This window comes from Parasteatoda tepidariorum, chromosome 8, assembly GCF_982258835.1.
Source record: "Parasteatoda tepidariorum strain Cologne lab strain chromosome 8, Ptep-v5.0, whole genome shotgun sequence".
Lineage (NCBI taxonomy): Eukaryota > Metazoa > Arthropoda > Arachnida > Araneae > Theridiidae > Parasteatoda > Parasteatoda tepidariorum.
Window position 1 is genome coordinate 101,339,054 of NC_141762.1, and position 144,179 is coordinate 101,483,232.

The window sequence follows — 144,179 nt, forward strand, 5'->3', positions numbered from 1 at the left end:
TTGCTTATATATTTTTTTTTCTTTCAAATTTGTGTTTGAGTATATGAAGGTAAAGAGTAGAAGCATTTATATTTTGTTTTGATTTACACGTCTATCTTTAGACATTTCTTTTAGCTTAATTAAGGATTTAAATGACGATTTATATTTTAATATAATATTTTTATGAGATACATTATTCATTAAAATTGGATTTAGTCATGAAAATTTTTGTTTCTCGGATGAATAATATTTTTCTTATTGTTTTGGGTTTGGTTCTCATCATTGCTGTTCCTTGTTATTAAATAACCTATTTAAAAAAATATAGAATTACAGTGTCATAAAATTTATAGTTTTGTTTCAATTTAAATTTTATGATTGTTTTATTGTTTAGCTAAGTACTTAATTGAGGTAAATATATTTATTTACTTTGAGTTATCAAGGGTATAATTTTTTTTCTTTGGTTAAATATCTACACATTTAAGTTAAAATTCATTGGCTTAAATTTTTGATTTATCATTTAATCTTAACCATGGCATTCTTGGGCAAGGGATTAAAGGAAGATTTATTAGCGTTAGCATCAGAGTTAGAGATAGATGTTAATCCAACTATGACAATAATTTCACTGAAAAAAGCCATAACAGAAGATGATATGTATGAAGAGGAGTTCGCTAAAGAATTATTTTTTACCATTATCGAGGAAAGAAAACAAGGAAAGGAAGAGGAGAAGAAAGTTCAATTGAAGGAGGAAGCTGAAGCAGAGGCGTTGAAATTAAAAGAAGCAGCTGAAGCCGAGGCAATGCGGCGAAAAGAAGAGAGAGAATTTGAGTTGGAGCGAATGAAGCTTGAAGTTAAATTAAAGATGGCTGGTACTCCTCAAGTAGAAGGTGCGCGAAATTCAAAAGATATACACTCGTTAATTCAAAAATATGACATTAAAGAAGATATTAGTTTGTATTTGGTGTTATTTGAGCGCCAAGCACGGAGGGCGGAAATAGGAAAAGAGCTGTGGATAACACATTTGTTGGGTTTACTTCCTTATGAAATAACACAAATTATTGCCCGTGAACCTGATGATAAAGCCCAAGATTATGAACACGTTAAAGGACTTTTACTGAAGAGGTTCAAGCTTACACCTGAAAAATTTCGTCAACTTTTTATGAAGCATCTAAAATCAACTGAAGGAACTTGGCCAGACTTCTATCACGAACTTTCTAATTATTTTGATGGGTGGATAACGGGATTAAAAGTAGATACTTTTGAAAAGTTAAAAGATTTGATAATAACTGACCAGATGAAGAAACGAGTTCCTCAAGAATTTAAAGAGTACTATTTGGATGAATGGAGTAACATTACATCTCCAGTAGAACTTGCTGGAAAGTTAGAAGAATTTGATGACGTACGAAAAACGATAAAATCAAAAGACTCTAGAAGTATTCCTACAAAGCCAAAAGTGTTACCAAGTCCGCCAGCATATGGCAGAAATTTTACGAAATATGATAATTATAGAACTGATAGAGTTTTGTCTGAAAGATATAAGAACTTTAAGAAAGATAATGTGTATGATAGAAGAGAAGAATATATAGATAGTAGAAACAAGGATGTCCACCGCATAAATGATCGTAGGGAAACAGGGATAGATAAAACATTTGATCAACGAAGGACTCCGAAGTGCTATGAATGTGGATCCAACAACCATCTTCGTCCTCAGTGTCCAACACTAAGGAATCCAAAAGGTATTGTAAATATCAACAGAATCGTGGAAGGAATAGAAGATGAATATTTAGCTCCATATACCGTTGTGGGTAAAGTGAATGGTCACTTAATGCCTATATTAAGAGATACTGGTGCTAGTATCGATGTCATATGTAGAAAATATACATCTCCAAATAAGTTTACAGGTGAGACAATTTGGGTGCAACAACCTCTTGATGAAGGCCCTGTGTGTTTGCCTCTTGCACAAGTTACAATTTCATTTCCAAGTGGAGACCTAAGTACAAAGGCCGCTGTTGTTCGTCATGAACTAGACAAAGGACGCTATATAATGGGAAATCGTACAGCGTCTCTACTTACTGATTCCCAATTAAGAGAAATGTCTGCACCCCTAGCAATAAATACTGTTGAAACAAGAGCACAAACATTACGAAAACAGAGGAGAGAGAACAATTGTCAAGAAGAAATAATCGTCACAGAAAAAGGAACTTTTAAGGATACTACGTCTGCAATGGAGCCAGAAAAAGTTGAACATGCTGAAAACTTCGAATCTACTTCTGAATCAATGATCGAGAATGATTTCCAATTTCCTCCTCCTGATGAAAGTGGAGATTCACTGCTAGAAATAAATACAGATCAGCTTGCTAATTTACAGGTAGAAGACCCGGATTTGCAACCTCTCTTCCAAATTGCCAATCAAAATAAAGAAGTTGAAGATCGAAGTAAAAGGTTTTCCATCAAAAATAAACTATTAATGAAAGTTCAAAAAGATCATAATGGGAAAATAAAGGAATTAATAGTGATACCAAAAAAGTTCAGAGCCAAGATTATGACTTTATGCCACGAAGATACTTCTGGTCATCTGGGAGTCACAAAAACGAAGGATAGGCTAAACCGTCACTTCTTTTGGCCTAAATGTTATAAAGATATTGAAGATTATATAAGATCTTGTGACAGTTGTCATAGGGCTGGCAAACCGAATGAGAAAAAGAAAGCTCCCTTAAAGCTTGTGCCTATAATTCAGGAAGTATTTTCCAAATTGAATATTGACGCTTGTGGTCCTCTTCCCATCACACCAACTGGGAAGCGTTACATCATCACTTCCATTTGTTTATCTTCTAAGTATCCTGATGCGATACCGGTTACTGATTTAACTTCCATATCAGTAACAGATGCATTACTTAATATTTTCAGTAGATCAGGCTTTCCTGTTGAAATCCAGTGTGATCAAGGGACATCATTTGTTAGCAATTTAACCAGCGAATTTTTTGATCGTTTCGGTATAAAGGTATGCCATAGTTCTGTACATCATCCGCAATCCAATCCTGTCGAGAGATTTCACAGAACAATAAAACGTATTTTGAGAGTTTTATGTTTGGAAGCAGGAAATGATTGGGAAAAACATCTACCCTCAGCACTCTTCGCCCTTCGAACAGTGACTCACGAAAGCACCGGATTCTCACCCGCAGAATTAGTGCATGGAAAACAACTCCGAACACCGGAAACTTTACTTTATGAAAAATGGACAGGATTAGATATAGAATCCAACCCAGTTACAGATTATGTTTTTCAGTTAATTAATCGCTTGAAAAGATGTCAAGAACTAGCTATAGAGAAAATGGAAGAAGTACAGATAAAAAGAAAATTATGGTATGACAAAAATGCTGTCAAGCGTGAGTTTCTCGAAGGAGATTTGGTTTTAGTTTTAGCAACGTCAAGACCAAATAAATTATCTGTTCAGTGGCTAGGACCTGGAACTGTAAAAAAGAAGATATCTGAAACAAATTACGTCATAAACTTACCAGGGAGAAAAGACGGATCCCAAGTTTACCATATTAATATGCTGAAGCCTTATTATAAACGAAGTGAATATGTCAACTTAGTATCGATGAAAATTGAGGAAAGTGAAGTGGATAGTGATATAGACTTTCCGCATATTGAACCAAGTCCCAACGTTTATAATTTTAATGACATTGTATGCAACAGTAGTCTTCAAGAAAGACTGACTTCACAACAAATTGATCAGCTGCAACAATTGTTAAACAAGTTTGCAAAGAACTTTTCAAACATACCAGGAAAAACCACTTCGATTGAACATGATATTATACTGACTTCTGATACCCCTATCCTCTCTAAGCCTTATAAAATGTCTCTTAGGCAAACTGATATATTGAAGTCTGAAATCGATAAAATGCTAAAGTGAAGTGTGGTATTATTGAAATCGGTGAATCAGACTACACTTCACCTATGATAGTCGTTGAAATCCCAGGCCGTGATCCAAGACCGTGTGTGGACTATCGCAAATTAAATGCAGTAACCAGAACACAATTTTATCCTTTACCTAATACTGAGGAATTAATTGAAAGGGTGTCCTCAGCAAAATACATTACTCTAGTAGATTTAACTAGAGGTTATTGGCAAATCCCATTGACGCAGAATGCTCAGAGATTAGCAGCCTTCAGTACTAGTTTTGGGACTTATAGACCTCTTAGAATGCCATTTGGACTCAAGAATGCTCCATTCTCTTTCAGCAAAATGATGGCACAATTGTTGAGAGGCTGTGAAAAATATGCTGTTCCATATCTTGATGATGTAGCAGTTTTTTCAGATAGTTGGAAGGAACATTTAGAGCACCTCAAGGAAGTTTTTCTCCGAATTCAAAGAGCTGATTTAACAATTAAACCAATAAAGTGCCAGTTTGCTCAAAGTGAAGTTAAATATCTTGGACATATTGTAGGAAACGGAAAACGTTCGCCTGGAGAAGTGAAAATAAAGGCTATTAAGGAGTTTCCTAAACCAACAACTAAAACAGAAGTCCGAGCCTTTTTAGGATTAGCCGGGTATTACAGACAATATATACCCATGTTTTCATCAATCGTTGCCCCTCTGACAGAAACTTTAAAGGGTAAAGTTCGAAAAGGACTCATTCAATGGAATAATGACTGCGAAAATGCTTTTCAGGAACTTAAGAGAAAACTCTCAAGTGAGCCTATTCTGTATGCTCCTAACTTTAAAAACGAATTCATCATTCAAACTGATGCTAGCGACTTAGGTATGGGGGTTGTTTTGACACAGTATGATAAAAAGGGGAAGGAACATCCTATATTATACTTAAGTAAAAAGTTTTCTCCCACTGAAAAAAAGTATAGCACAACAGAAAAAGAGTGTGCTTGCATTATTTTTGCTGTAAAAAAATTGCATTATTATATTGATGGACGATCTTTCACTATTCAAACTGATCATAATGCGTTGGTCTTTATTCCTTCAAACTTATGATTTTAAAATTATTCATAAAGCTGGGAAATTGAATAATAACGCGGATAGTTTAAGTAGAGCTCCTTTAGATTAGAGAAAAAAAAATGATAACGATTTGTTAATAATTTGCATAAAAGTGAAGGTTAAAATCACAATAATCATAACATTTAAAAATTTTTCATTTGTGTTTATTTTATGTGCTATATTTTCATATATCTCTTTATTTTATAAAGATAATGATTAATATTTTCTTTATAATGTGTTTATCGGAAATTCTGTAAAAATGATGTTTGAATATTTGTATTTGTATGCTGTGTTTTTTATATATGTTATTGATATGTGCTGCGTTTTCATATATGATATTGATATTATTTTATATATTTGATACGTTAAAGTAATGTAACATTTTTGAAAGTTTAACTTTTTCATTTATTTACCTGAAAAAGTTCTTGGGAAGGGAGGAGTCTGTAATATCTCCCTAACCACAGCTGGGCAGAGGCGGACTGCGCATGCGTGGTTGTCAGTCAGTCAGTAAATTTTGAGCGAATAAGTCGTGGGAGATCCTCTCCTCTCTTCTGTTGAATCATGATTGGAAATTTGTGTGTTTTTTTTGTTTTTGTTGTGTTTTAATAAATTGTTTTTGTTTATAATCATATTTGTCTGTGTGTTTGTTGAGAGATACGTTACAATTTCAACTAGCTCGTTATTTTTTAAGAATTTGAATCTCTTCTATAATTTAGATAGAATGCATGAATAAATTTATTAAAAAACTTTTGCTTATTTGGTTGCTTAAGTTTTAAAATTTTTACATAATTCTAGATAATGATTTATAATTATTCAAAAAAAAAAACTAATTAATAAATGAAACAAAAATACTTGTTATAAGAAATAAAGATTACAAGAATAAATTATTACTATTTCATCATTTGTTAAAAATACTTTAATTTTTTTTTTAGTTTCTATTTACGTTATTTGACTAAATAATATTATTTAACAGAGCCTATAGGGCCGGGATAGCCTGGTCGGTATGACACTGGGCCCATGTCCGAGAGTTCATGGATTCAAACCCAGCCAGCAGAAGTGAATGGTGACTGATGCACGTTAAATCTGTCGAGTCGCAAAGTCCTCCATGTTCCTATAACAAATCAAATACATCTGGGGGTACTGAATTGGAGATTGATCGTTCTCTGATTCAGGTGAAAATTACGATCTGTGAATGGATGTATGAATGGGTTCGTCCTATAAACGGGCGTGACGTATGGGTGTGGCAGAAGTCGAATTCTTGGCCATATATGGTGCCACTGGAAAACAAGAACAATAGTACCCTTAGTAGGCGTACGTCGACAACAACTGATCTTATGAACCTCTTTTTAAGTGTCAGAATTTTGTCAAGTCATATAATCAGTTTCTATATCTTGTATCAATAATTTATATGCAAACCTTCTCAAATGCAAAACGTTCAATCAGTATCAATTTAATATGTAACTTATTAATCGTTAAATCATTGATCGCACTGTTTTTTTTTTAAGATAATACGCATTCTAAAAATATAATCAAGACTATCAAAATTTTTGAATTACTTCGAAAAAATCTCTTCTGTTTATGGCATTGGCCGTATTTCCGAAAATACTCCGACAGATAAATAAAATAATTCCCGCTTTTTTTTTTTTTGTCAATTCTAAAAGAGTTATGTTATTACTGTTCTTATTCACTTTATTACTCGTGGCCGAGACCTTTTAAAGAAATTAAAAAACAAAAGAATCACCTCAAAAAATTGAGATATATTTTCTATCTCATTTATTCTTGTAATACTGAACAGTTAGTTTAAAAGTGGTTAGAAGGCATTTATAAAAAGTGTCTATTAACAAAACATTAAGCCATCAAAAATGCATCAATGAAATAAGCATTTTGATTAAAAAAATATGCATATTTTATTCGACAAAACCATGAACTATTGCATAAAATACAAGGATTAGTCATTTACGTCGTACTATAGCTGCCCAATGGGCTATTGGCGACGGTCTGGGAAACATCCATGAGGATGATCCGAAGACATGCCATCACAATTTCGATCCTCTGCAGAGGGGATGGCTCCCCCGCTTCGGTAGCCCGACGACCTGCACGCGGAGCACTAATAACTATTGGGAATTATATATCAGTTGTAATTATTTAGCTTTAATGTTTTTAATTAAAATGATAATTAAAACGGGAAACTTAATTTTTAATATTTATAAATACAACAGAAACAAAGTGAATTTTACAATGTCTTTTAATTAAAATATGCATATTTTATTTGATACAACCCTGATCTCTTGAATAAAATCTAAGGAAAATCTATTTATCAATTTCAATACGTTATTAAACTAAAATGGGATGTATATTTTTCGTTCAAGTGAAAGAAAAACTCTCAAATAAAGTGCTTTAAACACTCCATTCACTATGACAAATTTAAACGGAGACAGAGATATATTAGTATCCAGAAGTTCTTAAACGCACACAGTGAATGTAGTGCTTTTTTAATTTTATTTGTTATCTCAGAGTAAACATTTTAAAGGCGGATTAAAAAGTGAAGACGGGTAGCATAACTTTGGGAAGAATAGAAATTTATTTCAAGCAGGTGACAAGAAAATCCTTTCCGCGGTATTTGAAAAGAAACAAATCTTTGAGAATTCTAGATAAAAAGTATTAAATTTATGTTTTATTCAAAAGCAAAATAATGTGTTTTTGTGTTAATAACCATACATCAAAATTTTAAAGCAGTTTTCTTTTTTTGTTGTAATTTTATAACTAAGCAGAAAAATAGAATCAATACGGAGTCATAATACCGTTATCTTTAACATAATGTGGTATAACCTGAACCAGATATCATATTATTAGAGTCGAATACGGGATATACGGGAGTAAGCAACATCAGGGCTAAAGAGAATAGAAGGGCTAGTTCACTCCGCTCTTAGAGCTGAAGCTACGATTTCCCTCCTCATGACGTCACTGTGTCCACAGATCTCGGAAGATCGCACGCAAAGATATTATGATAATTTTGCATCTTTCTCTTTGTAAAAATAAGTTAGACTTTTTCTGGTTATTAGCTTTCAAACTTTACGTAATTAACACATTATTTCCGTTCATAAACATAGTTCAAAAAAACTTTCTTGGCCATTATATTAAAAAAAATACCATTTTAAACTTATAAAAATTTTTTGCTAGTTGGCGAAAATGACCCTATAAATACTTTATTTTAAAAAGTTCAGTTTTAACTTTAATTATTAAGAAAAATGAAAGCATATATCGACTTTTTTATCCACATATTCTTTTATAACAATAAGTTGAGTTAAATTTAGAATACCTGATTTTAAAATACGCCATTATTAGCAATTTGTTCATACTTAATCATTAGGAAACATCAACCTTAAACGCTAATTACTGAAACAAAATAATAATTTAGGTTCTTAATGACATTAGAAATTTTACAATTGTTTATAGATATTTAAATTTACGATGATATAATCTATAGATATTTAAATTTAAGAGAATATAATTTTTAAAAAAAATCATAAATATTTAGAATAACTACATTAAAAAATATGTTATGAAATTGGGAGAATTCCAACTATATAAACTGCTGTTTGTAGAAAATGCAACACCATGAAAGAATCATCAGAATCAAATGAAATTTAATGCAGAAACGACTTGTACTGATACAAATAAATGATGAAATTTTCAAAACAAAAGAAACAAATTAAGCGTCCGAAATCAGTATTTGGTGCAGCCACCACGCGCTGCAATAAGTGCTGCTATACGACGTGGCATGGAGTCAAACAGATGTTGAATATCTGCTTGAGGAAGAGAATTCCATATCGCTTGTATGCGCAACCAAAGTTCGTCTTTGGAAACTGCAGGACGCGGATCACGAGTGAGACGCCGACCAACCATATCCCACACGTGCTCAATAGGCGACATATCCGGCGAATAAGCAGGCCAAGGAAGAAGTTGCATGCGTTGTGCTGAACAGAAGTCTCTAACAGTCCGCGCAACATGTGGGCGTGCATTATCCTGCTGAAAGATAGCTCCAGGGATGCCTTGAAGGAAAGGAACGACTTCGGGCTGTAGCACTTCACGGACGTATCTGTTGCTATTGAGATTACCCTCAATTCGTATCAAATTGGATCGTCCATGATACGAAATCGCACCCCAGACCATAACTCCGGGTGTTCGACCACTATGTCGTTCAATAATACACTCAGGAAGGCAGCGTTGACCGGCATAACGTCTAACACGAACACGGCCATCATGGGTCCACAAATTGAAGCGTGATTCATCTGAAAAGACAACTTGGTGCCAATCAGCTCGCCAGTCTCTGTGCTCAAGAGCCCACTGCCGACGCAGCCGTCGATGATCCGCCGTGAGGGGAATCCTGTATAATGGCACCCTTGCACGCAATCCACGGCGCAGCAGACGACGACGAATTGACGAAGCCGACAATTGTACACCTGTAGCAGTAGACCAATGTGCTGCCAGCTGCCTGGAGGAAGCTGTGCGATCATTCACCGCCATGCGGAGCAGGTGTCGATCATCGCGCTCTGACGTCACCTTCTGTCGTCCAGTGCCTGTTTTTCGAGTTGTTCGGTGCTCGTCGGTCCACTGCTTCCAAACTCGCATCACTGTGGAACTGTTCCGCTGCATACGAGCTGCTATTGCGCGATAGGAAAATCCTCCTTCTCGAAGGCCGATTATCCTCCCTCGTTCAAACTCCGTAAGTTGCTTGAATTTCTTATTCTTCCGTCGTGGAGGCATACTCAGGTCTCACTAAACGTTTGCCACTAACAAATAATCATAGACTATTTTCAACGTCCCGCTACAGCACTTTATTTATACGCTTTCAGCATCAATTCAGAGGGCGCTGCGCGCGCCACGCACGCGCGATGGCTCTGAAACTCTATTAATTTGCATAATATCCTATAATTGACATTTGCTGCGAATTTCATTTGATTCTGATGATTCCTTCATGGTGTTGCATTTTCTACAAACAGCAGTTTATTTTATTTATACTTTTTTTTACATTTTAATTTTCTTTGACTTTTCACCTGCCTTTCTTTTTGAAGTAACGAGGCGGTTTCTGTTTAGATAATGAATTTTTATAAAAGTTCTTAACGACAGAATAAACGTATTGCTGTTTTATATTAACTGTGTCATTTCGGAATCCATTCTTTACATAGTTGTTCATTTACTTTAGGGAACACGCGGAAAATTATATCTTTTCCTTTCGTTTTTCTATCAGAATTTTTTCAAGTTGCAACTGGCATTTCGATAATAGTTTTAAATTCTCGTAAATTCGCTGCAAAAACTGAGGAAAGTAATTATAAAAAATAACAAATGTCTTAGAATATGTCGCAAAAAGAAATGCTCCAATATTAGTTAGAGCTAGTAAGGCCGAATGCTCCGTTCTTGAAGTAAAAGTGCGAGCTTTGAGCCAAAGTGACATCACTAGAGAAAATCGGAGGATTGGCGCGGCGAGAGCTACTTCAAAGGAGTGAACCAGCCCTTCTATTCTCTTTAGCCCTGAAGCAACATAGTAAGTTTGTAAAAGTTTTAGTGATATTATGTTTTGTATATTTTTACAACAGTCGTTGAACAGCCGACCCAATTTTTGATTTTACAACTACTAATGTTCAACTCCGTAGCCTTGTCATTTTGAACCCAATCCAGAAGACAAGGGAACTCCTGGATCAAGTATAGGGAGAAATTTGCCTTCGTGGAGGACTTTTAATGGAACTAACCCGTATTTCAGGGTTGCCACAGTAAAAATATGAACAAAAATAGTTGCTTTTAGTAGCCTCAAGCATGAAAATAGTTGCCTAAAACTAAGAAAATAGTTGCTTGAACAAGAACAAAAATTTATCAAAAATGGTAGCCAAATAACTGAAATAAAAGCTTAATTGTGAAATACTATGATTAGGACAGGGTTGATTACTTTATTTCCAGAGGTTAAAAAAAATTATTGCCAAAATTAATTTTGTTTGGTGAGTTTTAACCGTCAAAGCATTTAGCATTGTGTGTAAATATGTATAGAATTTTTTCTCAAAAATTTAGAAGAAACGGGTTTTTCTTTTTGGTCACAAAAAATTTGTTAGCCTAAAGATCAGAAAAAGCATGGTGGGTAGAGAAATATTTAGAATGTTAAAACCATCCGTTTGATTGATTTCCATCTTACAAACGGCATATTTTATAATGTCACTCAAATTTTAAACTACTATGCAACAGCATGGTTGTCACTCAAATTTGGAAAAAATAAATTCCCTGAACATATTACACACAATATATTGAGAGGAAACAACAATTAATGAGCTCTTGTGTCAGCTATATTGGGCTAAGTATACTAATTTTAATTTAGGGAAAAAAGGAACAGTTGAACATACTTAATGCTATAGTAAATGAAAAAGTTTAGGATAACTGAAATCATCAGCATTGGCACGACAGTCCATTGTGAGCCTGGGCCTTAATCAGAAGTTTTTCCCATTCTACCCTGCTCCCAGGAATTGATTTCCAGTTCTTTACTTTTAGGATGGAAAAATCCTCATCCACACAGTCTTTCGATCTCTTTTTGGGCATTTGCCTTGGCCCAAAAAGGCCTTGCCTACATGCCTGGCTAATCTCATTCTACTTAGTTTAATAGATTATATGATATCATCACTATTAAAGATCTCATATATATCAAAATTATATCTTTTTCTCCAGTTGTTGTTATCTTAAATATTATACTTAAATATCTCATAGATTAGGGTTTGAGTGGTCACCATTTTTTAAAAGACGATAATAAGAAATAAAATTCCCTGTATTTTTCTAGTTTGTAAAGAAATTTCCGGCATTTATCCTGCTATTTTAGGTGATTTTTAAATTCCCTGTATTTTACAGGTTTTCCCTTTGGAGTGGAAACCTTGAACAGGCTTATTTTTGTTTATAAGTCTTATTTTAATATCTTATTCAATTTTTATATTTTATATCAGTTCATATCTACAGGGATGATTGTGAGCACAACTCAAAAATCCTGAAAATTTCTTGAGTAAAGCATTAATGATGCATTTCAAAAAATTAATTTCATTATAATATAAATTCCAGTTCTAATGATTTTAAATGACGCCTGGTGGCTGAGCGGTAGCGGTTCGTGCCACAGGTCCCTGGTTCGATCCTCGGGCCGGGCAAGGTTGACTCAGCCTTTCATCCCTTCAGTGGGTCGATAAATGAGTACCAAGCCTGCTTGGGAACTAAACACAGGTGGTTCCGCGTTCGGCTGACCACCTGACCAGTACATCTGCTCCTGCACCCCAGAGCCCAAGGTCAAGAAAACTGATATTTTTAAATAAAATGTACAAGAATTTTAATACACAAATGTGACCGATGATTTCCTGAAACTTTTGGACCTTGGATTTCCGGATCACGGTTAGCAAAAAATCCGGATTTTTTCCGAAGCACAATCACCTCTGTATATTTAAAGAGTGATAGATATTTAATAAACAGGAGTTGATTTACAACAATCAGTATCAAAACTAACAATTTAATTAGATTTAATACATAGTCACAAGTAATAATTTCATGCACAGGTGATTTTATATACAGATATAAAAAATAGTTTACCTGCTGTACATTGTTTTGCAGTTCCATTAAAACTGTTGCTCATACAATAAATATATGTTTTACTCCTTAGACTTTTTATACATAAAATAGGTTAAAAAGAATCTTACAGGAATGCCAACAATTTAAGGTATTATTATATTTTTAAAATAACCCTTAACTGTCAATAATACTAATTTTATAGCATTACATATTGAAACATTTTAAAGCAATAAAAAAAAATGTGAAGAAAGAAATTTTTTTCCTAAGAGATTTAAACAATAACTTAACAGATAGTAATAAATATAAGATGTAACTATTTTTTAAAATATTAATAAAATACATATTTTGTAAAATACTTTGAGTAAGTTAACTGAAAATTTCTAACATATAATGCAAATAATTATAACAACATTTTAAATTAAAGATAACAAGAATAACTTAATATTTTATGAGTAAAATTGCCACACGAGTTCTGCAACCCAGAGCCTTTGGAGAGTGCTCATAATTCTTTCAACAATTTAAACAAAAACACCCATTTCAACAATCTAGTTCATAGCATCTATGACTTGTCATAATTCTTTACTTAATAATCCCTAATATTTTAAATGATTCTGTCAGGAAAAAAAAAGCTATGTAGAAAAGGCTAAAATCTTAATAAAAAATAATATTCAACTCATAACCTTCAGAAATTTAGGGGCCTGTGTTACTAATTTCACCGTTCTTCAATCAAAATTTAAATTCCCTAATGCATATCTAATAAATGAATTTTCATTTTGTTGAATAAGTTACAATTAAGAAAAAAGTTGGTGCAGCATTGTAAGATATGTTGCATTCTAATTAAAGGTTTCTTTTTAAAACACTTTAAAGCAAAACAAAACTGTTTTTATAAAAGAAAAACAAATGAATATTTTTTAAAATAAACAATATTTGAATGGCAGGGTCAAAATATTTCGGAGTAGACTCCAAGCTATGAAACTTACACAATAACTTTATCTATTTCAAGGTGAGTAGCCAGTTTTTTAAACAAAAAATAAGCACATTTTAAACATTTTCCAAAAGAAAAAAAATTATAATTAGGATCTGTGCAGTAATAAAAATTTTTTCTTCTTCTATCATTTAAAGTTTTTAATTCATAAACATAAAATCAATAAAATTAAAAAAAACTTTACGTAATCATAAAATAACTAGTTTCTGATAAATATTGCAGAGAAAATTGTGAAAATAATGCATTTTTTGTAATTTAGAACGACGATCAAAACAGCAATGAAAGAAATCTTTTTCCAAGAAAGAAAATTAAGCACTTTTTACAAACCTCAAATAAAAAAAAGCACCAACCATTATGGGATTTTAAAAAAACGTAAATCAAAAATAAGCACCTTTAAGCATTTTTTAAAAATGCTACGCACCCTGTACTTTAAGCTATTGAAGTTTAAGGTGTAATCTATCAAAATTTAAAAACATTCTACTCATTTACGATATTTTTACTCAACAAATCCAAGTGCATATATACAGGGTATCTGCTACATTTTAGATTTTCAAATTCATGACTTAACGAAGTTACTATTTTCTGCAACAAAAACACAACAATAAATTTAAAAAAGCACTAAAAAACATTCATTGAAATGATAGGTATAACCAAAACTGTTATACTCTGCATCTTCATATTTACAGATTTTAAAATTAAAAAACAGAGTTAAGAAAGAGTTGAAGCAATAAAATAGCTGAAAAAAATACAAAAGTGAATAATTTCTTCTTTTTTTCTGTAGAATTAAATTTTTCTAAAGATACTTTTCTTGTTCATCGGAAAGGAAAAAAATATACCCGATTTTTCCGTTCTCATTTCGGAATAAAAATTGCCTTAAAATTTTGAATAGATAAAGCAATAAATAATAACAAAAATTCAGAAATCACAGAAGTTTTAAAAGATAATTCGCTCTAGAAATGATGTTTTTTCTTTCATTTTTTGAAAGAACACCATAATTTTTAAAGAACACGATAAAAACATTTTTTATTTTAATCAAATATGACTGCGAGTGAGATTATGTTACAAATTCAGATAATCGGAACGCTGTGAAATTGGGTAGAGGGGGTAAATTCTATTTTATAAATTAGATTTTTCAGCGACCTAAATCCATGACTTTTCATGATTTTTTTTTTTAAAAAAAAAATAGTTAAATTCATGACAAATTTTGTTCAATACCAAAATTCATGACTTTCCAGGTGGGCGGATACCCTGTATATATATATATATAAAAAAAAATTAAAAATCTAAACTCGAAAATACCATAATTAACAAACTTAAAAACAATGATATTTCTCAGAGCTTAAAGAAATTAGAAATCCATTAGTTGCTTTAACACTGAACCATGTCAACTACTTGAAGAAAGCAGTAAAGTAAAGATTTTAAAATCATTTATGTCATTAATTCACAACAAAATATGTGTAACATTTGAAATTAAAGTAACTGAATCCAATTTTATATATATATATATTAAAAAAACAAAAAACAAATCTAAACTCGAAAATACCATGACCAACAAACTTAAAAACAATGGTATTTCTCAAAGCTTAAAGAAATCCATTAGTTGCTTCAACACTAAACCATGTCAACTACTTGAAGAAAGCATTAAAGTAAGATTTTTAAAATCATTTATGTCATTAATTCATAATAAAATATGTGTGACATTTGAAATTAAAGTAACTGAAATTCATAAGAAGCTAAGTCACAGTGAGTATACAACAAGGAGCCTTAAAAATTATAACACTAAGTTAAAATTAGAAGAATAACAACTAAGATAACAACTATCAATAATAGTTAGCATCCCTGATTTAAAAAATAAAAACAAGTATTAATAATGAGTATTTACAAAAATGAATGAAGGTGGATATGTCTCAACAAAAACAACAAATGATTTTTAAAACCATAAATCTATCAGATAAGATAAGAACAACAACAAGAAATAATGTTTTTTTGATTGCTGCGAATAATCCTATTGTATAACAAGGTGCCTGGCAAAGTTTCAGATTAAGTTTCTCTCACTTTATTAAACGCACACACAATATTTTTAAAAAGCCCAACCAGCTAGAATTTGACAAACCTAAAGGCAGAATTTGCAGGGATTATTACAGATTTAAAAAATTACAATCTACAGATCTACTACTGATAAAAAAAAATTACAAAATACAGTCTATAGGTTAAAAAAAAATTTTTTTTTTTTTTTATGGCAAGCAGAATTTTTGAAAGTAGTCAAAATAAAGTGGTATTTTTTTCCAGTAAATACTTAAATAAAGAACACCAAGAGTTTTGGTTTTATAAGCAAATCATATGTAATTACATGAAAGATATCATTTAAACAAACTTTAAAAAAATTAGTAATTTTTTTAAATCTATTTTTTTTCATTTTGCAACTTCAGTTTTTTTTCTTATTATTATAATTATTGCATTAACAATAAAGTGAGGTAATTACTTAGAAAATAAGGTAATTTAGAAAACCAAAATTTTTGTGCTCAATTATCAAACTTTCATCTTGCTAGAATTGCCTATCTGGGATAGTCAAGCTTTCACTGTAGTTGGTAAATTATTAAACAGTATTAAATAAACCACACAAATTTAAACTTAGCCTTAAGCGCACCTACTCAAACAATGTCAGATTTTTAGCTACACTTCCACTAAAAAACAAAATTAAAATATCAACTTAATATTTAAAAAAAAAAAAAAAAAAAAAAAGGAAATTAGCTTTTACATATTTATAAGAAAACAAATTAAGTAAATTATTTAATGAACAATTCTGTAGTAGAGTGCTTCACTTAATTTTATTTAAATAATGTTTTCTAATATTTATTTGCTAGCATATAATACTCATTTATACTAAATATGTATCAATTAAGGGGGAAAAAATTGACTAAATATGGTTCTTATTGCACAACAAATTAACCAAGTTGGATTACACAAGGATTAGAGAGAGAAAATAAATAAATGCACAAGAAAGTGTAAAAGCATTTCATCTTGAAAATTTAAAAAATGATAATTGCAATGAGGGAAAATTCTTTTTCCTCAGGAATTTAAATTTTCTTTGACTTATAAATGTATCATTTTCCGGGCTATTTATAGAAATTAGCAATCTAACTACCTTTTCCAAATTGCCAGACACCCTGTTTTAACTCAAATAACGTGATAAGACATGTTAAAATTGTCATTTCATACATCAGATAAATAAGCACTTAAAAAGTGACATGACTAGTTTAGTTTATCAGCAGCTAAAATCAGGTTTGCAAAGTGCTTTATCAGCTCTGCTCGTTCAAGCACACTGATGATGATGATTCTGTTAGTTTTTCATGAAGCAAGCTAGAACTGTTCTTTGTCTCCTCGCTCAAAGGAGAGGGTATCAGGGGTGGACGATTCTTGCTGTTCACGACGACGGGACCAGGGGCTAAAAATTTCTGAGAACTCGTAGTAGGGCGGGACACGGCGTCCACAATGTCAGGTCGCGTGTGGGGAGATGGAGATGACACGCACCCGTTGGTGCCACCAGTGGGCGTTGTAGGGGGTTGAGGTGTTCCAGAATTTTGGGCCATTAATTTCTGTCGTACTTCACGAATTTTTAACTGCAGAGTATTTTTGGTGGGGAATGCTTCCTGGTGGACATGCTGGAACTGAGCAGTCTCTTGTGCTAAAAATAGAACACATGATTTAAATAGATTGTGTAAATATATCAAGAAATGCAAGCTTACAAATAAAAGAAAAAATTACAATACAGCATAGTTGCCACAGAAGAAAATGAATATAGTTGCTTTTAGTAGCCTAAAGCATGAAAATAGTTGCCAAAAACTATGAAAATAGTTGCCTAAATAAGAACAAAAATATGACTAAAATTTTATTAAATGACTTAGGTAATTGTTATATACCATGATCCATTCAGTCAAGTTGGTGGCAAATATGATAATTTTTATGTAAACATTAATGTTCCAGCATTAAATTTTTATATCAAAAACATTTGTATATTTGCAGAAAATTAAATACTTTTAATTACTAGCAATCACTCAAAAAAATATTTTTCTATTAAAAAAACACTTTTTCTATAGAAATTTCAGTTCAACCAATAATTGATTTAGCAAATTTATATATATTGTGAAAAGTGATAATTCAAATTCAAAAATTCACACACCTTAATATCGTATTAAAAATTGTGTCTTTTAAAATCATGCAGAATTTTGTAGCTGTAACCGTTGAAAAGGTGATCGAGAAACAAAATAAGACTCATAATAGAATCTGTGCAAATTAAGCGTAATGAAAAGTGATGACTCAAATTTGCATTTTTTGCAAATTTTCGCAAAAATGTGCAAATGTCTTTTTGAAGAAAAAAAAATTCATTATGTTCAGAAGCTATTGCGGGCCGCAGGTTGTTATCCCAATTTATGCTTTTAAAAAAAAACATCGCTAAGAGCACAATAAAGTCTCCCAATAGTCTAATAACACAATAATTTTTTGGAAAATGGTTACTTTTTTTAGTCTTTTCAGACAAAAAAAGTTGCCTCAGGTCAGATTGCATTTTAGTCGCCTGTGGCAACCCTAATACAGGGATGAGTTTCGTAAAAAACCAAAAAAGATGAAAATGAAAATTTTATGTGGATAACACTTTTTTGAATAATTGTAAAAATACCTGAAATTTGTGCAAGATTATGTAGGACGAATATTATTAAGAATATATCTGCAGAATATTATCAGTTATAATAAAATATTTTGGTGCATGATTTTTTTTATTTTAATTGTGAGAGTAAAAATTTCAGTGGGTGATTTTTTAATTTCGTTAATATGAATCCAGATGTGAGGTTTTTAAATTACATGAATATGAATGGGTGATGTGCAATTTTAAATATCATGAGAACAGAACATGATGCATAATTTTTAAACTGCGTGAATAAGTATTGCGATATGTACTTTTAAATAGCATGAATTCAAATTGTGAAGTGTGAATGATGCACAATTTTTTTTTAAAAAAATTGTGTGCATACGAATCTTGATGTTAGATTTTTAAATCACGTGAATATTTATAGCGATAAATAATTTTAAAACTAGCGATTAAAAATCACGATGTGTACTTTGAAATCGCATGAATAATTTTAATCACATTTATATAGGAGAAAAATGAGTTTTTTTTTGGGGGGGGGGAGGGGAATGGAGCTTGAAAAAGTAGAACTTCCTTTGAAAAAGCAGAAATTTTCATTTAAATAAATTGGAAAAAAAAAAGTAAAATTTTGCTTAAAAGCGGAAAAAACTCACCCATGATAATAGCAATGGCTTCACTAATTAAAACCTATAAAAATTCTCATCAATTCAGCTACTATGCTAGCTACTTAATCCTAAATGTTTCTAAATTATTGGAAATGCAAAGCTAGCAACATGGATAGGGAAAAATCCAGTAGATTTTACGAAATTTAATTTTCCTGATAATTGTCGCATAATGTACTAAAAATTTTACACATAGGGAATATTAGGGATTTTCATGGGCATCAAAATAGAAAAACTTATATTTTTCAGTTATGATAAACATTAAACATACTTGTAATATTATGTATATTCATAATTTTGAATATTAAAAGGCATTAAATTTATTAAAGATACTTAGAAGATTTTTTTAATTAATATAAAAAGGTTCTGAATAAAAATAAGCTGAACATTTTAGAACAAGAAAAGTTTTGATCGAATTTATATAAATGAGGTTCGCTTCATTATGTATTAGTAACACATATTTAAATATTTAAGCAAGCAAAATATAATATGTACAAAAATTTTATTTCAATGGGGATTTTTTTAGGAAACTTACTCAGTTTTAGGGAATTTTCGAAAATCTACAAAAAACCAGAAGAATTTTCAGTAGAGTTGGCAACAATGGAAAAAAATTAACTCACCTGTAGGAAATAAGCCAACATCTTTCAGCAGCTGCATTACCAAGCTCCTTCTTGTGTCCAGAATTCTCCTCTGTGAAGACAGACCTTTCTCTCCATCATTCGGTGTTTTAGGAGTTCTCGGAGAATGAGCGCCAGATATATCTGCCTCCGTGAATTCTGAAAGTGTAAACATTATAAGTAAGGATTGTATTTTTGCATAATGTGATGCAATTTTAATACAGTCAGGGGTCTGTCCAGACATTTTGCGAAAGGTCCATTTTTGAAAAATTGTGAAAAATTTACTCATAATTTGTGAATATAAAATAAACGTTAAGTGACATTCCTTCAACCAGGGTCCTGCTTTTGTGAATTTGTGCAAATGGGGTCCTGTTATTGTAAAAAACTTCTTCAAGGAGTTTTTAAATTGTAAAGAGATACAAGATTATGCTCAACACTGTAAAAGCATAATTAAGAAAAATTAATTTCTCAAAAATAAACAGCAATAAACAGCAATTAAATTAGAGATGCAACATACAGATATTTGGTATTTAGCCTACACTGCTGAACGCAGAATATTCATTTCGGATGAATAAAGGAAGAAGCATCTGACGAAGACATAACTTAATTCGTTTACATCTGTCTTTCTTGTTTTCATCCTTGGGAAGGGTTTATTCGATTAACAAAACAATAATGAAGATAAACAAATTTGTGAAAGGTCCGATTAAAAGAAAAATCATTTTGTGAAGGGTCCGTTTTTAAGTTAAAATATTTTGTGAAGGGTCCGTTTTTATGAAAACCTATTTTGTGAAGGGTCCGTTAACGGACCCCTGCCTCACTAACGCGAAACGGGTTAAAGTGAAATATCACTTTCCATGAAACACACGTTTGGTCACAGGAATCAATTAATGTTGTATCAAGGGTCTGTCTAGGGTAAATTTAGTACCGATTATTGGTACCTTCTCAAATTCACATTAGGGAAAAACTGTAGTTTCACAAAACACTTTTTTAAAAAAAAAAAAAACAAGTTCTCATTGCAATCTACAGAAGAGAGGAGCTTTTCTGCCAGCTGTCTTTTACAAAAAGGTAGCAAGTGGTTAGTCAGCTGGTGCAATGTGGTAAGCCTAACTGGTCGCTTAGCCACATTAAAGCGAGTTTTTTTTTTCTTTTGCAGAGTTTTTTAAAATGAAACAACGAGGCTCTCCCTCTATAAACTATACAGAAAGTCAAAATTCGAAGATTATTCTAAACATTTGAACTTTATCTTAAACACTATTGTAAATTTATTTTAACAAACCCTTATTTTTTATGAAACATTTTTCTCCTTGTGAATCTTTTTTCTGTCTGACCTAGCTGAAGATGTTCTTATAATAAAAAAAACTTTTAGTGCTAGTAAATACATGTTTTTACTACAGGGTTCCCACTCTTTGAACAAAGAAAAAATTAAGGACTTTTTGAAAAATTAAGTACCCTAAAAAATGGTATGATTGTTTAGCATCGAATATACCCTCAGTGACAGTGCCAATTATTTACCTTTCTTATAAAAGAAAATCAATAAATAAAGAAATAATAAAAAACCATTTTATTACAATCTAAGTACAGATGTAATTGTATTAAATAACAGGGCTCGCCAAAGTAGTACCAGGCAATTTTAGCAAACCTGGATCAGTTTTTTTAAAAATATTTTCTGATTGTTGAGGGTTAACATCTATGAAACTAATCTGTATTTCATTTTTAATGATTTCATTCAAATTGAATTACGTGCAGAAATTAAGATTTGCAATTTCTTTTTACAAATTTTTACTTTTTAAAAAAAGAATAATTGAAGAAATGTGAGAACATTAAAAAAATTATTGTAAAAAGTTTTTTTTTTCTGCTACGAGACATGCATCACATATTCAGTTGTAGGCCTATCTTGCTAAATACTCAGTTACACCAAAAAAAATCTTTATTTTCTATTAATAAAATGTTTCATTCATAAGAGTATATATTAAAAGAATTAATACTAAAAAGTTGAATTAGAGTTAGGCATGAGAGTAGTTTTCTTAACTATGGTCCTATTTCAAGTAAAAACAGGCCATACTAATATCTAAGCACCTTAAATCATTCCACTTTTCTTCACTAGGCTTAACTTAATTCATTCTTAATATTATTCTCTATGATTATTATGATTTGATATTCTATTTATTGCAAATTAACAGATTAAAACTGAAAGTGGTATTCTTTTATTATAAAGTAATCCTGTAATATCACCTTATCAGGAAACCATTTTTATGAAAAACTTATTGAAAACAGTATGTAACTTAACCATTTTTTATATTTACTTTTATGGTGAGCTTTACATAAAATAATTTCAGACAAAACTGTTATTGGGAATTAACTTTACATAGTATTACTAAACAATCTGGCAAAAAGTATGAATTAATTTTAAAGCAATAATAATTTGAATAAAGAAAACAGTATATTAAGTTGCAATGTTAACTGAATAAAATTATAGTTAAAATCTAAGTTTGAAATTGATTTTAATAGACATTAATAACAAAAAGTTTGGAATCTTTTAATTGAGTAGATTTAGATTTTTATGTAAGATAGATTTTGCTTATCCTTAACTAATAAAAATAATAGTGTAACAATCCAAAACTTTAAAAAAAAAAAATTTTCTTTGCAACAAAACAAACTATAAATAGTAACCAAATATTTAACTTTCTTGTTAGAAGAAAATCATACATTCTAATTTAGTAAACAGGAATAAAAATTTTAAATATTTTTGAAATTAAGGACTTTTAAAAACTTTGTATCAAAATTAAGTAGTTTTAAGGACCCTTAGTTTCCAAAATAAAAATTAAGCAGTTCTTAAGGACTTTTAAGAACCGTGGGAACCCTGAATTAAATTCAAGTTGAAATCTAACTATGGACATTGATTTTCAAATTTGGATACAATTTTAAGCCCAAAATTTTACAATAGCAAAATTTTTTAATATATGGGGAAAAATATATAAAAATTTACCAGTCATAAATGATTTTTATTCGTAGTGACAATTTATGATAATATTTTCTTACTTTACCATATTTTTGTGTTGGTTTTTTAATATAATTTTCAATTTTCATAAAATAGGTGCCTCTCAAAAAACCCTAGACAGACCCCTGTGTATTTCAGGGGTGATTGTGAGTCCAAGTCAAAATTCCGGAAAATTTCTTGAGTTACACATACCTATACCATTTACACATACCTATGATGACCTGGAGAAGTAATTAAAATTTACAAATATGTTTTTCTTCCTTGAGTTTATGATTATAATAACTATTTACTGATAAAAAAAATAGATATTAATCATGAATATAAGCTTATAAAGTATCTCTCTGGCTCACCTTTACAAACAAATAAAATAAACTGCGTTTTTAAGTTCCACCTTTGAAAATTTGATTTCCAGAAATTCCGTGATCAATAATTTTTTGAAAAGTCTGGACCTTCGATCTCCGGAAACTTCCGGATCACTGTTAGCGAAAAATCCGGAAATCCGGATTTTTTCCGGAGCACAATCAGCCCTGGTATTTTACATGTTTAACATTAAATTTTCAAGCCGATTACCTCTTACGATACAGCACAGATAATAAATAATTAGGTATGATAGTATAGTAATTATATATTGATGATGATGAATGAAATCATTCATTTTGAGGAATGCTATTTCTATTTTCTTAAATTGTTAAAAGCAGCAGATGGGCAAGTAAGTAAAATAGTTTAATAAAGTAGTTCGAACTTTGCAACTTATTCTAATTTGTTAGGTTCATAATAGAATTATTTGCACACATTAATGTAGTACATAATATGTATTAATAATACAAAATAAATTGTTTTCATAATGTATCGGATAAAACGAAATTTGGTTAACATGAAATTATTATGATACTCTTGCCAATTTCACATTTACGAGGTTCGATAGTAGTTACAAATAAGTTATGAGCACTTTAATACAAAGAATTTAAGAATGAGCACCAAATATAAACTCCTTTTGTGATTTCTGAAAGTTTAATTATTAATATATTTAATTACATATTGCGGTACAAAAAAAGTATAACTTTTAATGTAATGTTCACAATATTTATTATTTTGAAGATATGGACAACAATGTTTAAAAGTAATCGAATTAATATAATTTCATAATCATGAATACAATCAATTTAGATTTATTTCGTAACAAGTAAATTTTATGTTTGTCAACAGACTTAAACTTTATGGTACATTACAGGTTCAAAAACTCATTCTGAATTTCATTACTTGAAAACTTACAATTTTATATAAGCAATTTTGTATTTAATTATTTTTTAAACAATTTTACATACAATACGTATATTTTATATAAACCTTCTTGGAGAGTTGATATATAACATTTTTCTTTCATTTTAGAAATGAACCGTGTAGTGTTTAACTGTATTCCGAGAATACTTCACTAGGACTTCTTTACATGAATAACATCAAGTTTGTTTTTTTAATAGTTTAGAATTGTCATTTTTTGAAAAAGTGGTTACTATTAAAAATAGACACTTGTTGGAAACAAAATATTCTCATTTTTCTCTGTAAGCCCTCTGTGTGTAATTTTGTAATTCTACAGGTCATCTACAATCAATATTTAGCAAATCTACTTCTCAAATCATTAAGATAGCATCTTAGATTTATCTGACCATTAAATTAATAGTAATTCTTTATATATATATATATATATATATATATATATATATATATATATATATATATATATATATATATATATATATATATATATATATATATATAAGTATCTCATAACCACAGTGAGTTTTATACTTGATGTAAAATTTAAACATTGTCTGACTAACATAAAAATAATTTTTTACACATATGAATATGCCTATTTTACAGATGCAATTCGCTAATATTTTATACCATACATTTATTTTATGTAGGGGAACACAACCTATAGTATTATGCCCTTGACATTTTGCCTAAAGTAATATAAAAATTAAAGAAGATTTATTGTTGAATTATTTTTAAACTAACATTTAAATTAATTCCATGAAAATAAATCTAAATACAATGTTAAAATTCAGAAGTTCGCTTTCTGAAAGTAAAAAAAAATTTACTTTCAGGATATTTAAAAAAATATAGAACAAGAGAAATAAGAAATATAGAATTTATGAATGTATAATTTCAATATGAAATATAGAAATTATGAACCTAAGTGCAAAAGAACACACAATTCAAAGAGATCAAGAACAAGAAATATAGAGTTTAAAAACAGGAAATTCAAGTAACATACACAGAAAAATAATGATAGTAATGAAATGTGAAGCGAAGAACAAACAATACAAACCTTCAATACTGAAATTTGGCCCAAAGAATTTTATTCCTTCAAACTTAGCAGCACTTTTTGGAGTTTTGGGAGTACCTGTCTCTGAGCTGCTTGATTGAGATTTGGGTTTGCAAGGACTTTTCATAGCTTCAACCTCTTCTTGGTCTTGGGCAGCTTTAAAAATAACAACATCTTTAGTACAATGCAGAATATAAAAATTAAGAACTAAATTTTTGCCAAATTTAAGGATGCTGATTCTGTATTGGGAGCAATTTTCAGGATACCAATGTGAATTTGCAGATATACAATTGGTAATAATTTTAGTAGTTCCTGCACTTAAGCAACAAAAAAACAAAAAAAAGAAGCATTTTTAAGAAAACTCAGATTTTTCTTTCAAAAATTTCTTGTTTATATATATATATATATATATATATACACAGTCGGACTTGTTCATCTCGAACCTCATAGGAAAGGCAAAAAATTGGAGATAAAGAGGTTTCTAGTTATAGAGTACTTTAAAAAAAATTAAAATTTAGTTAAGAAATTTGATTAAAAGTGCTTTAATTGTTTTTAGTAGAAAAATACAGGCATTTCTGTATCTTTAACACTGTAAAAAAAAAAAAAAATTTAAAAGATTTTTGAGGTCTAACCATCTTTGTTATGTTGTTTGGACATTTGTGCTCGATTATTAAAAATTGGAGAAACAGGTGTTTTGAGAGAAAAATTTCGAGATAAGAGAGCCATGGAAAATACATTGATTTTAAACATTAAATGTGAGGAATTTTAGAAATTTAAGATATACAGGTTTTAGAAATATACAGGTTTGATATATATATACAGATTTAACTGTGTATGTAAATATATATATATATATTATGTAATGTTAAAAGAATTATATTTTAAATCTAATCCATAAATAGTGCTTGTATCTAACGCGCAAAAGTTTAAAACCTTTCCCACAAGAAAGTAATAATACTGATCTAATGATCTCAAAAAATGTGATGATGTGGCTTTAGTAGCTTGGGAAATTGATCAGTCCCACGCTACTGAGACCTATTAATATTTAAATACATTGTCCAGAAAGATATAAAAACCCTCTTTCCACGGTCAAATGTGCTATTCTCTACCTATCCACCCAGCATGTAAGGTTGTCACTATGGGGCTCTGGCCCTTACTTTAATAAAATTATATTATAATTCCTGCATTTTCCTGTATCTTTTTCAAGAAGCACCGGCCACACTACAAACTTACAATGTTTATGCATATATATATATATATATAAGTGGGATAAAATAGTATAAATACGGAAAATCAATAAGTATTGATAAAACATGAGGATTCTCTTGTAAAAATCAGTAGAGTATGATAATGATATAGTGATGGGAGAAAAGAGATATAAGAGCTTTTTATATATTTCTCCCACATGGAATGTTCTATACCATCAAATCAAGGGTAATTGTCTCTAACACAAAGGAAATAAAGTAATACCATACTTGACACACTATGAAGACTTAGGTGTTTCTTTTGTTACATACTTGTGTTTCATGGCATAAAACAAAATTTCTGAATTTGAAATTTCTTCAGTTCTTTCTTAGATACATAATATTTCTTGCTGCTAACTTTAACAAAAATTTGGAATGTATAAAAAATTTCAGGACATTTATAGAAATGTTTACTAATTAAGAACAATTTTGAGCCCTATTAGTATTTTTTTTAATTGGTAAGTTGATCTCAAACAAAAGAAAAAGAGCTGTATAAAAGGTCATTCAAAGATAATAAAGCATCTAATGAGTGGGGTTAAGGGTTTGTGATTTGCATAATTTTGCTCACAAGGGGAAGGAGGGATATTTTTAAAATTATGTTTCCCCTCATAGGTTCATTCTTTTTTTGATTTTGAAATAATTTTGTACTCAAAATGTTATGAAATGAAGTAAAACATAAATTTAGCTTTATGCAAAGTTACACCCTCTATTTGAATTAATCCTAAATTTATATAACTGCATTAAAAGTCAAAAACCAGGAGAGCCTCTCTAAGGTTATGCCATGTTAGCAAGAAAGGTGGTTTGTGATATGCATGTTTTTGCTGACTAAAAATGATTGGAATCCTGTAGTTGCCAAACAGCCTTAATCGAGAATATATTAAGGAAATGAATGTGATGTACAGTAGTATTGAATAGTTCTCGCTATCAGAAATAGTTAAATTTGAATAGTAATGGATCAATAAAATGTTTTAAAAAATATAACTTTAATTTTAAAAAATATACATGTTACATAGAGATTATATATTTTATTTTATAATTGTCATTGAACAGCCGACTCAATTTTGGGCTTACCACTACTACTGTTCAACTCCATAGTCTTGAAAATTTGAACCCAATCCAGAAGACAAGGGAACTCTTGGATCAAATATAGGGAGAAATTTGCCTTCATTGAGGACTTTTTGATGAAACTAACCCGCATTACATGGAGAGGAAAAACTCTACTACTAACTGAAACTAAAACTGTGAGGCTAACCTCCCAGGGTTAGCCTTACAGCAAGGAGACTAACGCATGATCTGTTTACCACTAAGGATATTTAACGTTAGCACTGTGGTCGGTGCGAGCCAGATGCATAATTTGTACAGACCAGCTGTCACTAGGATTTGAACCCTTATCACCTCGTTTGAAAACAAACGCTCTATCCCCTTATCCATCATGGCTCATCAAGATTAACTGCTTCCCTTTCCAATTATTTTGAAGAATAAAATGCAACAAATAAACATAATTTTTTTATTTCATTAATAAAGACAAGGAACTAAAACAAAACCTAATGCACATGTTTTAGGTTTAAATTATTATTTTTTTTATGTGTAAGAAACATTTAATTTGCCATCCAGTTTACTATCCAGAGTTATCTCGGGCAAATGAAAAAAGTTAAATATTAGTCTTTGTATGATAGTTCTTAAAACAAGGGACAACACAAAGTGATACTTTTCAAACGTCAGTGAAGGAATACGCCATTTTTTTTTCTCTTTTACTCTTATTGCTATGTTAATTCAGCAACCATCATATAAGCCAGGGCTGTCCAAGGCCCGCATGCAGCCCTCTAACACATATTGTGCGGCCCGCCAGGCTGATCGGCCTCGGTTTTCCCATTAAAATGTAAGCAAATTGTTTTATAATCCTTCTGTTCCATTGTTTTATAATTAATAATTCAACTATTCATTGTTATTGTACAAGAGGTAAGAGGTTATTGTTCAACTTTTTCAAACTGCGGCCTACCAGGTGATCAGTGACCGGAATTCTGGCCTGTGGGCTCTTTGCAGTTGGACAGCCCTGATATATGCAATAGCACAAAACACATGTGCAGTCCCACAATCCAACAGCAACACTCCCAAATGAAATTTGGCAATCTTCCAATTACAGCAAGTTATGTTTTTTGCTTCCGACCGTGTAAAAACGGGATTAAACGAAATGCATTGACAAGTTCTGCTACTCCCGAGTTTTCTCGGGATGATTAATATTTGCAATGTATACGCACCCATGTTAACTCGGGATAATCAGATGAGCGGTTAAATAAAAAATATTAAACTCTATGAGTAACTTTTTTGATCATTAAATAAAATAATAAAAATAGCACACAATATTTATAAATTATTTTCTGCCCAAAATCAGCTTAGGAAAAACAAGTTTTGTAATAGAATAACTTTTTTTCTTTTTTTGGTCTCAGGTGTGTAGTTTCAGATTTAAGGCAAAATATGCAAAGAGTAAAATTATTATTAAAGGTTCCAAACTTCCAACCACAAGTTGAGTACAAATAACATTAATTATTTACAATTAATTACAGATATAAATTGCATAATAATAAATTATGAAGCTATTATAATTTATTGATTACAAGTATTTGCATGTTTTCTACTGATAAGAAGAGAATGACTCACTGGAAAGTCTCCTTTTTTTTCTGTAACTATTTACAAAAGCTCTGGGTGAATTGGGCAATGAAGCAGCAGAGGAAGGAGATTCTTCAGGATTGAACTGAGGCAATTCAGCAAAACGAGCTTCAAAGTCAACTTGCTCTAGAACCCTGACAGGAAAGAAAAAATGAATAAATCAATAACATTTCATAGTACAGGGTAGCCACTCAAATCTGTAAAAAAAAAATTTCCTGTGTTTTCCCTGTACATGTTATACACAATATATTAAGAGGAAAAAACACAATAACTGTTGTATGAGCTGTATCGAGCTAACTATACTAGTTATAATTGCTGAAAAAACTTAAGGAAAACATGTACAGCTGAACATACTTAAATAATGCCACTGTAAATGAAATACAGTCGGACCTCTATTTAACAAAGTCCTTAAATCCTGAGTTCGTTATATGGAAAATTCGTTACATAGAAAATCACCTTTTGAAATATTTAAACACAAAAACAGGTTTTAAATTCGCAAGCCCCAGACATAATTAAAATAGGAGTTGATACATATTTATCTCGTAAACTAGTATCTACTATTTATTTTATAAATCTTAACCATAAAAGAAATCTGCATGGAAAGCAAGAATAGAGCAAAACATTATCCAGTGTCATACTATCACACTACATACATTTTCTACTAAAAAAAAAAAAAGCTACATTTATGCATAAAATTAAAGCTGCATTTATTATAAAAGTAATTTTAACATACATTACAACACATGTTCTTAAGTTTAATTGCTACTGAAAAATCCATTAATTTTGTCTGAGTTTTTTTGTTTGAAATGCAAACAAAAAGGGAAAGGGATTTTACTGCTTTCTCTAAAAGTAAGTAGCTTGGAAAAACAATTTCTCCCATAAAATGCATTAACAAGTTTGAAATGTTCTGAAATATTTTGAGAAAAAGAGAAAATGGATCCCAAAGAAAAGTTTGTTAAATAGAAGTCCGTAGTTTAGTATAGCTGAACTATCCTTAAATATCCCATTATCCTATAGACTATTATCACTTTGAGTAATCACCATTTTTTAAAAGACAAATATAAGAAACAAAATTCCAAATTTGTACTCCAATCCCACTTATTTACTCCGATGTATAATTGCCAGCAAGTTTTGATTGATTCTCGATCTATATCTCCAAACACCTGTTTACAGCAATAAATTAACAGGAGGTAAGTGAAGTATTGAAGCGGCTACCTATTGTTAAACAGTAAAATGGTCAATGATGGAAGTTGGTGGTTCTTAGAGCTTACCGCCGCTGATGCTGTAATCAAAGGAACATTGATCCCAACTTATATAATTATGCGTAAAAACAATATTACCAATTATGAATGATAAAACTATTTTAAATAAACAATTATGTTTTTTGTTTAATTTCGAATTTTATTTTATATCATAAAAATTAGTTGGCTTTGAAAGATGAAAAAAGGATGGCTTGTTTGAGATGCTTGTTTTTTCTAAAATAACTTTTTTTCGAGTTTAACTTTCAACTGTAGAAGTAAATCATTGATAGCATAGACTTCAATGCACCCTGACCCAGAGGTAGACCCCTACATCGAAATGACCTGAATACCCTAAGGATTAGAAATTGGAAGGGAGTTGCCATGGATAGGAGGCGCTGGAGTTTATCAGCTGCTGAGGCAGCTGCAAGGGGCTGTTGCACTGACAAAGAGGAAGGTGTGGTGAATTTTTTTTAAAGTAATAAGCAAAAGATTTTTTGCTGCATTTTAAATATTAAAAGCCTTTTACATTTTTTAATCTTGCCAATAAATATTATTGAATTATCTCATATAAACAACTTCAGAGTATTGAAAATTTTCAAAGTAATACAATACTTAATAAAAAGTAATAAGCAAAAAAAAAGTAACGAAGTACAATAAAAGTTTGCAAATTTTTTATGCAACTGGTGGTCGGTTCCTAAATTCTCAAAATTAATTCTAAAAATTTTCAATTAATTCTTAAATTTAAGGAAAAAAAGGGAGATGGAAATTTTAAGGGGGTCAAGCTTAGGGATTCTTGACTTCTCTGGCGCACCACATGAAAATAAGTAATTAGAGAATGATCCGAAAGTGAAGTTCAAAGATTATGGTACTGATTTATAAATAAAATATTGCGAGGTCATTTTCTTGCCAGTGATGGAGAAGATGGGGAATCACCAAGAGAAATAAAATTACCAAGAGAAATAAAAAATTTCTATCGGTATTGGGGAAAAAATTTGACAATATTTAGTTGTTAGTAAGCAAAAATTAGAGGGATTTTTTGGTTCAATTTCAGAAGGAGGAAAATTAAGCATGAATTTGAGAATCTTTTGCAAAATACAGCAGATTGTACATGATAAGGCAAAAATCTTTCTCACTGAATACAGCTCAGTACACACACATGCAGATCCACAAGTATTTCATCAAACATTTAAAATGGAAGGCATTTTCATATGCTACGGACCAACGAAATAGATTAGGGCTGGATTAATTATAAAAACGTTATATAGAATAATGTCTTTTTGCATAATTAGTGGCGAAAATCAAAATGGTAAAGGAAAAATATTAAATTTTTGAAAAAGGGAAAGTTAAGAACTTTTTAAAAACACCCAATGAAAAAATCACCTAAAACAAAAATTTAAAATAAGCACCTTTAAGCACTTTTTATAAACGCTATGCAGTCTGGGATCATCTTATTTGAAGGCAAACGCTCTATCCTTATAGCCATCATATAGTTTGTCTATGGTAAGAACTCCCCCTGCCACTAAGTCTGAGGCTGTCGGCTGCTATGGAAACAAGAATAGCGCATTTCAGGGAGGGTAGCTTTTCTTCCTTCTAGGACTAACACAATAGATAAAAGAAAAAGATTCCCTTTATCTCTTCGACCAGATCGAGTCAAAACCTGTCCTAAACAATGACCCTACACCCCTACTTGAAATATTGTTACCATAGTCACTGCCATAGGTCCAGACGAATGGCTTGGGGAGTTTTTACTAAAGACAAACTATGCATTTTAAATGCAATTTATGCATGCAATAAATATTATACCACAGACAATTTAATTACTATGGCCAAGGTACAGTAAGACGATCTCAAAAAGGTGCCGAAACTAGAAAAGCTGGAGAACCTAAATATAAACAATCTTAAACTGAATAATGCTAGATTACTTGTCCATTCCATCATCAGCTATCCTTTTAAGAATGGGTTTCTTTGCTTCTTGAGGGTCATCACCACCAGAAGGAGATTCTTGAGATTCTGAAGAAAGTCTCCGATGATTGAGTTGTCCGGGTGCTCTTCCCAGCTGGGCAGGAGTCGGGGCTAGCACAAAACAAACTTGTGACTCATCACTAGATGATACACTCAGTTGTGGCATTGAGACATTTGGAGAGGGATTTACCTCATTACTAAACCCCAGCTTTGGAGGCTGCAATAAAAGGAAAATACTTGTTAAATACTGAACATTTCAAATAAGACATCTAAAAAAAGGAGATATGAAGATTTGTTCGCTGAAAGGGCAATAAGAAACAAAATAAAAGTTATCAATGAAACAGAATAAGAGTTATTAATGCAATAGAAAAAAAAAAGGGGGTAGAATCGCAGTGAAAGCAGAAAGATTTTTCTTTTGGGAAGTAAAAAATTTTAGTACTTTCAGATATCCCGATCAAAAGCAATATCTGCCAGTTATCGCTTTAGATTGCCATATAGTTTTGAAAAACCGATATTTTTTATGCCATCAAATCTTGAAACGAAACATGCATTTGAGTAACCCCTTTCTGAAGAGTAAAAATCGCATGATTTTGTTGTCGATCTGTTTTTCGGTAATTACTGCAACAGATTTCAAGATATTTAATTTTTTTTTTTTTATTGTGATGATGATTTGCAAAATGCGATAAAGGAAATAATTTGTGGGTCCCGTCCCTCTTCCCGCAACAAAATGTGCGAATAGCGTCCATAATTTAAGAACCCAAAAATATTATATATTCAATTAAAAAAATTATATTGCTTTTGTAAACATAGTGCTTTTGTTACTTTATATTAGTTAAAATGCATATTTGTTATTACTGAAAGTATCTTGCAGAAATATATTAGGGCTAGAGAGTTTCGTCACAGAAAGTCCAAAACCAAAATTGAAAATGTATCACGAACATTAAGGGGAAAATGGCCGTCCGCGTGGACATGCGGTTTTTCGAGCCCTGAATACATGATAATTTTGCAATCGCAATGGATTTACACTACTCATTTCAGCACATTTTAAAACTTTCTGCACACTAAAAACAAATTTTTACAAAAAATTTTCTAACATTACTAACCTATTTCATAATGTTAGCTCTGAAAACGGTTTTTCTTAGATTTTTTTTTATTTTTAATAAAAATATGGGGTGATAAAAGAAGTTTTTGAAGAAAAACCATGTGACACCATGGACAAATTCCTATTTGTAACTTAATACTTAAGCTAGTACGCTATATACTTTTACTTTCATCCCATCTATATTTTGAATCCCTTGAGCTTCCTTGATTTAAAATTGAATCAGAATGGCAAAAAAAAAATTCTAAACTTTAGACAATTAAATCCCAATGTAACAAACATTTTCCAAATCTCCATAGAAACAATGAATTGAAAATACCGATATTACAAAATTCGTAATTCGATTTAACGAAGATGAAAATAAGCAACAGTTCTCATTTTCTCTCATGTTCTGGTTTACTGAAATTCTTCAAACGTACACAATGATCTCTGAATTCAAATTTCTTTGCATCTTCAAAATAATAAGTTTCAGATATGAAAGGGACATGACAAAAAAGAAGAATCACTCAGAAGGAACCACACTGAAAAGACTAACCCCCAACCCATTCATGTTTAAAGAAGTAAAAATGTTTACCAAAAGAGTGATTTCCAGTTCTGCAGTTTGAAAATGTACATAATTTTGAGAAGTTTGTAATTTCTACTAGTTCTAAATCATTTGTACAGGGAAAAAATTTATGGAGTACGTAATTTCTGATAGGTAAGTGATAATAAATTAATTGTTCCTATATTGATCAAAAATTAATTGTTTTCGCGAGCTTTTAAAATATTGATTTGATATTTTCCACATGTAGAGTACAAATAGATCAAATCAGTAATTAAATCCAATATGCATTATTTTTTAATGCAAAAAATTACAATATAACAAAATAATTTTGGTTAATGTTGAAATTCGTAATATCGGTATAACGAGTTTTTGTTATTGCGTAGGGATTGCTTCGGTCCCTAGGAATTCTTGGATTCAACTGCATTTCATATGAAACACACTACAAAAAGTTAAAAACTTATGCAATCCCCTCTGCTCTATATTCTTAACCAACCAAATTAATAACCTTCTTGAATAAATTTGCAATGAAGAGATTAAATGGAAAATAATACTTTTTTCTTAGCTTTTATTCCTCCTTCTGCAACCATCTCTCTATAACGTTTTCCTTTGCAGGATCTTTGAGGCTTCAGATTATCTGCATCTGTAAAATATATACGTATTACAGTTTAAGTGATTTTTTTCGGGCTGCATAGTCAAATCTTTCAACAAAAAATAAGCACTCTTAAGTACTTTTTAAGCACTCAAAAAATATTCTTAAGCACTATATAGATTAAAAAAAAGGCAAAATAATTTTCAAAAACTTTACATGATCATGATAACATAACAAGTTTCGGACAAAGAACTGTTTTCTTGATAATATTAGCCATTATAAAACAATAGATTTTTCGGTTCCATATCAGACGGTGGAAAATGAAGCAAAGTTGCACATGAGAGTGCAATAATCTCACTGAACCCAACTCAGTAGACGCACATGCAGACTACGAAGTATTTCAACAAACATGTAAAATGATTGGCACTTTCATACGCTATGGATCGACAGTACGCCGAAATGAATTGTGAAAACAGTCATTAGAACAATGAGAAAAGCACGCTTTTGCATAACATGTGGTGAAAATCGACACCGTGAAGAAAAATATCACATTTAAAAAATAGGAAAATTAAGCACATTTTAAAAACACCCCATGAAAAAAGCACCTTTAAGGGCTTTTAAAAAACGAAAATAAGCACCTTCAAGAAAATTTTAAAAAAGCTATGCACCATGATTATATATTACTCATATATGATAGAGAGATCAGAAAACTCTCTGTATAATCTCTTAATGGAGTGAAGAAAGAAATTACATTTCTTCTTTGTGTCCAAGCAAGCAATAGCTAGCAGGGGACAGTGATCCCTAGTTTCGTAATAAATAATTTGTTAGTTTAGGAAATTACACTCAATGCAGGGCAGGGTGCATAGCCAAATCTTCCAACAAAAAATAAGCACCTTTTAAGAAATTTTTAAGCACAAAAAATAATATTTCTAAGCACTATATACAATAACAAAAATGCAAAATAATTTTCAAAGACTTTACATGACCATTATAAAATAACTAGAATTTGACAAAGAACTCTTATCTTGATTATATTAGCCATTAAAAAATGATAGAGAGATTTTTCGGTTCGATTTCAGAGGGTGGAAAATGAAGCTTTAAATTGGGAATATCTTGCAAAATACAGAGTTGCACATGAGAGTGCAAGAATCTCACCATACCCAGCTCATTAGACGCATATGCGAACTCGCAAGTATTTCACCAAACTCTTAAAATGAATGACGCTTTCATACGCTATGGACTGACAGTAAGCTGAAATTGATTGTGGTTGAATGAATTCTGAAAACGTTGAATAGAAGAGTGTGAAAGGTACGTTTTTACATAATACGTGGCGAAAACCGACATTCCCTTTCAGAAATCTCATTTTCCAAAAGGGAAAATTAAGCACTTTTTAAAAACATCCAATAAAAAAAGCACCTTCAAGGGTTTTTAAAAAAGGAAAATTGAAAATAAGCACCTTTAAGCACTTTTTAAAAATGCTACGCTCCATTTAGGGGTGTAAACTGTACTTGTATGAATTTTTATAAAATATAATTTTTAGGGACCACATTTCCTAAAGAAGAAAAAAAATTTATTACAATAGTAATATCTGTTAATTGGGCCACCTCAGCATTTTGATCATCTGCCAAAGTGGATTTTTAAGTTCAAATACCAAAGTGGACTTGTACCTGAATTCCCTTTAAAGAATTAAAGCTAAGTTGCTTCAGAAATTGTAAATAATTAATTTTTGTGTCATATGAGCCAAATTCATTGAATACAATTTTAATACTTGTAAAAACCATGAAGGGATGAAACATAAATACCTGTTTTAATTTCAACTTTAGATGAAGATTCCACATCGGTTGGAGCAACAGGAACATTTGCGACAGTCGCTTTTATTTTCTGCGGTTTTGGAAGAAAAGTGTGAGTTGAAAAAGTAAGATCACCTTTACTGTTGGGTGTTAAGCTCAGAGGTGTCGTAGAAAGTGATTTTATATCCATTACACCTAAAAAAATTTAATAAAATCAGCAATCTGAATTAAAAAAAAATTCAAGGCAATATACATATATAAATAATACTAAATAATAACATCAGGTTTATTTCTTTCTTACAACTTAGGACTATAATTTACAATAATTTAGCATGAGTACATAGTTTTAACTAATGATGTTACTGCCAATATTGAATTTTGGAAATAAAAGTTTTAAGTTGAGGTTCTGTGATAAAGTTAAGTTAAATGACTTTAGAAATAAAAAAATTTGTTTAAATTAACTTGGAAGTTTTTTATCTATGTTAGGTGAATTTTAGATTTTTCAAGATACATAAATTACATTTTGAGAATTGAATTTTTACTTGATTATACTTTTTTTTTCCCCAGGAGATAGTACGAATGTGAAAACTGAATTTTTCTTGGAATTGTTTTAAACTTTCAATTAATCATGCTTATTAAATAAAGTAACCTTATAGTTTCAATGGTATTGATATGCATATTTTTTAAAAATTCTTAAATTTAGTTTGAATTATTACTATTATCATTCTTATAATTATATTATTATTTAGTTTAAAAACATTTAAGATCCCTGACAATGAAGTGTTTTGGTAATTTTCTATTTATTAAAACATTAAACAAAAACAGAAATTCATTGAAATTTGATTGTGAATTTTCTTCAGAATTACATTTAATCTCATTTTAAAAGAAAACTACGAAGGACAAAACCTAAGAGTCATAAATAACTGCTACAAGCACACAATAGTTCTAGAAATTGCTAAAAAGTAACAGTTAACACCTAAATAGTAATAGTTGGCAACTATGTTCTGAATTTTGTTACGGATGTTATGCCTAAATCTTTTTAGTAGACATTAACCTGGTCAGGATTGTTGGAAGAGGGGGCTTCCAAAATAATTTATATTAGATCACTACTGCAGTTAAATAAGCTGAAAAGCATAGTTCATTTTTATTGATAATAACTGAATATACTGTAATTAAGTGTTTGCGATATTTTAAAAAAAATTGCAAAATTAACCCAAAACATACTGAGTGCAAACAACAAATCCATACCCAAAAAGCTTTCCATCCTTTTCCCACTCAATCAAAATATTTAAAAAAACCCGAAGTGCAGTAACTCTCATGCTTGGATCAAATAATTAAAAAACGTGAACTGAAAGATACATATTGAAGGTCGAACAATGTGAGACATTATTTGAAATGATAACAGTTCCACATCATGCCTGTGTGATCATGGGTTACAAGGAAGGCGTGTCTTGTGTGTGATACCGTAAAGCGCGTCACCATGTACTTGTGACCACAGTCATGAATGGCTTAAGTTGAACTCCAAGCGAAGCACAGAGGGGAAATCGTACAAGTATTTTATTCCAAAAAATATATTAAATATTTCTGAGAACAAAAAATTCCACAAGAATATACAATTTTAAGGTGCAATGTTTAATTGGCATAAAATAATAAAAGAGTCTCATAATTAAATTACAGTTAATTAAAAATACTTGTAGCAGAGGGGACACATTTTTGACATGCGCTGTTATTTAAGCTAAATTCTGTGATTTGGACCATCCTAAACTTAACCTGTAATTTTTTTAAAATTATCACATTTCAAGGTAAAATAAATTATTCTAAGAGTTTTAAAATTGCAAATACATTTTTATTAAATCCAAATAATGAGTCATAACAGAAAGGACATGAAATGTAACAGAGGGGACGTCTTACAAATTCGAAAAATAGTAAAAGGAAAATATCACTGTCAAAAGTGACTCTTCGGTTATGGAGTTGGTAGCACTACTAAAATATCCTGACATGTAAACCCATGCTACATCTTTGTAGTTATATTTGAAAATTGCATTGTTTCTTTCTCAATTTCAGTTAATTGGGCAACAAAATTAACTACCCTATTTTTTTCTTGAACTTTTAACGCTTGCAAAACTATCTATTGCAACATCAAAAGTACCCCAGTGTTTTAAGTCGTGACTGGTGCACCTTAAATCTGTTGGGTCACAAAATCTTCCAAGTTCCCGTGACAAATCAATACCTCTGGGGTTACTGATTCAGGAATTTCCGTGTTCATTGGATTGGGTTCGAAATTACAAGGCTACAGAGTTGAACATTTGGTAGTTGGTAAACTCAAATTTATGTCACTTTTCAGCGACAGTTATAAAATAAAAAATCTATTGAGCATTTGTCACAAGTGACTATATTTAGTAACTTTATGTCGTTATTAGGCAAAAAACTGCATGATTTTAATAGTAAATTCACGTGTTCATGAATACCACATGCACACACAATTGGTGTTCTACCTATGCATAAAATATGGATAGGTCATAGTAGAACAAACTTAGATTTGCTAATTTTTATGTTTGGATGCATCTGCTTTAAAACTTGATATCTTCCATCAAGGGGCACAGCAAATATTTTTTTCTGCTTTGTGACTTTCTGTCCATTTTCTCTGACAATCATGCACTCAGCTCTACCAGAAAGTCCGGTAAGTAAGTTTATCAGATGTGTAGAAATTTTTTTTTTGTTTCTTCAGAAACTTTTTTACTAGGCTGTTTCTTTTGTTTTGGTAGTAAGATTGCAAAGTATGTGTAGAACAATAAACCGTTTTCTTGGAGATACAGGTAATGCACATTTTTAATAGCTTTCCTCAATGTCTAAGGAGTATTATAAAGAGAATATCCTTCCTGAATTTCTACTGTTTGTATCAGTGCATTTTTATTTTCCTTTGTCGTTTTCTTTTTCAATTTATCTATTTCTCTGTTAAGGTCCTTCTTCTAAATACTTCTGCTATCATAAATTTTCATTCTATGTTCTTTATCTCCCTTCTTTTTTTTTTGGGGGGGGGACATTCTAGTTCCATATTATCTCATTCTTTTTGCTGCTGTCTTTCCCATATTGATTACTCACTCAAAAAACTTTTAATTATAAACTAAACACACTATCAAACAAAAATGGCACAGCTTTGTATAACAAGGATGCTCTAATAGTGGAGGAACTAGTTGAATCAGGGTGCATTAGTATTTGTTTACATTAACAGAGTTGTTTTTTTAATGGTCAATCAATCAGCTTCGTTTACATTTTGTGTAACTGAGGGGACATTTAATTTTGTCCTCTCTGTTATATTCCTCTGTTAGATGAGAAACTTCAAAATTTTCAAAAAAAAATTTTCTTCAAAAATATAACATGATTGTATTAATAGATTTTATTGTAAAAACCAGTTATAAAGTAAAAAGGTTTTTTGTGTGATGAATAAAATAAACTTAAATGAATAATTGTAACAGAGGGGACAAAAATATATTTATGATAATTTTTGACTTAAAAATTAAGAATTTTTTTTTGACAGAAATCATTGCATAATTAGACTTGGGAACAATTTATTTTACAACATAAATCAAGCAAAATGTAAAATCATAATATTTTACTTATTCTTATTTAAAATAGACAATTTTTTTGGCAAAATAAATCAAAATCATGAATGCTGTCTTAAGATTAATATCTTTATAAATATAAATCATTGATATTTTCAAAGCATTAAATTCTAAATAAATTACATACAGCATAACCTAAATGAATAATTATGTATAAGTTTACTTTTATCTCTAATCACATTTTTTATTCTACCAGAAAAAAATATTTACAAATGAAAGATGTATGATCAAAGTATAAATTCTATGTCTAATATTTTTAAATAAAATATACAAGAATTTTTATATATAAATGTGATTGATGATTTCTTGGAACTCCTGGACCAAGGATTTCCGGAAACTTCCGGAGCACAGTTAGGGAAAAATCCAGATTTTTTCTGGAGCACAATCACCTCTGCATAGAATTCAACTTAAGAATACTTTAGAAGAAAAAAAAAGTAATGCATAAAAACATGAAATTTACCAGCATAAAATTGAGGTGATTGACTTCTAGCCTGTGGACTTCGGGCTATTGTTACAGATGGTGTTCTAGGGCTGATAGAGGAAGATGCAGATGTAGAGACTATATTCACAGTCGGTGATTTCACTTGATTGATTGCAACAAAAGAAGGATCTATCAATCAAATAAACAAATTAATTTGTACAGTGCAACAATGCTAAAATCAAAACATTCAATAACCTTTTTCCTTGAAGATCAGATTTTCACTTACCAACATTAAATCTTAATGATTAAAAATGCTAATCCTTAAGATTAGATATTATAGATATACCTATAAATTAAAATTAAATTTTCTAGATACTAAAAATGCTAATTAGTTAATGCTAACTATGAATTAAGAAATTAATACTTTCATTTATTTAACATACTTCCTTTGAAGAATTCATATTTTTGATCCGCAAAATACAGTAAATAAAGATACAATAAATAAAAAATAAAATTAAGTAAAAAGTTGAAAACAAAATGACGAAAAGATATAATCTCGTTATCAGCTCACTCGATTACTTCCGCAAAAAAAAGTGCTTTTTAATATTGTATTCACATAGCTAAAGCAAAGCATATCAATAGTGTGAGGTGAACTAAAAATTTGAAAGGAAAAAGAATTAGCAGGGGTCTGTCCAGACATTTTGTAAAAGGTCCTATTTTTGTAAATTGTAAAAAATTACTCGTAATTTGTGAAGAAAAATAAGCGTTAAGTCACATTCCTTCAACCAGGGTCCGGTTTTGAGAATTTGTGAAAATAGGGTTCTGTTATTGCAAAAAAAAACCTTTTCAAGGAGTTTTTAAATTATAAATCGATGCAAGATTATGCTCAACACTGTAAAATTACAATAAAGAAAATTTAAATTTTCTAAAATAAACAGCTATTGCTGCTACTAAATTAGAGATGCAACATACAAATATTTGGTATTTAGTCAATACTGCTTAACACAGTATAATCATTTCGGATGAATAATGGGAAAAAAATCACTCACATACATAATAACTTCAATTGACATATCTTAAATAACACAATTTAGTTATGTATCACTTCTAATGTGTTCTTAAATTTATAATAGTAATAAATTTTTTTTAAAATTTATGTTAACTTTAGTATTTAAGTTACATTTTATTTACATAATATTTTATCAATTAATTTTATGAATAAATATATATTGCTCATTTCTTTATTTACAAAAAAAAATATTTAATATCAATAAGAATGTACACACGATGTTTGTAGAAGTAGAAATATTTTCTTAGAATATTACATTTGGAATTTATAAATTTTTTTTGACTTCGAAGAGGTTAAGGTACATAATTTAAATGAAATGAGATCAAACTTAGCCTTAGAATTAAAGCAGAAAAACATGATTAACAAAATATTAGAGTAATATACGTCAATTGCCAGTAGATTTGAAAATATCTATTAATAGCTGAACACTCAGTATCAGTCAATTTCCCCCTCTCATTTACAATTATACGCAAATGTCTTTCGAATGTCTCTTGTGAAGGGTCCGATTAAAAGATAAATTATTTTGTGAAGGGTCAGTTTTTAAGTCAAAATATTTTGTGAAGGGTCCGCAAATTACTTCTAAACAGACCCCTGACTAGCTAAGCAAAAATGCAAAATAAATTAAATAAGAAAAAAAAAAAGAAAATACAGAATAAGACATAAAAAGTAATGTATAAATAGAGTAGCGAATTCGAATATACTTAAGACAAAACGGCATCTTTAAAAATGATTTAAAGTGCTTTCCATAACAAGCTTACAGATTACAAAATATGAAAATAGAAGCGTAAATCGAGTTTGAGGAGATCCTTTTAAGGTACGTTCTTACTAAAGTACAGAAGTGCATTAGATTTGTTAGTTACCTTGGATTGGCCTGAACTGGATGAGCCCAAGATATTATACTGGATAATACAAAGTTTATATATACATAATAATAAAAGCAGCTGTGTGTGTGTGTGTCTGTAATCACAATATATCGCCCCAGAAGCCTCGCCCAGGCACGAAACTCGGCACATAATTGTGTTTTGACATAATGAAGAAGTATTTTTTTTCTTTTTCAAAAATTTTGATTAGTTATTTAGTTATCAGTCATTTTGTAAGTCTATGCTTTTCGTCTGCTTTTTCGTCTTCAAAGAGCCATATTCAAAAAACTATTAAAAAATGCATATACTTTTCCCCACTCTTATAAATGCATGCTAATGCGAACCTTACAATTGAAATATTAATTTTCGACAACTTAAACCAATAATATACGAAGGAATTAATAATTTAATTGTAAAGTTCACATTAGTTTACATTTATTAAAGTGGAGAAAAGTTTAACTTTTGTATTAAAAATGTGGCAACATATTCGATACGTAAATAGAACGCTTCGCTTTGATATATTTGTCGCTGTTCATAATTGTTATAATAAGTTTTTCTTCTTCTTTTCTTATTCTTTTCTATTTTTTTTATTCTTTTTTTATTCTTTTCTTCTTCTTTTTTTACTCTTTCTTTCTTCTTTTTTTATTCTTCTTTTTTTATTCTTAAGCTCTATTTTTTTTCTTAAGCGAAGACGATAATTTTTGTAGCGATATTGTAGTACTTTGTACAACTAAAAATTCTTTTCACAACACTTTAAAAATATTTACTTTATTTTCTTTATATATACAGAGAACAGTCGGCAAAGAATTCGGTTAGGTTGAAAAACATTTTGCTAAAAAGGAACGAATTCCAAAAGAAAAAATAAACAACTTAAAGAATAAAAATGCTGATGCCAGCCAATTTTTTGAAAGTTAACTTAGAAATAACAAACCAAACGATGTTAAATAACAAACCAAACGATGTTAACAAAATGACGTAGAAAGCGCAACTAGATCAAAATTATACAAGCACAACTAGATCAAATTATAATACCTGAGTGCTTGACGTAACAGATATAGAAATAGAATTTGATACCATAAAAAATTATATAGAAATAGAAATTGATACCATAAAAAATTTATTCGTTTTCGTGTTCTTTTCATGTATTTAGCATTTTAGTTTTTTTTCTTCTTAAGCGTTGTAGCTATATAATTTCAAACATCCTCAAGAGCTATAACACATCTGCAGCAGAACTGGATATGAAGACAAAATTGCAGGACAGGAACACTTTAATTGTCCACTAATCTTCAGATTTCCTGCTATGTTTTAAAAAACCTTATTTGTGAAAACCTTCAGCGTGGCGGACAGCTGGCCGCCTTAGGCGGCTATAATAAATAAAGTTGTATTTTAACTAGAATTTTTTTTAATATTGATGATCTTAGGGAGATTATTGGAAAAAAAAACTTTTTTATTTTTTAAAAAAATTCCTTATTAGACGATTTTTAGCCAAGGATTTGCTCGAATTGGATCTGCACATGGCAAAAATATAAATTTAGTTAACAGAGAATTTTTAATTGAAACTTATAATTAACTCAACAATTTAATATAGAACTTAATTACTTTAGTTGGAAATCCATTATTTCTTAGCTAATTTTGAAAGCTTTCGTTTATTTTTTTTATTATTATTTCATTTTATTTATAAATTAATATAACTACAAATTCTTTTAATTCTTTTCACTTGATTAAAAATGGTATTTAAAAAATGTTTTTAGAATTCCATGTTACTAGTTCATTTATTAGTTGTTAAAACTATAAAAGAAATGATTTTAAATTTAATATAAATAAACTAAAAAAGAGAGGAAAGAATTCCTTGTTAACAAGATTTTACGAAAGTTATGAAATTTATTTTTTAGATTAGCGGATATCCGATATTCTACAATCATGAGATTCCTGGAATTCCGTTAACTAACAGAGAAATCACATGCCTGATACAATGTTATTACAACACGCGAATTTTGGATTTGAATAATAACTATTGGTCAAAGATTTATTCAAAAATAACTTTTTGACGTGCTTGATCTCATCATAATTAAATATTGTTGTATCATTCTTTTTCTGTCCACTTCTATTTGTTTTTTCTAATTCTGATATTTTTAACATGCGATTATGAGAAGTGAATTTTTTATTTTGCATATTTTGATGCACTCAATTCAATAAGTTGGAAAGCTTTCCTAACTTGTTATCAAATAAGTGCATTAAACAACATCTAGGGCAGGGGTGGCGAAACTTTATACACCAACGTGCCATTTTTCTAAAAAATTGTTTAATAAAGTCAGACGTTCCTTAAAATAATTTTGACTTCATGATTATTAGGAAAATAATAATACTAAATATTATCAACTCAAAACTTTTTATTTACAATGAAAAAAAAACATATTGCAATGTCTCAATTATAAGTAATTCAACAAATAACTTATATTAGGTTGACAATAACTGACAAATAACTTATATTAGGTTGTAAGATGTTAGTTTAAGCAGGACTGATAATTTTTTTTTGCTAGTTATTTATTGTTAGCTTGTTTTTTATGGTTATTGTTTTTTAGCATTAGTTGTTAAATTTTTAATTAATAATTGTTTATTATTTCATTTGTTTCTTGTGAATTTTAATTTAATTTTTACATATTCTTTATAGTGTAATAACATTTGTGTAATAACAATTCATAGTACATTAACAATTGTGATCTGTGGCGTGCCCAAAATATTGTTTGGCGTGCCTTAAGTGGCACGCGTGCCATTGGTTCACCATTCCTGATCTAGGGAATCAAAACAAAATTCGTTAGCTGATTTGTAGCAACAAAACCGATTTTCTGCACAAATTTGGTGTTGAATTTCACTAAGATAATTTTGCTCAATGCATTTTATTAGAGTTTCAGAGCAGCTTGCATCAATTTTGGAAGAAAATGGCATTTTGGAGCAAGAAAGAGCAGAAATTTTGTTTAGAAGCAATTTGCACAATTTGTATAGCTGTTTCAACTCTGTACTTGATAAGAGAAAACAGAAAGAGTATTTATTTAACAACAGAGTGAGTAGCCAAATTTTTCAACAAAAAATAAGCACCTTTGCGGCATTAAAAGAAATTATTTTTAAGCACTTTAAAAAAATATATAATTAGAGCGGGTTGGCAAGTTTTTAAAAATTGAAGATTTTATTTGCTTGCCAGTGACGATGATGATGGCGCGTCACCAACGATGAAATTAACAAGAGAAATAAAATTTTCTACCGCTATAAGAGAAAAACATTTGACAATATTTATTTGGTCCCCATAATCAGCAAAAATTCTAGAGATTTTTCGGTTATTTAGAGAGCAGAAAATGAAGTCTGAAATTGAGAATCTCTTGCAAAATGCAGCCAGAGTTGCAAATGAGAGGACAAAAATCCTTCCTACTGAATCCAGTTCAGTATGTGCAAATGCAGACCTGCAAGTATTTCCTCAAGCATGTAAAATGAATGGTATGTTGAAATAGATTGAGGCTGAATTAATTGTGAAAACGTTGAATAGGACAATGTCTTTTTGTATAATTCGTGGCAAAAATCAACACGGTATTTAAAAAATATCTCATTTTGGAAAAGGGAAAATGAAGCACTTTTAAAACCACCCTTTGAGAAAAAAGCACCTTTAAAGGCTTTTGAAAAACAAAAATCGAACCTTTAAGCACTTTTTTTAAAAATGCTACACACCTAAGCAATTCTTATCACTTTCACTAAAGTACAAAGCTGGTAATTTATAAAAAATGGAAAACTGCATAAACATTGGTTACATTTTTATACAAGATTTTTTAAAATGGTATATAAAAATGTAAAGAATGTTTATGCATTTTTTTTTTTTTTTTTTTTAAATTTCAGCCAAATGAATATATAAACTCAGTTTAATCGAAATTACAAAAATAAATTACTGAACAATCTCCTAAAAGCCACTTCAAAAATCCAAATTACCAGCACCTAACTTCAATCTTTATCAATCGATTCCTTTTAAGTTTTACTTAATTATTTTTTATACATTTCAAACAGAGTAAGAGAAAAATTTCAACCATGGGGTTGTTTTTTAGCATTCTTAGAAAAAAAAAGACCAACATAAACATGGAAATAATAAAAACAAGACGCATATAGCAACGTTTACCTTTTTGTGGTGTAACTGCTACACAGGGTTGTAACTGAATCAATGCTCCTTGGACACTGGGAGAAGACATGAGGGGGTGTGCTGTCAAGGTTGCAGGAGATCCAGGGGATGAAGTTTGTCTTCTGCTTTAAATTTTCATATTGATATAATTATGAAACAGAAAATTTTAACATAATTCATCATAGATAACTGTTTTAACTTTTTGCATACAGCATGATGAAGCCATTTGTACCAGGCGTAAGCAAAGGGTAAAGCAACAATAACACTTTAAAGCTTTTTTAAGTTTTAAATTTTATGCAATACTGAAGATGAAATTTCTTCTTTAATATGTTGATACATATAGAGAAAAACAAAATTCAAGGACTTTTAAGTAGAAAATAAATTTTCAAGTACAACAACTGGCATTAGAGCTGGGGGATAAATCGATACATCGGAAAATATCGATTCTATGCAATCATCCTCGATCCGATGTTTTGATTGGCAAAGCATCGGAAATTGTGGTGTATCATATTTCCTGATGTATCGTTGACACTGATGTCTACACGCGGGATGTTGAGCATTGTCCCCAATATTACATTTGATGTCTGCAAGTTCCTGCGAAGAGCATTTTCTACGCTTACAGCAAATCTGCGTACGAAAACAAGTATAGAGTTTGAACAATACAGTCAATCTTTGAAAAGAGCTCAAAGAAGTTCCAAGAGAGGAATTTTCAAAAGCAAACTTAGAGCTTACTTTGATTAAGTTTAATAAAAAAACTGTTTTATTCAACGAAGTAATGAAACTAAGTTTTTCCTTTTATGTGATTGGGCTTCCAGCTGTTTCTGCCTGAACACTTCCTGATCATAGCTTGAAATGTTCAACCTCTAAGTTTGAAAAGCTTTTTATTCCACTCAACTATTTTATTTTATTTATTTATTTTAGTTTCTGATGCTGTTTTCATTTATTTTATTGAATCTTATCACACAGTATATAATTAAAGTCATAGCCTAGCAAATTCAGAAGCCCTTGGTTTACATTGTAAGATCGTTGTTTTGGAAGCACTGAATACAAAAAAAAATGTTTTCAAAAACAGTATACAAGAACAAAATTAATGGGCAAATATTCAAAAAGAAAAAAAAACTGAAATCAATATCTTCACAATTAGTAGAACACTTTTTACAGTAAATTTAGAACATAGAACAAAAGTAAATACAAATGCAAAAAAAAAAAGGAAAAAATACTTTACCCAGTAGACGGCAGAATAAGCCTCTGTGTGGGTGCAGTTGGAGTACTACTAATTGCCATATTGTTCAAATGCAAACAGGAATTTTCCACAATGGGATTGACAGCAGATGTGAGAGTCAACACCTGCGAAGTTCCAGCTGGTTGAATTGAATTCTGCTTATTAACAATCACGCCTTGAATACAAGTGGTGGTGCTGTTTGATTTTTTTGGAGAAAGAAGAGAACTGCTGAATATAAAAAAAATTATTGTTTATACTCAGGGTAGCCATTGAAATCTTTAAGGGCTTTTTAAAAACATAAATAAAAAAAATAAGCACCTTAAAGCACTTTTATAAAATGCTACGCACCCTGACTGTGATTGCAAAATTATCAAGCATGGCTTAGGAGAAATGAATTCTCTGCACATGCCACATCAGCACATTATTGCAAAAGAAATTGTAAAAAGATGATTATGACTCACCTTCCATGGCCATTTGTCATGTATTTAGTTGTACTCCCAGTGATGCTAGTAGGCACGCCACTTGCATGAGTTGTTGGAGTACCAAGTTGAATACTTCCTTGGGTAGGAACGGCCATCTGAACCATACCTGATATAGAAATACAACTTAGTACTTACTAGAACACATTTAATTAATCACAGAAACACTGAGATTTTAATCACATTAAAAAAAACTTGGCCCTATGGATTTCACAAAATATTTTGCTAACCAAGGTTGGCAAGTTTTTGATGGTTCTAACCATGAACAAAGGTGTTATGTCTAAAACCTAAAAAAATTGCATATATGTTGTGGTTCAAACTTTACTTAAATTTTGAACAGCACATAGCAGGTAGTGCGTAAAACAGTGTTCTCCATAAGTCTTTTAGATGGGCAGCCTGACCTGCCTGCCCTCTAATGCACCCTTCTTGTAAAAATAAGCAATCATCCCTTAAAGCCATTGTGTTGGTGGAAATGGAATATAAATAAAAAATATTATTGAATAAAATGGAATACGAATAAAAACCATATTCATATTCCATTTTTTTGAAAAACAATTTATTCACTGTTTAATAATACAGTCGAAACGCTATAGTGAACCGTCTGCGGACTATAGCGTCCACTATAAACGTCCAGTTTATAGTGAGTCCACTATAAATGGTCCGTAATGAGTCCACTATAAACGATAGTTCACTATATCCAAATTTTTTGAAGAATATTTTTTGCATTAAGACAGTTGAATGATTGAAAATTGGGTTTGCACTTTTACATAAGTTATTAAAAAATTATTAACTTACTAACAGATAATAAAGCAAAAATTAATGAAAAAAGTACTTACATAGCTAATAATTAGTTTCAATTTCACTTTTTTATGAAAAAAATTTGTGACTTTTGATTGAACACAATTTGATTTTAAATAGAGTTCACAAATTTTCTTATCTACAATGTGCAAAGAATGCAAGATTTTTTTATCTACATTTTCAGTAGAAAAAACATATTAAGGACATATATGGCTGATTTTATTTCAGCAATAGATAAGAATGCATTCATTTTCAGTACCAACAACTGCAAGTTTAAAGATGGAAGACTAAAAAAGATATTTAGAGAAATGATATTTGAGTCCACTATAACCGAATTTCCAAATTCTCAGCTGTTCACTTTAAGCTTTAAAAATAACATTATTTGAACAGGAGTACGGGCAGGACCACTAAAAAAGTTCACTACATCAGAGTGTTCACTATATCCCAGGTTTACTGTAATTGCACACTGATAAAATTATCTGTCTTAATAGGTTTAATTCTGATTACTAGTACAAATATTTATTTTGTAAGGATTATTCTCAACTGGTTAAATTTTCATGAATTTCTCTTTTTTCGAAAATGACTTAATGAGTTTTTTTTAAGTGATTTTAAAATAAATACCTTTTTTATAAAATGTGAATTTAAATGTTCATTTTCCCACAATTTTCAGTTTAAATTGTAGAAAAAAGCTTTCAAGTTGTTTATCAACTAATAATTTTTTTTAGTTTACTTTTTTTGATAATAATGTGTGCACAGTGATTGTCTTTTAACACACCTTTCTTATAAACTACAAATTTTTCTCTTTCTTTTAATTTTCTCCTTGAAATACACGCATAAAATAGTATACAAGGTAATTTAAAAATTGTTGAGGATCAAATTCAGTAATAACAGTTAAATAAAAAATGTTAAGAAAAAACTTTTATAACATAAATACAAAACATACCTAATACAAAAAGTACAGCTTTAAAGAGATTTTTAAAAATCGAAAATAAGAACTTTTTAAAAACACTATGCACCATGTTTATTAAAAAATAAACAGAAGCTATTGAAAATAAAGGTTTTTATGAGCATTATGCGGATTCATTTCCTAGAACTAAGAAGTGGTTAGGGTGGGTGCCAAATGACTAAAATAAACAGTGCCGTGCGATTGCCGAATGATGGTAATTTTTTTAGTGGCCACTTTATTATATTTAGCTACTCTTGCCCTTAACTTCCTTCATTATAATTTTCTACTTATTTATATTTCATATACATTACTTATTTAAATTCTTAAATAAACAATAAGTTGAGCAAAAACTATTTTAATGAGATTTTAGTTAAACATTCTTAAACTAAAGAAATTTTAAAAATATGCACACACAAAAAAAAAAAAATGATTTTATTAAAATAATTATGTGCCAAAATCCAATAAGTAGAAACTAAATATGCTTACAAAGAAAAAATTTTTTTTTAATAAACTACAATGTGGAACTGAAAAAAACCCAACTGTCTTTTATTCTGCTACTACCATACTTGTTTATAGATATACCAAACTTGGATTTTTCTAAAATCATTTCACAGCAGCCAACCTACTTAAGTTGCCTGCCGTAAAATTTAGTTCTAATGGTATAGAAAGCTATTTGAATAATTAAGTATAAACAATTTATTAGACAAATGGTGGTATAGTACCTTTTAAAGTAGGTGATTGTAAAGTAAGTGATGGCAACAGATACTGCACTTGAGTTGTCCCAGACCTTGATATCAATTGAGGAGACAGATGAAACTGACCTGGAGATGTCGGGCTGGACAACACACTTTGAGCAGGTACTTGGGAATTTGCTTTCAGGACGAGATTTGCTAAAACCGTAGGCGTTATTTGAGAAACAGTCGTCTGGGGAGAAGACGGTATGCCATTGTGTTTGGAAACTGGAATGACCAAGTTTTTCAGGGTGGCGGTTAAAATCTCGGGAGAAGTTTGAGCCGGGGAGACGCACGGTGAACTTTTAGACGTGGATGGATTGAGGATTGTCATGCTGTAATGAGTGGCCCCGAGGGCACTGTTGGACACCAAGAAGCCTTGCGATGTCTGGATAAGGGAAGCGGACAGTTGCAATTTGGACTTGTCGTTCTGAACAGGGACTTGAAGAGCCTGCAAATGCTGCCTGGTCAAGGCTGCCGGTACTTGAGGAGAAATATTTTTGGCATGCGTTTGAGTGAGATTGATGGAGGGGATTGAAAGAGGCGGAGGCAAATTACTGCCACGACAGAGCTTCTGAACAGTTTTTTGTGTCTTACTTTTAGCGCCATCCCCACCATTATTATGAGATTCTTCAAAAGTAACTAGTTTTTGATTAGGCAGGGAGCACTGCTCACTGTTTACAGCTTCAAGCATAGGCGGTATCTTCGAGACGAGAACGGGCATGTCCGGAGAGTCTGATACTCTATCGAACAAGCCTTTTTCGGAAGTGACAATTATGGAGGGTTTGGAGATTTCGACAGGGAACGAAGTGAAGGCGTCGCTTGCATTCACTTTAGGAGAGTGAACATCTTTGAAGACTGCACCCGTAGGCTGAAAGCAGGATACGGTTGGCAAAGGCCTGAGGAAAGTTCCGCCGACAGCACTACTAGGAGAACTACTGTTTTCATTGCTGGTGGAAAATGAAGTTTGGGAGTTGGAACAAGGGTGTGCTTTTATAGGCTTCGGGCGGTGGGTGACTTCTACAGACGGATGATGCTTCATGACCGGTGAGAATCTCTGTTGAGGGAATGCCTTGTTTTCTAACAAGGATTCTTCATCAGACTGGCTTTCCGTATCGCTTTCTGTGACCTTCTCTTTGCACTTTAAGTCGATGGGTGGTTCCTCAGTGCATAAAAGTGATTTATCTGAAACTAGTAAATATACATGTCAGGAATATTTAAACGGAATATCATAAAAGCCACATTTCACAATTTAAAACAGGATTTTTAAACCAATTAGGTAGTTTTACAGTTTAGTTAAAACTTATTAGAATAAAATTATGAAAAAATTTCAATATTTAAGTTTTTTTAAAGTTATACAAAACAAGAGCAGATAAAGAAGTTAAAAAATAAACCTGGTGTATAGTGAATTTTGGTGTGATTGGATTATCAAAATAATCTCGAGATTTTAAAAGTAATAAGATTTAAAAACTTAGGATCTGAATTCCTTTTAAGTAAATGGTAAGTTTTTTAAAGTTTAATGGTCCCCAATTAAAATAAGCTGTACTTAAGAGACAGTTTTTATTAAACAAAAACAAAAAAAAAAAAAGAAAACATTCATCTGAAACATTAACCACACAGCAACCAAGCAGAAAGAAATAGCCATACCCTTAACAGGTTAGTATACACTTAAAATACAAGGGAAAAAAACTAATCTCAACAAAAACAAACTGACTCTCCTATGTTTCGAAAATAGTCTCCTATTAATTTTTTTCTTAAACAAGTTGTATTGTTTTTCTATTAATGCTTGTGTTAGCTGGATATATTTAGAACTCTACATTATTTTAATAAATTTTTCTACATAATTTATACTATTAATATATAATTTATATTAACACTATTTGCAATATTATTTGCCATTCAGTTTATATTACAGTTAATAACCATGAGTAGGCTAATTATTAACAATCTAAATATTTATTTTAATTCTTTTATGCCACAATTTAAGCAGATATTTTAGATTAAATAAAACTAAAGTGGTTGTCAATAGTGTGATCTCAACTTCTAATAATTTTTTTTAAACTCTCAATATTTGTTGTTATTACTTATGATCACAGGGAAGCAGAGTATGTTCAATCGTACAAAAGAGATTTTGAGGGATAATTTTAGGTCTAGAAAAAAACATTCATATGAAACATTAACCTACAATAATTTGTTAACAAATGTGTCAATTAACAAACTTTTTCCTAGTTAAAAAATATTATATATCAATTTGTGAATTTATTAGTTTGAATTCCTCAAGCTTATGACCTTAAATTTAATTTTATAAATTATTACTTTTTCGATATATTTTGATTCATATTATTAACACATATATTCATTTATTCAAGAATTTTGCAAATTTAAATTAATTTTTTTCTTTGTCTTTATTATCAATAATATTTAACAGTGCATAAACTTCACTTTCCAAAAAAATTTCGAAAAAATTATTGTACTAAAAATGTACATAAATAAAATAAAAAAAAGAAATTCGGAATAAAACAAAGAAATTCGGGCGGCCCTGGGAACAATTTTAGTCTAAAAAAAATTTTTACAATAATTTGTTAACAAATGTGTCACTGAATAAAAAATTTTCCTAATTAAAAAATATTATATATCAATTTGTGAATTTATTAGTTTGAATTTCTTAAGTTTATGACCTTAAATTTAATTTAATATAAATTATTACTACAGTGAACCCTCGTTTTTCACGGTTAATGGGGACCAGAACCTTCCGCGAAAGCTGAAAAACCGCGAAGTAGGATTTGCCAATAGGAATTTTCATGTATGCGGGTACATAAATGTTTGAAATATGTAAACAGTATTTATACTTCACACATTTAAGACAAAAATTACAACAGTATACGTATTTACTTAAACGTGTAAATGCTAATTATAAAAGTTAATTACAAAACCGAGGGTAGAGTGCTTTAAAGGCACGAATGACACCTTAATCCATCGGCTGAATTAGAGGTGTAGTGTTCGGGGCACACCGTCATATTGCAGGTCCGTTGCATGGCCTCGAGTCCATCAGGAGAAGGACTTTAAAGGGGAGGTCCTTTTCAGCCAGATACAGCGTCACCTGGGGAATGAAGCAATGGAGGAACCATTCAAGGGTGAGAGCTTTCGTAATCCAGGCCTATGAGTTATGCGTCTAGAACACGAGCAACAGAGCCATATTTTTGTTTTTTAATGCCCGTGGATTTTTTGGCTTTATAAATAAGGCCCGACTCAATCATAAAACCTGCAGCATTGCCAGCTGTGATGACAGTCACACGGTCTTTGTGAGCCTTGAAGCCTGGCCTTAATGAGAGCCCGCAGTATATGTACTCTGAATCAACTCATCTCTTTGTTTGATATGCAGGGATCCTTCTCTCTTGCACCTCAACATGAAACAACGCTCCTTTCCGCATGGTGGCTGCCGACATGGTCACACTTTTTATTTTTCGATTAATATTTTGGAAAAACCCGCGAAGCACTGAAGCCGCAAAACATGAAGCGCGAAGTGGAGAGGGAACATTGTATTTCGATACATTTTTATTTCTCTAATTTTTAACAGATATATTCATTTATTTAAGAATTTTGTAAAATTAAATGATTTTTTTTTCTTTGTTCTTATTATCAAAAATGTTTAACAATGTATAAACTATACTTTTCAAAAATATTTTGAAAAAATTATTGTACTAAAAACGTATTTAAATAAATAAAATAGAATAAATAACTTAATATTTTGGAAAAACCCGCGAAGCACTGAAGCCGCAAAACATGAAGCGCGAAGTGGAGAGGGAACATTGTATTTCGATACATTTTTATTTCTCTAATTTTTAACAGATATATTCATTTATTTAAGAATTTTGTAAAATTAAATGATTTTTTTTTCTTTGTTCTTATTATCAAAAATGTTTAACAATGTATAAACTATACTTTTCAAAAATATTTTGAAAAAATTATTGTACTAAAAACGTATTTAAATAAATAAAATAGAATAAATAACTAAACTTTTGGGGGAAATTTAGATCTAAAATAACTATATTCTGAGAAAATATTAGGCACTGAGAATTTTATGCACTCCTTACATGTATCCAATAAATGTACGTGAATGTATCCAATAAATCATAGCTATAATATATTCCCCAATAAGTAAACTAATTATAACTGACGTAAAACACAAAAGTTTGTTTAATGTTTGTAATTTTTTTCAGTCAATCAATTCAAGGGTTTAATTAAGTTTCTATCAATATTTAGTTTAATTATTAAAAAAAAACTTTATGCGTTACATTAGTATGTTGTAATTGTTGTAGTGTGACTACATTCTAGTCTATGCAGAACAATTTTTAATTTGATATCATTCATACAAAGCTGAAAAATGAATTCTGAGTACAGAGGGCTTCAAAACTTCTTTTTGTAATCACATGCTTTGGGGAAAAGAGGAGTTAAGATGAAAATAAATGAAAATTGATACGATAATTGCAAAGTGTTTTTTTCTTTCTTCCAAGATGATTGTTTTTGAATTTTTATTTTCAATAACAAAATTAATGGATTGGATAAATTGCAATTTTACACATTTTTAGTCATAATTATTTAATATTTTCTATACCAAAATTTGAGATTTTGACAATGATTGTCATAATGAAAAGTGTTTAATGTCAAAATAATTCAAGAACATAATTGAGTAATCACTTGCAATTTTATATGCATGTTTATTTATAAATACTTTATATTTATAATAGCTAATAATTATCCATAGACTAAAATTGCCAACGGCCAACAACAACGTCAAAAAGAGGTTTTTGACATGACAGTTAAAATATGCTGAATATTCGATAAAACCGTCAATTGACAAAAACTTGCCAACTCTGGTTTATGTACAACATATGGAAGAAAAAAGAGAGTTAACAGTGCATGAAATTTAGATACAGTAAAAATGTATGTAACGAAAAATAATGAATATTAAAAAATAAAATATATTTCTGAAATGTATTAAGATAGACATTTGGTGCACACATACCATTATCTACCTCTTCCTCACATATCACCATTCTTTCATCATCACTGGTGGTATCAGAATCCCCGCGCAAATTATCCATCTCTCTTCTTTTTTTAGACTTCTCAGCAAAACCAGAATTATCACTGTCCTGCCTTAAATCATCTGAAACCTTTTTTTCAGAGCTGCTTCCATCAAAAGAATTCGTCAACAGACTGGCATGCCAGGGATCAGGCAGCTGTGATAGAGACCGAGATCTGGGCCGCTTCTAAAAGAAATGGAAAACTTGATATTGCTTAAACAAAAATTATTTAATAAAATTGCAACTAGAAAACAAATAGGTCATTTGACACTGTTTACGAGACAGAGTCAATAAATTTCTAGAATGGTCACTTACAGGGCACATAGCCAAATCTTTCCACAAAAAATAAGCACCTTTCCAGTATTTTTCAAGCACTCAAAAAATATTTGTAAGCACTATATACAGTAAAAAATGTAAAATAATTTTCAAAGTCTTTACATGATCATGAGAAAAAATTTAGATTCTGAGAAAGAATTCTTTTCTTGGTTATATTAGCCATCATAGAAAGATTAAGAGATTTTTCGGTTCGATATCAGAGGGTGGAAAATGAAGACTGACAATAATCTCACCGAACCCAGCTCATGTAGATGCACGTGCGAACTCTCAAGTATTTCATCAAACATGTAAAATGATTGGCACTTATATACATTATGAACCAGTGGTTCTCCAAAATAGATTGCGGTTGAATGAATTGTGAAAACTTTGAATAGAACAATGTGAAAAGGACGTTTCTGCACAATATGTGGCAAAAACGACATCGTAAAGAAAAATATATCATTCTCGAAAAGGGAAAATTAAGCATTTTTTAAAAAATCTCAATGGAAAAAAGCACCTTTAAGGGCTTTTAAAATACGAAAATAAACACCTTTAAACAATTTTTAAAAAATGTGACGCAGCATGACTATCACGCAGGTGTTTGTTGGAAGAAAAATATTATTTTTTTAGAGGTTAACAGCACTAATAACGAAAACACACAGCAATCTCGAATTCATTTTTGGTACTGTCGGTGTGAAGTGCATATCATTTTTAACAAAGGCAATTTTTCATTTGTCGGACTTTGAAATGTAGTCTTTAGACTGTCGTGCAAACATGAAATTCTGCATTTCACCTGAATAATCTTCAAAGACTCTCAAGATAAAAAAAAAAATGTAACAGATTAAACATAGTGCTTTCTTTATGCAGGGGCGATTGTGAGCCCAACTCAAAAATCCTGAAAATTTCGTGAGAAAATCATTAATGACGCATTTCAAAATATTAATGTCTTAATAAATTTAAATCATTGATATTTTCAAAACAGGAAATTCTAAATAAATTATATGCAGCATAATTTAAATGAATAATTATACTTAAGTTTACTTTAATCTCTAACCACATTTATTATTCTATCAGAAAAAATATTTACAAATGAAAGAGATGCTAAGTATAAATTATAGTTCGAATATTTTTAAATAAAATAAACAAGAATTTTTATACATAAATGTGATCGATGATTTTTTGAAATTTCCGGATCACGGCTAGCAAAAAATACAGAAAACTTTCAGTTTAAACTTGTTGCGGTTTTAAATCACAACAAGCTATTCTGATGTAAATTGTAATTCAACAACAATTGTGTTCAACAACAGATGAAAAATCGCAACAAAATTTTTATTTACATGTAAGTCAGTTGGTTTTCTTTTACACAGCATTTTAAGTTAAATTTTTAAATCATTATATCAGGCTGCTTTTTTAATTTCTGCATAAGATATGCAGATTAAAAAAAAATTTTAAGTTTCTGCTTCTGCCATGTAACCTTGTACAAGTCAATGGAGCTCATTAGAAACACGAAAGAAAAATATTAAGTTGTCTATACAATTTTTTTCGCTGCATCCTCCAATTAAAAAGAGCTAAAGTATGCTTTTATCAAAAATACTTAAATGTGCACTCTCTTTTATTGAGTGGAAATCAAACGGAACATAAGTGAACTGCCAGTACCTCAAAATTAAAGTATTTGTTTGACTTGATAGTTGGATCTCCAGCTTTCTTGGCTAGTGCAGGAACACTAAAAGGTAGCAAAAAATCATCTGACGCAGATACTTTTTCAGCTAAAAAAAAAAAGAAAAGGAAGCATCACACTGTGTTCAATCATAGACTGCAATTACATAGCACTACAATTAGGTAGAGAGATATCTTTAATTCTTCAACAAGTATATTTTTACGCTTAGTATTTTAAATAAAGACGCCCGGTGGCTGAGCGGTAGCGCTTCGCGCTGTCGTGCCACAGGTCCTTGGTTCGATCCTTGGGCCGGGCAAGGTCGACTCAGCCTTTCATCCCTTCAGTGGGTCGATAAAATGAGTACCAAGCATGCTTGGGAACTAACACTGGGGGTTCCGCGTTCGGCTGACCACCTGACCGGAACATATGCTCCTGCACCCCAGAGCCCAAGGTCAAGAAAACTGAGATGGGCACAGTCGGCCTTGGCCCTCTTAATGGGCTGTCGCGCCACTGAGTTAGTTATTTTAAATAAAAACTTAAAAAGCAACTTACAATGAATTACAGAAATTAACAGGTTTTATTTTCTATAATTGAAACACCAATAGATCAAATGCACTTTTCCCCATTACCGTAATTTTGGGGAGATACGTCGCAGCGTTTATGTTTTAAAACATTACATTTTGGTATTTGTGGTTACTACTTCTTTGGCTACTACTTGAACTTGAAAACTTTACAGGGTACCTGCTACATTTTAGAATTTCAAATTCATGACTAATTCCAAGAATTTTTCATTATTTAACAAAGTTACTATTTTCTCCGACAAAAACACAGCAATAAATTTAAAAAAGCATTATAATAGCATTGATTGAAATGATAGGTATAACCACTACTGTTTTACTCAGCCTCTTCATATTTATAGATTTTAAATTTAAGAAAACAGAGTAATAAAAGAGTTGAAGCAATAAACTAGCCGAAAAAAATACAAAAGCAAATAATTTTTTCTTTTTATCTGCAGAATTATATTCTACAGATACTTTTCTTGTTTATCGGAAAGGAAAGAAATACTCCTGATTTTTCTGTTCTCATTTCGGAATTAAAAAAAATTCGCCAATTACTGACTTGCTTCAGCGAGAATTTTAAATTGATAAAATAAAAAAAAATAAAAATAACAAAAATTCTGAAATCACAGAAGTTTAAAAGATAACTCACTTTAGAAATTATGCTTTTTCTTTCATTGTTTGAAAGAACACCGTAATTTTTAAACATGATAAAAATATTTTATATTTTAATCAAATATGACTGTGAGTGGGGAATTTATTAGAAATTCAGATATTCAAAACACCATGAAATTAGAGGGGAGGGAGTAAAATCCATTTCAAAAATTAGACTTTTCGGCTGCTTAAATTCATTACTTTCCATGATTTAAAAAAAAAAAATAGTTACAATCATGACATTTCATGACAATTTTTTTTCAATACCGAAATTCATGACTTTCCAGGTGCATGGATACCCTGACTTTATTTTGCTGAGTTAATTATCTAAAATTTAATTACTACCCTTCATCTTCTTATCTTTTTCAGAGATCTATTTTTAAAATTTACCATCAATAATAACTTAAAGAACTAACAATGCAGGTGAAAAACAGTTTGCAAGAATGCAACAATAGCACAAAAGCCCTTTTGGCCAAAAAAGTAGTTGACGGATTTCCCTCACGAAATCACCACGCAAATAGTCAAGGATCGACAGAATTATAATTTCTTTTCCCCCTTTCTTCTGCTAAGAAGGTACGAGAGAAAAATAATTCTCTAAACGAATAAACATTCTCTAAAACGAATGAGCAGGGTGATATGCTTAAATGATTGATTTTGAAGGCAAAATTTATTATCACTATTTAATTTATTCTCAATATTCTATTTAAGGTCAACTTCATTATTTTTACATACATTTCCAACACTCTGAAATAAAGTATTCCGAAATTTAGAGATGTTCGCGGAAAATTATGCAACTTGATGAGTAAGGATAAAAGAGGAATGTGTGAAATGTTTTATTTATTCCATATGTGAAATTTAATTAAGAATTTTTTAGCTATATAATCATTTGATTTATTTACGACTGATATAATAAATTATAAAAGAAATAGTGCGTTAATGGCTATTTAATGCTTTAATTTTGTGCAAAACGAGATTAATTTCTATAAAGCTATATATTGATTCATACCACAGGATGAGTTTTGTAAAAAATTGAAAAAACTTTTTGGGGAAAAAAATCTTTTTAAATAGTTGAAAAAAATTCCTGAAATTTGAACATAATTATTTAACAAATAAAGATATGGAATTTTATGTTCTTGTGAAACATGAGCTTGGCTGCCACTGAATGAAAACAAGAAAAATAGTTGCTTTAGTTGCAACATATATGAAAAAAAGTCTCCTAAATAGTCTCAAAGATATATAAAATAGTTGCTAACATCATATCCTCCTCTAATATAATTTTAATTATTTGTGCTGTAATAGCATAAAATTCAAATAACATGCATTTAGATACTCATATTTTATAAAAAATGTAAATTTATTTGTGGATTTTCCAACAATATATTCTTTCACACTACGCATAAAAACAGGGAGTTTTATTTTTATCTGTTACAGAACAGTTGAATTTGAAACTTGAATTTCCTTTCTCGGTTCTAATTTGCAGTTGCTTAGTTTAGACATTTAAAAAAAAAAATATTGCAATTTAATTCCGTTTTATTTTTTTTATTTTTATGCTTATAAAAAAAATTTTAATGCTTATAAAATAAATTATTATCACAACTCGACAAAACGAATATCACCATGTACCTTTTTTTCTATTCTAAATAGCTCTAAAAAAATTAACAACACATTCTGTGTAATTAAAGACAATTTTTCTAATTTTGCTACTTCGTTCAAATTAAAAGAGGGAGAAAAACTTAATCCTCAGAGATATTACATTAGCTTTCTAAAGCAGGAGGAGCATTCACGTTGTGTGAATTCCAATTCCATCAGCCTGATTGGTTAAATATGTCTGTCATGCTTTTGACATCAAACAGTGAGAAATAATAAAGTTAGGATAAAACGAAAGCACGGCAAAAAAAAGTGGGGGAAAGGGGAAACTCATGAAGCTATTCTTCATTTTAGTCACTTTGGCTTAAAAAAGTTGTCGATTTTACGCAAATTAGTTGTTTTTACTCATATTTCTACTAAAATAGTCGCCATAGTTGCTATTGCTTTGAAAAAGTCGTTTTAGTCGCCTTTTTAGTCTCCAATGGCAGCCCTGGCTTGACACAGCCATGTGTAGGCAATAAGGGTTGGGGTTATTTGTTAGCATTATATTAGAGTGAAATATTAAGTGCTATATTAGAATTTTTATATTATAGTGAAAAGGGGAGAACATATATCAGGGATTGGTCAGCATTTTACAATAGATTTTCAAATGCACCAATCGATCATTTTATAAAAAAAATAAGCAAAGAAATTTTTATTAACATACAAAAAAATTAATTTTTAAAATATTAAGCGAATTACTTTTTTGAATAGCAACTTTAAACCTTCTTTAATAAAAATTAAGCACCTAGCAATGGAAATAATGACGTTTCTAGAGAAACAAAAATAAAATAGTTAAATTTTTTATTTAATTTCGAAACAAGTTTTTTAATTATTTTTCTTAATTCTCACCTTTTTAAAATATATGGAATATTGCACTGTCATAAATATACATAATTATATTCTTAAAGAAAAAATAACAAACTTTTGATCCTAAATTATTTTAAAAGTAGAAACCTTATTTTATAAAAAATTATTTCAGTAGTATGGATACTTTGCATATTTCATTAGAAATAATTGGGCAGATTTGAAAATGAAAAATATGCTCAAACCAGAAAGAATACTTGAAGTTAACGATGGTGTAAGAGGTTCATCATTGCCAAGAGGTTTTTGGCTATCTTTGGGGGTGGAGCTGGTGCTAGACTTTTTACGGTCACGACTACACCATTTCCAATTAGGATATGCCTTGAAATGAGCCTCCTTAACCTGAAATAAATCATATATTTCTCATTAGAACTATCTTCTTAATTTTTTACACTAAACTTTTTATTCCATTTATTAACTTGAGTTTATTATGAATTTGCTTACAAAACTAAAGGTAATAGAAATATATAAAAGATAGAAAAATGTTTTTGCTATAAAAAAGTTCAAATTCTTAATGTTTCTTTAAAAGTCTAGATATAATAAAAATATATTAACTAAAGCGTCAATTAAATAAATTGTAAATTAACTGAATACTTTGCAAAATAAATATAATAAAATAAATGCCCAACTGAAATAAGTAGTATGGAATTAAACAACCTTATTATCACAGAAAACTTAATGATACTATGTCGACACACTGCATTTATATGTCCATCATCAAGTAACTATAGATGAAAGTTTATCAGTTTTGCTAAACTGCCAAAATTTACGGATAAATTTTGGCAGAGAAAATCAGAAATATTTCAGCTGCCATATTATCCCCATGTACATGCTAAACCAGGGTTTATACAGAGATCAGAAGAAAAAATCCAAGGAGTCCAAAATTTTAAGGACTTATCAAAAATTAAAAAACTTTGTGTAAAAGATAACTAGAAAGTTTTGTTATTTTATTAAAAATCTGTTATTATAAGAAACTCGCAAAAATTTATAATTTGCATATTTTTTTCTAGCCCTTTTGAAATAAATTTTGACTTTGTCAAACTTCACCAAGAAAAATAAAGTTATCACTTTTACACATAAAAACATTTTCCAGTTTCAAATATTTTAATAAATCATGTTAAAGTACAGATGTTAAAAGATTAACATTAAAACTTACCAATCTTATTTTTTTTAAATATGAATACATAAGAAAATCTAAGGCATTTCATATAAAAAAAAAATCACAATAAATTATTAATTAAGTTTGCTTGTAACATTAAAATTATCTGCTGTTATTTTTTTCTTCTAACTCTTGCAATTCATTTTTTTTTCTTAAAAGTTTTCTTAAACTATTAGATTTTGACATCTAAGTCATATCATTTAATTTTCCTGCTGGGACAGGAAATTCACCAACATACTTAGTAAGTTCATCTATGCAACGCAATAATCTAAGCAGTTTCTAAGGACTAATTTAGAAATCTAAGTAGTTCCAAATACTCCTTGGAGACTTTTTCATTTCCAAGGAGTATAAGGAGTCTGTACGCATCCTGGCTAAACCCACGTACCCTCTTTCTCCTAGAATTAAGAAACTAGTATGCTCTAAATTCTTATTTAATGAAATTTTAGGAGTAACAATGAATTATTTTAAAAGGTTTGTTCAATGTATAAAAGAACTATATAAGACTATTTTTTTACAGGAATAATTAGGATTAAACAAGAAATTTTCAATAAAATAAGACCCCTAAAAATGTTCAATAAAATTAAACCCCTTGAAATTTTCAATAAAATTAAACACCTTGAAATTTTCAATAAAATCTTAGAGTGTTGAATTTTTCTGTTCTCGGCCACGGCACTTGAGTTTTAAAAACCCCATTATAATCATTAACGATGAAATTAAGACATTATATACATTAATGACATTTCGAAGTTTTAAATATACATTATTACTCAGGGCTCGAAAAAAAACCCGTCCTTGGCGGTCAAAAATTCCCGGCGGACAACGAATTTTTCGAGTCCGACGTCCACGCGGACGGCCATTTTCCCGTTAATGTTCGTGATACATTTTCAATTTTTATTATCTTACAAGACTTACTTTTGACAAGACTTACTAATAACTTTACTTTTGATCTAATGATCGCATTTTCCCGTTTTAGGACTCGTGGTTTTTTACCTCCCTAAGAAAAAAAATTAATGGGGAAATTTTATCAACTAAAAAGAGTAAAAAAGCAATTAAACAAATAACCTCATATGCCAGATCATGATATTTCTGCTTCCGTTCCGGCTCTAATGCGTACCACCATTCCCCTAAGATTTTGCTCACTGTTCGATTATCTTGATTTGGATGACGTTGGTGAACAAGAGCTCGATGGCGTTTGCTGAATATCATAAAAGCATTCATGGGTCTTCTAATGTGATCTTTCTCCCGACTAAGAGGCTAGAAATAAATGATAATATTATTGAGCAATTTTCACAACAATACTAGTGAACCATGCAGAACACAAATCAATAACTTTTTAATTTAGTAAAAATTTTAAAAAAATTACAAAATCTGTGAAAATCTCTGGCTAATAAATATAGTTTAAAATAGATAATAACTAAAAGAAGCAATTTTAGTTTGATAAAATTACATATTCAGGGATATTGTGAGCATAATATTGCACATATACAGCAGTTTAAACTTAAAAAAAATTCTGAGTTTTCAAATTGTCAATGAACGCATTTACCAGTATGGTCTTCAAATATTGTTTATAAATTAGTTAAAATGCTTGCGATAATTAATATTTACAATTGATATCCCACTGAGCAATTTTAATTGAGTAGAAGAATCATTTGCTTAGAAAAAGCATACTTATTTTTTTTAATGAAACTAGATAATTTAGGTATGTTTTTTTAAGAAAAAAAAATTCTTAAGCAAAAGGACAAAAAAGCATTTCCTAGCTGCAATGACCAAGGATAAAGGCAAAACATTTATTCATATTATAACATGGAATACCACAAATTAAACATTGTTCTTAACAAAAGTAAAGGACAAAAATCATAAGTATGCCCTCATTAGCTGAAGCTAAACTTAAACATGGTGGTCCCATAAATGAGAGATTTCTAAATAAAAAATATCTTCACTGTGGATGAAGGCTTCCATTTCAGGCAATAGAAATTCATGATAATTTTATATAAAACTATTTAAGTTATATGACAACTTAATCATTGCTAAAATAAATAATGTAATAATCACGAGGTATGGTAGTATAAGTGAGGAATATGGTAATATATATGAGGATACAGTAATAACAAAGTAAGGAGACAATTTAAACGTGGTTTCACATAAATGAGAGATTTCTGAATAATAATGAAAAAAAGAACTATATAAAGACTATAGTTTCCATTTCCAGCATCAAATTTTAATCAGGGTTGGCAAGTTTTTGACAATTGATGGTTTTATTCGGTTCTGACCATATTTATCCGTCATGTCAAAAAAAACAGTTTTGACAAGTGTAAAACCCAAAATTTTAGTGTAAGGATAATTATTAACTATTATAAATAAGAAGTATTTATAAATAAACATACATATAAAACTACAAGTGATCGATTAATTATATTCTTGAATTATTTTGATATTAAACTCCCTTTTTGTTTTGACAATTACAGTCAAAAATCCAAATTTTGATGAAGAAAATATTACATAATTATAAATAAAAAAGGTGTTAAATCGACATTTATCTTCTCTGTTAATTTCTTAAAAAATTGAAAATAAAAATACAAAAACAATGAGCTTAAAAAGAAAACACTTAACAATCATCCTATTCATTATATATAAAATCAATTTTTATTTACTCCCATTTTAACTGCTCCTTTCCCTAAAGCATGCAATTACAACAAAAAAAAGTTTTGAAGGCAGTTTTTGAAAGAAAAAAAAATTGGAAAAAATAAACTGTTCCTTTTTCAGTTTTTATAAATAAGACCAAAATTCAAAACTATTCTTTTGATTGATGCTGAGCTGCATAGTATCGAAAGTAAACAAACTAAAGCTATTTAACATAATAAAATAATATGTAACTAGAAAATTTATTCTAATGACCGCACTAAATATGATAGCAATTTAAATAAATAATTGATTAATTGAAAAAATTATTAACTCATTTAAACAAACATTTATAGTTTTATAAATTATAATTGGTTGATTAATCAGTGAACTATACTTATACATTAAAATATAACTAACATTAGTTTACTAATACTGGAAATATTCATGTACAGTGCAAAAAAAAAGACCACCCTGAATAACTTTACTTTTGATCTAATGATCAAATTTTGACGTCTTAGGAAGCTGTCTTAATGGCTTGAGGGGGTGACCTCAAATATGGTAATTTTAAGTAATGAAGTCAGGCACAAAAACGTATTTTCTCTGAATAAGCATACCTTTTAATGGCAGATTCGAATTTTTGACCCCATATTATAGGCGGTAGCAGCAATTTAGGAAATATGGTGCCATTAGTTCGGTCAAGAGAGCACTCCAAAGTTTGAACCCTTTAATTTAAATTTCACTTTTTGCATATTATGACATATCTCCAGAACTCATAAAGCGAATTGAAATTTTTTTACACACAATTATAAAATTCATTTATCCAAAGATAATTAAATGCAAAAAATAACTTTTAAGTGAATATTTATTATTTTATTTAAGAATACTCTAAAAAATTTTGATTTGTTAGGTCGACAATTTTTTGAATAATTTTAAATAATGTAATTTTAAGTAGCAAAATACAAAATTTGTGAAAAATAGGTCAAACAGTTTCTGAGAAATTGAATTTCAAAAAAGTAAGATATTTAAAATACGATTTCTCAGGAACTATTGACCGAAAAAAAGAGGTATATTTATTCAGAGAAAGTACATTTTTCTGTCCAATTTTGTAGCTTAACATATAGTCTGCACTTATTTTTTAACATATTTCAGGTTACCCTCTGAAACCAGTAAGAAGGAGTCCTAGATCATTGAGTCCTGTACAAATAAGCAAGATCAAAGAATGAGTCCTGATCATTAGATCAAATTCTGGATGGACCTGTTTTTGGCATATAAGCAAGACATATAAGCAAGAGTGAAGAAAATTCTCAGAGCCTAATATTCCCTATGAACTAAGTTTCTTATCTTATTCCCTAAAAATGTTCGATTTTTTTTCTTTCAGTACAATAAATGTTTAAAAATATTTCAGAAAAATAAAGTTTATGTAAAAAAAATTCCATTTGATTTTACACAATTCTTGAATAAACAAGCATATGCGTTATAAAGTAATAGAAATTAAAATATAATGAACTAGTGATAATTTATCAGATTAAATTTAAGGTCCCACTTATTAACTTAAGGAATTCAAACTAATAAATACACAAATTGACATAGGTTTTTTTTAACAAGAAAAAGTTTTGCAAGCAACATTTTTGTAACAAAAAATTTTGCAGAATTATTTTAGACAAAACAATTTTTCCATTGAGGGCTGAATTTCCTCCAAATCCTTGTTGGTGCGGTCAGACATATTCTGCTCTTTTTTTAATATAATTAATTACAACAAATATTGAAAATGAATAAAAAAATTTATATGTTGAGAACTGACAATTATTGGAGAACCTTATAATTTTAATTAATCTAAAAAATCCGATAAAATTGTAACATAAAAGAATTAAAATCAATATTTAGATTGATAATGATTAACAACTCATAGTTATTACCTATAATATAAACTAAGTAGTTATAACATAGGTCTTAAAGTACCATTAGAAAAATAAATGGTTTCTATAATTTTGGAGACATTTTTTATATGTGATAGATAATATAAATCATAATTATAGAAATATGTAATGCAAGTATTGTGCATGATTTAGTATTTAATAAAATGTCTAATATTAAAAAGGTGCCCCAGGGTTTTGAAGGATTTTGATAGTTTGACAGGTTTTTGACATGTCATGTCAAAAAGCAGATGTCCTGACATCAAAAACCCAACCCTTATTTTCATGACTGTTATTTAAGTAACATTTGATAATAAAACAGAAAAAAAAAAAAAAAATTCCATCTTACAAGAATGTGTTTTCTGTATTAAAGAGTTAAAAAATGATTAATTAAATATTTTCTAAATTCCCATTATTGAATAAAACCAGAAAGGTTATTTAAGAAGTGAATACCTTTTTCGGACTTTTCATTTCTTCTTTGGACAAAGCACTGAGTGATTGCGAGCGACGTTTGTCTGATAATTCTCCAATATCTAAGGGAAGATTCTCTGCTGTTGCAAAAACATCGTCATCTCCTTCTTCTGGTTCTGCTGGAACTGATTTTAAATATAATATTTTAAAAAACATGAATTTTATTTAAGAAATAGAAAAAGTTACATACTTCTAAATTAAATATGGCAGTTATGAGAATAAACGGATAGTCAAAATAACATCAAATTGCAAGTATAAAATGGCGAATTGATTTTTTCAGCAGATTGGTAAAAAAAAAATTTTCATAATTAATTGTAAAATAGTCGTTTTTGCTTATATTTTGGCAAAATAAGTTGCATACTTAAAAGAAATAATGCTATAGTAAATTAAATAGTTTAATAAAGTTAAAATATCATCAATAAATATCCCATAGATTGTGCTTTGAGTGGTCACCATCTTTTAAAAGACGAAAATAAGAAACAAAATTTCTTTTATTTTTCAGTTTCTAAAGAAAAACTCTGAATTTTCCAATGAATACATTACATTTCACATACATTACATTTCACATACTTTAAAATTATATAAAATATGTTAAGTTTCTTAAAATCAGAAATTTTAAAAGTTTGGGTTACTTTTTTGTAGATTTGCCCTTTTGTGACTGAATGTTAAAGTAAATTAAATGATAAATGGTGACAGTTATTGAAATATATTTTTAAAAAAAAAGCCTTTTTTACTTTAGAATCATCAACAAAATTCAGTTAAAACTAGGCGGTTAAATGTAAGGAATGTAGATTTTTTGTGAGCATGCATAATTTGTTAGTTCATTTTTTAGTTTAAAATTACAAAATACAGAACTTTTCAATTCAAAACAAAGGCAGGTAATGCAAAATAAAGACCTTATACACACTTCAAATTTTGCAATTATTCTGTGCCAATCAAAACCACGCATGCCATAAATTAAACTTTAATCTCTTTTTGAATCTACTTTTAATTTTTGTATAAAAAAATTTGAACTTAGTTAATTTTGGAAATTTTTTATTTCAATTTCATATACCTCAATAATTGTCACCAATAATTGTAATTCTAGAATTAAAATACATTTTAAAATTAAAGCAAAATTAGAAATACAAAAATACAAACCCAGTTCTTTACTGAGGGGTTCAACAGATGATTTTAACTCTGAATTGCCATTTGTAGGAGCAGAATTATTCTTCAAAAATGGCACTAAAGAATGCCAAGGAAAAACTGGAATCGGCCTAGCATCATTCCAAGCTACAAAAGATGTGTGAATGGATAAATAAAGCTATAAGATAATACTTATTAAAAAATAGAGGGAAAAAAACATGTTTTTTCATTGTGTTTCAAATTAAATAATACACTTCATTCTTGTCATGGTGATTCTAGTCGACGGTATTTGAATAAATTGAATTAGAAGGGGAAAACATAAGTTAAACTCCAATTGTTTTTACTCATTTTTAATTTTAATTCATTTGCAACTACCAGATATTTTTTTAAAGGAAACTTATCACTGCTATAGTTGTTACATCACTAAATATTAGGAATATCTTTAAAAAAAAGAAATTTCTACAAAATACTAGCATTAACGTTTGTCGACAATGTAAGCAAAAACAATGAGAAAAATTTCTGACTTTTACATAATGCTTTATTATTATTACTTTTTCCTAATTTTCTCTATTTTTATTTTTTTTATTATATTAAATTAAAAATAACAATCAACTGCGTATTAAATTTGTATTTTTTCAGTGAGAGCTGACCATTGTAAATTTTAAAAAACAATTTTTTACAATACAACTTTTAAATTAAAATCTGAAACTCAAAAGTATGCATAAATATATTTAGCAGGTGCCTTTGTGTGCCCAGAACTCATCTTGTAATCTAGAAGAGGAGCTGGAGCATCAAAAATATTTTGGTTCTTGGTCCTTAGTTATTTAACTTTTTCTCACACAGGATTTCTAGGACTACCTACATTTATTTGATTAAACTATTTAATTTAAATATTGTTACTTTTAAAACATCTTAAAGTCTATTTGTTACAAAGCTTGTAAAAGTTCAATAACTCAGGGTTATCAGTACTCTTTCACTATGCTTGCTACTGAGTTATCTTTTAAAAAGATTTATCGAAATCAATAGTTTAATAAAAAAAAATATTTAAACTTCAGTTTAAATAAATGTGATGACATAAATCACTCGAACCAGATGCCAAATTAAACAGTAACTCGGCTGCTGTGTATTAATAAAAAAGTAGCAATTTGTTTTTTGTCTGAAAACCCAGATTCTTCCTGAAAAACTCCAGTTTTAATTTGAATTTTTAAGAAAAAAAAAACACATAAAAACCCATGAGAATTGCGCTTTAAAAAAAAACGAGCAAGTAGGTACTGAATTTACATTTTTTAATGTATAACCATTAAAAAAAATTTGAGAACAAAAATACCTTAATTTGTTTCAATAAAATTAGTCAATATTAATGAGATAATTTTTTTTATATAAAACTTACCTGAATTCTTATCACTTTCAGTCAAATCTTTTTTCTCAGGAAGGTCCTCATTATTTATAACAGGTAACAGTTGTACAGGTGCATATGATTGAGAATACTGATTAGGATTGTCATTTTCTACACTATAACAGCCTCTCTGATCATCCATATACTTGGAAAACTCATTATCTAATAATTTACTACTTTCCCGAACTAACGCGTTCTGGGCAGAATAATTAGGAATATTTATGGGTGCTACATCTTCAGTTTCTTCCATGAGAAATTGGGCATCACTTTTAACTGAGTTCTTAACCAGAAATATGGTTTGTGTATCTGGCAAATTACGGGAAAAATCTGAATCCTCCATCGAGGATATGACTTCGATGGCATTTTTCTCGGATAATTTCACGGTGCCGTCTTTGGATGCTTTCATTATAACATGCTCCTGTTTGTGATTTCCTTGTGTATCTCTTATTAGGAGAGGACGGGCATTCTGGATGACAGAAAACGCATCAGATTGGTTCGTACTCAAATGCAGAACGGACGCTCGCACTTCAGGTTGGGAATTTAGCTCTTGAATTGCAGCTGGATGTTGAATGACCTCCGTCCGAATGGCGCCTGGGTGGTAGGATGAATTTGCAACTGTAGATTGATAATTGTTTGACATAATGGCACTCAATATCTGAGGCTCTTGTGAATTCCATTGTCCAGGTTGTGCACTAACGGTAGGTGAGTGCTGCGGATGTGCTATGGGGGTAAAATGAGTATTGGGAGTCTGGAAAGCCCGTGGCGATATCGAATGCGTATTCTGAGTAGGAGAAAATGCAGGTGTTGCTGACCTGGAGTTGCCCAACGAAACCAACATGTTGGCAGCTTCTGTTTCATCTCTATCAAAACATCGCTGAACTCTCTCCCTCTCCGAAAAAACAGGATTCGATTCACTGTCGTGAGACGACTCTTCCCATTCTAACTCACGACCCGACGCAGAGTCCTTGAAAGTTCCTTTACGCCGTCCTGGGAATGAAAGAGAGGGAGGTCGGATATTTTTACCTCGAAGAGACAAGTGCCTTGAGCAATACCCCCTACGCTGTGATTCTTTTGTGCATCCTTCTTTGGAACAAAGTCTCCGCCACTGCTTGCCGTTGAATTTTTTCCGAATGCCGTTGGGTGTAGAAACGATATCGCCTTTCTTATACTTGGCATTCAGCATTGCCGGAGAGCGAGAAGTACCCAAACACTCTGACGAATCGGTACTGGTTCGACTCAAAACAGTCTCGCTCTTGCGAGACTGAGATCTAGGTGTCAAACTACCCTGGGAGAGAGTAGAAGGTCGCTGGTATGGATAAGTAAAATAATCTTGATCAAATTTGATATTCTCTCTCTTCAAGTCGTCGTCGGAAGAATCTTCATCGTAGTGAGGACTTTTACTCAAAACAGCTTCGTGGACCATTTGATCTGATGTGTTAGAATTCAAAGTGTTAGGAAGAGGCATCGCTTGTAATCGATTAGGAGACGGCGTGACGGTGCTGTACAGTTCAGAAACAGACGGAGTCATCCTCAAAGGCTGTCCTTCAGAAAGTTCAGATTCTCCCAGCATGTCGGGAAAGTTCTGTCGATTCGTAATAACTTGGGTAAAAGCACTTGATGGAGTTAAAGAGTGCTCTATAGGAGTAGCACAATTTCCCCAGGTCAAGTTATCACTGGTTTCCGCAGGCTTGATTTGCAGACTGTTTTGAATAAGCTGTGATGGCATTGTTAAAAAAGGCAATGAAGGTGGGGGGTTAATATCAAGCTCTTCCCACCAAGGCGGTAAGAGTAGTCTAAGATTTGCCCGCGAAACCCAGACATTTGCCTCTTTCCAGCCATAATCAGCAGAGTGCTCTATTTTAACATTATACTGAACTGGGGGTTTCGGGCTGATTGAAATTATTTCTCCAACAACAAAAACATTATCATCCTGATTCACTCTTACGCACACACAAATGCCAATTTTCATATGACTCGGTGAAGGACTATGATCACTAATGACATCATACTTTCCATTTCCCAAAACGTCCAATATGCAAATTGTTGTCTGGTCCTTGTCAAACATCACAACAATATCACAGTCGTTCTTAATTTCTTTTATAACACCAGGCAAATAAATGTTATTAGACTTAGCAAGAACTCTTTGTCCTTTCCAGTCTTTCAAGTCAATATTTACATTATTTGGTGACAAAAAAGGGTATTGAATAGGGGATGTTTGTTGATTAGTCACCTGGTTAGTAGTTCTAGTGATGACACTAGAAGGCTCGCAAGATTTACTGATCTCTTTGCTGCAATTGACGATGTCCTCAACGTCCACAGGATTGAATTTTCGCTTTTTTGGCACCTTTTTAGCCAGCAGTTTAAGATTTTCTTCTTCCTTGAAACTGTTATTCTCCGACACATTCGAGAATCGCGGTTGTTCCACGGGATGAGATACGACCACTGCCGTTTGAATGCATTCCAGTTTAGGTGGCGATGGTGACATCCTTTTGTACAAAGATTCCAACTTGTTGCTACACTGTACCAACGAAGACCGACTCTCTACCATATTGTAGGAAGTTTCAGTTACACTAGGAGAAGGAGGTGAAAAAGCTGCCGTTTCATCGATACATAAATCAGGATTGTTGCATTGGGAAGAAATTGTGGGAATAGCGTCCCCTTCACTCTTATCTTCGCTCATAGATTCAGTGTGGGTGTTTTTCTTCCTGCTTCGTGTGGTCCTGGCAGAAGGTGCAACAGTTTTACCAGCTACACCTCCTGCCTTTTTGTGTTTGTTTTCACCCCGCCGATTCATAGTTGCATTTTTGAAAATCGATCCAATCTAGAGAAGAAAAGAAAAAGCATTGCAATCAAAATTGTTAATAATAAAATCAATCTTGGAACAATTGTTTAAATTGGGAATAGCAAGTTTCTTCTACAGTGGGAAAAATCTATGAATCCCACAAATGTGTGCGGAAAACTAAGTTGAATTTCATTCAGTTTGTAGGTAAAATTCGCAGTATTGCAATTTTCTTGCAAAAGATTTCTTGGTCAGTTTTATTCTTGTTTCGATTAATTTATGCAATAGGTAGGAAATCTTTTGCTTTTCGTAACTCAGACAGTTGTTTATTTTTTTTTTAAACGGCTTTTTGTAGCGATTCAGAAAACCGGAAAAATCAGTTATCTAGAATAGCGATGGTCCCGATCGTTCCGGATAATCGGTTCCATACTGTATAAAATTTTCCACAACTTGGACATTTTAAGGAACTTTGTATAATCAATAAAAGAAAAGGAAATGCAAAAACTAGATATCAAACAGATAACTACTAATTTGTCTGCAATATGCAATTTCTGACTGGCATTAAATAGACTCGAATATAAAATTAATTTTATTATTATTTTTTACAGCCCTCAATTCATATTTTTGACTAGCTACTGACATATTGTCTCTTAAGAGGACGTCATACCGTGGAAAAAAATTTTAGTTGCAAATTCTCTTTCTCCTTCATTACTAATTTAAAAGAAAGAGAAAGTAAGTTCAGGAAAACCTAGAGTAGGTCATGAAGTTTTAATAGTTAAAAACAAAATACTTCAAAATATTAAAATACAAATAAATTATGCAAAGAGAACTTCTCCATTGCATAATCCTAAGTTACCATCTCATTATTTATTTTCCTTTTTAGTTTTTTAAAATTTTCTTTTCAGTATTTGAAACTTTGTGGCTTACTCTAGGTTTGTCTGAACTCATTTTTCTACACTTTAAATTAGTAACGAAGGAGAAAGAGAATTTGTGAGGAAAATTTTACAACAAGGAAACAAGTTACTGCAACCATTATTTACTGCAAACACAGATTCTAAAAGCAGCTTAAAATTAAATTAGTTGTTTTGTTTATTGAATTAATTCGGTCGTATGTACATTCATAACACCATAGACACAAAATTATTAAACGACATAATAAATAAGAACTGCTGGTAGGAATTTAATTTCATCGAATAATTTTATGGTAAGTAATATATAATACATAAATGTTTGACTTGACCAGATATCAGTAAAAAAACATTCAGGTAAATTATTTTAAAGTCATTATACATAGCTTTTACTATCTAGCTTTTACTGAGTAGTTTAATTTTAATTTCTAGTCACTCTTTTGATTACTTAAGTTACTTTACTAAGTACTTAAGTTAAATATTTAAACAAAATTATTTTGAATATATATTTATATTATTTCATGGTTTGTTGATTTAAATCAACAGATTTATATATACATATATTGATTTAAAAAGTTAAAAAACAGTGTTTTAAATTATTGATACTTTTATTATTTTCTTTTCTTAGTTTTAAAATTTATTTCAATTAATTTTAGTTAACGAAATTACTTTCTTTCTTGGTGTGTGTTAAATTTCAAAACATTTGAAATTACATTTTTAAAAATATTTTGATTGAGATTAAAGAAGTACAGATTAAAGTAAACATTTAATGTTGTCTTAATATAGACTATAGACTTGCATAGCTGTAAAAAGTAATTATTAAGCATGAATTTTTTTCACAAAAAAAATACAAATAATGTTAATTAAAATTCTACCTTTTGATTTTTTGAAAAGCATGGAATTAAAATCTACATATTTTATTGGTTTAAAATGTATATTTCTAAAGTTTGAGGTTATCTTAAAAAGAAATTACCCTAATATGCCAAAAATGGGTTTTAAAATCTCTATTTCATCTAGTCTTTAAATTTCAATCATGCATTTGGTTGCTATGCATTCAAAGCTATGTATTATAATGAAAAATTGTTTTAGGTAGTTAGAGCATCTAAAATACTGTTATAATATAGTTTTAATATTAATTTAATTTTGATTAAACATTTATAAAGTTTTTTTAATCATAAATCAAGGTTCTTACCCTGTATTTGAATTTAAAAAAATCAGATTTAAATCCAAAAAATCTCAAACCCTGTATTATTTTCTAACAAGTAAATTTTTAGTACATAAAGATACTTGAATGAGGCACTAAACACTATGTTGAAGAAAAAAAGGTATTTTAATACGTGTGAACAGGTACCGATTAGAAAAAATTGCCTTTTAAAAAAACAGTAAAATTAAATGAAATTTCCAGTGTGTTACATCAGTACTTAAGCTTATGCCTGTACTTCACAGAGTCATGCGACAAAACTTAAAATATTTCTCACATATTTATTACAGATTTAGGTAACTGCTTAGAATAATCGCCTTACTCTTATCCGAGAAATATCACTTCAGTACTTTAGACTTGGACTATTTTTAATCTAATACCTTTTATAAAATAAAAATTAAAGGCTAGAAGTTAAAAATATAAACACTGAGAACTAGATTGCCTCAAATTTAAGAAAGATTAATGACCAATGGTCAAGCAATTAGTATAACACAGACATAGATTCGCAGATATACAATTGGTGATAGTTTAAGTAGCTTTTTGTTTTTGCAACTTGAGAGAGTAAAAACAACTTTAAGAAAACTAAGATTTTTGTTAAAAAAAGAAATAAAGCAAAAAACTTTTTCTTTTGTTTTTTATAAAAAAAGGAATGAAAAAATACTTTAAAAAAGGAAAATTATTAGACAATAGCAAAATATGGGGATTCTCCCATTAAAAACAGTAAGATACAGTGATAAAGGAAGGAATAGGAGCTTTAAATATATTTCTTTAACATGGAAAACTTTCATGCAATCAAATTAAGGGTAATTGTCGTCAACAATAGAAGTAGATTAATATCATACTTTACACACTATGAGGGTTTCAATGTTCATTTCGTTATAATATACCAATTTTTATTAATTAAGGATATCTTAAGACACTTCATTAACGACAACTTTGAAGAATTAAGAAAGGAAATGTTGGAGATCTTAAAATTAATTAAACAATTAATAAATTGCAATCTTCTTCAAATGAACTTGCAACTTCTTCAAACTTAAAAAAAAATAAGACATAAATCAGAAATTCTTAAAAATAAAGAGTACAATCAGGATGTAAAGATAAGTTTCCCTTAATTAATAATGTCGAAAAATATATTACTTAAAATCGCAATATGTTTCAGTTGCAATAACTGATGTTGTGATACTTAATTTTCCTTCTCATAATGTTTTTGCTAGCTCCAACTACTATTTTAAATCAAATAATTTTATTGCATACAAAATAAATCACAAATAAAATATGCCCCAGATAATTTTTACTTGTTTAGTTCGTATACATTGGCCATCAATTATTGCTTGTATTATTTGTATGCCAAGTCGTATACCAATGCTTTTTTGTTATCGTATTTTCATACGTTAATGCTAGGTCATGCCTATATATAAACACAGGAACACGATTTATAATTTAAGTTATTAAATAAATGTTTACTCCTTAAAACTATTGCACACCATAAATTACTTCAAATAAAAAAATATTTGTATTGTATGGGCACGATAACAAGAAAAGACGTGTTTACTTTCAACACAACATTTGACAGTAGTTCACGTACACTTTTGCCGTTGTCCCTCAATGCGGATCGACAATACAAAACATTGCTATTTTATTTTCTGCAAGATATGGAGTGGACAATTGCAACTCCAAAACATCGCAGTCAGGACTTATAGCAATCACATTAGCGTATGCAATGTAAGACAACAAATAGCAGAGTTGCATTTAACTTACAAAACGTCAGAAATTCTGGAGAACCACATAATCAACACGAGCTCCCAACTCGTAGCTGTTTCTTGACCTAAAAATGGTGAATGAGTAACAGAGCTAGTAAAATTAAGAGCTGCGATTGGTTAGGTTTTTAATCACGTGCCTAGAATGTCTGGAGTTGTACAGTCTTATTGGTTGTAGTAGATCTTGTAATTTTCTGCTAGGTCTATACAACAATAACTTTATTTATAAATTTTAAAAAATATTGAATATGCTTGCATTGTTGTTAGGGGCTGATCTGCATTACATTTTTCAAGCCGGTCGAATGGCACTACTGCATATATAAAAAGCAATGAAAAAGTTTATTTTATTTTACCAAAACCTGTTTCAGTTCTGCATTTCACTTTCAAGCGCTGACGTAATCTGCTGATGAACTAGGCAACCTTGTCGCGGCCACGCTCTGACTTCATTGAAAGAGCAACCAATCAGGGTAGGGAAAGTTTGACGTAGCTGAGAATGATACATCTATGCGGATCTTTCATAAGAATGAAATAGATCTACCAGCTTAAAACGAAACAAACATTGCCCTTTATTATTATTCATTTACGTTTTTAAATTGTAAAAAAGAATGTTTAAAGTTTTCTTTTATTTATAATCTATCACTCATTTATTTTAAATATTCTTCTAGTCAATAAACTAAATATATATAAAAATTCTATTTTTTTCCATGCATAAATCATTGTGGTATGTATATTTTTTGGAAAAGCGCTTCGACCATAATTTTTTTTCCCCGTTGATGGAGGGGGAAGGATAAAAAAGGGGGAGACAGCTAAAAAAATATGCAGCACGGTGTGAGCACTGCAGATTATTTTTTAAATGGATAAAAAAAAAAAGTTGATAGAGAAAGTACGGGAAAAGTAAAGATATGTATTTATGTATATGTACTGCGAAATAATGTATTTATTTCGCAGAAATTTTAAATAGGCACAAATCAATACTCAATAAAATGTAACTTGTAAGAACTAAAACTCAAATAAAGCCGTTATTGTAAATATTATTTTTTCTTTAATTAATCTGAATCTTAAAAGAAATTAAGAACGAAAAAAAAATCAATTCACTCCAGATTTTGTTCTTAATATTCCAGCTTTTTCAATTAAAAATAAAATCTATGGATTCATTTTTTGATAGTTTTTTTTTTTCTTCCAATTTCAGAAAATTTCAGTTACTTTATTAAAGCCTATAACACTTTTAATTTTTTAAACTATAATTGTGTAAAATTCAAATTAAAATTTAACAACAATTTTCTTTTTATTTAACATTTTTGAACCACAAAAACTGTTATTAATTATTTTTTATCATTTTAAAATAAGCAAAAATTTTTTAAAATTTTATAAAATATAAAGAATTTATATCACATTTAGAAATTTATTTACGGGAGAGCATTCTGGGCACGTGTCCAACGGTCAGTTTCTGATTTGTCACAGGCCTCCTAATTATAATTATTAACTATTTGCTTTTCTAAAAATAATATTGCATTATTATTGCAAAATTACTGTATAATGAAGATTTAAATTGAATTTTCCTTCAAAAATATTTTCTTTGAGTAGTTTGAATTTTGTTAATAAAAATAATCCTCAATTTTCCAAATTCAAAATTTTTTTTTGAAAACAAAATTTTTGCGTTAAATAGCTCATCATACAAATATATAAACATCTCAGTTATGAATTTCAAATGTTTTCGTTGATTTAACTATTGCACGGCAGAGCAGGCTATGAAAATGTTTTTCCATATTAATATTCTTATATAATGTTTCATTTTATATATAATGTTTATACAAGTGAAAAGTTCAGGAACACTGTTTCTGAACTTGTACTCCAAACAAATATACAATGCGCAAAATAAATAAATTAATTAATTTAAAAAAAGGAAGAAAAAACCAGAAAACTTTAAAATAACAATTTTTGATTTAATCCTCAAATTTTCAGGTACTAAAACTCACTCTTAATTTTTCTAAACCCTAACTTTAAATATGCTAATTAATAAGTGCACACGGTATTTTAAGTTGCGAAATCAGGTCCAAAAAAAGTACGTTCTCTGAATAAACATACCCTTTAATGTTAATTTTACTTTGTGCGTACCATACCTAGAGCATTTTAAAAATTCTGCAAGCATAAAATTTGTTTTTCCAAAATAGATTGCATGCACGAAATTATTTTTTATAGTTGCTTATAATTTTAATATTATTTAATAACAGCTGAAAAATTTTAAATTGTATGGTATTCAAATTATTACGTCATTTTAAAGAATGTGTTTTTGCTTTTTTTATGTCATACTACAAATTTTCAACAAAATCGATCGAACAGTCTTAAGAAATAGAATCTTTAAAACAAGGATTTATTTTAAAAATAAATATTAAAAAAAATCTTCAACTTAGATAAGAGATAGTCAAAACCTAACGTTCTCTCATTTATCTTGTATTGCTATCTATTGCCAACTCTGGGAACTGCTAGCTAATTTTTTTTTTTTTTTTTTTTTTTTTTTTTTTTACTTTTAAGATCGCTTCACTAGCTCATTTCCTCTCTCCTAAAATAGCATACCGGACTGGGCACACCGGACGCCCCAAGCATTCAGGCGGCCCTTGAGAACCTTGCTTTTTATAAATGATATTAAAAATCCATAAATAAACAACATCGTGTTATATATTTTTTAAAATAAATATATTCTCGTGTAAAAAGTGATCATCATGCAGACACCAAAAATTTGAATAGTTTATCACCAGGAGGATGGAAACAGGGGCGGATCCAGAAATTTTTCCTGTGGGGTGGATCATAGACTCAGATCCTATAATTAATCCCTCATAATTAATTTTTTTAAATATTTTTTTTAAAAAAAAAAAACTGGGGTTTTTAATGCTAGTCTTCTCATTTATTTTTTTCATAATGAACAATAGAACAATACATAAATATTTCGAGTATTAATAATTCAAACATGGTGCCAGATTTTAGTTACGAGTTTCACAAGTTTATACAATCTTTGGTCACCTTTATACAATCCTGTTGAAGCGAGCTTGGATCGAGCAACATTATTAATGTTTACAATGAAACTATGACGAATTTCGTTTTAATCTTTTGGATTGTGATTCTTGAAACAGTGAAGAACGTAATTAGATGGGGGGAAAAACGATTTTTCCGACCTACCTAGGTGTATTTGCCCACTTAAATATTTCTTAAAATATTTTATTTCTTTTGTAAACTAGTAAAAAAATTATTATTTTTATTTTTTTTCTCAATTTGCCAATTCCAGCGGGGGGGGATCATGACCCCCCCCCTCCCACCCGCTGGATGGAAATAGGTAAAAAATCAAAAAGAAATTTGACATGGTCATTTTGGAAAAGATTTTTAAAATTGCTAATTGTTCAAATTTTATTTAAGATAAAACGTTAGACTTATTCCTGTAATATTAAACTTATTATAACGCAATTATACATAATAATCGCATTTATCTTTGGAAAACACTAACATCTAAGACAACAAAGCTAATAAATTCTTTACAAAAAAAAATTTTTTTTTTAAAAAGTCTTTTGTCCGAGATAAAAAAATCGTCAGATTTTAATCCACCCAATTCCAATTACATGCACATATTTAAAAACCGAGAATAGAAATTTACGTCAAAAAAGCATGATTTCGATTTCTTTTTCATTGATCAATTTTTTATTTTCCGCAGGCATTAATTAATTTTAAAATACTAAATGCAATCTGAAAGAAAATTAAATTAAAAAGTAATATGGTCAGAATAAAAAATAAAAAACAGTATCGAAAAACCCAAATTGAAATTCGAATCGAAACGATTTTATAAGTTGAATATACTCTTTTGATTTTCACCCAGGAGTAAATACGTTTAAATTATAAATTCGAATTCGATTTTAATATTATTATCTGAAATAAAATGAAATTAAAATCTATGTGTTCAGAATAAAAAAAATTAAACCGAGAAACCCAAATTGAAATTCGAATCGAAACGATTTTATAAGCTAAATGTACTCTTTTGATTTTCACCTAGTAGTAAATACGTTTGCATTATTAAATTTGACATTACGGAAAATTTTAAACGGCATATATAAGTTTAAAAAAATTCAAATTAAAAAATAAATCCTTGACAATGAGCAAAAGAAAGAAGGAAAGGATAGCTGACGTCACACACAGGCGACGTCACTGAAGCGAGGAGGGAGAAGGAAAAAGAGAGAAATGAATGGAAAGAATCGTTCGAATGTTAGTTAAGATAAATATATTACATCAAGACTCCTAATTAAAATAATCGTAAAGAAATTTTTTTTCTCCTTTTAATGAAAGGGAGATATTTAGCTTTTGTTCCTCAAAATACGTATTTGTGTAAAATACGTAAGTTAAAAATATATAGAAAAAATGGAAAATATTAAAGATTAACAAAAAAAGAAGAAAAAAAAGTATTAAATAAGTTATAAAACAAAAATTCTAAAAATATGCATATTAAAAAGCCAAAAAAAGAGATATAATTTCTTCATCAGCTTGCACGATTATGTCCGCAAAAAGGAGTGCTTTCTAATATTGTATCAATCTAGCGAAATATATCAAGGAGCACTCAAATCTTGAGGAGCTTTTAATATTTTTGTTTTCGGGCTTTTTAATCCATATATTTTTTTTAAAAAATTTAAGAATTATATTTTAATAATTTTTTTCTTCTCTTTTCATTAATCTTTAATATTTTCCATGCTCTCTTTATATTTTTAACTTATGAGTTCTATAAACTTGCAGCTTATGTACAGTAAATAAGCTCTTAGTTCCATATACGTCTTATTATTGCATTGCTACCAGTGCCCAAGGAGTAACAGAAACTATATTAAATTAATTCTTAAATGATTAAATAGTATTTATTAAATATTTCTTAAATATGGCAGAAGTGGGGGGGGGGATGCAGAGTTAAAAAGTTGCAAATTCTCTGGTTTAATTATATATATTTAATGGTAATTTTAATAGTAAAAAACGAGAAGAAAATAATTTGATAAAATCTTTTATTAAATATTATTTTCACTCTTTATAAGTAGACTTATGCCAACTTATTGTAAAACTATCCATCAATGAAGGGGATTTAACCCTTTGCTCACGGTGTACTATACTGTACCATCACCTGTGGTCCACATGTTGTATCAGCAGGGCCTGATTATCACCTAGGCCCAATAGGTACGGGCTTATGGCCCACACTTTCTGGGGGGCTTCAAAAATTAGTCAAAAGTCCACAATATTACTTTAAAAAAAAAAAAAGTACTGAAAGAAACAGTTTTTCTCAAAAAAGGCATTTTTTGTTTCAAATTTTCTTTTTATTGTGATAAAACAAACTCGTGTAAACATTGCACTAATCAAATTCGTAAGTGCAGTTGAATTTTAATGGGTGCAATTTTTACTCCAACGGCTTAAGCAAATGCAACGATATTGCATATATGAAAGTCTCTTATAAATGATTATTGTCAACTAAAAGCTTATTCTTAACAAATATGTAAAGCTGTAGATGGAAGGCTACAATCTTCAAAATAATTCAGCTGATCAGTGACTTATAGCAAAAATCACTGATTTCAATTGTTTGTGGTCACCGAATTACTTTTATTTTCGTACAACATTATTTTGTCGTTTTGTATTTTGCTTTAATATTTAGATGCTTAAACTTTAGCTTAGAAAAATAATCTTCAATTGTCTGCTTTCAAAATTTCTTAGAATATTTCTCTTGAATCATGCAGTTCAATAGATTCTTTTTATTGTTAGGACTACTCTTCAGAAATTTAATTTCAAAATATTTTGTTAGGGGCCCCGGAAAATTTTGTGGGCCTTGGGCCTGAAATTGTCTTGATCGGTCCCTGTGTATCAGCCATAAGCAAAAGGTTAAGGCAGGGGTCGCCAAACTTTTTTGATTATCGACCCCTACATAATTTTTCGAAATCTCCATCGACCCCCGCAAAAGTAATTTTCTGTTAATTTAAATGAAACTCTATTAGATACTGTGTTTGTACATTTATTTTATGATTTTAAACATTTATTAAAGTAATAGTACATTGTGTAACAATAGTTTTATGAAAAATATATTAATATTGAAATTTAAATACCTTATTATTAAATAATAAGTAATTATGCATAAGTAGATATAATGAGTAAAGTAACTAAAGATTTACTGCTTCTTGATCAATAAGATGGGTGGGCCTGGTGTTTTTTTTTTGCAAGGTTCGCTATATTGGGTTCAAAATTGGTCAATTTAAATTTTCGTCAAAATTGGTCAATTTTGTAATTTTCGTAAAAAAATACGAAGTGTGCTATAGTTTTGTCGCGGGCTGTACTAATCCATATCATTAATGCTTACCTTCTTTTTCGTGCGTTGATAATTAAAATTGATATCTAAACCAAACGAATGGTTTTATCGAAACAATAACTAATTATCCAAAACTATAGAAGTTTTAATAATGACACTGCAAATATTCAACACAGTTTGCAAAGATAGTTGAAACTGCGTATGATATTTGCATTTGTAACGTCAATGCTCGTCACACGTGACATTTGGACAAGCGCACATATGCATATGACTTATAAACTGCGCTGAGTTCGTGCCACTGCACGGTGGTACGTACATACTTGTTTCACCCCAATAAATATACGTTTATTAATTTATGTTTTATAAAGAAACTGATATTGAGTCAATTATAAAAAAAATTCACAAATTTTACATATTTAATTAGGTATGTGTGATTTGCGTATTGAGAACTGTTTCTTTTTTCGACCCACAATTGACCCTTCCGATTCGGATCGACCCCCATTCGCCCTCCTGTCTCAGATCGACCCCTGCTTTTGTTAAATAGACCCTTGGGGGTCTATATAGACCACTTTGGCGACCTCTGGGTTAAGGAGATAAAAACCTAAGCTTTCACGGTTATTTTTTATCTGCTGAATTTTAACCAGTGTAATAAAAAAAAATTCGTAATCCTTAGTTTTTGTTTTGTTCTTAAAAAAACAACAACATTGAAAATAAGATAATTAAAGATGTTTCATGTTTATTTATATATTTCTTAACTTATCTTTAATAGATAAATATGTATTTCTTACAAAATAAGCACAAACCATCACTAAAGTAAAAAAAAAAAAAAAAAATCGTACCTGTTTTTACGTTGCACTTCGTTTTGCGAAAAAATAAAATACAGTAATATTCGTTATAACGACGATTCACTATAGTAAATGGAATTGTCGTTATAAGGAGCTGGTAGTTATAAGCAAATACACATAATTATTGTTTAAAAGAAATTCTTAAAAAAAATTATTAATGAATTGCTTTTAGCGTTTTTGATAAGAACTAACTACTGGCTAGCGGTCAGAAGCGAAACAAGTAAAACAAATTAAAATCAGTTCCTACTTAGATCAACAATGAAAAATTTTGTTTCAGTCACTTTTTATTAAATAATTAAAAAAAATTTCTCCCATATAAAACTAAAATTAATGAATTAAATTTAATGAATGAATTAATATTTGAAAAAAAAACTGTATTAACATCAATTGTCATCCACTGCAAGTTCAAAAACAATGTATTTGAAGTTGAGTGAATGAATAAAAAGTATTTTATGAACGATTGAACATTTGAACAAGATACAGTAGGGAACCGATTATCCGGAACAATCGGGACCATCGCTATTCCAGAAAACTAATTTTTCCGGTTTTCTGAATCGCTACAAAAAGCCGTTTTTTTATTGTTAAACCCAACTAAAAAAAATTTTTTTTTGGAAATAATCTTAAAAAGAAAAACGATGAAGTAATACACTAATGATTATTTCCAAAATAATGGTAAGGTGAACATCTTTAAAAAAAAAAAAAGAAAAATCCTAAAATCTTATGAGGAAAAATTTATTTTTTTTTAAATGGCGGGAAAATTTATCGAATTTCATTCCGGTTTTTCGGTTTTCTGATTTCCGGATAACGGGTTCTGTACTGTATATAGGGAGAGTGTGAACTAATAGTAGGAATTGAACAAAAGGTAGATATGTTTTGTCAACAAAAAGGTGTATATTTTTGAAGTAGGTTTCCAATAAATTGCGGGCCGATAATCGCTCTCTTTGGCCGATAATTTCTCACACCTTTGCGTTAAAAGCATAAAGGGTAAATAATGTAGGCAGAAAAAAAAATGTTTCATTTTTCTGTCAGAAGTAAATAAAAGGTAAAATCGATGGCTTACCCGCCCCAAAGGACAACCAGCCACACCCGGGTAGTGCCCGGGGGCCCCAGGAAAATCTTACTTATTATAAATTCTATAAAAAAAAAAGCTAAGAATAAATAACATTGCCTTATATATTTTTTAAAACAAATATATTCTATTGTATAAAGTGTGTATTCTGTTGTTTTTTTCTTTTGCAAATAATGATTGATTATTAAAGCCCGGATTTTGATGACTTTTGCATTTTTGGACATTCTTTGTCCTTTAGAGCATTTTTTTAGATTTATAGGGCATTTTTCTTGAAATTTTTCGTCGTATTTTGCATTTTAAAGCATTTTTTTTAATTTTTTGTTAATTTTTATTATTTTGTTATAATTTTTTATTATTACACTGGCTTCCAAACAATGAAGAAAATCTCTAGGATATTAACAGGTGAAGCAACATCTTTTCAAATTGAAGAATAATTGTCAGTAAGTGAGACCGTCTTTTTCACGTACGCACCAATAACATCAGTAGACGTTGAAAGAAGCTTATCCAGGTATAAAAATTTACTTTCAGACAAGAAACGCTCGTTTACATTTCAAAATATCAAAGAAAATTTAATAATCCAACGTAATTCTGATATTTAGTAATATTATGAGATGGAAGTTGTTACATTCATTAAAGTTTTTATACAAAATGAAAATGTTTTGGAGTCAATATATTTTCCTTTTTTTGTTATTTTAGGATATAAAACATATTTTTCAAACTTTAATGAACAAGTATTGCATTGCTTTATATTTTTTGCAATGACACATAATAATTTTAAAGAGTAAAACATTGTTTTAGTTCAATATTTTTACTTTACTTAAGTCATGTCATAAGGCATTTTCAGCGCAATTTTCGCATTTTTAAGGGCATTTTTCGCACTTTTTAGGGCATTTTTTGCACTTTTAAGGGCATTTTTCGCACTTTTTAGGGCATTTTTTGCACTTTTTAAGGGCATTTTTTGCACTTTTTAAGGGCATTTTTTGCACTTTTTAAGGGCATTAATTGAGATTTTTTAGGTCATCAAAATCCGGGCTCTATTGATTATCATGCAAACACCAATAATTTGAATAGTTCATCACCTAGAAAATTTAAAATATATTTTAATACGTTCCAATGAAAATTTTAGGTATTTGGGCATTGAAAGATGCTTTAATAACAGTTTAATTTTAATTTAACAGAATTATTTATACCTTTTTATTTGTTATACCTTTTATGGTTATTTAATTTATTTATTTTAATTAACTTCCATGGTTTTGAAAATTATTTTATTATTTGAGGCTTCTAACTGGTTCTTATCAATTTTTTTTAAATTGTGCATTGTTTAAGAATGCCTTATTTGAGTTTTTGAGGTAATCAAAATGTGTTTACATTTGTAAAAATTATTGCATATCTTAAAAATGCTTTATTTTCTGTATATGGAGTTTTTTAATTCGTTCTTAAACATTATGGTATGTTTTAGGGGTATTAAACATTTTTGCACCCGGGGGGAGAGCTGCATACTACATACTAAGATGACCCTGAGCCACACGCTGCAGCAATATACAGTCGGAGTTCTATTTAACGAACTTCCATTTTGCGATTTTTTTTTCTCGAGGGACCAAGAACATTTTGGAAATTTCTTCCTAAAATAACTTCCAAATAGCGAAGTGAATTTTCTGTTTAACGAACTTTTATTTGAGATCCACTTTCCCTATTTCTCAAAATATTTTAGAACATTTCAAACTTGTTAACGCATTTTAATGGGGGAAATGACCTTGAGTTGATTTCGAAGCCAATTAACTTTTAGAGATAGCAGTAAAATCCTTTTTAGTTTGCATTTCAAACGAAAAACTTCGAATATTATTATGTCCAGTATTTATGAATTTAATTATGTCTACTATTTATGAATTTAATTATGCCTAGTATTTACAAATTTAAAAACTGTTTTGTGTTGTTTAAGTATATTTCAAAAGGTGATATTCTATTTAACGAATTTTCCATATAACGAACTTATTATCGGGATTTAGCGACTTCGTTAAATAGAGGTACGGCTGTATTTTAACGCGTTATACATATGCAATTTTGTATTTTAATATTAGCAATCTGTCGGTGAGGCGGAATATGCCGTAAACGTTATATCGAGATTTTACTGCAAATTTAATATTGCATAACTATAAATAACTTAGCTTCGAACATAATAATGTTTTCGTTTTCCCTCCTCAGCACGTGCTTTGGACGAAGGTTTTTATCGACCGGTCGAGAGCCCGGCAACAGCGCCCTTCTGTTTCCCTGGGCATTCTCATCTTCCCAGGAAAGGGCAGCGGGGGTTTCAAGGACAAGTCATTCTCCTCACCAGAGGAGGGGAGGAGTAGGACTTCCTCTCATTACTCTTATTTTGTTTGTGGTCAAGTCTAAATGCTCCGAATCCCTTGAATGTATCATTTCTTGTCAACAATGAAGTTAAAAAAAAAAGAAGAATGCACAGTCAGTAGCGATCGAATATTAATACAGTCGGAATTCTATTTAAGGAGGCCGTTAAATCCTGATAACAAGTTCGTTACATGGAAAATTCGTACCGCACAATAAAAAAAATCACCTTTAGAAATTCTTAAACAACACAAAACAGGTTTTAAATTTAGAAGCACTAGACACAGTGTTTTAATAGGATATATATATATATATATATATATATATATATATATATATATATATATATATATATATATATATATATATATATTATTTATAGTACAACACCGAAGTCAAGCATCTCTAGTTATACGGTCAGCAAGCGGGTGCGTAACCGCTTTGATCAGCCTGCGTAGGGACCGAGAGTGCGCGGTATCAGTCCTCGTTAAACTGTCGTTGTTAAGTCCTCGTCAGGTCGCCGGGCTACCGAAGCAGGGGAGCCACCCCCTCTGCAGAGGATCAAAATTGTGATGGCATGTCTTCGAAATCATCCTCTCAGGGATGTATCCCAGACAGTCTCCAATAGCCTATTGTGCAGCTCTAGTGTATATGTATATATAACTGTTCGACCGTAAAGTGCGCGTATATATATATATATATATATATATATATATATATATATATATATATATATATATATATATATATATATATATATATATATATATATACACACATTCTAAACGTTTAAATTACAAAAAATGAATAATGAATTTTTTTTTTTTATATCTATATCCTACTTACTGTACAATAGTTTATTATTCAAGTAGTATTTAATATCAGACTCCAACTACGCCACTGACTTAGACATAATTAAAGTAGCAATTGATACACCTTTATCTTGCAAACTAGTATCTACTATTTAGTTTACAAATCTTAACCATATAATAAATCTGCATGGAAAGCAAGAATAGAGCAAAACATTATCCAGTTTTACACTCTCATGCTACATACATTTTCAACTGAAAAAAAAGCTAAATTTAAGTTTAAAATTATGGCTGCATTTATTATAAAAACGTAATTTTAAACATACATTACCACACGCCCTCTTAAATTTAATTGCTACTGATAAAATCCGTTAATTTTGTTAGAGTTTTTCGTTTGAAATGCAAACACAAAAAGGGAAAGGAATTTTACTGCTTTTTCTAAAAGTTCAGAGGCTTCGAAAATCAATTCAAGGTCATTTCCCCCAATGAAATGCGTAAACAAGTTTGAAATGTTTTGGGGAAATAGGGAAAGTGGATCTCAAAGAAAAGTTCGTTAAATAGAAAATTCACTTCGCTATTTGGAAGCTAATTTACGAAGATATTTCCAAAATGTTCTTGGTTCCTCGAGAAAAAAAAATCGCAAAATGGAAGTTCGTTAAATAAAACTACGACTGTATTTGAGAAAAGAAAAACTACTGAAATGTGTTGAATCACTAGCGAGAAAGGGGGTATGAAAAACAACAGAACAAGTTTGATGACCTGATAAAACTAGGGGTGTTTCTAACAATAGCCTTTCAACATCTCATTCTTTTCACCAGCAATCAGTTTTTTTTTAATGTTTTCCATCCCGCTTTCCTCGTTGGTGATTCTGTAAGATTTCGATAGCTTATTCATTCTATCCTCGCTTCAATATTAATCTGCGACTCCTAATATGAATGCCTTTTTTCTTTCATTGCTGACAAGGATTATAAAGATATATATCAAAGGTGGTCACTACGAAACACTTTATTTACATAATAATACATCTATCCTATTTTATTTAAATTACATCTTTCAATAAAGTTTTTAAAAAAACTTCGGTAAAATAAACTAAAAATTAAGTAATGAGCGATTGTTTAAAAAAATAAATTTGTTTCGTAGTTTTTCAATAGGGAACCTAAGTCAGTATAGTGATTTTATGAACGGTTTGTGAGTTTTATTGCGCTACTTATAAGTATACACCATCCATCCCCGTTTTTCATCGCTCTCTCTCTCTTAACGGCCATGTACAGTGCACAAAAATAAATAAATTAAAAAATAAATTAAAAAATACGATGAGCAAAGCACAAAATTTGAGCGAAATCGGTCCAATAGTTCAAGAGAAATCAAATTTTAAATAAACGACTTTTTTAAAAATTCGATTTCTTGGGAACCATTCCACCGACTTCACTCAAATTTTGTGTCTTGCTATGTAAAATACATGACATTCCTTAAAATTATGTCAAAAATTGTACACCTGACAATTCAAAATTTTTTTAGACTATTACTAAACATAAAAAAATAATAAATATTTACTAAAAGTAATTTTTAGCACGAAATTACTTTTGGCTAATCAAATTTTATAATTGTGTGCAGCAATTTTTAAATTTGCTTAAAAATTTCTCGAGATATGACGAAATATGTGAGAAGTAAAATTTGCATCAATGGGACCAAACTTCGGATCATTCTCCTGATCAAACTATGGGAACCATCTATCCCAGATTGCGGCTACCCCCTATAATATGGGATAAGAAATACGAAAGAAAAAAAAAAAGAAAAGGTATGTTTATTCAGAGAAAGTACGCTTTATTTTTGTGTTTGATTTCGTAACTTAAAACATCGTCTGCACTTATTTATTAGCATATTTGAGGTCACACCCTCGAGCCATGAGCCCTAAAATGTGAAAATGCGATCATTAGATCAAAAGTAAAGTTAATAAGGATGGTCTTTTTTTGTGTGCACTGTACATGAATATTTCCAATATTAGTAAACTAATGTTAATTATATTTTAATGTATAATTAGTTCTTGATTAATCAACTATAATTTATAAAAAATATAAATGTTTCTTTAAATGAGTTAATAACTTTTTCAATCAATCAATTTATTTAAATTGCTAATAATATTTAGTGCTACTCCCTCTAATTTGGGGGTCAGAAATCTGAAATCATCATAAAAAGGTATGTTTATTCAAGGGAAGTACGTTAATCATCCCCTACGTAGTTAATTATGATAGTTCACTAAGAAAGAAAATAAAAATAGAAAAGCAAAATTTTTAGAAATTTAAACTCGTGATTTATGTTAAAATAAGCAGGATTTAATGCTTGATAAAAATGAATTATTCCAATCAAATATTCTTAATTTTTTTTTCCAACATATATATTTAACATTTTATTCGTTATATTTCTCTTTATTTAATGCTTTAAAACATCAGAATTAAATTTGTTATAGAAATCATGTTACATTTATGGAAAATAAATCAAATATTAATACCTTTCCTTCACTTAATTAAGCTACATATTATTACCGCCCCTAAATATATTTAATTTTTTTAATACAACTAATCGTATAAGATTCATAGTTTTAATTCGATTAGATGCCCCTCCCTGTACGCGCAACTCATTATTAATCAGAATGAATAATTGTGAATTTTTTATTTTTAAGCCAATGATATTTACTATTTTGTTCCTATATGATAAGATAAAATAAGTAACTGTGCAAGAAAAATAAACAATAGCCGAAGAAACGAAGTGAAGTTACGAAGTTGCGGTTTTTGTGGTTTCGGTTTATCCCCCTCCCCCCCCTGCGTTCTTTGCCTCTTTTTTTTTTTCTCCTGAAGTGATGATAAAGCGCACGCGCCGAGAAAGCCTAGAAAAGAAACTTATTATTCAATTGCTGAAAAAATTCCCGAAGGTCACAAAAGACTGCAATTTTTTTTTTTTTTTTCTAGGTTGATAGACTGTTAAGTGTTGTAACTGAGGAAGACGGAATACCTTTTGATTTAATTAGCGAACTTTCACGTTCTGAGTTGCCTTTAGTACACCCAAACTGTGAAGTAATTTGTCGCAGTTGATAAAGTTAATGTTAACAACATTTTTACGCGCAATTGTAAAAATCGTTATTTCAAAATAATTATTACAAATTTAATATTGATTTATTCTATATTCAATAATTTATATATATATATAAAAATATTCGTCGGTACTAGAGATGTAACGGATCCTAAAATTCTGCCCCGAATTAGCACAAGCTGAATCGGTTACGGGTACACGATCCGGCATTATAGAATTTTTTTATGATATAGTATAATTTTTAATCGAACTAATACTTTACAAGATATACTTCTAAGTAAATGTCAGGGAGCCGGGTCAGTAAGCGGGGGGGGGAGCACTTTGATCAGTGCGTAGGGACAGAGGCTGTGCGGTATAGATCCTTGCTAAAATGCTCTACTTCGCGCGCAGATTTCTCTGCAAAGGATCAAAATTGCGATGGTACGTCTTTGGATCATCCTCAGGGTTGTTGCTCAGACCGTCGCCAATAGCCCAATGTGCAGCTCTAGTAAGACGCAAATGAACCTACCTACGTTTTAACTATTTAAAACAGAAATTTAAGAAAACTGTTGACTTAGTGGAGACAGCTGTTAATAGCGCACTCATAACTTTTTCAATTAATTTACTTTAAATTTTAATAGCACTTATTAATAAAGCTTCTGTTGAGCATTGGATAGTTTTAATGCACTTAGCTTCGCTTACCAATCCCTGTGCTGGTATCTCTCTTTTTTTACCCATAGAAAAGTTACTTTCTCTAAATAAATACTAAAGATCATTTTGTGTCAAAAAGTATAAAGTTATATTAAAACTGTATGCAAAAACATTTTAACATGTAATCGTAACAAAATAAACGATATATATATACATATATATAAGTTCAAAATGAAGAATAAAACAAAGAAAAATTATAGACATATGAAGAAAAAAAAAAAAAAGAAAGAAAGAAAGAAAGAAAGGGGGAAATAATAAGTAAAAAAATAACAAACAGTTTATATATATATATAAAAAAAAAAAAAATAAATAAAATAAAAAAAAAAGAATGAAATTTTATTTAAAAAACCGAAAAAAAAAAGATATAATCTTTTCTTCAGCCCACACGATTATATCCGCAAATCAGAGTTCTTGGATACCCAACTGAAGAAATAAAATTTTATATAAAATCATTGAATTAATCGTATATTATTGTGGATATATTTACTAAACATTTTTTTTGTTAATTTTTATAATTTTCCCATGTGCAAATCCATTTCAGGTAAATCCATTGCCAAAATTATTTACTAAATAATTTCTTTGTTAATTTGTATAATTTTTCCATGTGCAAATCTATTTCGGGCAAATCCGTGGTTAGAATTATTTACTAAAAATTCCTTTACTAATTAATTTCCTTTGTTAATCTATACAGTTTTTCCACGTGCAAATCCATTTCGGGCAAATCCGTGGGTAACATTGTTTGCTAAAAATTTCTTTATTAATTTATACAATTTTTCCATGTGCAAATCCATTTCGGGCAAATCCGTGTTAAAATTATCTATTAAAATTTTTTTCTTTGATAATTTAAATAATTTTACTATGTGCTAATCCATATCGTGCAAATCCGCGGCTAAAATTATTTGCAAAACAGGCAATTTATGTTTCTCTTTTCTAATTTTTCTTAAATAAACATCTATCTTCTAAAACTATTTGTTATCAATTTTTAAAATTATCCAGTATAATATTACCTTGCGCACATCCATTTCGGGCCCATCCTTGGTAACTAACAAATCAAATCTCAGAATAACAAATCACTTCATCAGTGCAGTAAGAACGACACTTTAGAACCCTCTTTTTACACTCAATTTGCGCTTTTGTTTTCATCTTTTGTAATCTGGCAATCTTTCTGCGAAAACATTTTTAAATCATTCTTGAAAAATTTTTCGTCCATGTAAGTTGATCTGATTTTGCTACTCGCTTTATAGCCCCTTTTTAATGTTTTTTCTTTTTATTTCATTTTCTTTTCTGTTTTTACATGTTATTTTTACTTTTTGTGATCTATTATATTTATTGTTACTTTTATAAAAAAAAATTTTGAGTGCTCCTCACACTATTGTATTAATATATTTTGCTTTGGCATTATTGATACAATATGCACTCTGTTTTGCGGATATAATCGTGTGGGCTTAAGAAAAGATTATATCTTTTTTTTCTTCCGATTTTTTAAATAAAATTTCATTCTTTTTTTTTAAAAATATAAACTGTTTATTTTTTACTTATTATTCCCCCCCCCTTTCTTTTTTTTTCATATGTCTATAATTTTTCTTTGTTTCATTCTTCATTTTGAACTTATCTAATGAGTTCTGTTTACTTGCAGCTTAAGCGCAATAAATGAAACTTATTGTTTTTCTTAACTTTCTTCGTGTTTTCTTGTATTTATTTTTATATATATATTTCTGGGTTCGAATCCTGGGCAAGGCATGGATGTTCTTTCCTTCTCTGTACTATCTGTCCTTACTGTGGGAGCAATGCTGGCCCACCTAATATGTTGCCCCTGAAAGAGTGGTCAACAAATCTGCCCTTCAGTTGCCTATATGACCTAGGTCATTATCCAGGTGGGCATTGGAAAAAAAAATATTTACAAAATTTCGTTATAAATGTTACGATTTAAATCTGGAAACATTTAATGTCTTTCTCTTATTATTTTTATTTATTTATTTTGGCATCAAGTTAAAACAAAAATCTCGAGACAAAGAATTCTTTCGACAACAATGGAAAAAAAAATCGTTACATAAACAAAAAAGTGGAAAAAAATAAATTCACGAAAAGAGCACCTAAAAGTGCAATAACTTACAGACTAGTAACAACAAATTGAAATTTCGAAAAATATATGTTTATAATTGAAAATAGCCTCAGAATAAAATGTGACTTCATACACCTCAATTAATACCTGACTCTCTTTAGTTGAAATGAGGTAATCTTAGATAGTCGTAAAATACAGGAGCCTTCGTTAAAAACAGGAGACTTGGCATGTATGTTAGTAGGTAGACTAATATTTTCATACTTGAAAGTTACTTCATTGAGAAAGCTTTAAAAAAAAAGTATTTTAAAACATAGTTAACAACAAATAAAAAAAAAGGGTGGGGGGGGCAAGGAATTTAAGTACTAAGCTTTTGCTTTTTAATTTCCCACGTATTTGAGACAAAGAGAAATAAATTAAAATTTTTTTATTATTATCACAGCATTCATACAAAAAGAGTAGTTTTTAGAGCTGAGGAAATGTCTCACATTTAAGCACAAATATTTAAGTTAATCAAACAACAAAAATGACATTTTGCACATTTAACCCTCTAACTGGCACAATGGATAAAAATACAATTCATATCTTTTTTTTACAAAAGTGATTTGCTTACATATACTTGATTGCATGCACATAATATAGAGGTTGGAAAGAAACAACTAAGTTTAAATTTATATACGAGTATTTCTATCTACTGCCAAAGTTTTTAAAATTTTCTATAAGTGCAGTTGAACCCCGGTTTAACGAACCTTTATTTACCGAATTTCGCGATGAAACGAATTTTATGAAGTAGACTTATAGGAAACAATGAATAACGAGTCTGACACAGTAGTCGATGATAATGTATCTCTCTAGCGAAAACGTTTACTTTTTCTGATGCTTTGCACGGTTTGAAAACAGTGAAAATTTACCTAATGCAGCAAGGTGTAAATGGAGTACTTTCTTCTCTTCATGACGAATCATCAAGGAAATAAGCAAACCTTACTCACGAAATGCTTTAAAATATTAAATTAATCAACGCGTAATCATTCGTTGTATTTTAGGTTCCTGAATAAAAAGTGTACGATTTATAATAATTTTGTGCATTTGCTCATGAGAGATGTTCGACTATTTCATAAGGCTATTAATTTTTTTATTTATTTTGCCCCCGATATTACGAATTTTCCAAGATTTAGCAAATACGTAGAGAACCGATTATCCGGAACGATCGGGACCATCGCAACTCCGGATAACTGAATCTTCCGGTTTTGTGAATCGCTACAAAAAGCCGTTTTTTAATTGTCAAATTAAATTAAAAATATATATATTTAGAATAATTAAAAAAAAACTCTTACTTCTCTAGACAGAGTAGGGAACTAAAGATTATTTCTAAAATGATGGTAAACATCTTTAAAAAAAAAAAAAAAAAAGAATTCTGAAATATTTTAAAGAAATTTTTTTTTTTTTTAAATGGCGGGAAAATGTATCGAATTTTGTTCCGGTTTTCTGATTTCCGGATAAGAGCTTCTGTACTGTAATAATTCCGGATCCATTCGAATTCGTTAAATCGGGGTCCGATTGTATTAATACAACCACACATCTCACCATGTGCATGGAAGTTGGTTGAGTTACCCATTATTCTGCTTAAATTATTAAAAATGGAGCGTGGCCCGTTTTCCCGACTTCGTTTGCAGCACATGAATGACCGCCTTATTACAAAATATAAATCCAATGGATTTCAGCTTCCCTTTGGAGATAAGAGCTTGTGTTAAACCTCGTACGATTTTAGTATCCCTAAACAGGGTGTGTAGCCAAATTTTACAACAAAAAATAAGCACCTTTAAGCACTCAAAAATTTTTCAAGCACTTTCCAAAAAAAAAAAAAGAAAGAAATATTATAACTAGGATCTGTGCAGTAATAAAATTTCTTTTCTATCGTTTAAAGTTCTTAACTTATAAACATAAAATTAACACAACTCAAAATCATCTTCAAAAATTTTACATAATCACGATAAAATAACTATTAAACTTAACTCAGTGGAGCGACAGCCCACTGAGAGCCAAGGCCTACAGTGCCCATCTCAATATTCTTGACCTTTGGGCTATGAGGTGCAGGAGCAGATGTTCTGCTTGGGTGGTCACCCCAACGCGGAACCCCCAGTGCTCCCAAGCAGGCTTGGCACTCATCTTAAGGACCCACTGAAAGAATGAAAGGATCGAATCCGGGACCTGTGGCACGATAGTGCTACAGATCAGCCACCTGGCGTCTGATAAAATAACTAGTTACTGATAAATTTTGCAGAAAAAATTGTGAAAATTATGCATTATTTATTATAATTTAGAAAGATAATCGACACGGCAAAGAAAAAATCTCTTTTTAAAAGATAGAAAATTAAGTACTTTTTACAAACCCCAAATAAAAAAAAGCACCCAAATAAAAAACTTAAATAAAAAATAAGCACCTTTAAGCACTTTTTAAAAAAGCTACACACCCTGCTAAAATATTTTTTATGCATGAAGTAGGACAGTAGATGAACTGCAGCCCATCACAGAAAATTTTGTGAATTGTTTACTGTTTTGCTTTACAGCCAAAGGTAATCACTTAAAAGCTATTTGTAAATCTGTAATAGATTTACTGATAATTTCTTTTAAAATTTTTTGAACACTGTCGCAAGGATTCTGCAATAGATCTGGGAAAACAACCAAAAACTTGGGAAATCACTGCTTTAATACTTTCATTTATTAAAAGATTGAAGGTACATTAGTATTCCAGGAAAGGAGGAAGTGTGTAAAAAGATAATTACAAAATAATAACATTTAAAACAGTATGTTAACCTTTTAACTGTCAGACCCGAAATAAACTTTTTTTTTTTTTGTTGAGTGCATCATACTGTTACATATCTTGATATATATCGGGAGAAGTTTATTTCGGATTCATCTCTTTGTCACATCAGAATCTATTGAGGGAAAAGTTTATTTAGAACAATTTAGAAAAATAGATGACAGCACTTTACTCAAGGTTCCAAGGGATAGAGCTTTATGCTCAAAATGCAAGTTTTTTTCTTTTCTGTTGCAAAATGGCATCCAGTTCTTTGAAACGTTATATTAGATTATTTATATATTTTTTTAGAAAATAATTACATTATTATTATTTTTAATTTTTAGAAAATATTGCTTCACTAGAAGCGAACTGTCGCCTCAAGCGAATATGCAGCGGCTACAAAACCGTAAATTTTTATGCATGTTATTCAAATTATCGATTTTTAACTACCAAGTATATTTTATTTCGCACTAGACACTTGATTTATGCTTCTAAAAAATTGATAATATATGTAGCCAAATCATAACTCGACAGTTAAAAGGTTAAATAAAATTTTGATACATAATAATATAACAACTAACTTGTGGTAATTTAATTAATTACCCTCATTTTAAAGCTTCTCCCCAAATCAAGTAATGTAGATACATATGCTATATTTTCCTCAAAATTAAATCTGCTATGGTAATACATTATGTTACTTTGTGGAAGCAACAAATATTATGAACATTAGGCATCAATGTGAGTAAAAATAATTTTTTTGAAAAAAAAAAATCTCTTTATAGATACATTTAATGTTTAAAGTAGAAAAACAAAATAGAATTCTGCTATGTTAACACTAATGCAACATTTAATTACAAACATTATATGTTTTTGAATCATAATCATGCAAGGTGCGTAGCTAGAATTTAAAAAAAAAAAAAAAAAAAAAAAAAAAAAAAAAAAAAATAGGAACATTTTAAGTACTTTTTAAGCACCCAAACAATATTTTTACACTTTCAAAAAATAAATAAGTAAATAAATAATTAGAATCTGTGAGATAATATCAATTATTTTTTTGTATCGTTTAAAGTTCATAATTTATAAACATATAGTCAATAAAATTCAAAATGTTTACATAATCATGATAAAATAACTAGTTTCTCATAAATATTGCAGTGAAAATTATTAAAATCATCCTTTGTAATTTAGAGCAACAATCAATACAACGAAGAAAAAATCTCTTTTAAAAAGATAGAAATTTAAGCACTTGTTAAACTCCATACACAAAAAGCACCTTTAAGGGCCTTTAAAAACTTAAATCAAAAATAAGCACGTTTTAAAAATGCTACGCACCCTGCCATGTGTTGAACATAATTTCATAAAAATTAAATAATTTTTTACAGCATATTTCTAAAAACTGGACTAATATTCATAGAACAAAACATGCTCAGCTTAATAAACAATGAAAGAGATGATGAAAAAAAAACATAAACAAACAATGAAGAAGAATAGAATTACTAATACCTCTACATAGCACAACACACACACAAAAATTTAATAAGAGGCAGAAAATATGACGAAACCTACTAAATCCACAAGACAAAACCATAAGCAAAAAGGTTGGTGAGGCACATTTTAAGACAAAATTTGAGAGTGAAGCTTCATAATTTCATTCATGTTTGAAAGCAGAGAAATGTTGTTCTGCTCATCAACACCACATCTAGTAGGAATCATAATTCTCGTCATCAGAACCTTGTCGCCCGAGAAACTTTTGGAAAATTCGGGAGTCGGAAAAGCAGAAAAGTCAGCACTCACCTGAGTGCCGACGCCCTGAGAAGCACGCAAGTTGGCGACTTCAGCTTTCAATTTCTCTGTGTCGCTCTGCAGCGACTTAAGTTGAAGAGTAGATTGAAGGAGATGGTTTCCGGTTGACATCTTCGCGATGGGGGCGTCTTTTCCGGGTTTTCTTTTACTGATATCCACGACGAGCGGGCACGACAACGTCTGAGCTTTCTCCAAGAGTTCTTTAGACTTTTTAGACAAGCATACAAGATTTTCAGAAGGGAACTTCTCGTCAAAATGAACCATGTCTTTAAATCCCGTTGTACTAGAGAGACCGATAGGTTTACTCGGCACATTTAAGGGTGGCAAGTTAGCCAGGTCTTTCGCCATGCAATTACCCTGCAATTTTATATTCTCCGTCTTCAGGTGTTTCAAGACCAGCTGCAGATCGTGAACCTGTTGAGACAGCAATGAACTGTCGCGTGAAATCGATGCAGACGGCGAGGAGGAGACAGTTGGGCTCGTCGGAGAGGCGACTAAGTTTGCAGTTTTCGATAACCCTTCAAGCAGTGTCTTTTTGGATATTAATTTGATTTTATCTTTGAGTTCTCCCCTTTCTGTCTCAAGAGCATCGATGTCCGCTTGCAAGTGATCTAAAGTTTCTTCAAATTCTTTCTCTTTCTTTTTCAAAAGCATCTTAGCCTCGTCCAGTTGCCTCTGAATACGGTCCACTCTTTCGTCCCCATCTTTGGTGGCTATTTCTAATTTCTTTTCCGCCATCTCCTTACGAACGTGCATCTCACTCAACTCGTCACTCTTTATCTTGAGAGCTTTCTTGAGTTCCAGAATATCGGTTTCTCGACCTTCCAACTTGAATTTCAAATTCTCCAGATCTCTCGCTTCTTCTTTTATTGACTGTGCGCGAACATAAATGGGCGGTGTTGCTTTAGCAACGTTTGTCTTGTCATTTTCATAATCACCTTCTTGCATCGCGCTAGATAGGCTATTCATGAAAGTCATGACCACCGTCATTGATTGGCGCAAACATTCTGGGCCGCTGTCATCTTTACCGTAAGATTTATCGGTAGCTTCGTGAGCGAGTTCTTTTATTTTTTCAATATTAACGCAAGTCGTCTCAGAAGACATAGCAACTTGTTGCACGGTAGATTTGCGCAGTAGACTCGCAGTAACCAATACCTGACCAATATTTTCTCGGCAATTATTGAGATTTTCCTGCACATCTGCAGGAAGTTGTAATACTGATTGGCTACCCTCATTGGGCAATCGCCGTCGTATTTTTTTCACAAACTGAAGTACATCATTAGAATAGGTGCATACATCTTTTAAAAGATTTCCAAATTCGCTATTTTCGCCCGAATTGTCTAGCAAAGCAATAATGCTAGAAATATCAGTATGTATACCATCACAGGCTGCTCCAATCAGCTTCATGTGGTCACTTACCAATAAGTTGCAATCGGGCAATTCTGATGATAGATGTACACTATACAAATTATAAAAATACAATACACACTTCATCAAACTCTCTAAATTAACATTTTCATCGAGCTGATCTTTTCGTAACAAATCAATATAATAATCGAGAGTCTTTTCTTGAACAGCCATTTCCATATATATTGTACCAACTTTCATAAACAAGTCAACACTACATTGACTAAGAGCATTCGAATACTGGTGTAATAATGATTGGAGAAAATACAACTGATATAGCAAGCAATTACTGAAAGAATATTGGTCAATTTTGTGAGTTTTAAGAATCGAATCTTTGGTAACTTTCTCGGGAGGTGGAAATTTTTCTTTTACTTGAGCTGCTAAAATTTCTGATTTCGTAATCATTCTAGGTACAAGCAGAAGAACCAAAATTGCATCATGATCAGAACCCCGGCTCAAAAAGTTGTCTGGCATAAAAGCACATAAGTAGCTAACATGCTGGTTAGCTTCCTGTACTTCTAGTCTCCGTAAATCCATTTCAACTGCTCTGGCAAACGCTTTGGTTTCAGCATACTTCACTTTGAAATCAAAGTATTCTACAGGCTTGGACAAAGCAATCTTATCATTTTCTTTCTGTAACTGCAAATGCAACTCATTATTTGCCTCACGAAGCTGCTCAGTTTGATCCCGGAACTTTTGGATCGTCTGCTCATAATCGGCTATTGCTTCCTGCATGGCTTCCAACTTATGCTGCCCTTCTCGAATTTTGGAAGTAGCCATATCTACTTCTTCTCTGAGCTCAAGTTCAGTTTCTTTTGCAGATTCTTGAAGCTGATCGTTCACATCTTGTAAATGCTCCAAATCATCTACTAAAACTTGAAGTTCTCTAAGCCTGTCCTCTAAAGTTAAATTTCGCTCTGTTAAAAGTTCAATCATCTCTTCAGATCCAAGAGCTGCATCAACCTGTTCTTTTAGTTCACCCAATTGTCGTTCATAATCTTCTACAAGACCACTCAGTTTTTCTTTCGCTCGGCTCAGCTCAGAGATTTCGGATCTTTGCTGATCGAATTCCTTTTGCAATCGTTGCTGGTCCTGTTTTTCTTGAGCAGACAGGTCTCTTAGTTTTATAAGAGCCTCTTTCAACCTCTCGTTTTGTTGCTCTAATTGTTTTATTTGATAAGTTGTAACTGCTCCATCAGCTCCTTTTTCAATCTCTGCCTTCATAATATCATAATCAATCTGAAGTTCTTCCATCTTTTCTTTGGTTTGTTCCAATTCAGATTGCAGAGCTTCACATTTTTCTTCTGCCATTTCTTTGTCCAGAGTAGCGATTTCCATCGCTTCAGCCAGATCGGACATTTCTTCGGCATGCTGTTCCTTTTCTTCGATCGCTTCCTTCGCTTCTTTTTTGGCCTGCGTCAATTGCTTTTGAAGGTCTGCCTGAACTTCCGTTATTTTTGCTTTGTATTCCAGCAGCTGCTGTACTTGAAACTTCGTTTTTTCCGCCTCTTTCAATTTCGACTGATCTTCAGCACGTTTCATTTTTATTGTTTCAAGCTTTTCATTCAGGTCTTTAATTTCGCCTTTCAGGGTATCGATTTCTTGATCCTTCTGCAAAAGCTGACCTTTCAATTCGAGCACGTTAGCGGCATCCTTGATGGACAATAAATCGGAAGACACAGCCGAACCATCTACTTCGATCATAGAGCTCTTTAGCGAACCAGACGAAGAGGCTCGTGTCGGGGTATCTACATTTAACACCTCCCTCGAACCTTTGTCGTGTGGAATTCTAGGAATACCTGTGTTAGAAGTTTTTCTCCTCTTCTCTGCATCTTTAGAGAAAGATACATTTTCCATTGATCCTGTAGCAGGAGACGAGGACGTTCTGCTACGAGGAGAGGATTCGTCGTCAATAACTTGAAGTTGAGTTTGACGAACAAATATTCCGTGATTATCTTGACAGGTGAAATATACTCTACCCTGAACACAGCCATTATTTTTACCTTTCGCCTCATCTAAAACAACACCAAACCACTTTCCAGTTGAAAATTGAGTGCTGCCCACATAGGCAACTCTTCCTTTAACATCCTTCCCCAAGATCTCAACACGGCTGCCTACTTTTGGAATTTTGTCAGACATATTTGACTCGTAATGTATCACTAATTATCACAATTGGCAAAAATTAATACAATTATGACAAGTGAGTTTTATGGACTACTTTTCTTAAGGCTCTAGAAGACATTGGAACCAGTAAATATTCAGCAGCATACAATACAATCGCGACAATAAAAGAGATTAGCAAAAATATGATAAGAGCAGATCTCCAAACGAACAAATAGTCGAGGGGACCTTGATTGAATCCTGAAGCTTGATGACCTCTTGGAATCAGAAACAACACTATCGTAATAATGGACGCTACACCAATACTCCCAATTCCAAGAAACCTATAAAAAAAATAATGAATCCATTTAAAACGAATCATCTCATTAAGTCATGAATAATACAAATATTGAGTTAATGTTAGAATAATAATTTAAAAAAAAACAGAATCACTAATTTAATACCATAGTATAAAAACCACAGTTGCTTGAAATATCAGCAACTGTTTCGCTCCGCAGGGAGAAAATAGTCTATAAATAAGAGCAACTCACACTTGAACCAATCAGATCGTTTGCTTTTTATGACGTTTCGATTCTATGTGATGATGTTTACAAATGTAAAAAAAAAATTGGGGCGACATTGATGAAGAGGATGATGGGATGAAATTTTGAGTTAATATGTTAAATGAAACAGATATGAATTCTAGAGCGCCTGTGATTTACTTTTCCTCCCTTTACAAACATGGTTGAGAAAATATGAGATAATAGCATCACATAAAAAATAATAATATCAGCCAAGAGTTAAAATAAGTAACAAAAAAAGGCAACCCTTTTGTAAGCAACCACTTGGTCAATTAGGCAACTCCGAACTGAAAATAACGCGCTGAAAAGCAGCAGAAATTTAAAAAAAAGTAGCAATAAAGGAAATAAAAATATGACCACCGAAGCCGACGTCTTCAGGGGGTACCGGCCCCGGTAGCCATAAAACAAAACCATTTCTAATTGAGGGAGAAGCAAATGCCTAAATTAACTCCCTCAGTACCCAGATGGTTTTGTATAGAGGTCCAGGAAAAAATATGAAAAAAAAATTGTATTTCATGTTTTTTTCCTGGACCTCTATACAAAACCATCTCGGTACTGAGGGAGTTAACTTAGGCATTTGCTTCTCCCTCAATTAGAAATGGTTTTGTTTTATGGCTACCGGGGCCGGTACCCCCTGAAGACGTCGGCTTCGGTGGTCATATTTTTATTTCCTTCGTTTCCTTTATTGCATTTAACACCAGTCATTCTCACATAATAGTTTCAGAGTGACTGTCATTGTTTTTTATACATTGACGGACAGATGGATACTCTCACAGAGTTTATTATGAGTTAAAATAAGTTGCTACCTAAGATGCTAATGTAATATTTTGTACTATAACAAATACAAAGAGTAGCAAAAAATCCGGACAAACAATTTTTAATCTAACTATATTAAAAATAAATTAACAAAATAGAACAAATAATAATAATAAAAGCAAGTCTTAATTAATAAATAATTTAACAAGATTTAAAAGTGGCTGCCTTCTGTAGTGATGTAGAGGTGCAAACGATTATTTAAATTTTTAACAATGGGCTGCAAGTCTGATGAGAAGAAATTCTGACAGATGATCCCTACCGTTCAACAAGCTGTTAACTCACAGAATGATATGATTTGGTCTGTCGATCAAATATCATTCTGTCCAAGTTTGATTTGTCTAAAAGAGTGAATCTGGTTGATAATATCTCTTTCCCTTTTGGAATATACATTGGTACTTCCCAATAATATTTAAAATATAAGAAGCAAGTCTGCCAGGCAATAGTTTGGAAAATATTTCAAATGCCACATTTAAAAGTGTAATGTCTTTATAATTGTGATATTCTATTTTTTTCTTTTGAACAATATTTTCTCTTGACTTCTCAATTCCTCATAGCCGTTTTCAGCACTTCTAGTGCAGTGTTTTTTTAATCATCAATTTATAAGCTTGATTTTCCTTGTTGGTGATTTCATTGCATTTAAAATCAATCCAGCCCTATTCAAGTCGTGGGTTTATTTCGTTAGTTGAGATTTTAATGATTTACCCAACTTCTTCTAACCATGTTCATTTACCTGTACATAATTATTGGCTTAGAAATTGTCTCTTATTTAGCTTCGTATTTGTTTAAAATAGAATTTTTCCATTCATGCTAATTAAAAGGAAAAAAATCTGATAAAAATAACCGTTTACTTCAGCTCCTATCTTAGAGACAACACGAAAGTGGTCCGTTTTGTATCCTGAAAGCTACATACACCTAATAAACAACTTTTAAGCCCCACATCAATTAAAATGTGGCCTATCTAAATCTGGGTAATATATTTGATTCTGGGTTATACACCAATTGATTCAGCCATCTGGTGTCCCCCATGTTATATTGTGTATATATTTATGTTGAAACACAGTACTTCTGATTAGCAAATTAGTTGTAGAAGCAAAGACTGATGCCATTATCATTAAACTCATCATGCAGGTTATGCCTGCTCACAAAGGTGTCTGAGTGTAGGTTTCCACCAAGTTAAGCATTCACGTCACCAATGACCATCTTGATATCACTCGATGGGAATTTTAAGTATTCATTTTCTAGAATATCATGGAAAATATTCCTTTTTTCACCTCATTTTGATCTTCTGTTCCATTTTTGTTCTTTCCTCCGCATTGTGGCCACTTTGAAACAAATTAAATTTATTTATTAGTATAAGTCTACTCTTATTATTACTTGTCATATTTTGCTAAATTATATATTCTTAAGAAAATTTTTCTCCAGGTTTTTTTGCTACACCCTGAAGTGATACTCTCCATACTGATATAAAAATCAATAGCTCGTTTTCAAGTATAGTTCATGATCTTCAGTACAGCTCCTTATAATAGCGACCCTTCGACTGTATTAACCCCGTAACTTGTGCGCTCGGGTTATTTCGAGCATGCTAAACAGGCCGAACTGTGCACACTCGAGCTAATTTGAGCGGCGTTGTATTTTATGCTGTTATAATTTTCACATTCGAATATAATCGAGAATAGAAAATAACAATGTAAGAGCTAAGAAGAAAAAAAATCTTTTTATTGAAATTAATCATTTACATAGGATTGTAAGCTATAACACTTATTTATTCAAGAATAAAATATAGCCAAAATTGTCCAACAAAAGAAAAGTTGAACCAGGAGCGGCAACAAATGGAAACCTTGTTCTAAAGTGTGTTTTTTTACATAAAAATGTTTTAAATTTTTTTTCAAAAAATCTGTGAGTTAAGGGGTTAATCATTGCATAGGGCATGATTTAGGCTCGCCAGGGCACTAAGCTATTGAATAGAATGTAGTCCTTATATGTTCAACTCCATTTTCTTAACACCAACAGATTTTATCATATAGTTGATTATTAAACATTAAATTAATGGTTAATTCCATGAAAAGTTCTTTTTTTCCCCTTATTACTATTTATATTATTTAACAGGTAAGACATGATACTAACTGAGTTTTAAGTATTTTTAAAGAAACCTTTTTTTTTTTCCTGAGTAGCACAGCAATAATCAATTTCACTTAGCAAAAGTAAGTATTTATTCTTTTCTCTCTCAATCTTTGGAAACATTTACTGAGTTATGCATACAAGAAATAAATAATTTAAATTGCATAAAATGGATGTCCCACACGTGACAGAAAGAAATTTTTTCATTCAATGGAAGCTCAATGAATTGTCATTATGTTTGCACATAAACTAATCATTCTTCTTTTAATAATCCATTGAATTAAAGTACGTTTCACTAGAATTAAGAAATTTTAGATATTGCTTTTTGACAAACATGTGACATCATGAATGAAGTTTTTATAAAACACTCAAGGATGAAACTTTTTTATGTCTAATGTACAATAATAAATATTAGATAAAAGTCAATAATATTTGTCATTAAGATTTGATTATATGGATATTATATGGACATGCGGCTATAATGCAGAATTTTTCTTTCATAATACAATACATAAACTTTGATTCTTTGAAGGAGAACAAAATACAAAAAGCTGCAACATAAACACATAAAAATTTTAAAAAATTTTTTCCCCACATATCAGATACATTTTCAAAAATTCTTAATTTTTTTTTCAATTGGAAATTTACTTAACCTTTAAATTATTATAAAACAAAATTTTGGCAACTTCAGAAAATAAAATAAAAATTTCATGAATATACATTCAAAGCTAAAATATGTCGTGAAATATTATTGGTTAAAAAGTGAATAGCTTTAATCTTCCAATTTAGTAAACTGTTCCATTTGCAAACAAGGATGGTCCTCGAAATTCGACACCAAAAAAGGCCGAAAAGACAACAGTTAGGGGGATTCCATTTATGTTGATTTGTAGATTTTGACCAGCATCACAAAATGAGAAATTTTTCTTATGGGTTTCAAGTAACTTCTACAAATTTTAAACACACTGCATATATATATGTATGTATATATATATGCAGTGCGTATATATATATATATATATATATATATATATATATATATATATATATATATATATATATATATATATATATATATATATACATACACATATATATACACTGCTCAAAAAAATTAGGGGAGCACATGGCTCCCCTAATTTTTTTGAGCAGTGTAGTTCCAAAGAATGAAGAAAATTTTTTTTTTTGGAATTTAAAGAGGCCTTTGCAATTTTTGAATAACTCCAATAATGCAAAAAAAAAAAAAGTCTTATGGGTTTTAAGAGGCTGCCACAAATTTTAAACATCTTTGAGAAATGTTTAAAAAATTTTTTTTGAGGGGCCTTATGGTTCGAGGGGTTCTAAGCTGCAGCTTATACTTCTACATAAATATGACCTTGCCATTGAATTAAGTCTTTCTTTTCCATTTGTAAATCCAGAATGATCTATGGTCAAATTAAAGATTATTTCACACTGATACTTTAAAGTATACATAGTACCACTATAAGAAAATCGGCTTGAAAGCCATTATGCATAGTGTCTGAATTTTTTATTTATTTCATTTAAACTGATTTTACAATTTGAATTTTACAAGCTTATTAATTTTACAAGCATTATCAATTAAAAGATATTGGATTATAAGCTCCAACCTTCTAATTCTTCAATAAGATTTTAAAAAACGAGCTGTTCTAAACTGACACAAAAATCAGGACAACTTTGAATCCTATATTTGAAAATAATGTAATGATGACAAAAATAAAATTGACAAATGGGCTGAATTAAAAAAAAGCAAAAATATGCTTCAGTACTATTGGTTTAATAATAAAAAAAAGAAGCTATAAGTTTAAAAATAAGCTTAGTAGCATAATGTAGCACTAAATAAAACTATGAAAATATTTCAAACAATTTTTGAATATTTTGTTATCCTACTTAGTAAATTTCATCTATTAATGAATTGTCATTTTAATAGACTTTCACTATATTAAATAATTCATTTTGAAAATGTTATAATAATAAATAAAAAGCATATTACATACAACACGGATTTGATTATAACAAAAATTCTAAAAATAAAGTATACTAAAATTAAGAAAAACATCTCATTCTCATTTATATTTATAAATATACAGCAAATGCATCTTTATGCTTGCAATTAACTTCTCTTACTTTTTAGCGTAACTGGTGCAACAAAGACATAACCAATGATAAATGCAATAATCTGCAATAATTAGAACCAATTGGAATATGCATTTAGAAACACTATTTTAAGAAGTTTTAGACACAAAGATTAAATCTTGAGTTTGCAAACATTAATGTGTTTACAGATGGTCAATTTCGTGAAGAGTAAACTAAAACGTAAAAATTTCAAACTTTAACAAGCAACATATTTTATAAAATTTTAAAGCGTAAAATGCATATTTCTATTTTTAAATGGAAACTCATGGTTCAATTGCTTCAAGAAATAGGACATGTTTGAAATTAAACACACCATTTCAATATTTAATAAAATATTCTCAGCATTTAATGTATTTTAATTATTTTTAGTAATATTATAATCATGTAAAGAAAAAAAAATTATTTTTTGAAAAATATAATTTTAGCTATTAGTAGAATCTCAACTGGCCAATATTTTGATTCGCACTTAAAAAAAATAAAAGTATAAGTTAATTTTATGTGAAAATTAAGCTATACATTTAAAAAAAAGTTTTTAGGACCTTTAATAATTATAGCTATACATATTTTTGATAAATATTATTCAGACTTTTATGCAATATTGTCATTGTAAATATTTAAAAAAAAAACTTAAAAATCTGCAAAGTAAAAATTATTATCAGTATTTAACAGAAATGAGAAAAAATAAATTTCAGCACGAAAAAAAAACATCAATATGAATCATATTGATTTATATCAATTAATGCTTTTAGAAGACTTTAAATCCCAACAATATTTTCACAAACAGGAAATAAATAAATTTCTTCTTATTCATAAAATTTTAATAATTAAATACTAATGTATAAATGACTAAAATTACTCCAAATTATAAGCTATACTATTTTAAGAAATACATTTCATTGCAACGTGTACATTTCACTATACCTACAATAACAATAAAGATTTCAATTCTTGACAATCCTTGAATAATAAATAGCAATGAAAAAAAGTTTTAGCAAAAAGGGTTAAAAATTATTTAAGGTAGAGTATCCTGTTTATCGTGCATAAATGTTACAAATTATGAGAAGGCTAAGCATAAAATAGAGAAGCATGAATTTTAAATTGCAAAAATACGAGTCATGATTAGGTATTTTTAAGTTGAGTGAATACTGATAACGCTTTAGATTGAGTTATTAGGTTGTTTTATTTTCAAATAACATAAATATGAATAATGACATTTTATTTTTTAAATAGCACAAATACAAACCTAGATTTTTAATTACAAATTGTATGAAAACGAATCATGATTATATGTTTAACCACCTGATTATATACAGCTACTATCCAAACATGTAGGCCTTTTAATAAACACAAATCACTTCATTTACTATAAATTGGTCATATATACATAGTAATTACAGTTAAAATATCTTGAAGAAAAATATTAGTGTTTCGGTAAGGTTTGTCTTAGAAAGGCTGAAAAAGTTCCGCAACAAAAACAATATAAATGGAAAATCAAATCTTCTAATAAACATTTTAACAACTTGGGCAAAATTAAATTAGAGAAATTCGATTTTAATGCATTTAAATAGAATCTAACGCTGCTTTTAATATTAACGAATAAATCAAAAATTTCCAGCTATGTTCAAGCGTAACAAATAAAACTTGTATAACTTACGAAGAAGGGCGTTTTATTCTAGCAAAAATTACTACTGAACTAAGTGCACAAATCCAGAGAGCAATTACTATAAATACACCAGGACCAACACCAAGAACTAGATTACTCATTCCTTGATTTAGCGAATTGAATATTCATTCTTTAAAAATTGTTAATGTGTCAAAATTATAAACAGGCGAAACCATTTCTTGCTTAAAACGTACCATTTTGGCATATTTTATATAATGAAATAATTGGCTTACAGCTTGAATAGATTAAAATGTATGGATTTATTTTTCAAGATTATTCACTCAAGCGCTTTTAATATTAGATCCGTTCCCACTGCAGGCAATTTATGCAGCTCTGATTCCAGCGAAAGCTAACGCAAAGCTCACTCCATCCAGTATCCTATTTTACCAAAAAACTAATAATCCATTATGAGCTGTGTAGTACAAAATTAGACAGGTTGATGCTGTCTGCGAAACAAAGGAAATAATATTTGAACAACTTGTAATTAATTAATTTTAAGATTCGATATAAGTTTATAAATAATAAAATTAATTACAATTGCGTTCCTGTTTCATAATCTAATATGATTGCAAAACTATGAGTCTGTTCTTATTTGCGTCATTTCGTTAACTGAATAAAGGAAAGAAATGTCAAACAGTGATAAAAATTTGACGAAGCCTTCCAATAAAGGTAATTTTATAATTTTTTTTCCTTTTGGTACAGGCTTTGAAGATATTTCCGTATAAGAACCTGCTGTTATATTATTCAGTTTCTATTTTATTTAATCTCATTTAAAATAATCAGTATTAATCTCTACAAGACGAATTGCATATTTCTTGCTACCCAAGTAACACAAATATCGAATAAAGCAAATATTGGAGATATTTCTGTATCGCGGTCTGTTGTACCAACCACCATCGCAGCGAGATTTCCGTATCGTGATTTGTGGCAGACTAATCGCCATGTTCAGGCAACTTCCGGGCACCGGCCCGCGGGAAAACATCACAAAAAGGGACCAGCTCGAAATGTATATCTCGTAGCCGACCCCGGGAAAACATCTACATGTTTCTTTAAAAAAAATTTGCAAGTTTGAAACCTATTTGGCACCTAGGTGATTGTAGTTGGCGTGGCAGATCAATATATCATGGCATCACATTCGGCACGGTGCTAAACAGATTTTAAACTTGCAAATTTAAAAAAAAAACAAAAAGCATGTAGATGTTTGCCCTGCTGTGGCTACGAGTTATACGTTTCGAGTATGCCTCTTTCTGTGATGTTTTTTTTAAAAAATTTATCGCGGGCCTCTGCCCGGAAGTTGCTAAGACTTGGCGATTGTACTGCTGCAGATCATGATAGGGGAATCTCCCCAAAAGTATGTATTCGAATAATTTATTCTTTTTCAGTTTCAAAAGAATGTATTCTTTTTTGATTTTATTATAACAGTTTTATATATATTTGGGAACTATCTTTCGACAGCGTCAACTGTTTTCTATAAAAATATACCCCAAGATCGATTCAAGCTTACTTATCGTGTAAACTAGTGAATCGGTATTTAATAATTGCAGTAGTTAGACATGCTACAATTATAAGGAGTCAAATGTCAGTAGTTTTAAAATATCATCTAAATAGCGTGAATGAACATTAATAATATTCTTGTAATATTGGGAAAGTCTCCGAAACAAAATTCTTCCAACATACTTTTGAACCCTGTATCCGAATTTTTTCAGGCTTTCTTGGACAAATCTCCCCAGCATCAATATCTTTCTGCAAGATACTTTTAATAATAACAAATATATATGTTACTAATTTAAAGTAACAAAAGCGTCAACTTCAAAAGAAAAAATAACTTTTTAGAAAAAATAATGTAAATTTTAAAACTGAATATTATATATTTTTTATTCTATTATTATGAGCTATATTCTCAAATTTTGTAAGGAGAAAATACACTACTTATTTCCTTTTCCTTGCTTTGTGAGTCATCATTAAATTTAAAAATAAATTAAAAATTGTGAAATCCATAGCAGCAACTAATGAAAAAAAAAAAGATCGACGGCGATATCACGCCAAATCAAACTCTTTAAAAAGGGGGGTTACAAATGCAGGGTTTCATTTTAAGATTCAGCTATTGTAATAAATAATATCAGGTTTTAAGAACTGAGGAAATCAAAAGCAATAACTGCCAAAAAATAGAGCAAGTATTTCTCCAGAAAAGAAAACCAAACTTTTTTCTTCCTTATTCTCAAATAAAAATAGAAAAATTACAGGCGGCCTTTTTATTCCCACTCTGATGCGCAAGAATGGCATATAATTTTGAATATAATTCTGAAAAGAAGATGGAAGCTTTCGAAAATTTCTGCAGAAAAGAAAACCAGTATTTTTTACTTCCCAAATGAAAAATCTTTCTGCAAGAACACAGTAACATTCTGCGACAATGTCCCCGTGTCGCCACGATTCTGAAATATTATCTAGCATCATAATTCAGACATTTAAAAATATTAAGGGAATATTTTTATAAGGTATGCGATGAATATCTTCCAGTTATATTCTTCCAATGTCTGACATATGCTGTGCACATTCATTATATATATATTAAATATTTTACTATTATGTCCAATGATAGTAGAAATATAATTTTTGTTATTTATATTTATTTATAAAGTGTGCTAGGTGCTACTGAAAATAAAAATGACTGATGACAAAATTATTATAGTTTTATCACCCGCCATCTTAGTTGGCCTGGAAAGCATTGGCCAATATGGGCCAATGCTTTCCTCTGAAGATTTTTCCATAATGACTCACCTACCGGGTTTAATTTGGATGTGAAAGTTAAAAATTTATCATAACATTGTTACTTGGCAGGGTAGTAATGTAGGGTAGACATAAATAAAAATATATTGTTTATTATTTTTATTACAGCACAACATGTAAGTTAGAAATTTCAATTAAAAATTTTTTTGTTCCAGACTTTCTCAGTTATTCCATTTTAACACCCCACATTTGAATTCCATAACCACGAGTAGAACAATAAAATTAGCTCTACATTTTGTTTTTAACTGCATGTATTTTGATACAATACAAAAACATTTTCCTTACTATTTTGTAAGTTCAAACATATTTCAAATCGACATATTTGTCACTTGTGCATATGATTTTAGCAACATTTGTAGAATTCTTGGCGACAATTGTTGCAATGTTATTATACTTGTGTGAACCCTATTAATTGTTTTCTTTATTACTATTTTTTTCCAGATTGCCTGGATATTGCAAACCGCTTAATTGTTTGGGGTAATCTTTTAGTTCCCCAAGTTAACCATATTGCTGAAATAAATTCCTATCTAATTGGGTTGCTTTATGAAAAGATAACAGGATCATCCCTGCCAGGTAACTTTTTATTTTAAGGCTTATGTGCACAATGCCCTAAAAGACACCTCAATAAAAACAAACAAATAACGATAGAGATTTAAATTTAGATGTATATTTGTATTTAAAGATATATGTGTGTAAAATTGAGCAAAAATTAATTTATAATTATTGTTTAAAAAGAGTATGTTCAGTTTCCTTTTCAGCTTTAAAAAAAATCTATATTTCTGTGACCCTTAAATATGGAAATCACACTTTTAGTAAAAACTAAAAAACTGTTCCTATTTAAAAGAGTCCCTCGGTGAACTGATTGTAAAGACACAGTTCCCAGTAGAACACCGAAGTCAAGCATCACTGGCTGCGATCAGTAAGCGGGTGGGTGCCTACTTTAATCAGCCCCTCTTTAAAGTGTTCTATCGTTAAGTGCTTGACTTCACATGCAGGTCATCGGCCTACTGCAGTGGAATAGCCATCCCCTCTGCAGAGGATCAAAATTGCGATGGCATGTTTTCGCATTATCCTCAGGGATGCTTCCTAGAGCGTTGCCAATAGCCTATTGTGCAGCTCTAGTGTGTAAATACTAAAATAAATTAAACACAAAGTCTCAAATAAAAACACTCTGCAGGTATTGATTAACGCTTGTAACTAATTTGAACCCTTTTGTCAAAACCTCATTTTGACAAAATTCGTTTGAAAATTACAGATTTTTTTAAAAATAGTTCATTTTTATAGAATTCTATATTGCATCCTATCACAGAGATGTATTTGGTAGAAAAACCAAAAAAATCTGATAATAAAAATCCAAAGATGTTAGGTGCAAAAGAACTAGCACTTTTTTAACTAAATGAAAAAATGACTTATTTTTAACAAGATAAAAGTGTATGTAGGCTCGAAATACGAATCTTGATGTTTAATTTCAAAATCATGTGAATGCAAATCTCTATGTGTTATTTTAAAATTGTGTGAATACAACTTCTGTTCTATAATTAAGTCACTTGAACACGAATTATAATAATGGCTTTTAAGTCACATGAATATGAAACGGGATATTTTATATAAAATCGTGAACAAACAAAATGCAATGCTCGATCTTGAATCGCATAAATAGGAATCGTGAGGTGTAATTTTAAAACACGTTTGTATTGGTAGAAAGAACTGTTAAAAAAAAGTTTTTTTCCTTGGAAATTTTAAAAAGATACATTTTCTTTAAAGAAGATTTTTTCCTTTTTTAGTAACAGTGAAACATATTCCACGATGGCGAAAAAATTTTCCGCTTGTGGTACTCGTGCATCCGTGTATATTATACAGGTCTGTTGTTATCCTACAGGATTTGCATTTTTTTCTAGAATTACATACAGAGTTCAACGCCATTTATTTTCGGTTTTTATAACTGAATTCCAAGCATTTTATATAAACTTTTTACAATAAACATATAACTTGTTCCATTAATCTATCATTCTTTGGGGGATATTTCTGTATCGTGATCTATCACGCCAACTACAATCGCCAAGACGCCAAAGATTTTAAACTTGCAAAATTTTAAAACCAAAAAATATTTAAGATGTTTTCTTAGGGGCGGCTACGAGTTATACCTTACGAGTTGGTCCCTTTCTGTGGTTTCTTTTAGCTTCTTGCAGGCCACTGCCCGGAAGTTGCCGAAACTTACTGATTATTCCTCCACAGATCGATATGGAAATCTCTGCAGAATATGAATAAAAAGGCAGCGTTTTTAAGGGATGGCAGCTTATTTTTAGTAAAAGGGCACATTTCTAGGGATCAAAGGGCTGGCAGCCCTACTAAAAACGCTTAGGGAGAACACTACAAGCCATAGTTTCAGATTATGCATGAATTAATCCCAAACTAAGAACGGTGCTAGATACCGATCAAGAGTTGTGAATGCAACTGTCTGACTTGAAAACAATTTAACTTCTCAATCAATCACTAAATATTTTATAAGTAGACAATTAATCAAATTTAGATTATTAAATTTTTTAAAAATAATTCATTTGTTAATATATTGGAGAGATTTCCGTATCGTGATCTGTGGCAGAATGATTGCTGCCCGGAAGTTGCCAAGACTTGGCGACTATTCTTGCCACATATCACTTCACAGAAATCTCCCCATCCTTTGTTTCTGAGATCAGTTAGTCCTCTGCTGAACAGACTGTATTTTATAAAGTGTATTCTTCATAGATTTTATGTCTGGTGGGACAAGAGGATCTGAAGAGGAGGAGATTCAAGCAATCATTAATGCGTTGTCTTTAGATATTCTTCAGCTCTCACTTTCTCACATAACCGGTGAAGCTGTTGTTGCAGGAGATGTGGTGGCCATATACAATCTCCTGCATGTCTTAGAAGGCATTTTGCTTCATTCCACATCTTCTGGAGAGCAAGGTAAGCATCCAATCAGTTCCTCTGATTTTGTATGAAGTGTATATTAATGATCAGTGGCATGATTACTCCTTTTTTAAGCAAAAATAAGAGATTAAAAAATTACCCATATTTATTTTACTTTTTATTGTGCATATTAATCTTATTTAATCAATAAGTTGTTATTGTTAGAACATTTTAAAGAAAAAAAAACAATGAAAATATAAAAATGACAACGGTAGCTGACATTGTCAGAGGATACCAGCTCTGGAAATCATAAAAACACAAAACCTTTGCTATCGAGAGAGCAATGAAAATATTGAAAATATAAAAATGACAACGGTAGCTGACATTGTCAGAGGATACCAGCTCTGGAAATCATAAAAACACAAAACCTTTACTGTCAAGAGAGCAATGAAAATATTGAAAATATAAAAATGACAACCGAGGCTGTCGTCAGTGTTGCATGAAATTAAATTTTATCTGAAATGCAAAAAAATCTATTAGACATAAATTTACTCAAATTGTGGACAAAAACCAAAACCCTGATGACGTTTAATGATTTTAAACATTAACACTTTAATCATATGGTTAAAATATTTATATTTTCATTGTTTTCTTCTTTAAAATTTTCTATTTGTTTAAATTTTCTAATGCAATTACTGCTGCTTTGTGGAACTTTCCTTTGGAATTGTAGTATTTTACTGCTTTATACATAATTTTTGCTTTGTCTTTTCATTTTGTTACTATTAGTTCATTTGAAAGTTTAAATGAAAATTATTTTAAATTAAATTCTGTTGTATTTTTTACATATATGGGAACGTTACTTTTAAAAAGTAACAAGTACTGTAAGCAGTTTTGTTTGTGAAAAGTTTTGATTTGAAAAAGTAACAAGTGAAAATTACTAGTTAAAGTAGGAGCACAAAGCGAAAAAGTTACAATTTTAAAGTACATTTTGTGGAAATTTAAAATTCAAAGTTACCTTGTTACCTTGTAGTATCAAAGTAATTTTTCAATTTCATCAAAAAAATGTAGGAAAAATATTTTTTTGAAATTTAAAAATTAATTAAATTTTAATTTTCGTATCCACTTTAATCATAGGCTCTGGAGATAAATCATAGAATTTTTCAATGGTATTGCAGATTGTAGTATTTTTTCTGTTATTTAGGTGTTATGTACTTAATAACAGTTTTTTTAATTATAGTGTTAATAATAGTTAATATTAACATGACCAATAAATAATTAGACTTTTTGTTAAATAGGTATAAAGATATTTTATTTTAAAATTCACTTGCACTATTTCTAAAGTTGGCTAGTTTAAATCACTAATAGGAATCTATATTAATTTAACATAGGGTTGGTCAGTTTTAACCGTGGCTTAAACAATTGTTTAAATCAAAAATGTATTTAAGAATACCAGCTCTGTTTTTTTGAAGATTTTTTTTAATAGTTTAAAAAAATATTTTTAGTTTAAATATAACTAAATATTTTTCTCTTACAATCTTTTTAATTCTGGTTTTTTCTTTCTTCAGTTATCAATGTTAAAAATTTTTTTACTTTAGGCATGCACTTTGATTATGAAAAAAATTCTCAAGTGGTATTATTCAAAATACAATTTTTATATAAATAAATATTCTATTTTCATTTAAATATTTTCAGTGTAAATTATTTTATTTAACATTGTATTATAAATATATATTGATATGTTTAAAGTTTCATTGTGTTAAAAGACAAACAAGTATTTTGTTCTTTCTTTATCTTTAAAAAATGTACCTTTATTTTAATATTTTATGCATTAATATGTATACAGCCAATTAGATGGTTTTTAGCCAATTTTTTATCTTTCAATTATTTTGAAATATTTTACTTTAAAAAAAAATATATCACTTTAAATTTTTCATGCTGTCCTAAAAATTTGTGTTGATTTAATTTTATTTTATAACCGTCGTTGAACAGCCGACCATATTTTTGAGTTTACAACTACTAATGTTCAACTCCGTATCCTTGCAATTTGGAACCCAATCCAGAAGACAAGGGAACTCCTGGATAAAGTATTGGGAGAAATTTGCCTTTGTGGAGGACGTTTTGATGGATTGGATTAATTGGGATAATAAATAAGCAGGAGTATTCATCTTATAAATTGTATAGTGCTAAATTATAACATGCCGATCACTGTTTTAGTGGTTACTGTACTGGATTACGAAGCAAGTGGATGTGGGTTTGAATCCCACCGTAGGCATGGATGTAACTTTCTCTGTGTGTTCTATGTCCTTTCTTCCGTGAAAATGTAACCTGCTCTATAAACGGGTTTGTGTTGTATTACATGGACAATGCTACTTCACTGCCGTCCACCGTGTATCGAGTAGAGAGTAGTAATTCTGAGGCCAATGGGAAATAGACCCAAGTGCCCTCCATTAAAAAAAAAAATTATAACTTTAAATAATGCTGAAGTATGACATTGACTTTTCATATAGCAAAGAGGGCAACTCAATCTTTTACATGGATTCTTACTGATATAATAATCACCGTATATTCCGGCGTATAACGCGCACTTTTAATACAAAATATAACATTGGAATTTACGGGTGCGCGGTATACGCCGAATATAAAAAAATATAGATTAAAAAAATTTAAATATAGAAAAATACTTTTCTTTTAAAGAAATAACATTCCTTTACCAATATACTTTATTGATTTTCGCTATTACATAAATAGTTCATTATCTCAGAGTCACATTATTACTCTTTCAACTGTACCCTCACATACATGTCAAATTCAATTCTTTTATTTTTGCAAAAGATAGGGAAAAAAACTTTTTTTTTACGATCTTGAAAGACGAGATATTGCAAATGTACAATCCAAATTTTCGTGTGCGTTATACGAAGAGTATATCTTAAAATGTAGAAAAAAGTATTAGAAATTATGAGTGCGCGTTATACGCCGGGGCGCGTTATGCGCCGTAATATACGGTAGATATTTCCAAGTTAAGTGGAGTTGTAAAGTAATGTCTAAACATAATCAAAATCTTCTTTTTCAGCATATTAGCATATTTATTGAATGAAAGAGGATATTTTTTTAACTGTTTATGGAAAAAAAAGTTTTTAAGAATTACTTTTTTAAAACTTTAATTAATTTTAATTTGGAGCTAAAACTTTATTTCATCTTTTATTTTAAGTATGCTGGAACAAAAGGTTTTTCCAACTCTGAATTAATTAAACATAAATATGTAATTTTTAAATGTTTATGTGTTACTGCAATCCTGCAAAATGATGTCTAAAATAAAAATGTCTAAAGTAGAATAGAGCATTCCTAAATTGAAGTTCTAACAGTTTTTAAAATTATTTAAATAGTATAATTATTGAAGTTTTTAATTCACTTTGACGGCTTCTTTTTCTGCCTTGTTAACAATACATTATGCTTGTTACAATCCAAAACTTACACCTAAACAAGGTGCTTTATGAACTTTTTAATTCAGAATTTTTTTTCTAATATTTATGTAAACAGCTTCTTTATTTTACAACTTTTATTTGGAATTAAATTTTACTTGTTGCAACTTTTTTCTTGTAAACAAATTTGTATGGTGTCTGTGCCTTATGATTTTATTCATTATTGTAATATTTCCAATTATTAATTTTCAAGTTAATTAATAAGCTAACAAAAAATCTAAGTTCATTTAAAATAATTTAATTGTATGTTTTGTTGAATGCTGATTTATATTAATGAGCGTGTCCTCATATTTAAATGTAGCTCTATTACCTTAAATTAAATGAACAATTTATTGAACAATTAGTCCTTAAGCCAGAGTTTTAATGGCTTTAAATACCTTTATTTGATGGACAATTTTAATCATAATGTAATTCAACTAATTTCTTTTTTAAAAAATTGCACTCCCATTAGAAACGTGCTCTCACTTATTACCTTAGCAGCAGGTAGCCCCAGAGTTTTAGTCTGGATGAGTTATTTGTTTATTTTTTTTTAATCTATAAATTTGGTAGAAAGAAAAATATTACTTCTTGGGTGTTCCATTTTTTAGATTTTGTTGAGTTGATGTGAAACTTTGTCTTATGTATATGTATGGTTTATAAGAGGGATCCAACTTTTATTACTAAATTTAATCTAACTTTTATTACTAATTTTTATTAATTACTAAATTTATCACTAAAATTTAATGAATGCTTCTTATTCATTCATTGTGAATAGGATGTCTTTCTTAGTGTAAATGATCAGCATTTAAAAATTATAAGAACAAGTGTATAATTTTATTAATTAATATTCCGTACTTAAAATAATTGTCTTGAAATTTCTATTTTTCAGCATTCCCCAAGCGAAAAGTTAGTAGATTAAAAAGGAGAGAAACTCCTAAAGAATCTATTTGTGAAAAAACACCTTTGCCATTGGTAAGTTGATTGTTTGAAGGGAAAAAAAGGATCTTTAAATAGGGTTGGCATGATTTAAATCTTGATTAAAATTGCAATTTAAATAACATGATTTTTTCAAAAAATCATTGATTTAAATTAATTGTAATTTTTAAAATATCACAGTTACTTTAATTGGTCAAATCAATAAACGCACTATAAGATTCTAAGTAAAATCTTCATTATCAGATGATACTATACAGCTTTAGTGTTTTTATGCGAAATCGGTTTGCAATTGCTTCGTTCTTGTATCAATTGGTTAAATTGCATGATATATATAAATTTAATAATTCGACAAATTAGACCATAAGTTATATAAATATAGAACATTTATTATATCAGGTATTATATTAGTATATTATGATAATTAGATCCAATTATTAGATGCACTGTAGTTTTTTAATAACTACATGTTTTGCACAAGTTTATATGCAATACTTTTATATTTAAATATACATGTTATGAGCTTTTATTCGGGAGATTTTTTATGTACTTCTTATTTGTATTTATTTTTAACGTATTGTATTACAATATTAACCAATTGATACTCGAACGTAAACAAGTACAAGCTGGTTTCAGCCACGTAAAAACAATAAAGTTGTATAGCATCGCCTATTAATTAAGATTTTACATAGAATCTTATAGTGTGTCTAATAATTTGATTGTATATTCCTTCTGCAAATTTCTAATTATAAATTTTCTGTCTCATTTAGGATATTGAAAAAATGTTTGAAAGAAATGTGGAGCTTAAACTTGAAACAGAACTTATTAAGAACAGTCATTCGTTAAAGTCAAAATCTGTGAGTAATGACTTTATTTGTTTTTATAATTATTGCCTCTTTATACGTTGAGAACAGTTTGTTTTGATGAATTGCTCTGCGGAAATGATTTTGTTAAAAATATAATGTATGCAGTTCAATCTTCTTGATCTTTAAACAAGAGGAGAACTCCTCCAGACTGAAAGTCTGGGGCTGTCTGCTGCTATGGTAACAAGCGAGAGTACATGTAATGCCTATTGTGGCCTCACACATACATGTCAAATTATTCTACCTAAACGAGAGATTATTATTTAGCAAGATATTTCATATGGTGACCTTTATTATAGGCCAATTTTCATGTATATTAAAAGTTCTTACTTTCATGCATATTTACTTTCATACTTATTAAAAATAAAAATAAATTTTGCAATGCTATTTTTGAATTTGATTTACAATGATTTTTACCAGCACTATATGCAATCAGTTTTAACAGATATATTTAGATAGTTATCGAGACTCTTGAATCTAGATGTGAAGTTTTTAAGTGCTGGCCAAATTAAACAAATAAGATAGTTTTAATTGTCATTTTGTTATCACTCAAAGCTTTGTTATGTATTTGGATTTCTTAATTGACATCTATGTATATGTATTTATATATGTTGTGTGTTATGTATTTATAAATACACTAGTGTAAGAAATTAAGAGAATTTGCAGACTGGGTCGATTATTTCTAGAACTAGTGAACTAATTTTAATTAAATGTGATATCTACATACATTGATACAATACAAAACAAATAACCATTCAACAATTGTAATACACACACATGATAGTGCGTAACACTCGTTGGAGTCGGAAGGTATGAAGCAGCGGTTGCAAAAAAAACGGGGTTATTAGGGGGTATGGTCCCCTCTTATAGATAGACAGGCCTTGCAGCGTGATTTCATACTTGAAATAAGGTAGTTTATCATTTCCTGTGGCAATTGTCCTGTGGCAATTTCATACCTTCCGATAACAATGAGTGTTACGCACAATCATGCGTGTATATTACAATTGTTGAATGGTTATTTTTGTATTGTTGTATCAACGTATGTACATATAAAATGTCATTAAAATCGGTCCAGTAGTTCTAGAGATAATCGATGGAGTCTGCAAATTCTCTTAATTTCTTACACTAGTGTGTGTGTATATATATGTATTTGTGTACGTATGACTGTTTTGAGCCTTTCAGTTAACAAGTCTTGATATTCATAGATATTTTATTTCTTCCAAAAACCTTTTGTTTTTCCTTTTCCAAGGTACAAACAGCTCTGACTCATTGTGTTTTTTAATTTAATTTCAGGAAAGGCATCGCCCTCAACATTCAAACAAACCATTAAAGAAGTCAACCTATCCTTATTATTGTAATAAATCTTGTAAGTGTCTTTGTTGAAAATTTTTGTTACAGTTTGTAGCTCATTGTTCTTTTGAAGATATTTATTCAAACATACTTTCAAATTTTGTTGCAGACCTTTTACCTAGAAAAAAACATTCAAAGCATCCACTATTGAAGAATATTTCCATAGAAAAATCACAAAATCTAGAGAGGTCACATAAAGGTTAGTAGATTAACTGTCACACACAAGGGAAACAATATTTTTCTTTGTGTACATGTCTTAAATGTACAAACATGCAAGTACAGTAAAACCTCTTTGCGACAATATTTTGGGGACCAAATAAATATATTGTATTGTAAATATAATGTATTGTTGTTAGATCGGGGGCCTACATACTATGGGGACACAAGATTTTTTTAAAAATATTAATGTTATATATGTAATAACTATAAATATATTTATATATTATGCAAAAAATTAATTTGCCGAGTGTTAATTATGGCTAAATATTAAAAAACGATTGAAATAAATTCTGAAAATTGGATTGTAAACATATCTTAAAACCGTTTTTACTGAAAACAATCTGGTATTTTTGCTTGTTTATTAATTTTTTTTACTGTAAAATCAACCAACAAAATATGCATTGAGTCCAAACCACAAAAATGATTTTCGTTTGTGAAAGGGTGCTCCACCCACCCTCTATAGAAAAAATTCTCTTTTAGGTGTTAATGTGATGCTTGTGGTGATTTGTGACTCTTGGTCAGCTTTTAACATAAAGGAAATGAAATCAGATAGGAATGTTACATCTGTGACTTTTTAAGAGATAAGGGAGGTAACTCTAAGAATCGAAACTCTTGAGGTGGTCAGCAATGAGTCTTCTCTTGTCAAAAGAGATGGAAAAAATGGCAAAAGATGATAAAATAAAATTTTTTACATTATTTGAAAACCAATAATAAATGGAGAAAATAACGTTGAAATTTAAAAAAACAAAATTGTTTTACAGGGGTTTATTGCTTCAGAGAATTGACCATGAGATTAATTCGTATGCAAGCTCGTGGGACGACGAAACATTGTCGTAATATGGGAAGTTATTGTTGTATTGGACATCGTAGTAGTGAGAGTTCACTGTATAAGTAAAATTGAGGAAATATACTTACCAATGAAATTCTAAAACGAAACCTTGAATAAGTTCACTACTGATATTTAGCAGTTTTTTATTTGACTGTTGAGAGGAGATATAGTCCATCCATTTGACCTCCAAGAACATTAAAATTTTAAATATTTTATTATTATGAAATTAAATTTGTTTGAAAAGCAATATTTGGAGTGAAAAAAATGTTTTATGAAGAATAAATTTGATTTTCAAAATAAATTTAATCATAAAATTTTTTCAATTAAAATTTATATGTTCTTTTCATTTAAGAAAACTTCTTTCTAATGGCGGGCACTTGGGAGTTGTCCCATTGGCCACGGAAATGCCAGAACTGCTACTCTCTTCTCTTTACCCAGTGGACACCTGTGCCGAAGCCACGGCAGTGGAGCATCGTCGCCCACGTCACACAACTACAAATCCGTTTATAGGGCTGGTCACATTCACACAATCACACACAAAGGAGAAAGGACATAGAACACAGAGAGAAAGAAACATCCATGCCCTGAGCAGGATTCGAACCCGCGACCAGCGGCTCGGCAGTCAGGCACGCTAACCACTCGGCCACTAGGTCGGCTCATTTAAGAAAACTTAAGAATACTTTGTTGGCACTAATAATAATTTTTTGGTTAAAGAAGAATTTTCACATTTTCTTGTTTAAAAATGACCTATGAAATTAGAGACAATAATTTAGTATTTGGATACTTGTTATATTAATTGCTGGTTCAGTTGATAGTTATTTTATTGTGGTTAAAGTAAAAGTTTAATAGCCTCATTGCAACAGCAAAAAAAAAAGAAGAGGTTTAACTTTAATCAATTTTAGGTTAACTCAAAATCATGTTGAACTTTAAAAACAATGAAAAAATTTTTTTATATAATTAAACTGTTTTTTTGTTCGTTTGTTATTAGAAGGAACGAGGAGTCAAACAAAATTTATTCAAGAACTTCTGGATGAGTTTCCCTGCATTCAGATATCACCCTCTCTGATGAAGAACATTGAGAGAAAGTACGCACATCATCTCATCGGAATGCACAAGCTTATGAAAGAGTGCCTGCTGAAGAGGACCAAAGCTTCGATTAAAGTTTGTGAGCTTTGATTGATTTAAATTTAAAACTTTTTTTAACCTTGTGGCAGAATTTTTTCCAGCTATCTACGACAAAAACTCTCTAGCACTAATGTGTTTCTGAAAGATACTTTTAATGTATGTTACTAATTTAAAATAACAATAACACTATGTTTATAAAAAAAAAACTATAGTATATATTTTTTTATAATGTAATAATTTTATATTCTAATATTATGGGTGATATTCTTGCATTCTGTTGGGGAGAAGGCACTTATTATTTCCTTCTTTGCATTTTGTAAATAATCATTGCAATTTAAGTTGTATTCACAATTTAAAAAAAAAAAACATTTAAGTACCTAATTGATTTCTAATATTTAAAAGGACATATTGTTAAAAGATGTTTTTCCTCGAGGTGTGAAAATTTTTTCTGCTCTGAATTAGTTCTTCAGTTTTCCACAGGTGACTGCAAGTGGAAATCACTGAACTGTGAATAGGGGAACCCACAGCTGCCAACTGTTCTGATTAAATCGTATTCTTTCCTATTTTTTAGCCTTGTTCCAAAAATACAATTTTAAGTCAAAATGATCTGATTTTTTGGTAATCTAACGCCACTATATACCACTGGAGGTAGAAATCCTTTCAGGATTTTTTTACCCCTGAGACACTCTCATCACAATATTAAAAAAGGATTTCTATGGTAAAATTACTTTCCGACATTTTGTAACTCCGTATCACCCTTGTTGACTTGATTTAGCATTAATTTTTTTCTCATGTCATTTTCTTTCATGAAAATAATCTGTTGAATTAGAGTAATTCAACAAGTGTAACAAGAATTCTTAAACTTAATTTTATTGCCTACTAATTGATCTAGAAACTAATGTCATAATTACAAGAACTCCTTGGTTAATTGCTGAAAGCTATTATGTTCAATGTATACTGGTCTCACTGTTAGCTGATTATGAAGACATGGTTCCCAGTAGAAACGGAAATCAAGAATCACTGACTGTGGTCAGTAAGCGGGTGGGCGACCACTTTGATAAGTGTACTTAAAGACCGAGGGTGCATGATATTAATCCTCTTTAAACTGTTCTATTGTAAAGTGGTCGACTTCGCATGCAGGTTGTCAGAAGAGGAGGAGTCACCCCTTCTGATTCAAAATTGTGATGGCATGTCTTTGGATCATACTCTGGAATGTTTCCCAGATTGTCGCCAACAGCCCATTGTGCAGCTTTAGAGCGACATAAATAAAATACTTACCTACCAACCTCAATGCCTTCTGTAATATTTATTTTTGTTAAAGAGATTATTTTGTTTGAGGCATTTTGATAACCATTAATTTTTATTCTTTGTAGGCAGAAAATATTTCTAAAAGGCAGTTGAAGTTAGTTGAAATCCTTAAGAAAGATATATCGCAGCAACACTATTTGGTAATGTATAGTATGATTTCTGAAGCAATAATGCCTCCTATTTTTCTTATTCTAGTATCCTTTTTTTCCTATTGTTTCCTACTTTTTGTAATATTTTTAAAACCATCTTTAGGATTGATTTACCTTTATTTCTCAAGTCATTTAGAAAGGGAAGAAAATCAGGGTTTACACGAGTCAGGGAGAGCCTGGAGTTATCAGGGAATTTTATTTTAACTCTAAAAATCAGAGAATAGTCAGGGAAAGTTGCAATTTTTTTTACAAAAACCTGGAATATTCCTATATTATTCCTGGAAAATAACCAGTCTTAAAATTCTCAGTAATAATAATCAGTTATTGAGATTCAAGTTAAATAATTCTAGCATCTATTACAGTTATTTGTTGTAAAAATTTCACATTTTCATCAAACTGAAATTTTCCCTTCTTTGTTTAATAATAATTTTTTTATAAAGAAAATCTAGCATTTCACATTATAAATAAAAGAATCAAAGTTTTCTGTCGAAAATATGATCTCAATTTTCATTGAAATTTACCTGCTGTACCTGAAAAAGTCAGGGAATTTTTTTTCTGAAAATGAGTGGGAACCCTGTTAAAACATCTATATATGTTATCTAAAGTTTTTTTGTTGATTGAATTTGATAATTTAAACAATAATTAATTTTGATACTAGTGGCTAGAATTATAGAATAATTTCTTATTTGAGCAAAATAATAAAGCAAATATGTATTAATATATTTTATTAATTGTTAATTATAAAACAATAACTTTGGTTATATTTTGTTCTAACTTCATTAATAATTTTGCATTGTTATTTTTTAATTGAGTATTTTGTATATTTTAATTTTTATGTCACAAAAATTGGTTACTTGATTAAAGAGAAATTTTTTTTTGTATGTGAAATATACCTGTCTATAGATATAATGGTGAAAATATTGTTTTAATAAAAACCAGGTAAATTATTATGGGTTAGTAGTCAACATAAATAAATAATAATTTTCATAAATTTTAAATATACAAAACTTTAGTTCGTCCAAATTAAAGTTATTGTGATTTAAATCAATATGTAAAAACTACAGAATTTACTTTAATAAAATAATTTACACAGCTTTAAAAAGTATCTAAATTTCAAGATGTAATTTACACAAGTTATAAATAGGATATAACCTTCAAAATTCAAGCCTCAATTGAAACCATAGAAGAAAAGATAACTCAATAGCATAATTTGAAATTCACCTGTTGCTATATCGAAACAAAATTGATATTTCGAAAATCATATGCAAATTCTTTGAATAATTGTCTAAAAAGCTAGCAGATATATAACAGAATCACTCACACGCATTTTTTAAAAAATTTTAGACTTGTAACTTTTACAATAACTTGACAGTTTTGAGAAATAAATTTTAAGGTTTCCTTTAAACATATAACCTTTTAATGCTTTACAAATTTGGTGCATGCAAGTAATTTTAGTGAATGAGCATATTTTTCTTATTTCTTCTGAAAAAATAAAATTAAATACCTAAAAAAAATTTTTATCATCATTTTATAAAAGCATTATTACCTTTTAATGCTTTATAAATTTATAAAAATTTAGTGTATACAAGTCATTCTTAAATTAAGATTATTCATGTTTTAAATGCTTAAGGCTTTTAATTAAAAAATTTTCAATGAAATTCTTTTTCTTTCCTTTTTTTTTTTTTTTTTTTTTTTTTTACTTTTAAAAATTTACACTAAAGTTGCATGTTTTGTCACATGTTTACATGTTTTCAATTTTACTCAAGATAGCTATAAATATATTTTGAAAATTTAATTTTTAAAACTTGTTTTAAAAATTGGTTATAAATTTGTTTTAAAAATTAATTACAAATATATTTTAAAAATTTATTCATATAAATAGTTAATGTATTAAAAAAATTATATATATTTTTAAAATTAAATATATATTAAATTTTTTAAAATTAAGATTAAGTATATTTATATATACATATTTTATAAATATATTTAATTACTAAAAAAGTTAAATGTATTTATAAAATTAAATATATGAAATTTTTTAAAATTAAGATTATTCATGTTTTAAATGGTAAAAGCCTTTAATTTAAAAATTTTCACAGAAATTTTCTTTCTTTTTTTTTTTACTTTAAAAAATTTGTATTGAAGTTGCATGTTTTGTTACATGTTTACTTGTTTCCAATTTTGCATATGAGGAAACACACATGATAGTTATAAATATATTTTAAAAATTGGCTATAAATTTGTTTTAAAAATTAATTGATAAAATTGGTTATAAATTTGTTTTAAAAATTAATTGCAAATATATTTTAAAAATATATTCTTGTAAGTAGTTCGTATTTGAAAATAATCATAAATTATTTAAAAGTATTTTTTTGTTGTAAAAGAATGATATATCACAAAGGTTTTATAAATAGGATCTGCTTCAACTTCGGTGTTCAATCTGTTTTGGTTAAATGACAAACTAAGAGAAAAATTTCCTATCCGACAAAGTCTCTTTTGATAACTTGCATTTATGACTGCACTATTATAATTGCACTATTATAATTTTCTTTCTCTTTATTTTTAACTTAACTAAATGTTTAATAAGAAAATTTTACTTTGAATTTTATGTGTAAAAAAGACTTAGCTTACTCTGCAAATGTAAGCTATTCAGGGTTCTGTCCAGGGTAAATTTACTACCGTTTAGCGGTACCTTCACAAATTCAACTTAAAAAACAAGTACTCAGGCGAACCCCATTCTCATTGCAATTTATAGAAAATAGGAGCTTTTCTGCCGACTGTCTTCGATGAAAAGGTAGCAAGTGTTTGATAAGATAGTTCAATGTGGTGAGCCTAGCCAATAATTTACGCCATATCACAGTGAATTTTTTTCCCCGCTGAGTTTGTTTAAAATGAAACAACGAGGTTCTCCCTCTATAAACTTTACAGAAAGTCAAAATTCAAGCATTATCTTAAACACTAGAGTAAATTTATTCTTGCACTCCTTTATTTTTTTATGAACCATTTTTTTTTTCTCTGTGAAGCTTTTTTCTGTATGATGCGGTTTAAAATGTTCTCATAATTCTCATAATAAAATAACTTTTAGTACTAGTTCTGTTAAATGCATGTTTTTATTAAAATCAAATTTGAAATTTAACTATGGAGAGTGATTTTTATGGATTTTGAAATTTGGATACAATTTTTTAGCCCTAATTTTACAATAGCATAATTGTTTTTTAATATATAGGGAAAAATATATAGAAATTTACCAGTCATAAATGGTTTTTATTTGTAGTGACAATTTTTGAAAATATTTTTTTTACTTTACCGTATTTTTGTATTGACTTTTTAATAAAATATTTAATTTTCGCATATTAGGTCAACATTTTTACAAAATAAGTACCTCTTAAAGAAACCTAAGACAGACCCCTGCTATTGTTAACTTGCGTTTTATAAATAATAAAGCTTATATTTAAATTGCAGTCCGTGTAAATGATTCATTTCTGTTTCAAATATGATTTCAGAAGAAAATGAGGGAGGAGAAAGAAAATGAAAGGAAAATAAAGTACAGCTTGAGAGATTCAAGACTGAGATCTGCAAAAATGAAACAGTATTCTGATGAATTTATTGTAGATATGAGGAAAAAGATGATGAAGAAAAATATTAAAGAGGAACTGGTCAGTATTTCATAACCATTATTATTTGTTGTTGTTGACGTGAGACATTTGATGCAAGGGGTGTGATTGTTCTTGTTTTGTATTGGTGCTATCTGTGGCCAAGAATTCAACTACTGCCACACCCATATGTCACACCCGTCTATAGGATGAACCCATTCATTCATCCATAGATTGTAATTTTGACCTGAACCAGAGAACGATCAATCTCCAATTCAGTTTCCCAGAGTATAATTTGTTCTGGGACCATGGAGGACTTTGTGACCCGACAGATTTAATATGCACCTGTCATCATTTACTACACAGGAGTCTTCGGCCAGTTGGATTCAAACTCAAGTTCTCACGAACATGAGTCCAGCACCCTGCCAACCAGGCTATCTCGGCCACCGTATAATTTAATTTATTATTTCAAATTTGAAAGTACTATCTGCACTTCACTTGACTAATATATTTATGAGATCATTGCAACAATTGCTTCTTTCAAATTCCTAACTGGTGCTTTTTAACTGAAAGTTGTTTATATGATATTTTTAGAAAAAAAATAGTATGTTCATTTTTAATGTCTCAGTGTGATTGCCCAAAAATATCACTCAGCAATAGTGAACTATAAGTTTATTTTTATTCATGGGCTTTTTTAGATTCACAATATTATAAATGAGATTTTTCACAATTTCATAAAAGCAGGATTTTTCACAAATGAATGATTATTTGGAAAATTAGACTTACTTTCCTATCATAATCTTTTCCCCAGTAGTTACTTTTCCTTTTTTTCGTCAGTTTTAGTTTATGACGCCATTTGATTTAATTACTTTTAGTACCTAATGCTGTTTAAGTTAGATGCATAACAAACAGTTCTGCCACTAAACTCCAAATTTCATTCCCACAAAGCCTCCTACTGACACTTCTAAAAATAAGGTACTGAATTTTTAATCAATTTAATTGTATTGTTCCTAATATAATTTTTTAAGCATAAGAAATGTATTCTTTAACTAATAGAAAGAAGTTTCAGTATTGCAGCTAGTCAGTATGTGTTTATTTCATAACCGACATTAAACAAAGGACCCATTTTTGGGTACATGATTATTCAATGTTTGTCTCAGTAGGTTTGTAATTGAATGAGGTGGATCTGCGTCACCTCATTTGGGTTGCTAGTGTTCTATCCTCTGAGCCACCCCCTTGTGTTTTTAGCTATTTTGTTCAATGATTGTTTTGAATGTGTGGAGTTGTGTGGAAAATTTCCATCGCAGATCATTTTCAATTTTCTTCTCTTGAAAATCTTGATTCCATAACATAAATCTACATGAACATCCTCTTTTCTCATTAAATTTTTTAAAGAAACGAAAATTTTAAAGCAGGAAGTTGATGTTTAAGAATCTTTGAAAGGTTCAATTATTGTAGTTTCATTTTAATTATAAGTTGTATATTTTTATAATTCTAAATTCTTATTATATTTTTGTGCTGATCAATTAAAGAGATTTTCCGTTTCAGATATTTAAGAACGTTTTCGAAGAAATAATGGATATTCAGAGTGAACATATTGATTATTTGTGTGAACAAATGAAGGATGCCAAGATAAAGGATGATGAACAATATTTAAATTATCTATGTTCTTTGGAAAACTTGTATCCTTTATTTTTCTTCAAAAAGTAAATTTTTGTTTCATATTGATGGGCAACTGATTGTCATTTAACTTCAAGGTGTTATAAAGTAAGACATTAACCTGCATTTTATATTTTATCGGTCGATAGACACACAGCAGCTACTTACAGCATGATGGAGCCTGTTAGCTTAGGGGACCACTGTTTAATATTTTTTTTTACAAATATGACTTTGTTTATATTAAATGAAATCATACCTTTACTCTGTTTTTAGATATCAGTCACAATATTTAGCTCTTTCTGAGGAAATAGCGAATGAGAAAAGTGATGCACAATCAAGACTTAATGCTGAAAGACAGGTAAGTTGCCCCCTTTTTTCACTTTTGTATAAGAGGAGTTCTTAAATACATTTTTTAAACTTTAATCTAATTTCTTAAATACATTGTTTGATGCTTTATTTTTGTATAAAGGAAGCTTTTAAATAAATTTTTCAACGACAAATTTATGGAAATGTTTTGTGGATTTAAATTTCTAAGATTTACTGAATCTTGATGTAAAATAACTAAATTTCAAATAACTAAATAATTAAATTTTGATAAAAGAGTGATGCTTTGTAATATAATATAATTGAAAATAAATGTACTATGAATACATGTTTACACCATTTCACACAAGTTTACACCATCTTCTGTATATGATTAAAGCTCAATATAATGTGAATAACACATTGTGAGAAGCTTTTTGTGTGTGTGATGTGTTCAAAAACAAGTTTAAATATATTTTAAAATTGAACAGTGAATATAGGTTACATTATTTAATACTTCTATATAATGTTATAGCTTGATATAAGGTGCATGACACATTGTGAGACAAATTTCGTAGTCACAGTTGATATTTAAATATCAAAGAAGCAAAAACTCTATGTTTATAATGAGTTAAACATTTCTAGCCTTCCATTATCATCAGAAAAAAATTATTAAGTACTTTTTACCACTGTTAAATTGAACAATATTAAACACAAAAAAAGGTTTAAATGGATATTTTTCTATTCACTTATGGTATTAATACAGATAAACACAAAACTAGCCTTGTTTCATTCTTACCAGTTAAAACTTTTTATTTTTTTTTATAAAGAAATGTGTGGGCAATCACCAACTAAGTTATCTTCCCAAAAATAAATAAATAAATTTTCAATCATAAAAGGAATAAGAATGCAGCTTTTGTTCATCACATATCTATCATTCCCCTAAGTTATCTAAATCGCCATTCATTGTTTTCAATGAGATCAAAAGATGTTGTAATTCATTTAATTTTCTCTTAAAAACTTGTTATTTGGTAACTTGTTGTTCAATCAATTCTGCTTTCCATAAACTACAGAACAAAAGTATTTCAGTCTACAAATTTGTAGCAAAACCCAAGACAGTGACCGGTCCACTGTGTTAGACCCAGAGTGAAGAGAAGCTATCCTCCCTGAAATGTACTATTTCCATAGCAGCAGATGGCCTCAGACTTCGTAGCGGGGGAGTTCTTACCATAGACAAACTATAGTTGTCGTTATTTATTGCATTTTTATTTTAGTAATTTTCTTTTTTTAGTGTCATTTTAAGGTCTAACTGATGGTCTAACTTTACTATTCCTATCTCCTAAATAGGCTATAGCCAAGGCAGAGAGAGAGTTCCGAGAAACGTTGAAGAATGAAATCCGCTTTATGCAGAAAGTGATTGTTGAACAAACTGAGGATAGTCATTTCAGGGAAATGGATGCTGAACTTTACATTGATAGGAAAAGAAGACAAATCCATTCAAGCATGTAAAAAAATATCTTGTAAATATTTATTTTTATTCTTTTTTTTCTTGTTATTAATAAAGCTGTGATCTCTTTCATATTGAAAATGAGTTGAGCAAGTTTTTTCTTTTCATTCTTGGAATATCAGTTTTGGAAAATTATATAAACTAGTATGAATTATTAAATATAATAAGCACAGCATTCATATTTTTGCTCAGACCCCTGGTATTTATAAGCAAGAATGTAATTACCATATTAGTGTTACACTTTTTTTGCCAAAAAGATTATTTAGGAACTAGGGCATTCCACCCCCTGCTGGTTAAACTGATTCAATCAGGATTGCCACTCCTCAGGGAGAATAGCGAAAACCTGGAAATGCAGGGAATTTAAAAATCACCTTAAATAACAGGGAAAATGCAAGGAGTCTTGATTTTTTTTCTTTGCAAACTGGGAAAATATAGGGAATTCTGTTTATTTTCGTATTTTAAAAAATTTTGACCCCTCAAAGCGTAATCTATGAAGGGTATCTGCGCACCTGGAAAGTCATGGATTTCAGCATTGAACAAAATTTGCCATAAACTGTCATGATTTCAGGGGCGATTGTGCTCCGGAAAAAATCTAAATTTCCGGATTTTTTGAAAGTTTCCGGAAATCCAAAGTCCAGAAGTTTCAAGAAAACATCGATCACATTTATATATAAAAATTCTTGTATATTTTATGTAAAAATATTAGAACTAGAATTTATTCTTGGCGTCTCTTTCATTTGTAAATATTTCTTGTGGTAGAATAATAAATGTGATTAGAGATAAAAGTAAACTTACACATAATTATTCATTCAAATTCTGCTGTATATAATTAATTTAGAATGACATGTTTTAAAAATTTCAATGATTTAAATTTATAAAGATATTAATTTTTTGAATGATTTTACTCGAGAAATTTTCAGGATCCACAATCACTCCTGTGATTTTAGCTATATTTTTTTTAAAAAATCGTGGAAAGTCAAGGGTTTATGTCACCAAAAAATCTAATTTTTAAAATGGAGTTTAACTCCCCTCCCTCCAAACTTCACAGTGTTCAGCTGTTCCAAATATCTTAATTTGTAGCAAAATCCCCACTCATAGTCATATTCTGTTAATATATAAAATGTTTTTATCTAGTTCTTTAAAAATTAGGGTGTTCTTTCAAAAAAGTTAACGAAGAAACATCATTTCTAGATTGGATTATCTTTTAAATTTCTATGATTTCAGAATTTTTTTTATTTGTTTATTTTTTATTTTTTCTAAATTTATTAATTTGAAATTCTAATGTAGGCTTTTTATATTACTCTTACTTTAAAAAAGAAATAAAACAGCTTTAAATAACTACATATTTAGTATTTAGTCATTTTAGTATTTAGTCATTTGCTTTTGTATTTTTTCCCAGCTATTTTATTGCTTCAACTGTTTCTTTATTCTGTTTTTTAAGTTTAAAATCAATAAATATGAAGATTCAGAGTATATTATGTTATACTCTGTTTTGGTTATACCTATGAATTCAATTAATGTTATTATAATGCTTTTTTTTAAAATTTATTGTTGCATTTTTTGTGGGAGAATAGTAACTTCAGTAAGTCCTGAAAAATTTTTGGAATTATTTGTGGAAAGTCATGGATTTGAAAATCTAAAATGTATCAGATACCCTGTATATGGGATATTTAAGGATGATATTTCCGCTATACTAAACTATTTTACTTACAGCATTATTTAAGTATACTCATCTGTTCTTTTTTCCTCTAAGTTTATCCTTAAATTAAAATTAGTACAGGGTAAACTAACCAGTGAAGGAACACTTAAGCTTCGCTTGCCTTTTAAAAAATCATATTAATTTCAAAATTCGTAATTTTAGTTAAATGACAGTGTCAGCATATTTGTTACTAATTGCAAATTATGTAAAAAAAATTTAGAGAACTTACATATTATTGTTTTAAAGTTTTGGAGGTTCAAATAACAAGTAGTAAGAAGACCCAGTGAAGGAACAGCTCTTACCAGTGAATGAACACCCAGTAAAGGAACACTTAATTTTGGTTATTTTTTAATGCTCTTTATGAATTTATAAGCCATACAAATATTTAAAAACAAACCTATTCTTGAAATTATAACATATAAATACTTGGAAAATATAAACTTTTTTTTGTAATCATGAATTAAAAATTAAAGTGTCAACAAATTAACACATACAGTTCATTCACTGGGAAATCTATGACCTGTAAAGGAACATGCCTATTCCCTCACTGGTTAGAAGTTGTTTTTAATATTTTTAACATACTTTTGATGTGAAACATCACTAAAGGAACAAGAAAATTAAAGTTTATCTTTTATTTTCATTAACTTAGAGAAAAACTCAGTAAAGGAACACTTGTTCCTTCACTGGTTTTTCATCGTTTGGTGATCCAGTGAATAAACACCCCCTTATCTCAGTACTTTATTATGCTATGATGCTTTAAAAAAATGAAACGTAACTTCAATAACTATATTTTGAATTCTCTTTTTCACAGTGGGAAAAATAAAACTATTGCATGCGATTAATTCCTCTTCAAACATGTAAATACAAACACTCACCTTATAATTTTTTCAAAGAAACAATGTGTTACAGAGATAATAACAAATTCAAAATTTTTTCCAGAGAAGTCTATTTGACCAGGTAATCCAAAACATTGCTGGATGACTTCCTATTGTTTGGCAGTAAGCTATTGTTACCAATCAATCTAAAGAAAAACTTTCAAATTCTTATTTTTAATTAATATTTATGAAATGTTCCTTCACTGGTTGGTTTACCCTAGTTTGTAAAATATATCTGACACACGGGCACAGTAATTGTGTTTTCTCTTAATATATTGTGTATAATATGTACAAGGAAAACACAGGGAATTTTTTCAGCAAAATAAATATACATGTAATCATTATTATTTAAATAATATGCATATAATTATTATTATTAATCGTCATTAAAACACGGTTAAAAGTTTAAAAATAAAATTTGAAATAGGATAACGTGTACTTTGTTTTTTAAACTGCTGACATTTGTATATGTAATGCAGCGTGACACGTGATAAGAAATAGGGCTATGGTGAAGTTTGACATTTTGTAACAGGGGAGAGAGTGTCAAAAATATTAAAAAACAAAAAAGTAATGTCAGTTATGGATGGCTCCTCAGTAGTAGTAGCTAGAAAAAAAAAGATGGCTTTCGATTTTGTGCAAAGTTTCTGCATTCATTGACGAAAGAAAAATTGCAATATTTAGAATACCAATTAAAGTAAATAAATAAAGCGCAAAAAAATGGCAAAATTTAATGTTTGTCTTTCAAAATCTGGTAAAGTGCTTTGGTATTCGTGGAAGGAAATGTCCGTTTGCGCATTTGTTACACTTTCAAAAAGTGAAAAAATTGAGTACCAAAAAGTAATTAATTATAGACTTTTAAGAGCTGTATAAAGTATCAGGATTGATGGTTGTATAATGTCTGATCTTTGCGCTCTAGGACTTAATGGCGAATTCAGTTAAGAAAACAAACACAAAAACGCACTTTCTTTAAATAAACATAATTTTTTTTCCTACGAATTCGGATTTTTGACCCCCAAAATTTGGTCCCAATATATAAACTTAGTAACAAATTTTAATAAAAATTTATTAGGGACCATTCACTAATTTACATTTGTAATACCAATTTATTAAAATTTTCTTAATTTGATTAATTCTTTACATATCTCTATATATTCGGTATAATCAATAACATTAATCTTGTTAATGTTTTGTTGAATATGCTTTTATAAATAACTTTTATTTAAATCAAAAAAAAAAAAAAAACACTTGAGAACCTTTCTATTTAATAGTTATATTAATTATAATTTTGAAGAAATTTTTTTTGCCTTATTAAATAAAGTGATTATTAATTTAAAAAATATAACGAGTCTCTCAATATTAAATACATTTAAAATTTTGTATGTTTCTATGGCGGCAATTATATAAAATTGTGTATGTTTTTATGGTGGCAAATATAATCAAGAAAAGAGTTCTTTGTTAGAAACTAGTTATTTTATCATGATCATGTAAAGTCTTTGAAAAATATTTTGCATTTTGTTAATGTATATATAAGGAACTTTAAACAGTAAGAAAGATAGGATTTTTATAAGTAGGCATATCATAACTATAGCATGTTATAAAGTGCTTTAAAATATTTTTTGAGTGCTTAAAAGGTGATTATTTTTTGCTGAAAAATTTGGCTACGCACCCTGTATTTTATTTCATATTATAACCGTCGTTCAACAGCCGACCCAATTTTTGGGATTCATGACTACTAATGTTCAACTAAGTAGCCATGCAATTTTGTACCCAATCCAGAAGACAAGGGAACTCCTGGATCAAGTATTGAGAGAAATTTACCTTCGTGGACGAATTGTTGTGAGGAGCTGACCCGCATTTGCGTTATATAGTGAGGAAGACCAGGAGAACCTCCCACGGTTAACCTGACGTCAAAGGGACTCTAACCCATGATCCGTCTACCACTGACGATATTTCATGTTAGCACTGTGGTCAGTACAAGCCGGATGCAGAATTGCACCCTGTACTAAGATTGAGTATTTGAACGAAAAGATCCAATAATTAAATCAAAAATTATTTCTAATATTTTTATTTATTTTTTTGCTCACTGTGCTCGAAACATTTGCTATATGTTCAAAACTGGATTGATTAGTTAAGTTAGTCGATTTAAATTAAAAGCGAACGAATCTCAGTGAGTGATACTTTATTTTTTAATTCTCAAACTGATACTTTAATGAACCAGTTAATGGACGCGTTTTCAAATTGGATCAAATCTTTATTGTAGTGTGTATGACGTGTATACTCGTCAGGTAAAATAAAAAGTACTATTAACTATCAAATGTCAAAATTTCGATAAAACAAATTAAACTAATATTTGGTGGTACGTTCCCGTTATATTACCAATAGAACTGTTAAGTATTTTATTCATTCCGCTTGTCGACGGAAACTGGTCTCGCAACCCGTAACTTCACGTATATATTCGTGATGTGCCGCCCGAAACCAAGTCGCATCTCACGAATATATACTTATATGGCAAACTTTTATTTGCGTAACTATTATCAGGGTCAATACTAGCTCTTTGAGGCAACACCTCCTAGAAAAGAGTAGGCCTCTGCACGGGTTACCATAAATATCCTTTAGTAGTCTAAACGTAATGACATATTTCGTATTTTCAACCACTGCGCAGCTTAGTACCCCGAATGTAATGACATCTTTCTTATTTTTCATCTACTGCGCAGTTAACTTCGTCACATCGGACTACTAAATTGATCCGTGCTGAGGCCTTCCTTATTCTAGGAGGTGTTGTTTGAGGGCGGCATCGATCCTGTTAAAGACTGTGGGTCGGATGACCCAAAAGCTATAATTTTTATATTATATCTTAATTATTTTTATGACAATTATTTTAAAAAGTATGGATATGATTAAGTTTCCTATACCCAAAAGAAATGTAGAAAATTTCCGGTGTATCCTTCCGCTTATGAGGCGATGTGTAAACAGGCTTAATATTCTAGGATGTTATATTATTGTGATTTGTGTTCTTCAAATGTAAGCGTAATTTTACCATTCATAAGAGTTCTCTGTAGTTTATAAATTCTAACAGGTCTTGAGCCTAAAACGTATTTAACAAAATTAATATCATAGCATATATAAAGGGTGAGATCAGCTATGTTTTGAATGTTATCTTTTATTTAGCTATACGAGGGTTGCTATTTATATTTCTGGCCTTGGCAACAGTAAGTGTTGCTAGGCGACCGCAGACGATTTTAATCGAAAGTTTGATATTTTTAAACATAAATTCAGCAAACGATTTACCATTATAGCTTCATTTGTGTTGTTGACAGTAAATTGAAAAGTTCTTCTCTTTCAAAAAATGGAATTGAATCGTGAACATTTTCGTGCCATTATTTTTCATAACTTTCGACGTGGATTGTCAAGACAAGAGTGCTTCGATGAACTTAATTCTTTATTCAGCGATAAAGCGCCATCCTACAGCTCTGTAAAAAATTGGTATAACGAATTTAATCGTGGCCGATGTTCGATCAAGGTGCAGGTCGTCCAAAATCCGTTGTTGTGCCAGAAAAGATCGATGCTATGCGTGAACTGATAAAGCAAGATCGTCATGTGACATACCGTGAGATAGAGGCGTCTTTGGACATTAGTATGACTAGCATCGATAAAATATTGCATGAACATTTGAGCGTAAAAAAAATTTGTTCGGGTTGGATCCCGCATAATCTGACAAACGCTCAAAAAAAGGATCGTGTCGATTGGTGCAAGGAAATGTTGGAAAAATACGTTCAAGGTACATCAAAGGCTGTGTATAACATCTACACAGGTGACGAATCATGGATCTATGCATATGAGCCGGAAACAAAACAGCAATCAACTGTATGGGTCTTCCAAGACGAGGCAAAACCAACAAAAGTTGTTCGAGGAAGAAGCACATCGAAACAAATGATTGCCTGTTTCTTCGGCATTAACGGTCATGTGGCAACAGTGGCGTTAGAGCAACGCAGGACGGTGAATTCTGAATGGTACACGACCATTTGTTTGCCAGAAGTCATCGGAGAAATTCGAAAAAAGCAGAAGAACAGGCGAATCATTCTTCATCATGACAATGCGAGTTCTCACACATCGACTCAAACAAGGACATTTCTGACGGAACGAAAGATCGAACTGATGGGTCATCCGCCGTACAGCCCTGATTTGGCACCCAATGACTTCTTCTTATTCCCACACATCAGAAATAAATTACGTGGACAACGATTTTCGACCCCCGAAGAAGCGGTTGATGCATTCAAAACGCATGTTTTGGAGTTACCTCAATCGGACTGGAAAAAGTGCTTTGAAAATTGGTTCAAACGCATGCAAAAGTGTATTGATCATCATGGAGAATATTTTGAAAAACTATAAAACCAATTTCGATCCTACATATTTGTTTTTTCATTATTAGGCAAGAAATATAAATAGCAACCCTCGTATTTGTGTAAAATAGCACCATTTGTTGTCTTAAGGGTAGCGTCATAGCAGGCTTGTAGAGTCTTCCGAATTTTATTTGTTGCTTGTTTCGTTGAAAGTTAGATTGAAGGAATATGTTATATCGAAAACACTACAAGTATGATCATATTTTTATTTTATAACCGTCGTCGAACAGCCGGAATCAATTTTAGGGTTTACGAATACTAATGTTCAACTCCGTAGCCTTGTCATTTTGAACCCAATCTAGAAGACAAGGGAACTCCTGTATCAAGTATTGGGAGAAATTGTGTGTTCGTGGAGGAATTTTTGATGGTACTAACCCCATTTGCGTTACATGGAGAGGAAGACCATGAGAACTTCCCACGTTTAGCCTGACGGCAAGCCTGAAGATATTTCACGTCAGCACTGTGGTTGGTGCAAGCCGGATGCGGAATTCATATCAACCAGCCATTGCTAGGACTCGAACCCGGTTCACCTCACTGGAAAGCAAATGCTCTATCTCCTGAGCCATCACGGCTCAAATATAATCATATTAAATGCAGAGTTTTTTCAAGCTTAGGCCGTAAAAATCAGTCGGAAGTCCTACGTCCATAATGGTAACCTTTTTCAGAGAAGCCAATTTTTAATTTTTTATTAAATAAAAAATGCATTTCGTCCTTGTATTTTTTAAAATTTATCATAGGACCATTTGCTCTGCAACACTTCATTGCTTTATTTTTAATTCCGCGCCCTATGGAGGATTTTTGAAATTAAATTTCGCTGTCAACTTAAATGCGGATTTGATTTCATCCTTTTAAATACCCCAATACAAAAATAAACAAGTATTATAAGGGGCCGTTCAAAAAGTACGTACACAAAAATGGAGAAATTTTAACCCCCTCCCCCCGTAGAGTACGTTCATTTTATTAGTCTACCCCTCTTTTTCATAAAAATTAAAATAATTATGTTTTAAATAAAATTAAATATTTATTTAAGGTGTGTGTAGGAAAGAGTCAAATTTAAATTTGGTGTATGCTTATAATGTACGTACTTTGTATAATACCTCCCCCCTCCCCATCGTACAAAATAGTAAATCCCCCCCCTCTTTCGGGATGTACGTACTTTTTGAACGGCCCTTAAAAAGAAAATATATATTTAAAATTTTAGTTACTTTTCATTGAATAATTAAAAAAATTTCGCCTATAAAATACTAAAATTTATTTATTAAATTTAATGAATGAATTAATATTTCAAAAACACTGTATTAACATCAAGTGTCATCCACACTTGATGTATTTGAAAAAATACAAGTGTCATCCGCACCACAAAAAAATGTATTTGAAACTTGAGTGAATGAAGAAAAAAAGTATTTTATTAAGGATTGAAAATTTGAACAAGATAGAGGGAGAGTGTGAATTAATAGTTGGAATTTGAAAGAAAAAGGGACGAAAGTTGTAGTGCTTAAGTTACCAGAATACGAGTCACAGTATTAAGAAGATGAGGGGTGGTGAAATCTAAAATAATCAAAGATAAATTTTGATCAAAAATTATCAATGCATCAAAATCAATTTACAATCTATAGAATCCTTCAGATTCATGAATTTTTCATTAATAAAACTTTTATATCGAACTGCTTTTTAAAAAATTTTTATGCTGAATAATTGTTTTCTTTTTTGTCAGCCACTATTCTTTCAAATGTAAACAAAGTGCTTCAATCGGTGGAGGGGAGGGGAGAGGAAACGGAAGCAGGGCTGAGTAAATTGAACGAACAAAAAAGTTCGGTTCCGATGGCTTTTTCTTTGATAAAAGACTTGTTAATTTTCAGTAAATGAAATAAACTGCACGCCCAAAGCATTTGTGAACGAAAACGGTTCATACAGTTTTAATGACTAAAGATATAGCATATGTACTTAAAAACGAAATTAATGAACATAAATTTTAAAAATTAGTAAAATTCTTGCTTTGTTACTGTGAATGCAACACGTAACTCTTATATCAATTCATGAAAAAATAAAACTTATAACTACTGTAAATATGCGATCTTTTTCTCAGTTCATAGCATTTATGGCATAAATAATATGTCATTTTAGTATTCAGGTATATTATATAATTCGAATCTTCTTAAAATTCGAATCTAGGAGAGTGAACTTATAATTCGAATCTAGGAGAGTGCAGTGGCGTAGCGAGCTTAACTCGCGCCCGAGGCACAATACCTTTTCAGCGCCCCCCCCCTTTCGAAAACCATATAATATTATATGTAAAATATACTCCCAAATTAATAAATAAATAAAGTAAAATAAATAAAGTCATAGGCTCAAGCTAGGCTTTTAATTTGTGACAAAAAATGCAGTTGAGAAAACAAGACGAGATTCTGAATTGTATATGATCATCTAGAATTAGTTCAAAAGATACCTATTATTTATTTTACTTATTTATAAGGAAATATTTTAAAAACACGCAGTTTTAAAACAATAAAAAAGTAAATATTTATTATCTCTAAGGGGATACATATATTTGTTAATAATATGATTAAATACACTAATAAGACTAATTATTATGTATAAATTTTCCTTGCTTTTCATGAAGCAACTTTATCAATAATATCATCAAAGTTGATTATTTCAAATTTTTCTCTTTCCACACTTAATGCTGGGTCACTTAGGCGATCTTGAACCATCGTTTATCGTAGATATGTTATAATTAATTTTAATTTGCTGAATGAACGTTCGCAGCTAGCAGTTGATACTGAGATAGTCAGGAGTATTTGAAGTGTCACTCTCAGGTTTGGAAAAACATCTTCTCCATACGAGATTATAAAAGTACGAAATTCTAATGGAGTTTTAGGTTCAATTTCTTATCTACTGCGGAGTAACATTTTGCAGTCACATATTTCGATAAAGAGTTCTATTCCATTGAAATCTGTATAGTAAAATTAACCCAAATTTGTACACTTTTTTTCAAGGTCGTTATCAACATTATCCTCGTTTAATAAATTTTCACTGTCTAGTAGAATTCCAAATTTGAACTTAAGGTCACTTAATCGTGTACATATTTTTTGTTGGAGGCGATCAAGAATGCTTTTCATAACACGAGAAATTTCATTTTCTGTGTAAAGACCAACATCTCTAGCCAATTCTCCGAGCATTTTGCGGTGTCTTCTTACACGTATTGTTGTATCAATATCCCATTCTTCACAAAGAGACTTCGCTTTTTCTATTGCATCTTCACGGAGTTTATCTCAAATTTCGGGTAGTTCAGTCGCTAATGATTCAAGATCATTGAAATGATTCAAGATCTAATGATTCAAGATCATTCTAGGATCTTGTAATCTGAGCTGCACACGATCAATCCTCCTTAGGATTTCATACCAGAAATGAACTAAAGTTATGAAACTAAAAGTTAGTATATTTTGCAACAGAATTGTTGCTTCACTTCTGGTGTCACTTGTAGTGGTAATGGCCTCTGCTAATTTTTCTAATTGTTCTACTCTATTCTCGAGCCCATCGACGATAACGCTAACCGCTTGTATTCCGCCGATCCATCGTGTTTCAGATTCACGTTTGACAGTTTTTGTTAAAGCATTTTCTAATAATTCCCATCGTAATGTTGAACGTGAGAAAAACAGATATATGTTTTCAATTATTCCAAAACATGTCACAACGATTTGATCTTGTTTAGCTGCAGTAACTCCTACTAAATTCAATGAATGGTTATCACAATTTACAGATAATGCTTTATGATTTTTTTCCACTATTCTTTGTTGAACGCCAGATTTGTGACCTGCCATCACGGCAGTATTATCGTAACATTGTAGTCTGCAGTTTGTTAATGAAATTTCATCGGAATTTAATTTATCTAAAATTGTATTTTCCATCGAGGCTGCATCTTTAGCATGTATTTCAATAAAACCCAAAAAAGATTCTTTGATGGAAACTTTTTCATTCATAAAATCAACCTCTACATACCTAACGACTTGGGACATTTGTTCTCGGTGAGAGATATCAGGAGTTGAATCAAACAAAAGTCCATAATATTTATTTCTTTTTATTTCGTTTATTAGTTGATTTCGAACTGTAGATGCCAGAAGATGAATGAATTCCTTTTGGATCTGTGTTGACAAATATGAGACAGTTTTTAGAGTTTCTATGGCATGATTTGCTAGTAGCGGATCAAACTGAGCTACAAGTCTAAGTAAAGATAATAGGTTTCCTACTTTTGTACCAACTTGAAGTGCTAGTTTTTAAACATGGCTTCATTATTTGTTTTATTACTTACCAAGAATGCCTTGAACTTGAAAGGTAGTAACACAGTGAAATATACATTAGAATTTATGCAAACATTAAACTTATAAAATATAATATTTAATAACATTTCATTTTTATTCTAAGCAGAGCGCGATGACAAGGATGCAAAACTGAAAAATACACGAACAAAATGACTTAAAGTTAATATTTCGGGTATTTCCCTAATTTGTTGCCGACTTCCACAACCTGTCGTAAGTGTCTAAGATACGTACAGTCACGAAAAAAAGTATCCGGAAGGTAACAAAAAAGGAATCGTTTATTTTTTAATACTGATATTTCTCAGGCACACAGCAAATACGGCGTTTGTGTCCTTTTCTAGAAACGGCAAAACGATGTATTTGTTGTGTGTCTCTTTTCGATCCTTTAGTTGTTATTTTGCGGCTACTTTTTTCCGTGTGCATATAAGTACATTAGACTGTACATATAAGTACATTCGAGTGTTATTGTTATCGTTTTAACAAGCGTAAGCTACATTGCGTTTATGGAAATAAAAATATATATTGTCCTGAAAGAAATAATGTTTGTACTTTGTACACTTCAAATATTTATTATTACATATTATTTTATCAGACAAATCAAGAAAGGATATAATTTATGTTACTACTCAGCGTAGATGCCATAAGAAAGTGCTGATAGACACAGGTTGAGTCAGCCCTGCCAGTAGGAAAGACGTGCCATTTCTATTAAATATTATATAATTACAGTTTGATTTAGACTATTAATATTCCTTTTTATTTACAAATTAACATTTATTATATTACACTGGCACTAAAATTAAAATATGTTTTCCAGAAATCAATTATAATAAAAATAAAAATTATACAGCAATTTTTTGCTTTGCGGACCATTTGGCGCCCCTTTGTGAGTAGCGCCCGGGGCATGATGCCCTCCCTTGCCCACCCCTCACTACGCCACTGGGAGAGTGAATTG

The 144,179-nt window shown here is 30.1% G+C and overlaps 4 protein-coding genes across 17 annotated transcripts; 2 read left to right on the forward strand and 2 right to left on the reverse strand.

Annotated features, from left to right (window-relative positions):
- Nucleotides 1–338: 338 nt before the first annotated feature.
- On the forward strand, nucleotides 339–3,892 carry LOC147806583 (uncharacterized). Its single transcript, XM_087149687.1, has one exon. It carries the CDS (start codon nucleotides 509–511, stop codon nucleotides 3,890–3,892), a length of 3,384 nt encoding a protein of 1,127 aa, XP_087005813.1. The 5' UTR covers nucleotides 339–508.
- An 11,866-nt stretch (nucleotides 3,893–15,758) lies between these two features.
- LOC107457141 (protein capicua homolog) lies at nucleotides 15,759–76,770 on the reverse strand. Of its 13 annotated transcripts, none has more exons than XM_087169529.1 (20): nucleotides 76,316–76,770; nucleotides 69,664–72,490; nucleotides 68,289–68,420; nucleotides 67,131–67,273; nucleotides 63,205–63,396; nucleotides 61,184–61,319; nucleotides 57,282–57,391; nucleotides 55,253–55,496; nucleotides 50,218–51,417; nucleotides 47,734–47,860; nucleotides 47,276–47,500; nucleotides 46,051–46,175; nucleotides 40,005–40,154; nucleotides 35,934–36,116; nucleotides 34,094–34,182; nucleotides 31,860–32,116; nucleotides 28,688–28,830; nucleotides 24,789–24,941; nucleotides 19,462–19,617; nucleotides 15,759–17,222 (listed from the first exon to the last, which is right to left on the reverse strand). In XM_087169529.1, the coding sequence occupies exons 2-20, from the start codon at nucleotides 72,461–72,463 to the stop codon at nucleotides 16,837–16,839; spliced, it is 6,951 nt and encodes a 2,316-aa protein (XP_087025655.1). In that variant the 5' UTR covers nucleotides 72,464–72,490; nucleotides 76,316–76,770; the 3' UTR covers nucleotides 15,759–16,836. The 13 variants fall into 13 exon arrangements, with proteins under 13 accessions (XP_087025655.1, XP_087025652.1, XP_087025654.1 ...); XM_087169526.1 differs by having other exon boundaries at nucleotides 61,172–61,319; XM_087169528.1 differs by having other exon boundaries at nucleotides 47,276–47,497; nucleotides 61,184–61,325.
- A 19,453-nt stretch (nucleotides 76,771–96,223) lies between these two features.
- Nucleotides 96,224–109,276, reverse strand: LOC107457142 (dynactin subunit 1). Its single transcript, XM_016075219.4, has 2 exons — nucleotides 108,957–109,276; nucleotides 96,224–101,980 (listed from the first exon to the last, which is right to left on the reverse strand). Exon 2 carries the CDS (start codon nucleotides 101,673–101,675, stop codon nucleotides 97,941–97,943), a length of 3,735 nt encoding a protein of 1,244 aa, XP_015930705.3. The 5' UTR covers nucleotides 101,676–101,980; nucleotides 108,957–109,276; the 3' UTR covers nucleotides 96,224–97,940.
- Nucleotides 109,277–109,333: 57 nt separating this feature from the next.
- On the forward strand, nucleotides 109,334–132,018 carry LOC107457139 (centrosomal protein of 95 kDa). Of its 2 annotated transcripts, XM_087169530.1 has the most exons (13): nucleotides 109,334–109,634; nucleotides 112,194–112,325; nucleotides 114,498–114,698; nucleotides 118,989–119,071; nucleotides 119,803–119,889; nucleotides 121,189–121,261; nucleotides 121,355–121,444; nucleotides 123,282–123,454; nucleotides 124,792–124,866; nucleotides 128,379–128,531; nucleotides 130,017–130,150; nucleotides 130,401–130,485; nucleotides 131,778–132,018. In XM_087169530.1, exons 1-13 carry the CDS (start codon nucleotides 109,592–109,594, stop codon nucleotides 131,937–131,939), a joined length of 1,491 nt encoding a protein of 496 aa, XP_087025656.1. In that variant the 5' UTR covers nucleotides 109,334–109,591; the 3' UTR covers nucleotides 131,940–132,018. The 2 variants fall into 2 exon arrangements, with proteins under 2 accessions (XP_087025656.1, XP_087025657.1); XM_087169531.1 differs by lacking the exon at nucleotides 112,194–112,325 and having other exon boundaries at nucleotides 109,380–109,634.
- The last annotated feature ends 12,161 nt before the right edge of the window (nucleotides 132,019–144,179 follow it).

Coding starts and splice junctions, on each gene's coding strand:
- LOC147806583 (XM_087149687.1), top strand. CDS start 509: ATGGCATTCTTGGGCAAGGGATTAAAGGAAGATTTATTAGCGTTAGCA.
- LOC107457141 (XM_087169517.1), bottom strand. CDS start 72,463: ATGAATCGGCGGGGTGAAAACAAACACAAAAAGGCAGGAGGTGTAGCT. Junction 57,392..61,171: donor AACTTCAAGTATTCTTTCTG/GTTTGAGCATAT, acceptor TTTTTTTTTTAG/CTGAAAAAGTATCTGCGTCA. Junction 47,501..47,733: donor ATGACAAATGGCCATGGAAG/GTGAGTCATAAT, acceptor TTTTATATTCAG/CAGTTCTCTTCTTTCTCCAA.
- LOC107457142 (XM_016075219.4), bottom strand. CDS start 101,675: ATGTCTGACAAAATTCCAAAAGTAGGCAGCCGTGTTGAGATCTTGGGG.
- LOC107457139 (XM_087169530.1), top strand. CDS start 109,592: ATGTCAAACAGTGATAAAAATTTGACGAAGCCTTCCAATAAAG. Junction 109,635..112,193: donor GACGAAGCCTTCCAATAAAG/GTAATTTTATAA, acceptor ATTTTTTTCCAG/ATTGCCTGGATATTGCAAAC. Junction 119,072..119,802: donor AAAAAACACCTTTGCCATTG/GTAAGTTGATTG, acceptor TGTCTCATTTAG/GATATTGAAAAAATGTTTGA.